At 49.1% G+C, this 139288-nt stretch overlaps 1 protein-coding gene across 2 annotated transcripts; it reads left to right on the top strand.

The window, feature by feature from the left end:
• Positions 1-39153: 39153 nt before the first annotated feature.
• Positions 39154-137582, top strand: cfap263 (cilia and flagella associated protein 263). Of its 2 annotated transcripts, XM_072518524.1 has the most exons (9): positions 39154-39317; positions 91597-91720; positions 92645-92809; positions 94312-94467; positions 102278-102358; positions 115225-115380; positions 116757-116864; positions 130135-130290; positions 137299-137582. In XM_072518524.1, the coding sequence occupies exons 1-9, from the start codon at positions 39208-39210 to the stop codon at positions 137371-137373; spliced, it is 1131 nt and encodes a 376-aa protein (XP_072374625.1). In that variant the 5' UTR covers positions 39154-39207; the 3' UTR covers positions 137374-137582. The 2 variants fall into 2 exon arrangements, with proteins under 2 accessions (XP_072374625.1, XP_072374626.1); XM_072518525.1 differs by lacking the exons at positions 130135-130290; positions 137299-137582 and adding an exon at positions 120290-120595.
• The last annotated feature ends 1706 nt before the right edge of the window (positions 137583-139288 follow it).

Below are 139288 nucleotides of genomic sequence, written 5' to 3'. Positions count from 1 at the left end.
TTCCAGTACTTAATATTACAGCTAAAAGGATTGTGGAGGAGTTATTTAAATTCTTTACTAGATATGGACTACCCACAGAAATTCAATCTGATCAAGGGTCAAATTTTACCTCACGGTTATTCAAAGAAATTATGGATAGCTCAGGAATAAAATAATTTAAATCAACTGCGTACCATCCAGAATCGCAGGGAGCATTAGAAAGGTGGCATCAGACATTAAAGACAATGTCGAGGGCGTATTGTCAAGATTATCCAGAGGATTGGGATAAAGGAATTCCATTGCACCTAATGAGTTACCAAATTTAGTCCTTTTGAACTAATTTTTGGTCATGAGGTAAGAGGACCACTTAAATTGATTAAGGAAAAATTGGTGGGTGAGAAATCGGAAATTACACTATTGGATTACGTGTCAAATTTTAGGGAACGATTAAATAGAGTAGATGAATTAGCTAGACAACATTTGAAAGTTGCACAAAATGTGATGAAACGGGTAGCGGACAAGAAATCCAAAGTTCGTAGTTTTGCCAGTGGGGATAAAGTTTTAGTATTGTTACCAGTGGTAGGTGAGCCTTTAAAAGCTAGGTTTTGTGGACCGTATCAGATTGAAAGGAAATTAAGTGAGGTTAATTATGTGGTACAAACACCAGATAGAAGGAAGACTCACCGAGTGTGTCATGTGAATATGCTTAAAAGGTACTTTGAAAGGGAAGGAGAGAAAAAGGTTTTAATGGTTCCAACTCAATGTGACGAACCAAATCCAGATGACTGTGAATTTAACACACCTCAAATTAAATTGAAAAATGAGGATGTTCTCAAAAATTGGGATGAAGTGTTAAGTTACCTCCCAGAGGAAAAAAAAACTGACCTGAAAGAGTCATTGATATCACACGGGCAAGTTTGTAGAGATAAATTGGGAAGTACTAAAATGGCTATACATGATGTAGATGTGGGAAATGCTGTTCCTATCAAACAACATCCATATAGACTTAATCCTTTAAAATTGGCACAGGTTAACAGAGAGATTGAGAGTATGCTGAAGAATGGCATAATTGAAGTGGGTTGCAGCCAATGGAGCTCACCATTAGTGATGGTACCTAGACCAGACGGTACCCAACATTTGTGTGTGGACTATCGAAAGGTGAATGCAGTTACAAGAATGGACTCTTATCCTATCCCACGTTTCGGCGTGAGAACAGCTGGTGAGTCAGTTTCAGCGGGAGCATTGCGGAAGGAGGTTGCTGGGAGGTAAGTCAACCTTTAAAAGCACTTGTCTTTGCAGGGGCAGGCCAGTCGATTTCGGCGTGAGAACAGCTGGTGAGTCAGTTTCAGCGGGAGCATTGCGGAAGGAGGTTGCTGGGAGGTAAGTCAACCTTTAAAAGCACTTGTCTTTGCAGGGGCAGGCCAGTCGATTTCGGCGTGAGAACAGCTGGTGAGTCAGTTTCAGCGGGAGCATTGCGGAAGGAGGTTGCTGGGAGGTAAGTCAACCTTTAAAGGCACTTGTCTTTGCAGGGCAGACCAGTCGATTTCGGCGGGAGTGGAGCTGGCTGGTTAGTCAATTTCAGCAGGAGCTGAGAATTTTTCTTTTTTTTTAAATTAGTTTTTTAGGCGGGAACAGGAAGTCGACCCGCGGACGTCTGGGAAGACCCTCACCAATAAATTCTGGTGGAGAGGAAACCCGAGACACTACACGTGTAGTGTCTCCCACCCACCCTCCTCCTCTAACCTAATAATAAAACCCATTGGTCTGAGGTAAGTACCATATTTTATTATATTATTATTATTTTTTATAAAAATTTAATTTAGTTGTTAGCCAGATCTTGGTAGAACGTTAGAGGAATGGCAGGGAAGGGAGTGCAATGTTCCTCCTGCAGGATGTTTGAGGTGAGGGATGCAGTTAGTGTCCCTGCTGATTTTACCTGCAGGAAGTGCTGCCATCTCCAGCTCCTCCAAGACCGAGTTAGGGAACTGGAGCTGGGGTTGGAAGAACTTCGGATCATTCGGGAGGCAGAAGGGGTCATAGATAGCAGCTTCAGGGAATTAGTTACACCAAAGATTGGAGATAGGTGGGTAACTGTAAGAGGGACTGGGAAAAAGCAGTCAGTGCAGGGATCCCCTGCGGTCGTTCCCCTGAGAAACAAGTATACCGCTTTGGATACTTGTGGGGGGGGGGACTTACCAGGGGTAAGCCATGGGGTACGGGCCTCTGGCACGGAGTCTGTCCCTGTTGCTCAAAAGGGAAGGGGGGAGAGGAGCAGAGCATTAGTAATTGGGGACTCTATAGTCAGGGGCACAGATAGGAGATTTTGTGGGAGCATGAGAGACTCACGTTTGGTATGTTGCCTCCCAGGTGCAAGGGTACGTGATGTCTCGGATCGTGTTTTCCGGGTCCTTTGGGGGGAGGGGGAGCAGCCCCAAGTCGTGGTCCACATTGGCACTAACGACATAGGTAGGAAAGGGGACAAGGATGTCAGGCAGGCTTTCAGGGAGCAAGGATGGAAGCTCAGAACTAGAACAAACAGAGTTGTTATCTCTGGGTTGTTGCCCGTGCCACGTGATAGTGAGATGAGGAATAGGGAGAGAGAGCATTTAAACACGTGGCTACAGGGATGGTGCAGGCGGGAGGGATTCAGATTTCTGGATAACTGGGGCTCTTTCTGGGGAAGGTGGGACCTCTACAGACAAGATGGTCTACATCTGAACCTGAGGGGCACAAATATCCTGGGGGGGAGATTTGTTAGTGCTCTTTGGGGGGGTTTAAACTAATGCAGCAGGGGCATGGGAACCTGGATTGTAGTTTTAGGGTAAGGGAGAATGAGAGTATAGAGGTCAGGAGCACAGATTTGACGTCGCAGGAGGGGGCCAGTGTTCAGGTAGGTGGTTTGAAGTGTGCCTACTTCAATGCCAGGAGTATACGAAACAAGGTAGGGGAACTGGCAGCATGGGTTGGTACCTGGGACTTCGATGTTGTGGCCATTTCGGAGACATGGATAGAGCAGGGACAGGAATGGATGTTGCAGGTTCCGGGGTTTAGGTGTTTTAGTAAGCTCAGAGAAGGAGGCAAAAGAGGGGGAGGTGTGGCGCTGCTAGTCAAGAGCAGTATTACGGTGGCGGAGGGGATGCTGGATGGGGACTCTTCTTCCGAGGTAGTATGGGCTGAAGTTAGAAACAGGAAAGGAGAGGTCACCCTGTTGGGAGTTTTTTATAGGCCTCCTAATAGTTCTAGGGATGTAGAGGAAAGGATGGCGAAGATGATTCTGGATAAGAGCGAAAGTAACAGGGTAGTTATTATGGGAGACTTTAACTTTCCAAATATTGACTGGAAAAGATATAGTTCGAGTACAATAGATGGGTCGTTTTTTGTACAGTGTGTGCAGGAGGGTTTCCTGAAACAATATGTTGACAGGCCAACAAGAGGCGAGGCCACGTTGGATTTGGTTTTGGGTAATGAACCAGGCCAGGTGTTGGATTTGGAGGTAGGAGAGCACTTTGGGGACAGTGACCACAATTCGGTGACGTTTACGTTAATGATGGAAAGGGATAAGTATACACCGCAGGGCAAGAGTTATAGCTGGGGGAAGGGCAATTATGATGCCATTAGACGTGACTTGGGGGGGGATAAGGTGGAGAAGTAGGCTGCAAGTGTTGGGCACACTGGATAAGTGGGGCTTGTTCAAGGATCAGCTACTGCGTGTTCTTGATAAGTCTGTACCGGTCAGACAGGGAGGAAGGCGTCGAGCGAGGGAACCGTGGTTTACCAAGGAAGTGGAATCTCTTGTTAAGAGGAAGAAGGAGGCCTATGTGAAGATGAAGTGTGAAGTTTCGGTTGGGGCGATGGATAGTTACAAGGTAGCGAGGAAGGATCTAAAGAGAGAGCTAAGACGAGCAAGGAGGGGACATGAGAAGTATTTGGCAGGAAGGATCAAGGAAAACCCAAAAGCTTTCTATAGGTATGTCAGGAATAAGCGAATGACTAGGGAAAGAGTAGGACCAGTCAAGGACAGGGATGGGAAATTGTGTGTGGAGTCTGAAGAGATAGGCGAGATACTAAATGAATATTTTTCGTCAGTATTCACTCAGGAAAAAGATAATGTTGTGGAGGAGAATGCTGAGCCCCAGGCTAATAGAATAGATGGCATTGAGGTACGTAGGGAAGAGGTGTTGGCAATTCTGGACAGGCTGAAAATAGATAAGTACCCGAGACCTGATGGGATTTATCCTAGGATTCTCTGGGAGGCCAGGGAAGAGATTGCTGGACCTTTGGCTTTGATTTTTATGTCATCATTGGCTACAGGAATAGTGCCAGAGGACTGGAGGACAGCAAATGTGGTCCCTTTGTTCAAAAAGGGGAGCAGAGACAACCCCGGCAACTATAGACCGGTGAGCCTCACGTCTGTAGTGGGTAAAGTCTTGGAGGGGATTATAAGAGACAAGATTTATAATCATCTAGATAGGAATAATATGATCAGGGATAGTCAGCATGGCTTTGTGAAGGGTAGGTCATGCCTCACAAACCTTATTGAGTTCTTTGAGAAGGTGACTGAACAGGTAGACGAGGGTAGAGCAGTTGGTGTGGTGTATATGGATTTCAGCAAAGCGTTCGATAAGGTTCCCCACGGTAGGCTATTGCAAAAAATACGGAGGCTGGGGATTGAGGGTGATTTAGAGATGTGGATCAGAAATTGGCTAGCTGAAAGAAGACAGAGGGTGGTGGTTGATGGGAAATGTTCAGAATGGAGTACAGTCACAAGTGGAGTACCACGAGGATCTGTTCTGGGGCCGTTGCTGTTTGTCATTTTTATCAATGACCTAGAGGAAGGCGCAGAAGGGTGGGTGAGTAAATTTGCAGACGATACTAAAGTCGGTGGTGTTGTCGATAGTGTGGAAGGATGTAGCAGGTTACAGAGGGATATAGATAAGCTGCATAGCTGGGCTGAGAGGTGGCAAATGGAGTTTAATGTCGAGAAGTGTGAGGTGATTCACTTTGGAAGGAATAACAGGAATGCGGAATATTTGGCTAATGGTAAAGTTCTTGAAAGTGTGGATGAGCAGAGGGATCTAGGTGTCCATGTACATAGATCCGTGAAAGTTGCCACCCAGGTTGATAGGGTTGTGAAGAAGGCCTATGGAGTGTTGGCCTTTATTGGTAGAGGGATTGAGTTCCGGAGTCGGGAGGTCATGTTGCAGCTGTACAGAACTCTGGTACGGCCGCATTTGGAGTATTGCGTACTGTTCTGGTCACCGCACTATAGGAAGGACGTGGAGGCTTTGGAGCGGATGCAGAGGAGATTTACCAGGATGTTGCCTGGTATGGAGGGAAAATCTTATGAGGAAAGGCTGATGGACTTGAGGTTGTTTTCGTTGGAGAGAAGAAGGTTAAGAGGAGACTTAATAGAGGCATACAAAATGATCAGGGGGTTGGATAGGGTGGACAGTGAGAGCCTTCTCCCGCGGATGGATATGGCTGGCACGAGGGGACATAACTTTAAACTGAGGGGTAATAGATATAGGACGGAGGTCAGAGGTAGGTTCTTTACGCAAAGAGTAGTGAGGCCGTGGAATGCCCTACCTGCTACAGTAGTGAACTCGCCAACATTGAGGGCATTTAAAAGTTTATTGGATAAACATATGGATGATAATGGCATAGTGTAGGTTAGATGGCTTTTGTTTCGGTGCAACATCGTGGGCCGAAGGGCCTGTACTGCGCTGTATTGTTCTATGTTCTATGTTCTATGTTTGGAGGATTGCATTGAGAAAGTGGGACAATCCGCTTTTATTTCCAAATTGGATTTACTGAAAGGTTACTGGCAAGTACCTTTATCTGAAAGGGCGAAGGAGATTTCAGCTTTTGTGACTCCAGATGGTATATACCAGTTCAAAGTATGCCATTTGGCATGAAAAACGCCCCTGCAACATTTCAACGGTTAACTAACACAGTCGTTTCAGGATTTCACAATTGTGCGGTATATATCGATGATCTGGTAGTTTTCAGCCAGACATGGAAAGAACATTTAAAACATCTGAGGGAGTTATTCAATCGACTTCAGGAGGCAGGTTTGGTGATAAACCTAGCCAAAAGTGAATTTGGAAAAGCCCAAGTCACTTTCCTTGGCCATACAATCGGACAGGGTCGACTGGTCCCACGGGATGTGAAAACGAAAGTTATTGGGGAGTTTCCGATACCCTCGACACGACGGGAAATAATGCGATTTCTTGGTATGAGTGGATTTTACCGGAAATGTGTCCCAGATTTTAGCAGTGTGGTCGCTCAACTGACGGACTTGTTCAAGAAGCGTAGCAAATTCCAGTGGACAGCGGAGTGTCAACAGGCATTTGATGGCCTGAAGGCTGTGTTAACCACTGCTCCTGTGTTAGTCATCCCAAATTATACCAAACCCTTCAAAGTGGCTGTTGATGCGAGCGATGTGGGCGTAGGTGCGGTGCTTCTACAAGACGACGAAGAAGGGCTAGAGCGGCCTGTTGGTTATTTTTCAAAGAAATTGAATTCTCACCAGAAAAAGTATTCGACGATTGAGAAGGAGACTTTGAGTTTGATGCTGGCTTTGCAACATTTTCACATTTATGTGACCAGCAATCCATCTGACACCATTATATATACTGATCATAATCCTTTGATGTTTTTGGAGCAATTCCAGAATAACAATGCAAGCTGTTTCGCTGGAGTTTATTGTTACAGCCATTTCATTTAAAAATAGTACATGCGGCAGGACGGGAAGATGTGATAGCCGATGTTTTGTCACGAACGTGATCAATTGAGAAGGTTTTCGGTTGGAGGAAGAGGAATTAAGAAAAATGTACTATATTATTATACCTGTTTGAGTGTGTTGTTTTCTTTAAATGAAAATGTATATTTACTGTGTGCATTTCTTAGTGGATGGTGCAAAAGTGAAAAATTAAACCATCTTGAAGTTGATGGTTATTTTTTTGTCTTGGGGGGAGATGTCATGAGAGAGTACCTTTAAGACATGAGTTCAGGTCAGCCATTTTGAAGTTTCAGTTGGAAAAAGCAGCTTGTGTGTGTCTGTGTGTTTCCAGAGAGCTGCAATTTGGAGGAAAAGAGCTTGGGGAGTATCTGTGTTTTCCAGTGAGTGGATTTGCTGTGATCTCTGCCATGAAAGACTATCTCTGGATCATTTGGGTGATTTAAACTCATAATAGTAAAGCCTTTAACCTGATGTGATTCTGTTTAAAGGTGTTAAGTCTCTTGGACGTTTGAAGGAACATTTTGAGGAATTATTTACTGTTGCAATATTTTCGGAGTTATCTTTGAAGTAAGGGGTGTTAAGAGATCCAATGTTTATTTAAGATGTTAAGTTGAGTTCATGGAATAAACATTGTTTTGTGTTTAAAAACCCACGTGTCCATAATTGTAATTCCATTCCTCGGGAACAAGCCGTGTGCTAGGAAAAGCAACAAATACATTAAAGGGGGAGGTTGGTTGAACTCCATGATACGTTTTGGGATTCTGAAAACGCCTCGCCCATAACAGTGTGAATAAATTTCACCATAGATGAGTGTGAGGCATTACACTTCAGTAATAAAAAATAAGGAGGTCACCTCTTAGCTCAAGATTAAGATTCAAAATGGTGCAAAGTTTGGAGAATAAAAGCACATAAATTGCTAAGAGTTGTGACAGAGGCCAATAAGACCATAACTAAAACAAACTAAGGACTGGGGTTTAATTCTAGTGAGATAGATTTGAAAAACAAATCTGTATCGAACCTCGGTTAGAACAAACTTGGAGTACTGTTGTAGTTCTGGTCACCATGTTATAAAAATGATGTAGAGACACTGGAGAGAATGCTGAAAATAAATTACGAGGATGATACCATAACTGTGAGATTAACTCTCAGGAAGGGGTGAGCAAGCTGGATTTCGGCCCTTGAAAAGAGAAGGTTGAGGGGTGACCTAATAGAAGTCTCTAAAATTATATAAATGTTTTCTTAGACAAGACACAACGGATGTGTTCCCATATGGGGAAGAGCAGAATTAGAGGCCATCAATATAAGATAGTCACCAAGGAAGCCAATTGAGGAGCAATTTATTTACTCAGGGAGTGGTGAGAATATGGAACTTGGTACCATAGGGAGTAGTTGAGCCAGTTGTATAGATGCATTTAAGAGGGAGCTAGATAAGTGTACGGGAGAGAAAATAATAAAGGGTTGTGTTGGTAGTTAGCTGAAGAAGGACAGGAAGTGGTTTGAGTATTAATGGACTAATTGGACCGAATTACCTGTTTCTGCGCTACATGTCCTCTACTATGATATTATTCCCCATGTGCAACAGCACAGGCAACCAATGGGTTGTCCTCTTGTCTTTCAAAATTATTCAATGGGAAACAGTAAGCTGAAAATATCAAGAGGCTAAAACATCCTTATTGGTATAGCTGACTGAATGGTCCCACGTGTCATTGGAATCTCCAAAATTTATCTATTTAATTGAGTGTGTATTTTATTCAGAACTCTTTAACGTTGACACCGTTGTGGTTTTGCAACAGATATTCCCAATGTTAAAGCAATGCTGTGTGTTACAAAATAGCTGCTATTCTGTGGTCAGAACATATTTGAGATTGTACAACCTAACTTCCGAGTTCTTAAAAATCAAAACGCTTTCTGAATACTTTCATCTGTTATTTCTTTCTTATTAACTAAAACTTCCTACATCCAATTGAAAAATGACAGATCTCACAATAACTTGATTAAAAAATGCATTTCCTTACTCTCATTAAAGTTTTTACTTAAGGCCACAGCCTCTCACCAAAGCCTGATTTTGGACTTGCTATTTTTGCCAAACTGTGCAACTGTGAGCTGTCTTTTGATTGTACATTCTAAATGTATCCAATGTACCCAGTTTCCAATGACACGTGGGACCATTCAGTCAGCTATACCAATAAGGATTTTTTAGCCTCTTGATATTTTTAGCTTACTGTTTCCCATTGAATAATTTTGAAAGACAAGAGGACAAATATGAAAACCTTCACTGAGATAAAGTTTACAGTGCTTTTGAAGGAATAGTTGTGTGAAAGAGATAGAGGATGAGAAGAAATGATGAGAGCGATCACAGATTATTTGTAACTTTTATTTTGCACTCAACCTTGACTCAGTGGTAACATGCCTTGCACCCCCCCGTCCCCACCACTATCTATTCCATGCATCCCCAGTCCCCCCCCCCCCCCCCCCCCCCAGAGCTCCTTTACACTGTGTCTCGGCGCCTCGGTTGTTCCCACCCGGGTAAATGGTCTTATTTTGCAAATGGAACTTGACACCGGAGCGGCAGTGTTGGTGGTAGGTTTTAAAACTTTTGAAGATATTCGAAGGGGGACGCGGGTGCTGGACCTATCTAAGACTAGGGCGCATCTCACAACCTATATTGAAGAACAACTATGCATTGCCAGACCGACGAAGGTCCCCATAGTGTATAGTCACCAGGAGACCCAATTGCCTTTAATGGTGGTTAATGGGGACGGGCCTAGTTTATTGGTCTGTGATTGGCTCCTGCATTTACATTTAGATTGGAGCCGAATTCTACAAGTCAGCTCGGGGGGTTTATGTGCTGTTTTGGGGAAGTTTCCCGAAGTATTCCACCCAGGCACTGCACCATCAGAGGGCCGGTAGCAAGGATTGCTACCTTTGGACCTTGATTTTTCCAGGCCCGCCCTGTTCCATACGCCTTAGTTGACAAAGTTAATTCGGACTTGGATCGTCTGGAAGCATTGGGCGTAATCCAGCTTGTTTGTTTTGCCGATTGGGCCATTCCGGTTGTTCCCGTCCTCAAGCCAGACAGCTCCGTCCGCATTTGATGGATTATAAATTAACTGTGAATACCACTTCCCGCCTGGACAAATATCCTCTTCCGCGAATAGAAGACCTTTACGCAAACTGGCTGGCGGCGTTGCATTCACAAAATTAAACATGAGCGACACGTATCTGCAGCTGTCGTTGGATGCGGCCTCGTGGCGTTATATACACACGTTTGCCTTTTGGGGTGTCTTCCGCATGCACCATTTTTCAGCGCACCATGGAAAGTGTGATATGTGGATTACCACAAGTGGCCATTTATCTGGATGATGTTTTGGTCTCTAGCATCTTGGAAGAGGAACACCTGAAAAATCTGGAGGCAGTGCTCCACAGGTTCTCAGACTTTGACATTCGACTGGTTCAAGAGAAATGCATTTTTTCATGCGCATGAAGTGGTCTACCTGGGGTACCGAGTGGATAGCACTGCCCTCCACCCCTGGCAGACAAGATTAAGGCCATCCAAATGACTCTTGCTCCCACCAATACCACGACTCTGACATCATTCTTAGCCTCGTTAATTATTATGGAAAATTCATTCCACATCTGGCTGTTATTCTGGCCCCTCTACATTCTCTTTTGAGGAAAGCTCCAAATGGTATCGGGGCCCTGACCAGGAAGCCGCCTTCCAGTGAATGAAGAAGCGCCTGATGACCTTGGGCTTGCTGTTGCATTATGACCCTCAAAATCCTCCGATCGTCACCTGTGACGCCTCCCCATACCGGATCAGAGGGTGTTGGTGCATCAAATGCCAGATGGCTCAAAGCGGCCTATTGGCTTTACTTCCAGGATCCTGTCCGCGACCGAGTGCTGCTTTGCCACATCGAGGCAAAAGGCTTGGCAGTGATCTACGCCATCTAGAAATTCCATCAATATGTGTACGGACAGCATTCCTTATTGATCACCGACCACAAACCTCTGCTGGGCCTTTTTGAAGACGGTAAGACCATTCCACCCATAACCTCGGCCCGAATCCAACACTGGGCATTGCTACGACTGGCTTAAGAATACACGTTCGCCACTGACCTTGGACCCAGATTTCCAACCTCGACACACTGAGTCACCTGCCGTTGCCCTTGGGCCGGTGCCTCCCCATCATTGTGCCAACGGATTGTTGACCGTATTAAATTTTATGGATATTCTTCCTGTCACAACCTCACATATCCGCGGATGGATGCAAAAGGATCCAGTTTTGGCAAAGCTGCAAAACATAGTTCTCATTGGAGGCAATGCAGATCAGTTATGTGGGGAGCTGAAGGCCTTCACCACCAAGTTGACCGAATTAAGTGTTGAAGATGGGGTCTTACGTTGGGGAGCCCGGGCGGTGGTCCCTGAGAAGAGATGGTCATTAGTTTTAACTGACCTCCATGGTGGCCACCCTGAGATCTCACAGATGAAGATGTGAGCTTGGAGCTACGTCTGGTAGCTTGGTATTGATGCAAACATCGAGACTGAGGCCCGCCGATGTGAGGTCTGTAAGGAACTGTACCCCTGCACTCGTGCGAATGGCCTGGCCATCCTTGGGCCTAAGTCCATGTCGAATTTGCCGGTCCCTTTCTAGGCTGAATGTTTCTTCTGTTAATCAACATGCACTCCAAGTGAATGGAGGGCTCCGAATGCCGTCAATCACCATGGCAATGATGATCGAGAAACCTTGCCTCTTCTTCACTGCCCACAGAATTCCTGAGGTCGTCCTGTCTGATAGTGGGCCCTCGTTCACGAACAAAATTTCTCAGCATTCTTGCACGGAAGAGGCGCACCCCACTTTGCTATGTATGGACGGACCCTCCTCCGTCTGTTGCCGCTGAAGGCCAACTGTTTCTTAAGAGACGCTAATGTCCACCCTCGCCTCGTGCCTCCCCATCTCGGCCCAGATGTGCATGCAACAGCATTGCCACAGACTTCATGGGGGAGGAATGTTATAACTTGGGGTTAAGCAGGTCATGGGACATGAATGAAACCTTAAGCATGTTATGGGACACTTATGAGACTGGGGGATTGATATTCCCAAAGGAGAATACACACTCCCCCTTTCTACAACTTGTACAAAACCAGAGGGCCATGAACTGTGAGCTGGCTCCTGTAGTAGAGTAACTTCTCTGTTCTTCTTTGTTCTGTTGCACTAAACCTTTTTCCATTAACGCAACCTGTTTGGCTTGGTGTGGACACCTTTCCAGACCTTATAATAAAACCGTTCTCCATTATCCCATATAATCGTCTCATTAAACAATATATTATGCATAAGTATGAACACAACAATGGAATTCAAGCCTTAAAACTGTCACTCAGATTTTCACAATACATAATGATGATACTTATTCCGTTACCATAAAGAATGGCTCTCGTATTGTACTGTATGCGATAGACGATCCTACAATGTATTGTCTGACTTACCCTTGTTGTCGCCAATGATGATCATCAAGTAAATATAAAAGTCTTGCATTTAATGTGCATCCATCACTCTTCAGGTATTCCACTTCAGTGTGTCAAATACATTGAATAAAAGAAAGAAACCAATAATTTAGTGCCAGTCATCCTGTACTTTTGCATCAACTGTGGCTTTACACGCAGCAGCCAGTCAACAAATAACCACTTATCTTCCACTAACTTTGCCCTCTAATTGACTTTATCATGTGACTATTTACATGTATGAAACCTACGCCCAACCCTGCACGTTAAGGGAATAGGCCCAAGTGTACCCTACTCCATCTGAGCAGCAGAATAATATACTGTATGCTATATAATATGATGTATCAGTCTTTATAACACCATGCATTCTCCAATTTACCATACCATCACAAGCGAGGTTCCTCTAGGAATGGAATAAAGCAGAAAATGCAGGGCTCCGATCCAGTTCAGCTCGTTTAGGGGCTGGTTTAGCACAGTGGGCCAAACAGCTGGCTTGTGAAATGAAATGAAAATGAACAAGGCCAGCAGCATGGGTTCAATTCCCGTACTGGCCTCCACGAACAGGTGCCGGAATGTGGTGGACTAGGGGCTTTTCACAGTAACTTCATTGAAGCCTACTTGTAACAATAAGCGATTATTATCATTCAATATCTTGAACTGATCTACAGATCAGAGAGGTCCAAATTTCAATCCCTCTTCTGTGCAGGGTTAGCCAATCTTGGCCAGGTGATGGAAGGGGGACAAAATTGCTGTCAGAACTATGGGTAAGGGAGAAGGAAAGCAACGATGTTTCATGCTCCTTAGCTCCTCAGCTACACTATTGGGACGGCACGTGTGTAGATGTGGAGTGAGTTTGGTTGTGATGCAACACAGATTAAATAGCCTGATACACTCTCTCTGGGCCCTTTCATGAAGATTGGCTTCTTGTTAAAGTATGAAAGAGTTCCCAGAGCCTATAAAAGCCATTCAACAATGAAACACTGTCTACAGGAGAAGCTGAAGGCAAGGTAAAAAATGCAGGAAAACTGAAGCAAAAGGAAGAGTGATATAATCACAGAGCTGCCGTACAGCAGGCTTTCCTTCGTAGCTGAATATAGGAATATGCCATTGTCATATGCTTACTGGAAGTTGCGTGGGCGTGTGTAGCAAATAGTGTGGCAGAAGCACAGTGGTTAGCACTGTTGCTTCACGGCGCCAGGGACCCAGGTTCGATTTCCGGTTTGGGTCGCTGTCTGTGCAGAGTCTGCACGTTCTTCCCATCTCTGCGTGGGTTTCCTCCGGGTGCTCCGATTTCCTCCCACAAGTCCCAAATGACGTGCTTGTTAGGTGAATTGGACATTCTGATTTCGCCCTCAGTGTACTGTAGCCACTTAAAATGGCCAACTCCCGATTCAAAATGGCGAACGGCAAAGGCTGATGGGAAAGTCAGCCAACATAAGAACTAGGAGCAGGAGTCGGCCATCTGGCCCCGCGAGCCTGCTCCACCATTCAATGAGATCATGGCTGATCTTTTGTGGACTCAGCTCCACTTTCCGGCCCGAACACCATAACCCTTAATCCCTTTATTCTTCAAAAAACTATCTATCTTTATCTTAAAAACATTTAATGAAGGAGCCTCTACTGCTTCACTGGGCAAGGAATTCCATAGATTCACAACCCTTTGGGTGAAGAAGTTCTTCCTAAACTCAGTCCTAAATCTACTTTCCCTTATTTGGAGGCTATGCCCCCTAGTTCTGCTTTCACCCGCCAGTGGAAACAACCTGCCCGCATCTATCCTATCTATTCCCTTCATAATCTTATATGTTTCTATAAGATCCCCCCTCATCCTTCTAAATTCCAACGAGTACAGTCCCAGTCTACTCAACCTCTCCTCGTAATCCAACCCCTTCAGCTCTGGGATTAACCTAGTGAATCTCCTCTGCACACCCTCCAGTGCCAGTACGTCCTTTCTCAAGTAAGGAGACCAAAACTGAACACAATACTCCAGGTGTGGCCTCACTAACACCTTATACAATTTCAGCAGAACCTCCCTAGTCTTAAACTCCATCCCTCTAGCAATGAAGGACAAAATTCCATTTGCCTTCTTAATCACCTGTTGCACCTGTAAACCAACTTTTTGCGACTCATGCACTAGCACACCCAGCTCTCTCTGCACAGCAGCATGTTTTAATATTTTATCATTTAAATAATAATCCCTTTTGCTGTTATTCCTACCAAAATGGATAACCTCACATTTGTCAACTTTGTGTTCCATCTGCCAGACCCTAGCCCATTCACTTAGCCTATCCAAATCCCTCTGCAGACTTCCAGTATCCTCTGCACTTTTTGCTTTACCACTTATCTTAGTGTATCTGCAAACTTGGACACATTGCCCTTGGACCCAACTCCAAATCATCTATGTAAATTGTGAACAGTTGTGGGCCCAACACTGATCCCTGAGGGACACCACTAGCTACTGATTGCCAACCAGAGAAACACCCATTAATCCCCACTCTTTGCTTTCTATTAATTAACCAATCCTCTATCCATGCTACTACTTTCCCCTTAATGCCATGAATCTTTATCTTATGCAACAACCTTTTGTGTGGCACCTTGTCAAAGGCTTTCTGGAAATCCAGATATACCACATCCATTGGCTCCCTGTTATCTACCGCACTGTTAATGTCCTCAAAAAATTCCACTAAATTAGTTAGGCACGACCTGCACTTTATAAACCATGCTGCGTCTGCCCAATGGGACAATTTCCATCCAGATGCCTCGCTATTTCTTGATGATAGATTCCAGCATCTTCCCTACTACCGAAGTTAAGCTCACTGGCCTATAATTACCCGCTTTCTGCCTACCTCCTTTTTTTAAACTGTGGTGTCATGTTTGCTAATTTCCAATCCGCCGGGACCACCCCAGAGTCTAGTGAATTTTGGTAAATTATCACTAGTGCATTTGCAATTTCCCTAGCCATCTCTTTTAGCACTCTGGGATGCATTCCATCAGGTCCAGGAGACTTGTCTACCTTTAGCCCCATTAGCTTGCCCATCACTACCTCCTTGGTGATAACAATCCTCTCAAGGTCCTCACCTGTCATAACCTCATTTCCATCAGTCACTGGCATGTTATTTGTGTCTTCCACTGTGAAGACCGACCCAAAAAACCTGTTCAGTTCCTCAGCCATTTCCTCATCTCCCATTATTAAATCTCCCTTCTCATCCTCTAAAGGACCAATATTTACCTTAGCCACTCTTTTTTGTTTTATGTATTTGTAGAAACTTTTACTATCTGTTTTTATATTCTGAGCAAGTTTACTCTCATAATCTATCTTACTCTTCTTTATAGCTTTTTTAGTAGCTTTCTGTTGCCCCCTAAAGATCTCCCAGTCCTCTAGTCTCCCACTGATCTTTGCTACTTTGTATGTTTTTTCCTTCAATTTGATACTCTCCCTTATTTCCTTAGATATCCACGGTCGATTTTCCCTCTTTTTACCGTCCTTCCTTTTTGTTGGTATAAACCTTTGCTGAGCACTGTGTCAAATCACTTGGAAGGTTCTCCACTGTTCCTCAACTGTTTCACTATAAAGTCTTTGCTCCCAGTCTACCTTAGCTAGTTCTTCTCTCATCCCATTGTAATCTCCTTTGTTTAAGCACAAAACACTAGTGCTTGATTTTACCTTCTCACCCTCCATCTGTATTTTAAATTCCACCAGGACACAAACGAGCAGCTGCAGGTTGACTGTGTATTTACCTCTGGAAAGGCCAGACAAGATCGATACCAGCAACCATCAGCATAACAAAACACCAGCCATCTGCATACTAATGAGCAATCCCCAGGAACAATGAGCAACATTTAGACACATAAAGCAAAACCAGACTCTTCGGCGCCAGCAGAAGCCTACACAAAAGGAGGTGAACAACCACCTCAAGACCGCCCATCGATCAGGGAACCGCTCCAGGCGTTGGAGAGAATCGAACCAAGTGATTGGGACAAAGTCCAATCACTTGGGACCAGGTACAGGGTCCGCCCCGAACGGCAGGAGGCCCCTGGGGACTATAAGAATTGAGCCCCAAGTTCAAGGCGCTCTCTTCAACCTCTTCCAGCTCTCTTCCACCGCTTCCAGCTCTCTTCACTCGCTCTTCACCCTTCAACAGCCGCTCGAAAACTGTAAGTCTTACTTCAACGCTTGCTACGAGATAGGCACTCCTAGCTATCAATCTGTACCAACTTCAAATCCCGCAGGCTCAGAACCCAAACGAAAGGCCATTCGTTTCCCTGACCTGGTGGGCCAGTTCCAAGTTAAGTATAGGCCTGTTAGTTGTAAGAAGTAGCTTAGACGTAGAATTTATGCATGAGTAGTGATTACTGTGTATAATAAATGTGCTTTGATTTAAATCTTACTAATCAGTGTATTGGATTATTGATCATTACTCGGACTTGAACCACGTGGCGGTATCATAAAGATACCTGGCGACTCAAGAGCAAAGGTGATAAAACAGAGCAATTAAACTAAGGCAAAGTTAGCAACATTATTTGGCGACATCCTGACGGGACCCGATCTCGAAGTGGAAAACCACTCCGGGAGAACCCAGAATTTGAATTAGAGATCCAATTGGAAACAGAAAACCACAAGTGTTCAAGCAGTTCTGATCAATACTCATAATTCGGAAGTGTGTGTATGCATGCGTAACAACAGGGCGATAAGGTAAAACTGATAGATTTTGTGTTGCGACAAAACTGTCGGAAGTTTGTATTTCAGAAAGTAGCGAAAGCCGTACCCGTATTTACAGCACCACCTTAATAACCCTGTCCCAAATTTGAAGAGCAGCATTCGGATTAATACCCCTGTCCCAAAATTTGAAGAGCAGCATTCGGATAGGAAAGATGGCAATGCAGGAATTTGCGGTCGCAGCGACCAGCAGCAGTAGAATGGGACAATGTCCCATTTGGGAGGAAGAGATCAGGAAATATCTCAAAGGGAAAGGATGGCCCCTTTGGAATGAATTCTGTGACAACGAGGAATCAGGCCCCGGGAGTATGGGACATACTTGGTGGGAGACCCTGAGCGAGATCCACAAAAAGAGCTTAGGGAAAGCTCGCAAGCCGATGGCAATCGTGTCCTGCTTGGCACAATTGCAAGGCACAGAGGAGGTCGTTAGGACGCTCCGGAAAGAAGTAGAGGACATACATCGAATGAGTAAGGTCGATGTAAGCGAGGTAGAAAGAGAGAATTTGGAATTGTGAAGGAGGTTGGCAGCAAAAGATGTAGAGGTGGAGGATGCCAAAAGGGCACACCAGTTTTGTCTGGCGCACTGAAGCAGCTTTCAGTCTCAATACGAAAAGGCCTATCAGGACACGCAACATGCAGTCCTGGTACGAGAAGAAACGGAAAAACAGGTAGAGGCATTACATAAACAGTGTAGTGACCTCAAGGCAGCATTAAGAGCACTCCATGCTGCCACCACAGAACAAAGACAAAGCACGCTAGATCACGCAAAGTGCCGGAAGCAGATTGCAGAGCTGCAATCGCTGCTTTCTGTTCAGAAAGGTTTTCAGGAAACCTTTGGAGAAAGATTAGATAAGGAAGACGGCCCTGATTGGGAAGAATTGAGCGAAACAGCGCAGAGATATGTTCAGGGAACATGTGCGCAGGGAAAGCCACAAAAGAGAAAAGTGCCCCAACCCCCCACAGAGCAGATAGTTCACGCTCCAATGAACCCAGTAACACCCACCGCACAGCCACATCGGACGATGAGGAATTTCTATACCCCCTTAACAGTGACCCAATTACGGGACGCGTGCGATAAGGTGACACCATTCCTCCCAACCTCAGACCCCCACCATTTCTTTGCCACAGTTAAGCATCAGGCGACCATGTACGGCCTGGGTGAGCGAGAGCATGTAAAGCTCACCGTTTTAAGTTCAGACCCTTCAGTAGCAGCAGCCCTTCCCGACCCACAGAATGTAGGAGGAGGCACCCTTGCAGAAATGCTTACCGTGATCCTGGATGCGATCAGGTATAACCGGGGTGACCCTGTAGATGGCCTCAACAAATGTAGGCAAAAGAAATCCGAGCACCCCACAGCGTTCGCTGGACGCCTGTGGATCCACTTTGCAGCAGTCTTTGGAGACTTAGACCGTACCCATTTGTCCCCAGACAACATGGCCAAATGGACCCGCACCCTTATCTCCCGAGTTATGATCCCTCAGAGGAGGCCCATAACGAGAAGTGGGTAGTGAAAAGATTGTCCCACGCTTGGGAGCAATCTGTTCAAAGTAAACCCGCAGTTAAGAATACCGAGGAAAAGCAGGCCGGCGCAGATATGCAGGCAGTAAAAACTCACCAGAACCCTGCATGGGTGAATGAGGGAAAGAACAGCCCCCCCACCCAAGTCACAGGAGTGTTACAACTGCGGACAGTTGGGACACTTCGCAAGAGAGTGCAATGCCCCTAAAAAGCCACAAAGAGCCCAGCAGACGGGCACTCTGAGTAAGAAAAAGACAGAGCCCATTCACAGCGTTAGCGCACGTTCAGATCAGCCAAACTTGACCGGAACGGACTGACGGTGTACGGGCTCCCCCAGTTGGGTCTGCGACACCCTTTGGGATAGGTCCGGACGACCGGTAGTTGCAGCAAAAATTCGGGGACAGCCCATCAAATTTCTCTGGGACACAGGAAGGTCCCGCACCACAATAATTTCCTCCACCCTGTTTCAAAAAGACACGTGGCCCACTACAGCCACTATCACCCTCAGCGGCTTTACAGGCCACTCACAGCAGGGACACATCACAGCCCCTGTACCCATTCAAATCGGTACCATCACCACCAAGCACCCCGTAGTTTCAGTTGACCTGCCCCCACACAGCAGAACACATTCTGGGAAGCGATTTCATGAATTCCCATAATCTTTCATTCGATCCAGTCAACCAGTGCGTCTGGAAGATGGCAAAATCCACAAGAGCCCCCACAACGCTCACATAGGAGAGTATGCGAACAAAATTAGCGCAGTAGGCAAATTTTGGTTCAACCCGGCCACGCTTAGTACGGACAAGCAGGTTAGGGCAGTTCTGCAAAAGAACAGGGCAGCATTCGCGACCCACAAGCATGACTGTGGACGGATGACTGGCTCCGTACAAATAACAGGACCTGACCCTAGACCCCCAAAACAGTATGGATTTCCCCAAGAGGCAGAGGGAGAAATCTCCAAGGTAATAGAAAGCTTATTAGAGCAGGGCGTACTTAGATCAGTAGCCTCCACTAATAATGCCTCGATTTGGCCAGTGAGAAAGCCCGATGGATCATGGCGACTGACCATCGATTACCGGGAACTCAACAAAGTCACCCCCGCAGCAGTCTCCACAGTAGCAACAAGTCCCGAGACCATGCTCAAGCAGGTACTCAATTCCCGATTCTTTACGGTTTTGGACGTCAGTAATGGATTCTGGTCCATTCCATTGGCAAAGGCGTGCCAGTACAAATTTGCCTTCACCTTTAAAGCACAGCAGTACACGTGGACATGCCTACCACAAGGATTCCACAACGCCCCCTCCATTTTCCACCGACAGCTGGCAAATGGTTTAGCCAAATTTTCTCGCCCTGACTGTCTGGTCCAGTACGTAGACGACCTACTACTGCAGACAGACGCCAAGGAAGAGCACATTGAGCTTCTGTCCGAACTCCTGGAAATATTACACTCAATCGGTTGTAAAGCCAACCCCAAAAATGCCCAGATTTTGGAAGAAAAGGTGACATATTTGGGAACAATTATCACACATGGTAAACGCGAGATCAAGCATAAAAGGATTGACTCGATTGCTAAATTGCCTCTTCCCCAGAACGTTTCAGCCCTCCGGTCGTTTTTAGGACCGGTTGGCTACTGCCGAAACCACATTGACGGCAAGGCAGCACCCCTCTCAGACTTCCTAAAGAAAGGAGCCCCCTGGGTATGGCTTCCGCAGCATACGGATGCTGTGGACTCTTTAAAACAGGCACTCATAGCAGCCCCCCCACTACAAGTTCCAGACCCGCTATCCCCTTACGCCATAGAGGTAGCGACCACAGACCGCACCCTTTCGGCCATGCTCCTCCAGGAACGGCACGACCAGTTAAGGCTCGCAGCTTACGCCTCCAGACTTTTAGATGCTGTGGAGCAGGGATTTTGAGCCTGTGAGAGGCACCTGCTCGCAGTATTTTGGGCTGTGCAGTATTTTTCATATATTACCGGACTGAACCCCATTACAATTCTCACCGAACACACCCTCACCCAACTTTTACTGGACGGACGACTCAAGGACGGTACAGTCAGCCAGATTAGAGCAGCTAGATGGACCCTTCTCTTGCAGGGACGGGACATCACTGTTAAAAGGACAAAGACGCATACCTATTTAGCCGACAACTTACAGTACCCCGGAACCCCCCATGAATGTGAGATTATCTCGCCACACCACAATATAGGCCCCTTTACTGCTAAGACACCCCCCCGAAAGATAGGTAGTTCACCCCAGAGTCCCCCGCACATGGACACGTGTGAGCCCATAAAGATCTGTGTGGATGCATCTTCCACAGTCTTGGATGGGAAGCGCATAACAGGTTGCGGTATATATGTCGAGGACGCGCAGGGACGCGCCCTTGAGGAAATATCGTTAAAACTTCCAGGCCACTTAGGCGCACAGGCAGCAGAGCTCGCGGCCATCGCGTATATAGTGGAACACCCAGATTCCTTCCCCAGTCCAGCAGACATATACTCGGACAGCCTCTATGTCTGCAACAGCCTCACGGAATTTCTGCCCCTGTGGAAAGCAAGAGGATCTGTTTCCGGAGATGGAAAACCCGTCCCCTCAGCCCCATTGCTCCGTCATATTTTACAGAGAGCCCAGAACAGGACTTTTGGGATAATCAAAGTCCGCAGTCACCATCGTTCCTCCCCCCCATGAAATGTGAAAGCCGACGCACTGGCTAAAGCAGGTTCCAGACATGGATACTTTTGGAAACCCCCCAAAAGCGCACCAGTGAGTGCAGTTCAGGTCTCACAGACAAAGATCGAGGATCTAGTAGAGGCCCAGAAGCAGGACAGCAATCTCAGGGAGATTATAAAAGGAAAATATCCAGCTCCCTATGAGAGGTTTAAAAATGCACTGACCACACATGATGGTGTGGTGTTAAAAGACACCCTTTATATGGTTCCTGAACAGGACAGGAATCAATTGATTTGTTTGTTCCATGACGGTCATGGACATCAGGGAATCGATCCCACTACAGCCCATCTCAAGCAGCTTTGTTGGTGGCCGAATTTAAAGGAAGATGTAAACCATTACATCGAGAATTGTCTTATCTGTGCCCAGAATAATCCGGACAGATATGCCAAAAAGGCTCAACTCAGCCACACCCGACCCGTTAATGGCCCCTGGACTAACCTCCAGATCGATTTTATAGGACCATTGCCCCCTTGCAGGAATGGTTATAAATATGTACTTGTGGTAATTGACACATTTACGAAATGGGTGGAAGCATTCCCAGCCCGCACAGACACTGCAAAAACCACAGCCAAGATTTTGACCCACCACATCTTTACAAGATGGGGACTCCCCCGCAGCATTGAAGCCGACCAAGGCTCCCATTTTACGGGACGTGTCATGCAGAACGTCCTCACAATATTTGGCATCACCCCAAAATTCCACATAGCATACCACCCACAGTCGAGTGGTATCGTGGAGCGCATGAATCGGACCCTAAAATCCACCCTCAGAAAGATGGTCCAGCACAACAACACCACTTGGGACTCAGTTCTCCCTTTTGCGCTGATGTTTATACGTAACACAATTTCTACTTCCACAGGCTACACCCCACACACCCTCATGACCGGACGCCCCATGAAAGGCACAGAATATTTGTTAGGTTTAGACTTGACCAGCCCCGAAGTGACGGCCCTCACACACGAGAAAGCAGTAGAACAATTAGTGGAAAATGTTAAAACGGCTCAGCTAGCAGCCACAGTAAAATTGAGCACCAGAAAGAAACAGAGCAAGGCTTGTTTCGACAAGACAGTGCATGCGACTGAGTACAGTATAGGACAGCAAGTTATGCTCTCTGTATATAACCCCAGCACATTCCTGTCACCAAAATACTCGGGTCCGTACTCCATTGTGGATAAAGTAAGCCCTTCCGTATATAAAATAAAGTACCCCAACGGTAAGACTGCGTGGTTCCATATAAACCGGCTGAAGGCATATGGAACACAAGTCGAACCACGCACACCACATCATGCTCGACGCAGCACGCCACGCCCCGTCCACAGCCAACGTAACCCTACCATCCCCCAACACGTCCAGCCCAGCCACGGACTCAACCTCGACTCCACCCCCGAAATATACACTCCGCCCCGGAACGCCCACAGACTGCAGCAGCAGAGACAGCGACTGTGACTCAGACGATAGCCACAGCTCGCCTCCCTACTATCCCCATGCAACAGGCCCCACACCCAGCGATTCCGACTACGATTCAAGTGATCCCTTCATGATCGCTTTCCTCAACAAACCCCACCACCGACCACCGAACTACACTGACGACCCCGATTTTGTCCCCACACAACTAGACACCAACTATTGGCACCGAGATAACTCGTTCCGACTCGTCCGCAATGACGAGAGCGACCCCACCTCACACATTGCAGCCCTTTCAGCCCTGATACACTCAAGAGTTTGGAACCCGGGAGAAGATGACGAGCTTGGGTCTGACTCCCAAACCAAGAACCCCTTTGCGACCCTGTTCCCAACCGAGAACTGTGGTGTCCAGATGATGTTTTAAAAGGAATCGCTTGGGAGAAGTGGTGTCCTTTCTGATGGAACCTGCAGAATGTTTTATGTTGTTTGTAAGTTTGTTAAATGTATGTTCGACAAAAAATTGTTTTTTTTCACGGCCCCACGCCTTTTTGGCCGAAACCTCTGAGGACTTGCCCTACAGAGACTCACTATTGCCAGACAATAGTTCAGCGAAACTAGCTTGTCTGCAGAGACTGGTTAAGGAACCAGACGCCCGTTCATAACTGCCATTCTGGTTCGAAGGTAGAACCACTACGGCAGCCCCACCATGATGACTACATTTTTTGCCCGTTCTTGTCGGTTGCTCAGGCAGTGGATAAACGGCTTGGGACCTGCCCTGCCTGGGAACCCCCCTCTGGTCAACTACGCTCGGGTAGGAGAGACACGGCATTGGTAGCCGTCCTACCCGGGGACTCCATCCAACTCTTACCCGTCGCGGCCCATACGCACCTCATTTTGGCACTTTTTGTTCAAAAAGTTTTGTTTTGTTTTAGTTAACCCTTAGGTTGCCAACCACATGCTATTTACATCCTGAAACATTTGGATGGTAAATCGTGCAGTCTGCGAGACGGCTCGCACTGGTTCATTATTTGGAAGTGTGTCTTGTCCTCAAATTCGATTTTTGAAAAAAAATGAGGGAGTCACACATAGTGACTAATTATAAAGGGTGTAATTGGCACTACAGGACAGACACACTATCGTACGAGATATTAAACAAAGATAGTTACAGACACTATGCTTGTTTCCACAGACTCCAGAAGCTCCAGGACCGGAGAAGAGAAGAAAGAAAAGGAAAGAGAAGAGCCATGAGGACTTCCTTCACATGGATCAGCATCATCTTTATGGACATTTGGTTGTGCGTGAACGCGAACCCCATGACTTCAAGACCCCAGCCATTAATGTTTCACTTCCCCGCAGTACCCAGAACCCAGTCACCAGCGACACCACATCATCTTGGTGTGCCAGGTTTATAACCTGGTACTCCCTGTCCTATGTAATAGAAACCTTACTGGTATTAGCGATACTCTGCTGCATAGTGCAGACTATGCGTCTACAGAAATGGAGAAGGAGAGCCTACCCCGCTCGAACCCCGGTATATAGGATCAGATCCCCTATTTTCGGATACGACCAGACCCCCGACCCCCGCAATCTAAAATAAAGTGCATTCACTTGCGTTTTATTGTAAATAAAGAAATGTAAAGAACTGTTCATGAGCAAATTGTACGATCCTGAGCTTGACTGCCAAGCCAGGAAGACTGATGTATCTACTGCTATGATTTTGTTTGTATGGATGAGTAAGTTAGGATAATGAAATGTTTAAGTGAGTGTAGTGTATTAAGAATAGTTAGAGGTTCCCAGTTTATTGTTTTGTAATGCATGCCCCTGTTTGACATAGCGCCATTAGAATTGTTAGTTAACAGTTTTTTGCATAGCTGTGGTCAGTGCAGAGGCCATGAAAGAAATGCCCTGCCCAGGTCAGGGAATGGAAAGCAACATAGTTATGTGATCCTTCATGCTTCGCGTTAGGATCACATGGAGGGAATGTAGCCACTTAAAATGGCCAACTCCCGATTCAAAATGGCGAATGGCAAAGGCTGATGGGAAAGTCAGCCAACAGGACAAAAACGAGAAGTTGCAGGTTAACTGTGTATTTACCTCTGGAAAGGCCAGACAAGATCGATACCAGCAACCATCAGCATAACAAAACACCAGCCATCTGCATACTAATGAGCAATCCCCGGGAACAATGAGCAACATTTAGACACATAAAGCAAAACCAGACTCTTCGGTGCCAGCAGAAGTCTACACAAAAGGAGGTGAACAACCACCTCAAGACCGCCCATCGATCAGGGAACCTCTCCAGCATTGGAGAGAATCGAACCAAGTGATTGGGACAAAGTCCAATCACTTGGGATCAGGTACAGGGTCCGCCCCGACTGGCAGGAGGCCCCTGGGGACTATAAGAATTGAGCCCCAAGTTCAAGGCGCTCTCTTCAACCTCTTCCAGCTCTCTGCCACCGCTTCCAGCTCTCTTCACTCGCTCTTCACTCTTCAACAGCCGCTCAAAAACTGTAAGTCTTACTTCAACGCTCGCTACGAGATAGGCACTCCTAGCTATCAATCTGTACCAACTTCGAATCCCGCAGGCTCAGAACCCGAACGAAAGGCCATTCGTTTCCCTGACCTGTTGGGCCAGTTCCAAGTCAAGTATAGGCCTGTTAGTTGTAAGAAGTAGCTTAGACGTAGAATTTATGCATGAGTAGTGATTACTGTGTATAATAAATGTGCTTTGATTTAAATCTTACTAATCAGTGTATTGGATTATTGATCATTACTCGGACTTGAACCACGTGGCGGTATCATAAAGATACCTGGCGACTCAAGAGCAAAGGTGATAAAACAGAGCAATTAAACTAAGGCAAAGTTAGCAACAGTACCCGAACAGGCGCCGGAGTGTGGCAACTAGGGGCTTTTCACAGTAACTTCATTGCAGTGTTACTGTAAGGCTACTTGTGACAATAATGATGAATATTATTATTTCAGAAAATTAAATGGGAAGCTGAGTACCCATCATAAATTCCAAGAGCAAAGCTCCCTCTCCAAGACTGACGTTCTACTATCCTAGGATTATTTTTGAAATTTCGGATACTTCCAAAACCTTCCTCCCAATGACAAACAGCTTCTTCTTACTTTTCTACTCATTAAATCATAAGAATTGTTAAAACACAAAAGAAAGCCATTCAGTCCATTGTGTCCATACTGGTTCTTTGCAAGAGCAGCTCACCTAGTCCAATTCCTCAGCCTTTGCTCCAAAATCATTTTTGTTTAATGATCCAATTCACTTACGAATGTTGTCATTGAATCTCCACTACAATCTCAGGCAGTGCCTTCCAGGTCCTAACCACTCTTTGTGTAAGAAAGGTTTTCCTCATGTCATTAATGCTTCTTTGCCCACCCACCTTAAATCTGTCCCCTCTAGTTCTCGATCCTTGATTAATATCCGTAGAGATACAGTAAGTAACACCGGGTGCTGGGGGAGAGGGTTTGCTGAGTGACAGTGTGAGGGAGCTGGATTAACAACAGTAGAGATACAGTCAGTAACACAGGGTGCTGGGGAAGAGGAGTTACTGAGAGACAGTGTGAGGGAGCTGGATTAAGATCAGTAGAGATACAGTCAGTAACACAGGGTGCTAGGAGAGAGGGGTTACTGGATGATAGTGTGAGGGAGCTGGATTAACATCAGTAGAGATACAGTCAGTAACACAGGGTGCTGGGGAAGAGGAGTTACTGAGAGACAGTGTGAGGGAGCTGGATTATGATCAGTAGAGATACAGTCAGTAACACAGGGTGCTGGGAGAGAGGGGTTACTGAGTGACAGTGTGAGGGAGCTGGAATATCAGTAGAGATACAGTCAGTAACACAGGGTGCTGGGGAAGAGGAGTTACTGAGAGACTGTGTGAGGGAGCTGGATTAAGATCAGTAGAGATACAGTCAGTAACACGGGGTGCTGGGAGAGAGGGGTTACTGAGTGACAGTGTGAGGGAGCTGGATTAACATCAGTAGAGATAGTCAGTAACACAGGGTGCTGGGGAAGAGGAGTTACTGAGAGACAGTGTGAGGGAGATGGGTTAACATCAGTAGAGATACAGTCAGTAACACAGGGTGCTGGGGAGAGGGTTTACTGAGTGACAATGTGAGGGAGCTGGATTAACATCTGTAGAGATACAGTCAGTAACACAGGGTGCTGGGGAGAGGCTGAGGGAGAGGGGTTACTGAGTGACAATGTGAGGGAGCTGGATTAACATCAGTGGAGATACAGCCAGTAACACAGGGTGCTGGGGAGAGGGGTTACTGAGTGACCGTGTGAGGGAGCTGGATTAACATCAGTACAGTCAGTAACACAGGGTGCTGGGGAGAGGGGTTACTGAGTGACAATGTGAGGGATCTGGATTAACATCAGTGGAGATACAGCCAGTAACACAGGGTGCTGGGGGGAGGCTGAGGGAGAGGGGTTACTGAGTGACAGTGTGAGGGAGCTGGATTAACATCAGTAGAGATACAGTCAGTAACACATGGCTCTGGGGGAGAGGTGTTACTGAGTGACAGTGTGAAGGAGCTGGTTTAACATCAGTAGAGATAGTCAGTAACACAGGATGCTGGGGGAGAGGGGTTACTGAGTGACAGTGTGAGGGATCTGGATTAACCTCAGTAGAGATAGTCAGTAACACAGGGTGCTGGGGGAGAGGAGAGGGGTTACTGAGTGGCAGTGTGAGGGAGCTGGATTAGTGTTGGGTGGGGTTACTGGGTTATGAGGTTGTGGGGATAGGGTGGAGGTGTTGACCTTGGGTAGGGTGCTCTTTCCAAGAGCCGGTGCAGACTCGATGGGCCGAATGACCTCCTTCTGCGCTGTAAATTCTATGATAATCCATGATAATCCTTACCTGTAAAACAAAGCACAAACTGTTCTGCCTTCAAATGAAGACCATTTGTGCAGCAATTTAATCTGTCACTCCCATTTCACTCAGCCACAAAAAACTCCCACGCCCTCTTTCATTACATTTTGTTTCCTTATTTCTCTACCATTTCTCTCCACACTTTTTATCACTTCTCCAGGAAAAGGCCCAGATTCAACCCAACAATCTTCACTGTGATGTTCCTTGTATAGTTCTCCAAGATAGCTAAAAGTCATAGTGTTGACAAAGAACATCAAGCTATGTATTTAAAACAAAGCTAGTTTATTTTTTTTGTGAGGGCCACGAAAAATCCAGCACGAGTTGAAGGATAGAAAGGAATAACATGTATTTGCAATAACATATATATACAACAGCAGCAGCAGCAACTCCTTTGCTGCTCACTCCTCTCTCTAGCTGGTTGCAAACTGGTCAGCTTTATTTATGCAGGGAATCTGCTAATGATTTCTCCGCCCCCCTCATTGGGGAAGCTCATACTCCCAAAGGATTATGGGATTGCCATTAGTACCCAGCCAGTGGTAAGTAGGCAGGTTATAACAATTTTACACTACTCTAAATGGTTCACACACTATAATAAGTAATAGCTAATAAAACAACAGTATTACATCTATGCTACAGTAATCTATGTCTTTCTAATACAACTAACATTCTATCTCAACCTCTCACTATCCTTCTCCTTAACCTTCTCCCAGAACGCTTAGAGACGCAGCCTTTTATAAGACTACTCAGTGATGCCATCTAGTGTTGAGATACATGAACATCATCTTGTTAACCCTTTACACTTCTTACATTAGACATTCTTACATGAAATGAAAAATGAAAATCGCTTATTGTCACAAGTAGGCTTCAAATGAAGTTACTGTGAAAAGCCCCTCGTTGCCACATTCCAGCGCCTGTTCGGGGAGGCTGGTATGGGAATTGAACCGTGCTACTGGCCTGCCTTGGTCTGCTTTAAAAGCCAGCTATGTAGCCCAGTGTGCTAACATCATTACATCCCACATTTTTTAGACATTCGTACAGTACAAACAGGAAAATATAAGTAACAATATTACATGATACATTGATATGTATACCAAAAGTTAACAAATGAGTCAAAATTTGTTAAAATGTTTTACAAATTAAGTCTTTCAGTCTTTCTGATTCTTGATGATCGCCTCAATCCAGTCAACTGAGTTGCAGATGTTTCCAATGTCGTCTGGGAGTCACCTTAGGGGCAGACAGCCGAATACACAGAAGGCATAATCAAAGAGCAACAAAGGTATAATTGACCAGTCCCTGAGAAGTAAGGCAATGCGGTTACCATCTAGCAGTCCCGGAAAGGGACAGGCCCATTTCTAGCCACCAAGCCTGATGGCCAAGTTTACAGCAAGCAAGCTTCTAAATCTTAGAGCCAAGGCAGTGCAGAAAACCTTGGGCTGGATTCTCCACCCCGCCACACCACATTTCTGCCCCGACCCGCTGGCGGGATTCTCCTTTACGCTGGCTGGTCAATGGGGTTTCCCATTGTGGGGTAGCCCCACGCCGTTGGGAAACCCCCGGGCGCTGGCAAAACGGAGAATCACGCCGCTGGAGAATCCCGCCCCTTATCTTTGCGGGATTAAGAAGATGATTCCCAGATTTGAGTATCACCCCTGTATTGTGTGGTAACTATAGCTGGTTCTTCAATGTGGATGGTGCTTGGAGAACAGGGGAAGTTTTAGAGTTCAGGTATTGTAGATATATTTTGTAACAAAGGCTACCTTCTATAGAAACAGTATGTTTAATAATTCATACATCTTAACTGCATGAGAGTAGAGTCATCTGGTCTGTGTGTATTTGTCTTTTCTTTACTTTAATAAATAGTCTTTAATAATTGTTACACAACGACTGGATTATTTACTTTTACTGGGGTTTCACCTGTCTCCTCACACCAAAACAAAATAAAACTATACACCCTCACAAACCGGTGTTCCAAGTTGGGATACCCTCACAAATAACATCAGCGTTCTTAATGACACCACCCACAGTCAACTTCCATGAGACTGCTCTTGCACGATTTCACGCCTTGCTATACAAGTGTATCCAGCACGCCTTCAGAAATAGCTTCTTCCTATCCTACCCCATTACATATATTTCTGGTTTACTGCAAGCTTTCACCCTTGGCCTGCCTTTCCCACATTTGAATGTTGCCCCTTGCCATGTGTGCTGATGGCATCCAGCTCTAAGTCTCATCATTTCTTCAACTCGACAACTATCACAATGTTACCAGGCTGCCTGTCTAACAGGAAGTCATAGATCGGGCACTTTTCCCGAATTGAACATTGTAAAAACAAAAGCTATCATTTTCAGCTTCACTACAAAAAAATCTGTAACTTTAACATTGATTCCACTTTTAACGACTCACAAAGACTGTCAAAAACAATTTATGATGTCATTGGCCTGTATAAAGCCCAGGACTGAGTGAGTTTCAAACCTCGGATGCTGGGTCACCACTATGAATGCCTGCTTACTTTAATCTCAGTAATATAGGAATGGTGGAAGAGGAGTAGACAATTCCTCAGGCTTGCTCAGTTAGATCACAGTTGATATGCATATTAATACAATGTTCCTGCCATTGCTCCAGATTGTCTACTTCTGCTTCACCTCACTCCCACTACAGACAAAACCATCACCTCACTCCCACTACAGCCAAAACCAAATAAAGAATTATGTTGCAACTATAGCAACTTCATGGTGTTCCAAAACACATCACAGCCAGTTAGTTACTTTTAAAATATCACTATTCTAATGTATGGAAACACAACAACTAAAGTAGCAGTGTCCAACAAACAGAAATGAGCTAAAAGATCATACAATGGGGTACAATTGGTCAACAGCAGCAGCACAAAATGGCCTCATAGTGAATCACGGCACCTGGCTTTTTTCCACTGAAGTTCACTGGACCACAGCTCGAACTTGTAGTATTCTTGTTGGATGGCCTGATTTACATTACAAGAACACTTGTAGCTAAAGTTATAAATGATTTATGAGCATTCTTCCATCGGGCAGGAGATACAAAAGTCTGGGAACACGCACAGACTCAAAAACAGCTTCTTCCCCGCTGTTACCAGATTCCTAAACAACCCTCTTATGGACTGACTTCATTAACACTACACCCCTGTATGCTTCACCCAATGCCGGTGTTTACGTAGTTACATTGTGTACCTTGTGTTGCCCTATTATGTATTTTCTTTTATTTCCTTTTCTTTTCATGTACTTAATGATCTGTTAAGCTGCTCGTAGAAAAATACTTTTCACTGTACCTCGGTACATGCGACAATAAAAACATCCAAATCCAAATCCAAATTAACTGTGGGTAAACTATATACAAAACAACAGATGAATAACAGTAAGATCAAGCACACACAACTCTCTCCGGCTTCCTCCAGCCAGTCTGAAGGGTCACCTGACTCTAACATACACTTATATACGAATGAGACTCCTCGGTGGTCAGTTGGTGAATTACAACACAACCATGATATCACTACATCCCCTTTCCTTTGAAGGAATAAATTAATACATTATCATCAGTATATTTACATGTGATATCATGAGCCTATGAGTATTATTTTCTTTTAATTTTTAAACTGGTTTCATATATATATTTGTTCAACCAGTTAAAAAAAATATATATATTTATATATGAAGATACACAAGAACAGCAAGCATACAATATGCAAATAGTCCAAATCTACAAATTGAGTCGGTCAAGGTTTCTTCTGACTCTGGTTGATCTTCTCAAAGTTTGACCTTGCTGCTCAAAACTTATAGATTCAATGTTCTCCATGACATTCTCATGCTCAGGAACTGCTGAACTACCTGACACTGCAGTTTGCGTTGATTATGATGTAGATTCATCATCCATTATGTTGTTTTGAAAGTCTTCACTGGTTTTCAAGAGTGCGCAACGATTTCTTCTTAAAACCAACCCACCCTCTGTCTGAACATTTATTGTAGAAACGAGGTGCTACTTCTTCAAGTACAATGGCTTTTCTCGACCAATTACCTGAATCTTCTATTCTCACAATGTCATCACTGTTCAGAGGAGGTAAAGTTCTAGACACTATCATATAGCTGCTTTTGTTTTGCTTTAATGTTTTGCATTTCCTGCAGTACCACTGCATTCTCCTCCTTCTTTTCCAAGTATGGAAGTGTGGTACTGTAGCCATCTGGGATGGCCACTTTCCGATTACAAAATGGACACTTTGCAAAGATTGCAGGGAAAATGGACAATACTGAGAAAGCAAGCAGGTGCATGGTTTGTCTGTTGATTGGAGCCGCAGCTCCCAGACAAGACCGAAACTGCAAATCCATTACCATACTAATGAGCCATCTCCGGGGACAAAAGAGTAACATTTAAGTAAACGATACCAAGGCAGACACCCCGGCGCCAGAGGAGACTAGAACAAAGCAGGCCAACGGCCATCTAGGACACGGCCAGCTATCATGGCACCCACCCCTCTATTGGAGGAAATCGATAGGAACGATTGAGAAACGGCCCAATTAATGGGGCCAAGTTCAAGGCCCGCCAAAAGTGCGCGAAGCCCCTTTTGGGTATAAGAAGGATCGCCCAAGAGAGAATCGCTCTCTTGGCTCCGGCTCTCACCAAGGAGAGAGCTGCCAAAGCTGCATCAGAACAAGTAAGTCCAAGGTCAACGCACGCTACCAGATAGACGCTCTTAGCTATTATTCCATACCAGTTCAACCCCAGCAGCCTCAGAACCGACCAACGGCCATTGTTCCTCTGACTGAGTGGGCGCCTGAAGCTAAGTATAGGCTTTAGCAATAGTGATAATTTAGTCTGTAGAGTTTTGTGCATGAGCATATTTGACTGTGTAAATAAATGAACATTGAGTTTGAACTTACTAACTGGTGTATCGAGTCTTTGATCAGTATTCGGTTTTGAACCTTGTGGCGGTATCGAGAGATACCTGGCGACTCGAGAGCAAAACGTAATTAGAATTAAGGGAGGCGACCATATTGGCCGCCATATTCAGAGCCAAATAAAGAGAAACACAATTAGCAACATTTACTGGCGACCTCTGACGGGACTTGACCTAGAAGTGGCCTAGTCACTCTGAGAGAACCCAAATTTGAATTGGAATCCAATTGGGAACAGAAAAACCACAAATGTGAGAATGATACTGATCAAACCTCTGAGATTTGGAAGTGTGTTAATGCATGCGTACTAACAGGGATATAAGGTAAACCTGAGAGATTTTGTTGCGTAAAACTGTCGGGTGTTTTGTAGGCCGGAAATTAGCGTAAGCCGTACCCGTGTTTACATCACCACTTCATCGCCCCCTGTTCCAAATTCAGTAGAGAACCCAGATCGAGAAAATGGCAATGAAGACAATGGAACGCCTTATGAACCCCCAGGAATTCGAGGTCGCAGCGACCAGTAGAGTAGGACAGAGTCCCGTATGGGAAGAGGAAATCAGAAAGTATCTCAAAGGGAAAGGATGGCCCCTTTGGAGCGAATTCTGCGTGAATGATGAAACAGGTCCGGGAGTACAGGACTGTGGTAGTATGCATTAAGGGTCATGTGGGACTGTGAAGCCGTGATGCCATTGGCTGATAGATCCCGGGTCCTGGTTGGCTGTTGATCTCTAGCTCCGCCCTGAAGGCAGAGTATAAGAACCAGGAGTTCTCCCCGCAGCTCCAGTCTGTTGCTGAACTGCGGGGAACAAGTCACGCTTAATAAAGCCTCATCGACTTCATCTCTATTCGTCTCTCGTAAGTCATTGTGCGCTACAATTTATTAAGCGTGCTTAAAGGACTATGGAGCTCAGGATCGTCCCGGAATGCCTGAGGATCAGCCCCCACGCAGTGAACTCAGCAGCAATTTTTAAACACTGGCAGACTTGTTTCGAAGGCTACCTCCGAACGACCCCCGGCCGGATCACAGAAGACCAGAAACTGCAGGTCCTGCATTCGAGGGTAAGCCCGGAAATTTACCCTCTCATAGAAGACGCAGAGGATTTCCAGACGGCGTTCGCAGCACTAAAGAGCATCTACGTTCGCCCAGTGAACCAGGTCTACGCACGCTACCAACTCGCAACGAGACGGCAAAGTCCCGGAGAATCGCTAGACAAATTCTACGCTGCGCTGCTAATTTTGGGACGGGCCTGCAGCTGCCCGCCGGTAAACACGGCTGAACACACGGACATGTTAATTCGCGATGCGTTTGTGGCAGGTATGAACTCTCCCCAAATCCGCCAAAGACTGTTAGAAAAAGAGTCGCTAGGACTCTCAGAGGCACGGGCCCTTGCAGCTTCCCTAGATGTGGCCGCGCAAAATGCCCGCGCGTACGGCCCCAACCGCGCGGCAGCCCCTTGGGCTCCGTGGACCCCCGTCGCGACAACCCCCCCCCCTCACAGGCTTGCGCGGTTCAGACGCCAGGTCATCCCGGGGGGGCCCGCTGCTATTTCTGCGGCCAGGCGAAACACCCCCCGGCAGCGCTGCCCGGCCCGCGCAGCGATTTGCAAGAGCTGCGGCAAAAAGGGCCATTTCGCGGCTGTGTGCCGGTCCCGGGGGGTCGCCGCTGACCCCGGAGAAGAAAGAGTCCAGCGCATCCCAAATGCTCCCCAACCCCCCCCAGCGCCCCATGTGCGACCCGCAGGCGCCGCCATTTTGGGTCCCGGTCACCACGAGGGGAGGATGGGCGCCGCCATCTTGTGACCCCCCCAGCCATGTGCGATGCATGGGGGCGGCCATTTTGTCCACCCCCGCCGCCATCTTGGGACCCCCCAGCCATGTGCGATGCATGGAGGCGGCCATTTTGTTCACCCCCGCCGCCATCTTGGACGACAACAATGGACCCCAGCACCGACGGTTCCACGGGGTTCGAAGAAGACGCTGAGACACTGCGACCACGTCTGGCTTCGGTGACGCTGGACCAAGCACGGCCCCGGACGCTCCAGACGATGACAACAACGGTGCTGATCAACGGACACGAGACACCATGCCTGATCGACTCCGGGAGCACAGAAAGCTTCATCCACCCCGACACGGTAAGACGCTGTTTTTTGACCATCCGTCCCAGTACGCAAAAGATTTCCCTAGCTGCAGGATCCCACTCCGTACAGATCAAAGGGTTCTGCATAGTGACCCTAACGGTGCAAGGGAGGGAGTTTAAAAACTACAGGCTCTACGTCCTTCCCCAACTCTGCGCGCCCACATTACTGGGATTAGACTTCCAGTGCAACCTGCAGAACCTAACATTCCAATTCGGCGGCCCAATACCCCCACTCACTATCTGCGGCCTCGCAACCCTCAAAGTTGAACCGCCATCCTTGTTTGCAAACCTCACCCCGGATTGCAAACCCGTCGCCACTAGGAGCAGACGGTACAGTGCCCAGGACCGGACATTTATCCGGTCCGAAGTCCAGCGGTTGCTGAAGGAAGGCATAATCCAGGCCAGCAATAGTCCCTGGAGAGCACAGGTGGTAGTAGTAAAGACCGGGGAGAAGCAAAGGATGGTCATAGACTATAGCCAGACCATCAACAGGTACACACAGCTAGATGCGTACCCTCTCCCCCGCATATCCGACATGGTAAATCGGATTGCCCAATATAAGGTCTTCTCCACCGTGGACCTCAAGTCCGCCTATCACCAGCTCCCCATCCGCCCAAGTGACCGCAAGTACACAGCCTTCGAGGCAGATGGGCGACTATACCACTTCCTAAGGGTCCCATTTGGCGTCACAAACGGGGTCTCGGTCTTCCAACGGGAGATGGACCGAATGGTTGATCAACACGGGTTACAGGCCACGTCCCCGTATCTCGACAACGTAACCATCTGCGGCCACGATCAGCAGGACCACGACGCCAACCTCCAAAAATTCCTCCAGACCGCAAACGCCTTGAACCTCACATACAACGAGGACAAGTGCGTGTTTAGCACAAACCGGCTGGCCATCCTGGGATACGTAGTGCGCAATGGGATAATAGGCCCCGACCCTGAACGCATGCGCCCCCTTATGGAATTTCCCCTTCCCCACTGCTCCAAAGCCCTGAAACGATGCCTGGGTTTTTTTTCATATTACGCCCAGTGGGTCCCCCAGTATGCAGACAAGGCCCGCCCACTAATACAGACTACTACCTTCCCCCTGTCGACAGAGGCTCGCCAGGCCTTCAGCCGCATCAAAGCGGATATCGCAAAGGCCACGATGCGCGCCATCGACGAGTCCCTCCCCTTACAGGTCAAGAGCGACGCCTCCGATGTAGCTCTAGCGGCCACCCTTAACCAAGCGGGTAGACCCGTGGCCTTCTTCTCCCGAACCCTCCACGCCTCAGAAATCCGCCACTCCTCAGTGGAAAAGGAAGCCCAAGCCATAGTGGAAGCTGTGCGACATTGGAGGCATTACCTGGCCGGCAGGAGATTCACTCTCCTCACTGACCAACGGTTGGTAGCTTTCATGTTCGATAATGCACAGTGGGGCAAAATTAAAAATGACAAGATCTTAAGGTGGAGGATCGAGCTCTCCACCTTCAACTACGAGATCTTGTACCGTCCCGGAAAACTGAACGAGCCGTCCGATGCCCTATCCCGCAGCACATGTGCCAACGCACAAATAGACCGTCTCCAAACCCTCCACGAGGACCTCTGCCACCCGGTTCTACCATTTTATAAAGTCCCGCAACCTCCCCTACTCCGTGGAGGAGGTCCGTACTGTCGCCAGGAACAGCCACATCTGCGCTGAGCGCAAACCGCATTTTTTCAGGCCCGATAGAGCGCACCTGATCAAGGCTTCCCGCCCCTTTGAACGCCTCAGTCTGGATTTCAAAGGGCCCCTCCCCTCCACCGACCGAAACACATACTTCCTGAACGTGGTGGATGAGTACTCCCGTTTCCCTTTCGCCATCCCCTGCCCCGACATGACAGCGGCCACAGTTATTAAAGCCCTTAGCACTATATTCACACTGTTCGGTTGCCCCGCCTATATCCATAGCGACAGGGGGTACTCCTTCATGAGTGAAGAGCTGCGCCAGTTCCTGCTCAGCAAGGGCATAGCCTCGAGCAGGACGACCAGCTACAACCCCCGGGGGAACGGGCAAGTAGAGAGGGAGAACGGCACGGTCTGGAAGACCGTCCTACTGGCCCTACGGTCCAGGGATCTCCCAGTTTCACGGTGGCAGGAGGTCCTCCCGGACGCTCTCCACTCCATCCGGTCGCTGCTGTGTACCACCACTAGCCAAACGCCCCATGAGCGCCTCCTTGTCTTCCCCAGGAAGTCCTCCTCCGGAACGTCGCTGCCGACCTGGCTGGCGGCCCCAGGACCCATCTTGCTCCGGAAACATGTGCGGGCGCACAAGTCGGACCCGTTGGTCGAGAGGGTTCATCTCCTCCACGCGAACCCGCAGTACGCCTACGTGGCGTACCCCGACGGCCGACAGGACACGGTCTCCCTGCGAGACCTGGCGCCCGCCGGCAACACGCACACCCCCCCGACACCGATCACCCCCTCCCTGCCACCGGCGCACCCCGCGACCGCCCCCTTCCCGGGAGGATCGGTCCTCCTCCCATGTCCGACCAGGAGTGAAGCAGAAGCAGACACCGTAAAGCTCCCGGAGACGACAACGCTGGAACAAGCACCTGCACCACCACCGGGGCTGAGGCGATCGACAAGGAAGATCAGACCGCCCGCTCGACTCGTGGCATCGGTGTAACACAAGAATGTTGTGGGACTATAACGAGAAGGTTCTGTTCCTCTTACGAATATTGTAAATAGTTCACAAACCCTGTACATAGCCCAGTGTAGGGCAAAGTGTAGGGCACTGTAATGACATGCAAAAAGTTTTTTTTCCTCCCAGGACCAGCCTTGTAAACCCCTACCACCATGCGAAGCACCACCCCGCCGGGTTCATTTTTAACAAGGGGTGAATGTGGTAGTATGCATTAGGGGTCATGTGGGACTGTGAAGCCGTGATGCCATTGGTTGACAGATCCCGGGTCCTGGTTGGCTGTTGATCTCTAGCTCCGCCCTGAAGGCGGAGTATAAGAACCAGGAGTTCTCCCCGCAGCTCCAGTCTGTTGCTGAACTGCGGGGAACAAGTCACGCTTAATAAAGCCTCATCGACTTCATCTCTATTCGTCTCTCGTAAGTCATTGTGCGCTACAAGGACATACTTGGTGGGAGAACCTGTGAGAGATCCACAAGAAGAGCTTAGGGAAAGCTCGCAAGCCTATGGCAATCGTGTCCTGCTTGGCACAATTGCGAGGCACAGAGGAGGTCGTTAGGACACTCCGTAGAGAGATTGAGGAGAGAGACAGAAATAGTGAGTGAGATGTAAGCGAGTTTGAGAAGAATAAAGATTTGAGAGAACAGTTAGCAGCGAGGGACAGAGAGGTGGATGATGCCAAGTGGGCACACCAGTCTTATCTCGCCCATTTCAGTAGTTTTCAGACCCAGTATGATAAGGCCTACCAGGCCATGCAACGTGCGGTCTTGGTAAGACAAGAAACCGAGCAACAGGTAGAGAAATTGCAGAAACAATACAATGATTTGAAAGCAGCCCTACGAGCGCTCCACACTTCCACGATGGAATAAATGCAGAGCTCAGTAGATCACGCAAAGTGCCGGAAGCAAATTGCAGAATTGCAATCTCTGCTTTCTGTCCAGAATGGGTTTCAAAGTACGTTTGGACCCCAATTAGACCAGGAGAATGGCCCCAATTGGCAGGAGTTAAATGAAACTGCCCACAGATACGTACATGGGACATGTACGCAAGAAAAACCCCAAAAGAAGAAAGCACCCCAACCCCCGACTGAACAGGCAGAACACACCCCCATGAACCCTGTAACCACACACCGCAGGGCCGCAGCAGAAGGAAACGCAGATTTCCTGTATACAACCCCGTGAACCGTGACCCAATTACGGGACGCATTTGGAAAAATTACACCGTTCCTTCCTACATCAGACTCCCACCAGTTTGTCGCTAGAGTTAAACAGCAGGCTACCATGTACGGCCTGGACGAAAAGGAGCAAGTGAAGCTCAGAGTTTTAAGCCTCGACCCTTCAGTCATGGTAGCCCTTCCCAACCCACAGAATGTAGGAGGAGGCACACTCCAAGAGATGAACACAGCCATCCTAGATGCGATCGGCTATGAGGAGACCCCGTAGAAGGCCTAAACAAGTGTAGGCAAAAGAAAACAGAACACCCCACAGCGTTTGCTGGACGCTTGTAGATAGATTTTACAGCGGTATTGCAGCCACTTCTTTCTGCATCTGTCCCCGTCACCTTGTGACCTCAACTTTGAACCTCGTAGGACAGGCGCCGCGGGTCGGGATGCTACACCCTATGCATAATAGTTAAAGCTACAGTGGTTGTAAAATTCTTGTAATTACACGTTTTGGTCTTGAAAAAAAAAGCAGAATTAATTTTTTGATCATTTCTCTCTATAATTTGTCGTACTGATGGTAAATGCCGTTTCACTAAACCGCTGAGAAGATGTTTGCTTCGTCCGCCCGCGGGGTCCCATCCCATGGAAGCTGCTCTCCATGACCAAGATGGCCACCCACTGGAACCAGAACCAGGCGTTTGCGCCTGCGTGTTGGCGCTTCGCTTCTCCCCGCCTCATCTGCGCCTGCGCTCTCCTCCGGCCTCATCTGCGCCTGCGCTCCCCTCTAATTTCTATGGAAACGGGTGTAAACATTCGCAGCGCCGGGAGGTGGAAGACGGCCGGTCAAGATGTTGGAGGTGTTAGACATAGACAGCAATTTGAGCGTAGATGTCCACCTGAACGAACGGATTAATGAACTGACCAATGTACAGCTCCAGAAATTACTGGATGATATAAGGTATCGAGCGCCTAGAACATCTAAATACAATCTAAATCTAAACAAAGCAGAATGATGCCGGCGGCGACCGTGGGTAGAGTTTGCAGCGTTTATCTAGTTTTAATTCCAGAATTCGCAGTGCCTTTCATGCTTTAGTAATTCCAAACTGATAACGTTGACGAATAATAAGGTTGTTGATGCTGAGAGAGTGTGGGGTCGGCGCTGTCGTGGCGCCACATGCCACTGGCATCATCCTTTCACCATTGCTATTCACTTTTGGGCAATGTTTTCTATTTTTTGAGACTGGAATAATGATTTGTATAACTGAACTATCCTCTTTATTTCAAGGACCTCAGTGTAATATCAGGCACCCAGTTCATGGCCCCTATTCATGTTCCGATATAAGTGAATGGCCATATGCTCCAGACGGAGCTGGGTACCACAGTGGTGTTGCCGTGGTGGCGCAGAGCACTTATCAAGCAAAGAGTGCATAATTTGTCTCTTGTCAACACAGCGGCTTGTTTGGCCACTTATACAGGGGAGTGGCTGAGGGCAGCAGGGCAGCACAGTGGTTAGCACGGTTGCTTCACAGCTCCAGGGTACCAGGTTCGGTTCCCGGCTTGAGTCACTGCCTGTGCAGAGTATGCACGTTCCCCCCGTGTCTGCTTGGGTTTCCTCCCACAGTCCAAAGATGTGCAGGTTAGGTGGATTGGCCACACTAAATTGCCCATTGTTCAAAAAGGTTAGGTGGGGTTATTGGGTTGTGGGGATAGGGTGGAGGTGTGGGCTTAGATGGGTTGGTCTTTCCGGTGCGGACTCGATGGGCCCAATAGCCTCCTTTTGCACTGTAAATTCTATGATATTGTGGGGTCCACCCTCACTCTGGAGATTTGGAGTGGCACTGCTGCCTTACAGGGCCAAGGACCCGGGTTTGATTCCGACCTCGGGTGACTGCGTGGATTTCCTCTGGGTGCTCCGGTTTCCTCCCACATTCCAAAGATGTGAAGGTTTGGTAGATTGGCCTGGGGAAATTACCCTTAGTGTCCAATGGTAGGGTAGGGATACAGGGCTAGAGTGGGGTTTGGGCTTAGGTATGCTGCTCTTTCGAAGGGTGGCACAGATTCGATGGGCTAAGCCGTATGAGTTTGGGTTATTTTGCTCTGCACCGGCGGACCAGGCAGGGGTGTCCTATGTCCCCTCTGTTATTTGCACTAGCGATTGAGCCTTTGGCCATTGGGCTGAGGAGTTTGGGGGTGTGGAAGGGAAGAGTGCAGGGGAGGGGAGGGGGTGGAACATAGGGTGTCTTTGTACGCGGATGATTTATTATTGTATGTGTCAGAGCCGAGCGTTCCGAACATTTGGGTCCTTTTCAGGGTATAAGTTAAATCTAGACAAAAGTGAATACTTTGTGTGTCGGGGGCAGGGGTGGGGTGTTGCCATTTTGTAGGGCGGTTATCCACTTCAGATATCTGGGGATGCAGGTGGCGCTGGACTAGAGGGGGGCTCTGTAGGTACAATATTACTACCTTGGGAGGGAGTGTGAACGCGGCTTGGCAAGGTGGGATGGTCTTCCTTTGTCGCTGGCAGGTCAAGTGCAGGCGATTGAAATGAATGTGTTACCGCGGATTTTGTTTATATTTCAGTGCCTGCCGATCTTTTTACCAAAAGTGTTTTTCAAAGAGGTGGAGAAGTTGAATAGCTCGTTTAATTTGGGGAGGGGAAGGTGGCTAGGATGAGGAAGGTACTTCTGCAGAGAGAATGGCAGGCAGGGGGATTGGGCCTCCCAAATGTATTGTATTATTACTGGAGAGCGAATGCTGAAAAGGTGGGGAGTTGGGTCCCAGTGGGTTAGAATGGGATCTGTACAGGGGGTCGGGGCTGAGAGCGTTGGCAACAGCACCACTCCCGATGGCCCCGGGTAAATATTCTGGGAGTCTGCTGAAGATTTGGAGACAGTTGAGTTGTGGGCGGAGTCAAGAGAGATGTTGATTAGGGGGAACCATAAGTTTGAGTGAAGGAAGTGGGGTGGGAGGTTTCAGAGATGGAAGGAGAGGGAAGTTAGGGTATTAAAGGGCTTGATTCTGGGAGGTCGTTTTGCGAGGCTGGAGGAGTTGGGGAGAAATATGGACTGGGGCAGGGGGAAGTATTTAAATATCTGCGGATCCTGGATTTTGCCAGGATGGAGGTTCAGAGCTTCCTGATAGCGCTGGCTTCCACATTGTTGGAAAAGGTATTGACGACAGGGGGAATGGATAAGGGGGCGGTATCAGCAATTTATGGGAAGATTCTGGGGGAGGACAAAGTATCATTGGAGGGGATTGAAGCTAAGTGGGGGAAGAGTTGGGGGAGGTTATGGAGGACGAGCGATGGTGTGAGATGCTCCGAAGTGTGAATTCCTCAACCTCGTGCGCGAGGCTGGGACTGATACAATTGAAGGTGGTATATAGGGCGCACCTCACAAGGGCGAGGATGAGCCACCATGGAACTTTATTGTTTCCTTGGATTAGAGAATTTTATGGGCGCTTCATTACGAATCTGGCTATCGTCCTTGCCCTCCTCCATTTGCTTCTGAAGAAACACCAGCCGTGGGATTGGGACAAGGCCCAGGATATGGCGCTTAACAAGGTGGAGTGGCGGTTATCTTCCTCAGGGGCGTTGACACTTTTTGACTCCTGAAAGTCTTGTATATCACGTATGATGCTCCTCTGTATGGTATTGGGGCAGTTTTGCCCCATCAAATGGATGATAGCTGCGACTGTCTGATCGCTTTTGTCTCCCGAACGCTGGCTATGGCTGTATGAAAGTATGCCCAAATCGAGAAAAAGGGTGGTTGTATTTGGCGTAAAGCGATTTGACCACTAGGTCTATGGCTGCCATTTTTTAATCATCACCAACCTCAAGCCATTGCTAGTGAGGTTGGTCCGTGAGGACAAAGCAGTCCCACCCATAGCATAGCATCTGCAAGAATTCAGCGCTGGGCTGTTATTGACTGCCTACAAATACTTTCTCAAGCACCGCCCAGGGACCCAAATTGTGCATGCTCATGCATAGAGCCATCTTTCCCTGCATGTCGAATCCGTGAACTCTTCTATGGTGGAGAAAATGATTGCTGACCTAAACTTCATGGACTCTTTGTCCATCACTGCCTTGTGTGCTCGTGACTGGACGCAGACCAACCCTGTGCTTTCCAAGGTGTGGTGACGGCCACCCAAAATTGTTGAAGGGCCACAAAATTACGTTGATCACCTCCCAGGTGACCATCAAGCAATTGTGCATTTCCCTTTCCACCCACGGAATCCTGGAGGTACGCGTGACCCATAACCAGGTGAGGAATTTGCCGCTTTTGTAAAGAGCAATGGGATTCGCCATGTCCGCACCGCCCAGTACCTTCATGCTTCAAATGATTCGGCAGAGAGGGCCATGCAGATGGTTAATCGAGGGCTCCAGAAACAGATACCCACAGAACATAGAACATACAGTGCAGAAGGAGGCCATTCGGCCCATCGAGTCTGCATCGACCCACTTAAACCCTCATTTCCACCCTATTCCCGTAACCCAATAACCCCTCCTAACCTTTTTTTTTGGCCACTAAGGGCAATTTATCATGGCCAATCCACTTAACCTGCACGTCTTTGGACTGTGGGAGGAAACCGGAGCACCCGGAGGAAACCCACGCAGACACTGGGAGAATGTGCAGTCTCTGCACAGACAGTGACCCAGTGTGGAATCGAACCTGGGATCCTGGCACTGTGAAGGCACAGTGCTAACCACCTGTGCTACCGTGGTGCCCACTGGACTCTATGGACGTGAGAATGGCACGATATTTCTTTTCGTACAGGTCCACGCCGCACGCAGTAACTGGGGTAGTCCTTGCTGGGATGTTAGTGGGTCATAGACATTGTACGCGACAGAGTTTGATTCTGCTGGACATCAGCACGAATCGTTACCAAGATTTGCAAGGGTGTTGCCTAGTTTAATGTCGACCTCTTCACTGCTTTGCACCGGACGACCCGGAGTTCATTCGCAACTTCAACGACTGTGCTCTCTGGGATTGACGTCCGTCAAACGGGACCAGCGTCTTACCAAGTTCGCGTCCAGGAGCAGCTAACAAAATTACACATAGATCACATTCGCTCATGGCGGTTGCTTCCTCGTGAAGTGCCTCAAAAAGAAGCCTGCCATGGAGCCGGAGGCCAGAGGCTCCATGGCTGAACCAGCCTGCTGTGACGCCTCCAGTCTGTCTCAACGCCAACGTGCCCGACAGTATCTCATCAGACTCCGAGATGGGGACGCAGAGAAAATAATGGAACTGTTGCTTGGTGGATTTTAGCAAGGCATTTAACAAGGTTCCACATAGCAGACTATTCAAAAAAGTAAAGCCCATGGGGTACAAGGTAATGTGGTGAATTGGATCCAAAGTTGCCTTAATAACATGAAACAAAGAATGATGGTCGATGGCTGCCCTTGTGAATGGAAAGCTGTTTCAAGTGGTGTTCCGCAGGGCTCATTGTTGGGACCCCTGCTGTTTATTTTATATATTTAAAAAAAAATTTAGAGGACCCAATTCATTTTTCCAATTAAGGGGCCAATCCACCTACTCTGCACATATTTGGGTTGAAGGGGGCAAAACCCACGCAAACACAGGGAGAATGTGCAAACTCCACATGGACAGTGACCCAGAGCCAGGATCGAACCTGGGGCCTCGGCGCTGTGAGGCAGCAGTGCTACCCACTGCGCCACGGTGCTGCCCTGTTTATTTTATATATTAACGATTTGGACTTGGCATGAATGGGAAATTTGCAGACAACACAAACATTGGCCATATAGTGGATGGCTGTAAACTCCAAAATTATATAGATGGATTGGTGATGCGGGCAGGAAAGTGGCAGATGGATTTCAACTCTGATAAGTGTGAGGTAATACATTTTAAGGAAGTCAAATAGTGAAAGGAATACACAATAAATGGGAATTTACTGTAAGAGATAGATGAAATGAGATCTTGGCATGCAAGTGCACAGATCCCTAAAGCAGTACAGGCAGATAAGGTTGTAAAGAAGGCATATGCAATGCTCTCCTTCATTGTCAGAAGTATAAAATACAAAAGTAGGAACATATTTTTAAAAATAAATTTAAATTACCTAATTTTCTTCCCCCCAATTAAGGGGCAATTTAGTGTGGCCAATCCACCTACCCTGCACATCTTTGAGTTGTGGTGGTGAAACCCACACAGAAGCGGGGAGAATGTGCAAACTCCACACAGACAGTGACCCGGGTCCGGGATCGAACACAGGTTCTTGGCGCCGTAAGGCAGCAGTGCTAACCACTGCACCACTGTGCCAGCCTACAGTAGGGATATTATGATGGAACTGTATAAGTCACTGGTGAGGCCACAACTGAATTATTGCGTGCAGTTCTGGTCACCACTTTATAGAAAAGATGTAATTGCCATGGAGAGAGTGCAAAGAAAATTTACTAGAATGTTGCAAGGGCTGGAGAATTGTAGCTACGAGGAGATGAGGTTGGGATTGTTTTTCTTGAAACCAAGAAGGCTGAGGGGTGACATGATTGAGGTGTACAAAATTGTGAGGGGTTAGAGATAGAGTAGACAGGAGGAGCGAGCGCAGAGATAGGGGTCGGCGTGGGGCGGCCGCCGGAGAGGAGACGGCACAGCCGTAGGTGGGGGGGCGGGGGTCGCGGTGTCAAAGTCAATATTTTCCCGCTTCTATAGAAGAAAGATACAACACACTTGTTAAGACAGAATAACAAGCTTTATTTTCGAAAACAACTGCTTGCAGTAATGGCTGAAACTTGAAGTCAGAGAGCAGTCAACAAAACTGCTCAGTCTTTCACAAGTTCCACGCTTTCACGGAGAATTAGCTCAATATTTATACATTATCTTTATCAAGATTATGTGACAACAGTATGGTCAGGAGTTTGATCGGAAATACAAACGGAAGCAAAGACCAGACCATGTTTGATGATCACTCACACCATTATTTACTCCTCGGAGGGAACATTGAAAGGTCAGAATAGACTTGTTTAAGAGCAAAGAACAAAGAAATGTACAGCACAGGAACAGGCCCTTCGGCCCTCCAAGCCCGTGCCGACCATGCTGCCGGACTAAACTACAATCTTCTACACTTCCTGGGTCCGTATCCCTCTATTCCCATCCTATTCATGTATTTGTCAAGATGCCCCTTAAATGTCACTATCGTCCCTGCTTCCACCACCTCCTCCGGTAGCGGGTTCCAGGCACCCACTACCCTCTGTGTAAAAAACTTGCCTTGTACATCTACTCTAAACCTTGCCCCTCTCACCTTAAACCTATGCCCCCTAGTAATTGACCCTTATACCCCGGGGAAAAGCCTCTGACTATCCACTCTGTCTATGCCCCTCATAATTTTGTAGACCTCTATCAGGTCGCCCCTCAACCTCTGTCGTTCCAGTGAGAACAAACCGAGTTTATTCAACCGCTCCTCATAGCTAATGCCCTCCATACCAGGGAACATTCTGGTAAATCTCTTCTGCACCCTCTCTAAAGCCTGTACATCCTTCTGGTAGTGTGGCGACCAGAATTGAACTCCAAGTGTAGCCTAACTAAAGTTCTATACAGCTGCAACATGACTTGCCAATTCTTATACTCAATGCCCCAGCCAATGAAGGCAAGCATGCCGTATGCCTTCTTGACTACCTTCTCAACCTGTGTTGCCCCTTTCAGTGACCTGTGGACCTGTACTCCTAGATCTCTCTGACTTTCAATACTCTTGAGGGTTCTACCATTCACTGTATATTCCCTACCTGCATTAGACCTTCCAAAATGCATTACCTCACATTTGTCCGGATTAAACTCCATCTGCCATCTCTCCGCCCAAGTCTCCAAACAATCTAAATCCTGCTGTATCCTCTGACAGTCCTCATCGCTATCCGCAATTCCACCAACCTTTGTGTCGTCTGCAAACTGACTAATCAGACCAGTTACATTTTCCTCCAAATCATTTATATATACTACAAACAGCAACGGTCCCAGCACTGATCCCTGTGGAACACCACTGGTCACAGACCTCCAATTAGAAAAGCATCCTTCCATTGCTACTCTCTGCCTTCTATGACCTAGCCACTTCTGTATCCACCTTGCCAGCTCACCCCTGATCCCATGTGACTTCACCTTTTGTGCTAGTCTACCATGAGGGACCTTGTCAAAGGCCTTACTGAAGTCCATATAGACAACATCCACTGCCCTACCTGCATCCATCATCTTTGTGACCTCCTCGAAAAACTCTATCAAGTTAGTGAGACACGACCTCCCCTTCACAAAACCATGCTGCTCTCACGAATTCGTCCATTTGCTTCCAAATGGGAGTAGATCCTGTCTCGAAGAATTCTCTCCAGTAATTTCCCTACCACTGAAGTAAGGCTCACCGGCCTGTAGTTCCCTGGATTATCCTTGCTACGCTTCTTAAACAGAGGAACAACATTGGCTATTCTCCAGTCCTCCGGGACATCACCTGAAGACAGTGAGGATCCAAAGATTTCTGTCAAGGACTCAGCAATTTCCTCTCCAGCCTCCTTCAGTATTCTGGGGTAGATCCCATCAGGCCCTGGGGGCTTATCTACCTTAATATTTAAGACGCCCAACACCTCGTCTTTTTGGATCTCAATGTGACCCAGGCTATCTACACACCCTTCTCCAGACTCAACATCTACCAATTCTTCCCCTTTGGTGAATACTGATGCAAAGTATTCATTTAGTACCTCACCCATTTCCTCTGGCTCCACACATAGATTCCCTTGCCTATCCTTCTGTGAGCCAACCCTTTCCCTGGCTACCCTCTTGCATTTTATGTACGTGTAAAAAGCCTTGGGATTTTCCTTAACCCTATTTGCCAATGACTTTTCGTGACCCCTTCTAGCCCTCCTGACTCCTTGCTTAAGTTCCTTCCTACTTTCCTTATTTTCCACACAGGCTTCGTCTGTTCCCAGCCTTTTAGCCCTAACAAATGCCTCCTTTTTCTTTTTGACGAGGCCTACAATATCTCTCGTTATCCAAGGTTCCCGAAAATTGCCGTATTTATCCTTCTTCCTCATAGGAACATGCCGGTCCTGAATTGCTTTCAACTGACACTTGAAAGCCTCCCACATGTCAGATGTTGATTTGCCCTCAAACATCCGCCCCCAATCTAGGTTCTTCAGTTCCCGCCTAATATTGTTATAATTAGCCTTCCCCCAATTTAGCACATTCATCCAAGGACCACTCTTATCCTTGTCCACCAGCACTTTAAAACTTACTGAATTGTGGTCACTGTTCCCGAAATGCTCCCGTACTGAAACTTCTACCACCTGGCCGGGCTCATTCCCCAATACCAGGTCCAGTACCGCCCCTTCCCTAGTTGGACTGTCTACATATTGTTTTAAGAAGCCCTCCTGGATGATCCTTACAAACTCTGCCCCGTCTAAGCCCCTGGCACTAAGTGAGTCCCAGTCAATATTGGGGAAGTTGAAGTCTCCCATCACCACAACCCTGTTGTTTTTACTCTTTTCCAAAATCTGTCTACCTATCTGCTCCTCTATGTCCCGCTAGCTGTAGGGAGGCCTGTAGTAAACCCCCAACATTGTGACTGCACCCTTCTTATTCCTGATCTCTACCCATGTAGCCTCGCTGCCCTCTGAGGTGTCCTCCCATAGTACAGCTATGATATTCTCCCTAACCAGTAGCACAACTCCGCCACCCCTTTTACATCCCCCTCTATCCCGCCTGAAACATCTAAATCCTGGAATGTTTAGCTGCCCTTCCCTCAACCAGGTCCCTGTAATGGCAACAACATCATAGTTCCAAGTACTAATCCAAGCTCTAAGTTCATCTGCCTTACCCATAATACTTCTTGCATTAAAACATATGCACTTCAGGCCACCAGACCCGCTGTGTTCAGCAACTTCTCCCTGTCTGCTCTGCCTCAGAGCCACACTGTCCCTATTCCCTAGTTCCCCCTCAATGCTCTCACCTTCTGACCTATTGCTCCCGTGCCCATCCCCCTGCCATACTAGGTTATACCCTCCCGTGTGACACAAGCAAACCTCGCGGCCAGGATATTTATGCCTCTCCAGTTTAGATGCAACCCGTCTTTATATAGGTCACACCTGCCCCGGAAGAGCTCCCAGTGGTCCAGATAACGGAAACCCTCCCTCCTACACCAGCTGTTTAGCCATGTGTTTAGCTGCTCTATCTTCCTATTTCTAGCCTCCCTGGCACGTGGCACAGGGAGTAATCCTGAGATTACAACCCTAGAGGTCCTGTCTTTTAACTTTCTGCCTAGCTCCCTGAACTCTTGCTGCAGGACCTCATGCCCCTATCTGCCTATGTCATTAGTACCAATATGTACAACGACCTCTGCCTGTTTGCCCTCCCCCTTCAAGATGCCCTCTACCCGTTCGGAGACATCCTGGACCCTGGCACCAGGGAGGCAACATACCATCCTGGGGTCTCTTTCACGTCCACAGAAGCGCCTATCTGTGCCCCTGACTATAGAGTCCCCTATTACTATTGCTCTTCTGCGCTTTGACCCTCCCTTCTGAACATCAGAGCCAGCCGTGGTGCCACTGCTCTGGCTGCTGCTGTTTTCCCTGATAGGCTATTCCCCCCAACTGTATCCAAAGGGGTATACCTGTTCGAGAAGGGGACAACCACAGGGGATTCCTGAACTTTCTTCCTGAACTTATCTTTGTTTTAAATTCCTACGGCCCTGGGTTATGACGAGTTAGTTTTATCAGGAGGTGCCGAGGTCCGGTGTTTTGGAATGGCTTGACCTTCGCTGATCTTTTCAGACTTCAAGTTATGCAGAGTTGGCCTACGACCATACTAGTCTGAAAATGGTTAGGGCAGCATTCGTTACCTGGGCCAGGTGAGCTGGAATGAGTAGTTTCAGTCTTTCTTGTATTGTATCAAACCTTTTGACCTGTCTTCCCATTGACCAGTTTTCCCATCGTGCCATTACTTAATTCGTACCATATCACAGCGATGGAGGGTGCTCCCCAGGGCCGAGGGTGCATGCCGGTGATCGGGGTCGGTGCCGGGGATGGGAGTGCCGGGGATGGGAGTGCCGGGGATGGGGGGGGGGGGTGCCGGGGATGGGGGGGGGTGCCGGGGATGGGGGGGGTGCCGGGGATGGGGGGTGCCGGGGATGGGGGGTGCCGGGGAGGGGGGGTGCCGGGGAGGGGAGTGCCGGGGAGGGAGGGTGCCAAAGAGGGGAGTGACGGGGATGGGAGTGCCGGGGATGGTGTTGCTATATTTACTTGCTATAAATATGGCAGTCAATATGGTTGCCCTTCAATTATCTAGATATTGATATTATATTGCTTTCAGAGTCGCCAGGTATCAAATGATACCACCACAAGGTTCAACCGTATATCGATCAAAGACCCAACAACCAGTTAGTTAGTTCAAGTTCAATCATACTTTATTTACATCCAAGATTAACTTATACATGCAATATAAACACTACGAGCTAAACTACACCTAACAACTATGAAACATGTACTTAACTTCAGGCACCCGGCTTAGGTCAGAGGAACAGTGGCCTTTGTTCGAATCTGGATCTGCTGGGTTTGGAGAAGTAACTGCGGTTCAGCGAGGCTCATCCATCTGGTAGCGAGCGTTGAACTTGGACTTGCTTCTGGCCGTGGTGCTGCAGTTGGAGATGGACGTTGCCGGAGCACCAGGTCCAAAAGAGATCGAACACATTGCAGTGTCTCTCTTTATCCTTGGGGGTTTCGCGCTCTTTTGGGCGGTCCTTAGGTTTGGACCCAATTAATTTTGCAGTTCTCGATCACTGCCTTCGATCTGATCCACTAAAGGGGCGGGTGCCTTGATGGCTGGGCGTGTCCTAAGCATCATTGACCTTGCTGTTTATGCTTCCTGAGTAAAGGGAGTGGCGCCCATGTGTCTGGAATTGTGTGTCTGGAATTGTATCGGTTACCTGAGTATCAATCCTTTGTCTTACGGAGATGGGTCATTAGAATGCTAATCGGTTGGGGGTTTTGATGCTGTCTGGATTCTCTGCTCACGAATATACATGCAGGCTCTGTGCCTGCCTGAATCTTACATTGTCCATATTTCCCTTTAGGCTTTGCGAACATCCATGTTTCTTGATGAGGCACCGTGTGTACCGGCGCCACTCGTCATACCAGGACCTCACGGAACGGGCATGCAGGAGGAGACTCAGGATGTGCCGGGAAACCGTCGCCCATATCTGCCACCTGATGGCATGCCTGGCACCGCGTGGGACTGGGGGGGGACACCCTCTCCCGGTGGCCATCAAGGTTACGGTGGCCCTGAACGTCTACGCCACGGGGTCGTTCCAGTCACCGAGTGGGGACCTGTCCGGCATCTCCCAGGCATTGGCGCACAGGTGCATCCGTGCAGTGACTGACGCCCTGTATGCCATTGCGGACCGCTACATCCAGTTCTCTGTGGACCGCGCCCACCAGGATGCCCGGGCAGCGGGATTTGCTGCTGTGGCCAGGATGCCCATGGTCCAGGGGACGATCGATGGGATGCACGTCGCCGTGCGGCCACCAGCGGATAACAGAGCTGTGTTCATGAACAGGAAGGGGATCTACTCCATGAACACTCAGGTGGTTTGTGACCACCGCATGAGGATCCTGCACGTCTGCGCCCGGTACCTGGGCAGTGTGCATAACCCGTTCATATTGGCCCAATCGTTCATCCCCGCCATGTTTGAGGGAACCCCCCCCCCCACAGCTGAGGGGCTGGTTACTGGGTGACAAGGGTTACCCATTGCGGTCGTGGCTGATGACGCCTATACGAGGCCACAGACCAACGCGGAGAACCGCTACAAAGATGCCCATGCAGCGACCAGGGGTGTGATCGAGAGGTGCTTTGGGCTGCTGAAGATGCGCTTAAGGTGCCTGGATTGCACTGGAGGGGCCCTCCAGTACCCGTCGGAGAGGGTCGGCCACATCGTTGTGGTCTGTTGCGTCCTGCACAACATAGCCCAGCAGAGAGGTGATGTGCTGAAGGCAGAGGAGGGGAAGGGGAGGAGCAACACAACGAAGGGTAGGCCTCCCCAGATGAGGAGGATGGGGGCAATGTACAGGACAGATGGGCTGGACATGGACGTGAGGCTGCCCACCATTACCAGCTGGGCTAGCGGGCACGGGATGGATTGACAGCCATACTGTTCACAGACTAGGGGGGTGCAGGAATCGCCGAGTATAGGCACGGACAGCACAGTACACCAGCCTACCACCCTCACCCCACCCACCACCCTCACCTCACTCACCACCCATTATCCTTGATGAATGTACCCTAACTGTTTGATTACCATGTTGCAAAATAATTGTTTTGCCATCTATGCCTATGATCTTCCCTGGGCCATTCCATTCATTAGAATTGTCTCTCTTATATTATACCATGCCTCCTTGCTGAAAAACGGCATCTGATGGTCGTACGTTATGTCTTAAAGCTCTGCGAATTCTTTCAGAGACTTCTGCTTCCAAAAAAGTGTTTCTACTGCTATGTAATGCATTTAAATGTTCAGCAAAACCAGAGCTAATTGTTGTCCTCCCCCAAGCTGGAGGCTAGTCATCCAAAATGGATGGAATTTTAGGATTTCTACCAAACACTAATTGATAAGGACTATAGCCCCCAACCATCTGCAATGAATTCTTTGCATGTACTGCCCATGCTAAAGCTGAATTTAGCCTGCAATTTGCTCGATGTGCCAAAAGTTTCCAAAGCATGTCATCGATGACAGCATGCTTTCTTTCACAGACACCATTAATAAATGGGCTTTCTGCAGCCGTATTCATAACTCTGATATTCATGTTATCACACATATCCCTAAACTCATCATTAGCAAATTCTTCCCCATTGTCCGGAAGGAATTTTGCCGGTGGACCCATTCCTGTCCCTATCCATTTTTCCACGATTTGATCCAGAATTACTCTCTTTTCTTTACTTCGTACAATCGTTGATTGACTAAATCTGGTTGCTAAATCTACAAAATGCAAAATAAATATATTATTTGCTTTATCCCAGATCTTAAGGTCCATGGCCACAATGTCGTTAAAATCCCTGGCCAAAAGTAGGGTTACTATCGGTCGTGCTGGTGTCCTTCTGTATTCCTACAAACTTCACAGCGGTCACTAACCTGTTCTATCAGTTTAGTATAGTCGCATCCCTTACCCCTGCATCCTTTAATAAAATTTTCAGCCTCTGAGGAGACGGATGTGCAAATTGCCTATGCAGTTTTAATACCACAAGCTTTTTATCAGCTAAAGTCCCATTTTCAACTGCCATTAACACATCCTCAACCACTCTACTTGAAATATTATTTGTCAGTAATGGAATAAAATAGTGTCCCAACTGTGTAAATTGTAAGTCCACCGTCTTTCCAAAAACTGTTGCCTTATCCTGTTCCATATCCAGTTTCATGTGTGCTTTCTTCATCGACGGTCTGCTCAGAAGCAAAGGTATCTCACTTGATACAACATCCGTGCTAATGAAATGATTCACTCTGGCAATATTGCAAGGGATCTTCCATATTCTGCCTTATTGCAGGCTGACCTACTTGGGTCATCAGAGCCATCGGAATCGAATGTTTCCCCAGAAACCTTTGTAAAGCTTTTGTCATCTGTTCGAATAAGGGATCCTTATCAGTAAACTGAACTCCTGTCAAAACCAGGAACCTATCCATGTTGCTCACTCTAGCACAGCCAAGTAATTTAAAGGCCAACACAGACTGTGGAAATTCCAGGTTGTGTTTCTACAGTCTTTTATATAGTCTGCCAAATTCCATTATATAGTCTTATCATAGATAGATGATCATAGAATTTACAGTGCAGAAGGAGGCCATTCGGCCCATCGAATCTGCACCGGCTCTTAGAAAGAGCACCCTACCCAAGGTCAACACCTCCACCCTATCCCCATAACCCAGTTACCCCACCCAACACTAAGGGCAATTTTGGACACTAAGGGCAATTTATCATGGCCAATCCACCTAACCTGCACATCTTTGGACCGTGGGAGGAAACCAGAGCACCCGGAAGAAACCCACGCACACACGGGGAGGATGTGCAGACGCCGCACAGACAGTGACCAAAGGCGGAATAGAACCTGGGACTCTGGAGCTGTGAAGCAATTGTGCTATCCACAATGCTACTGTGAGATATCCTCCATTTTCCGGAACTTATCAAAATCCGACCATGCTACATACGCAGTTAACAGGTTATCTTTCTTATAAATCTTATCCATATAACGTAATAAAGTCTCCAGACCGTCTTCTGAGTCTATCTCTTCCAATTCCAGCTCAAAAGCACTTTGTTTCGGATTTTATTGCCATATGGTAGAGAAAGAGCCAATGCCATACCTTGTTTTCTCTTTCCAAAAGCAGTTACTTTAGTCCACATAACTACTGCACTTCTCCATTGGTCGTACGACTCCCTTTCAGAAAATAAGGGAGGATAATTGTGGGCAGCATGGTAGCATTGTGGATAGCACAATTGCTTCACAGCTCCAGGGTCCCAGGTTCGATTCCGGCTTGGGTCACTGTCTGTGCGGAGTCTGCACATCCTCCCCGTGTGTGCGTGGGTTTCCTCCGGGTGCTCCGGTTTCCTCCCACAGGCCAAAGATGTGCAGGTTAGGTGGATTGGCCATGCTAAATTGCCCTTCGTGTCCAAAATTGCCCTTAGTGTTGGGTGGGGTTACTGGGTTATGGGGATAGGGTGGAGGTGTTGACCTTGGGTGTGGTGCTCTTTCCAAGAGCCGGTACAGACTCGATGGGCCGAATGGCCTCCTTCTGCACTGTAAATTCTATGATCTATGATCAATAGTCATATCCAGCCATCTTTATCCTCGGTTCAGCCATATATCCCTTTTTTTTTTTCTCACTCACTCCTTGGTTTGATCTGGAAAAGTTGTATCTTTCAACCCTTCACATTTACACAGCAACAATTCTCTGCTACCAATTGTTAGACGTTTTAGTTGCTGTGATATGAAGAGTCTAAAGTTCTGTTCCTTTATCACACACACATTTATTTCCTTCCAACAGCCTTTGCACAAATCTCTCACTATACATCACCTCCCAGAGGCCACCTGAAGCCCCTTTACATATCAGTGTCAATTAATGGATACTTAACATAAATGAGACAACTAATTGCAATTACTTAACCCATTACTTAACACACGGTCCCGTCATCTGCCCGGGGGGATGGCGAGGGCGACCCGGGGAGTGAGGGACATTCACCTGAGCTCGATGTCCTATCACCTCTCACACACACACTGGCGCTCACCTCACACCCCAACCCCGCACGCATCGGACAGAGCACAGAGGCAGCTTCTGTAGGTGTGGAAGTGATTTTAATGACAAACAGTTCATACAGGTGCCCTAGCCCCTATAACTAGTCTGCGCCCTGTACCCATGCCAACTTACTCAGTGTTTAATCTTTTGGCCTTACGAACCCTATGACTACGTCTAGATGGTTCCCCAGACGGTACAGCAGAACTGCAGGCGGACTCCTGTGATTCCTGCCCTGTGGCCTTTGGCGGCCGTTTCCTGGGGCGGCCCGGCCTGGGTGGGCCAGGCTGTGGCTCGGGCGACTGGGATGGCGAGCTGCCAGCCTGTCCTGCCCGTTGCCCACCAGATGCGCCTGGGACGGAAGGGGGGGGGGTCCGAGCTGTCGCATTGTTCCGGGACCGCCCCTTCAGGAGGACCCGGAACGGGCCCCAGCACTTCCTCGTCCCTCGGGATGCCCGATGGCCCCCGGGCCTCTCCATGGGTCGGGGGTGTTTTTATACTGGGACTGGAAGCTGCTTAAGTGCGGCAGAGAAGACTGGTGTGCCCACTTGGCATCATCCACCTCTCCGTCTTTTGCTGCCAACGTCCTCCTTCACTCTACGTTCTCTCTTTCTACCTCACTGACATCGACCTTGCTCATTCGATGTATGCCCTCTATATCTTTCCAGAGTGTCCTCACAACCTCCTCTGTGCCTCGCAATTGTGCCAAGCAGGACACGATTGCCATCGGCTTGCAAGCTTTTCCGAAGCTCTTCTTATGAATCTCGCTCAGGTTCTCCCACCAAGTATGTCCTATACTCCCGGGACCTGTTTCCTCATTGTTACAGATTTTGCTCCAAAGGGGCCATCCTTTCCCTTTGACATACTTCCTGATTTCTTCTTCCCATATGGGACACTGTCCTACTCTACTGCTGCTGGTCGCTGCAACCGCAAATTCTTCTGGGTTCATGAGGCGTTGCAATACCTGCGTTGCCATCTTTCTTATCTGAATGCTTCTTTTAAAATTTGGAACAAGGGGTATTAAGGCGGTGCTGTAATTACGGGTACGGCTTTCGCTAATTTCCGAAATACAAACTCCCGACAGTTTTGTCGCAACAAAAAGATCTATCAGTATTACCTTATAGCCCTGTTAGTTACGCATGCATTTAACACACTTCCGAATTATGAGGATTGATCAGAACTGCTTGAACACTTGTGGTTTTCTGTTTCCAATTGGATCTCTAATTCAAAAATTTTGGGTTCTCCCAGAGTGGTAAGCCACTTCTAGTTCGGGTCCTGCCAGATGTCACCAGTAATATGTTGCTAACCTTTGGTTGGTTCAATTGGCTCTGTTTTGGAACCTTTGCTCTCGAGTCGCCAGGTATCTTTATGATACAGCCACGAGGTTCAAGTTCAAGTAATGATCAATAACTCAATACACCAATTAGTAAGATTCAAATCAAAGCACATTTATTATACACAGTAATCGCAACTCATGCATAAGCATTGCGCAGGTCAAGGACACACAGCCTGAGTGAGAGAGATACAGACCGAGTGAGAATTTGGTAATTTGGTGCAGTGAGGTAACCAGGAAAGGTAAATGGTTCATCTAATTTTGCTGTTTTTCAGTTCAAAGTGCAGTGTAGATTAGTGTCTGATTGGCTGAAGCTGCCCCCACCCTAATTGCTGAGAGGCAGTTATCTGCCAGTCACCTGAGGCCTGTTAAGGGGCACAAAGGTACACATTGTTTTCTTCTCTTTGAAGTTTTAGTGTGAGTCATCCTAAAGTCTGTATCAAAGACAGACAGAAAGCGCACATGAGTAAGCATTGCGCAGGTCAAGGACACACAGCCTGAGTGAGAGAGATACAGACCGAGTGAGAATTTGGTAATTTGGTGTAGTGAGGTAATTCGGTGAAGAGTGGGAGAAGGTGCTTTTTCCCTACTGTTTTGTTCTCTCTCTTTCTTCGGGCCTAATTTCGGGAGCCGTTCGGAGGAGGAGGAGCAGTCTCTGTGAGTATAAAAACCTAACGGAAACTTCCTGTTTTCCAGTTTTTTTCCCCAAAAGTGACGTCAGAGGGAAGCTGTGATCTGAGTGGTTGATAGCAAATCTGCCCCAAATTTAAAAAAAAAACACAGCTAAACTCATAAACTTAAATTAAACTAATTAATTAATTAGTGATGGCTGGTCAGGTGATGTGCTTGAGCTGCTTGATGTGGGAGCTGGCAGATCCCATTGCGAGCTGCAGCGACCACATCTGCAGTAAGTGTTGGCTGCTCGAAGAGCTCCGGCTCAGAGTCGATGAGCTGGAGTCTGAGCTTCAAACACTGAGGCACATCCGGGAGGGGGAGACTTACCTGGACACTGTGTTTCAGGAGGCAGTCACACCTGTCAGAGTAAGTAGTTTAAATCCTGCCAGTGGCCAGGGACAGCAGGGTGTGACTGCAAGTCAGGCAGGTAAAGGGAACCAGCAGTCAGGAACTCAGGAGCCTCAGCCCTTGACTCTGTCCAACAGGTATGAGGCACTTGCTCCCTGTGTGGCTGGCGAACAGGGCTGCAGGAAGGATGAGTCAGCTGACCAAGGCACCATGGTTCAGCAGGCCATTCAAGGGGAGGGAGTAAATAGGCAAGTTGTAGTTGTAGGGGATTCTATTATCAGGGGGATAGATAGTATCCTTTGTGAGCAGGATAAAGAGTCCCGCATGGTATGTTGCCTGCCCGGTGCTAGGGTGCGGGACATCTCTGACCGGCTTGAAAGGATACTGGAGAGGGAGGGGGAGGATCCAGTTGTTGTGGTCCATGTCGGTACCAACAACATAGGCAAGTCTAGGAAAGAGGACCTGTTTAGAGATTATAAAGAGCTAGGATTCAAATTAAAAAACAGGTCCTCAAGGGTCATAATCTCCGGATTACTGCCCGAGCCACGTGCAAATTGGCATAGGGAGGCAAGAATAAGGGAAGTTAACACGTGGCTGAAAGAGTGGTGTGGGAAAGAGGGGTTCCTTTTCATGGGACACTGGCATCAGTTTTGGAACAGGGGGGACCTATACCGTTGGGATGGTCTCCACCTGAACCGAGCTGGGACCAGTGTTCTGGTGAAAAGAATAAATAGGGTGGTCAATAGGACTTTAAACTAAAGATTGGGGGGAAAGGGAAAATCAGGGAACCAAGAGGTGAAGTAATCAGTGGGAAGCGTAGCTGCTTAGGAATACAAAAAAGCACGAAAAGACAAAACTCAGGAGAGGTTACGATAGTCCCCATCCCACAAAATATGACACAGTGTATGGAAAGGCTCAGTAAACCAAGGTCCACCACACTAAGAAAACAAAAAGGGACGGTCAATAGAGAATTAAAGGTGCTATATTTAAATGCGCGCAGTGTACGGAACAAGGTAGATGAGCTTGTGGCCCAGATTGTGACTGGCAGGTATGATGTGGTAGGCATCACAGAGACATGGTTGCAGGGGGTTCAGGACTGGCATTTAAACATCCAGGGATTCACAACCTATCGAAAAGACAGGGAGGTGGGCAGAGGGGGCGGGGTTGCCTTGTTAATTAGGAATGAAATTAAATCAATAGCACTAAATGACATAGGGTCAGATGATGTGGAGTCTGTGTGGGTAGAGTTGAGGAACCACAAAGGCAAAAAAACCATAATGGGAGTTATGTACAGGCCTCCTAACAGACCGGGGGCACAAAATGCACCACGAAATAGAAAGTGCATGTCAGAAAGGCAAGGTCACAGTGATCATGGGGGACTTCAATATGCAGGTGGACTGGGTAAATAATGCTGCCAGTGGACCCAAGGAAAGGGAATTCATTGAATGTTTACAGGAGGGCTTTTTGGAACAGCTTGTGATGGAGCCCACGAGGGAACAGGCCATTCTGGACTTAGTGTTATGTAATGAGCCAGACTTGATTAAAGATCTTAAAGTAAGGGAGCACTTAGGAGGCAGTGATCATAATATGGTCGAATTCAACCTCCAATTTGAAAGAAAGAAGGTAGAATCAGATGTAAAGGTGTTACAGTTAAATAAAGGTAACCACAGGGGCATGAGGGAGGAACTGACGAAAATCGACTGGGAGCAGAGCCTAGTGGGAAAGACAGTAGAACAGCAATGGCAGGAGTTTCTGGGAGTAATTGAAGACACAGTACAGAGGTTCATCCCAAAGAGAAGAAAGGTTATCAGAGGGGGGATTAGGCAGCCATGGCTGACAAATGAAGTTAGGGAATGCATCAAAGCAAAAGAGAAAGCCTATAATGTGGCAAAGAGTAGTGGGAAGTCAGAAGATTGGGAAGGCTACAAAAACAAACAGAGGATAACAAAGAGAGAAATAAGGAAAGAGAGGATCAAATATGAAGGTAGGCTAGCCAGTAACATTAGGAATGATAGTAAAAGTTTCTTTAAATACATTAAAAACAAACGGGAGGCAAAAGTTGACATTGGGCCGCTCCAAAATGACGCTGGTAATTTTGTGATGGGAGACAAGGAAATAGCTGAGGAACTAAATAAGTACTTTGCGTCAATCTTCACAGTAGAAGACATGAGTAATATCCCAACAATTCCGGAGAGTCAGGGAGCCGAGTTGAATATGGTAGCCATCACAAAGGAGAAAGTGCTAGAGAAACAAAGAGGTCTAAAAATTGATAAATCTCCGGACCCAGGCGTTAGTTATGATCTTTCAAAAGTCACTGGAGTCAGGGAAAGTCCCAGAGGATTGGAAAATCGCTGTTGTAACCCCCCTGTTCAAGAAGGGAACAAGGAAAAAGATGGAAAATTATAGGCCAATTAGCCTAACCTCGGTTGTTGGTAAGATTCTAGAATCCATTGTTAAGGATGAGATTTCTAAATTCTTGGAAGTGCAGGGTCGGATTAGGACAAGTCAGCATGGATTTAGTAAGGGGAGGTCGTGCCTGACAAACCTGTTAGAGTTCTTTGAAGAGATAACAAATAGGTTAGACCAAGGAGAGCCAATGGATGTTATCTATCTTGACTTCCAAAAGGCCTTTGATAAGGTGCCTCACGGGAGACTGCTGAGTAAAATAAGGGCCCATGGTATTCGAGGCAAGGTACTAACATGGATTGACGATTGGCTGTCAGGCAGAAGGCAGAGAGTTGGGATAAAAGGTTCTTTTTCGGAATGGCAACCGGTGACGAGTTGTGTCCCGCAGGGTTCAGTGTTGGGGCCACAGCTGTTCTCTTTATATATTAACGATCTAGATGATGGGACTGGGGGCATTCTGACTAAGTTTGCCGATGATACAAAGATAGGTGGAGGGGCAGGTAGTATGGAGGAGGTGGGGAGGCTGCAGAAAGATTTAGACAGTTTAGGAGAGTGGTCCAAGAAATGGCTGATGAAATTCAATGTGGGCAAGTGCGAGGTCTTGCACTTTGGAAAAACGAATAGAGGCATGGACTATTTTCTAAACGGTGACAAAATTCATAATGCTGAAGTGCAAAGGGACTTGGGAGTCCGAGTCCAGGATTCTCTAAAGGTAAACTTGCAGGTTGAGTCCGTAATTAAGAAAGCAAATGCAATGTTGTCATTTATCTCAAGAGGCTTGGAATATAAAAGCAGGGATGTACTTCTGAAGCTTTATAAAGCATTAGTTAGGCCCCATTTAGAATAATGTGAGCAATTTTGGGCCCCACACCTCAGGAAGGACATACTGGCACTGGAGCGGGTCCAGCGGAGATTCACACGGATGATCCCAGGAATGGTAGGCCTAACGTACGATGAACGTCTGAAGATCCTGGGATTATATTCCAAGGGCAGCACGGTAGCATTGTGGATAGCGCAATTGCTTCACAGCTCCAGGGTCCCAGGTTCGATTCCGGCTTGGGTCACTGTCTGTGCGGAGTTTGCACATCCTCCCCGTGTGCGCGTGGGTTTCCTCCGGGTGCTCCGGTTTCCTCCCACAATCCAAAGATGTGCGGGTTAGGTGGATTGGCTATGATAAATTGCCCTTAGTGTCCAAGATTGCCCTTAGTGTTGGGTGGGGTTACTAGGTTATGGGGATAGGGTGGAGGTGTTGACCTTGCGTAGGGTGCTCTTTCCAAGAGCCGGTGCAGACTCGATGGGCCGAATGGCCTCCTTCTGCACTGTAAATTCTATGTAAATTCTATGATATTCATTGGAGTTTAGGAGGTTGAGGGGAGATCTAATAGAAACTTACAAGATAATGAATGGCTTAGATAGGGTGGATGTAGGGAAGTTGTTTCCATTAGCAGGGGAGACTAGGACCCGGGGGCACAGCCTTAGAATAAAAGGGAGTCACTTTAGAACAGAGATGAGGAGAAATGTCTTCAGCCAGGGAGTGGTGGGTCTGTGGAATTCATTGCCACAGAGGGCGGTGGAGGCCAGGACGTTGAGTGTCTTTAAGACAGAAGTTGATAAATTCTTGATTTCTCGAGGAATTAAGGGCTATGGAGAGAGAGCGGGTAAATGGAGTTGAAATCAGCCATGATTGAATGGTGGAGTGGACTCGATGGGCCGAATGGCCTTACTTCCACTCCTATGTCTTATGGTCTTATGGTCTTATAAATTCTACTTCAAAGCTACTTCTACAACTAACAGGCCTAAACTTAGCTTCGGACTGGCCCACCAAGTCAGGGGAACAAATGGCCTTTCGTTCGGGTTCTGAGTCTGCGGGATTCGAAGTTGGTATGGATTGGTAGCTAGGAGCCCCTATCTCGTAGCGAGCATTGATTTAAGACTTACTGGATATCGGCGGCAGCTGCACCGGTCACTGTCAAGGGTTGGTTCGCGTTGCTGAGTGACCCGGTCAAGAAGAACGATTTGAACTTGGGGGCTTAACTTTATAGTCCCCAGGGGCTTCCTGCCTTTCGAAGCGGACCCTGTACCTGGTTCCAAATGATTGGACTTCGTTCCAATCGCTTGGTTCGATTTCTCCAATACTGGAGCGGGTTCCCTGATCGATGGGCGGTTTTGAGGTGTCCGTTAACCTCTTTTGTGTTGGCCCCTGCTGGTGCCGGGGAGTCTGGCTTGGCTTTGTTTATCCCAAATGTTTCAATTGTACCTGGGGATCGCTCATTAGTATGTAGATGGCTGCTACATTATTATGCAGATGGCTGCTTGTATCGATACTGTCTGGGCTTTTGCAGAGTTTAATACACAGTAAACTTGCACCTGCTAGTCTTTGCCTCTGTTGGCTGAATTTCCCTGCAGCCTTTGCTGTCCTCCATTTTTTGTCGGGAGTTGGCCAACCCAGGTGGCTACACTCCCTCCTTGTGATCCTAACGCGAAGCGTGAAGGGTCACATAACTGCGTTGTTTTTCATTCCCTGACCCGGCGAGCACTCTTCTATGGCCTCTACACTGACCATAACTATGCAAAAAAATTTTTTACTGACAATTCTGAGGGGCGCTATGTCAAACAGGGACATGCATTACAAAACAAGAAAATCGGAACCTCTAACTACCCTTAATAAACTACACTCACTCAAACATTTAATCACACTGACTTCCTAAACCATACAAACAAAATCATAGCAGTATTATACACATTTTTCTGGCTTGGCAGTCAAGCTCAGGATTGTACAATTGATCATGAACATTTCTTTATTTACAACAAATCGCAAACAAATGCTCTTTATTATAGATCGCGGGGGTCTGGGGTCTGGTAATATCCGAAAATAGGGGATCTTATCCTATATACCGGGGTGCGAGCGCGGTAGGCTCTTCTTCTTCATTTTCTCAGACGAATAGTCTGCACGATGCAGCAGAGTATCGTCAATACTAAAAGTACCAGGTTATAAACCTGTCACACCAAGATGGTGTGGTGTCGCTTGTGACTGGGCTCTGGGTACTGTGGGGAAGTGAATCATTAACGGCTGGGGGAGTTTAGGTCAGGAGGTTCGCGTTCGAACCCAACCAAATGTCCATTAGGGTTATGAGCCACGCAGAGGATGTCCTCATGGTTCTTCTTCTTTCACTTCTCTTCTCTTCTCTTCTTTGGTCCTGGAGCTTCTGGAGTTCTGTGGGATCAAGCATTGTGTCTGTTACTACCTTGGTTTAATATCTCGTATGATAGGCTGTCTGTCCTTTAGTGCCAATTACTCCCTTTATAATTGGTCACTATGTGTGACTCCCTCTTTATTTTCTTCAAAAACCGAATTTCAGGACAAGACACACTTACAAATACTGAACCAGTGCGAGCCGTGTCGCAAGCTGTGCGATTTACCATCCAAATGTTTGAGGATGTAAATAACAGAGCGTTGGCAACCTAAGGGTTGCCTGAAAACAAAACAAACTTTTTGAACCAAACTTGCCGAAATGAGGTGCGTATGGGCCGCGACGGGTAAGATTTGGATGGAGTCCATGGGTAGGACGGCGACCAATGCCGTGTGTGCCCTACCCGAGCGTAGCTGACCAGAGGGGGGTTCCCAGGCAGGGCGGGTCCCAATGCCGTTTCTCCACTGCCTGAGCAACCGACAAGAACGGGCAAGAAGTGTGGTCAGCGTGGGGGGTTGCCGTATTGGTTCTTCCCTCGAACCAGCAGGGCAGTTATGAATGGGGGTCTGTGTTTCAGTCGACACACGAGTTCCGCTGAACTGGCGTCTGGGACATTAACAAGTCTCTGTGGACAAACTAGTTCCGCTGAACTAGCGTCTGCCAAACTAGTTTCTCTGACTGCCAATGGACGTCAGAAGGGTGGTGTCGTGGGGCCGTGGAAAAAAAAAGTCCGGTCTAACATACAACATTTAACAGAACAGGTACAAACAACATCAAACATGCTGCAGGTTCCATCAGAAAGGACACCGTTTTCTCCCACGCGGTTCCTTTTAAAACATCATCTGGACACCTCAGTTATCGGTTGTAAACAGGGTCGCAAATGGGGTTCTCGTTTTGGGAGTCAGACTCAAAGTCGTCATCTTCTCCCGGATGCCACACTCTCGAGTGTATCAGGGCTGATAGGGCTGCATGGTGTGATCTGGGATCGCTCTCGCCATTCCGGACGAGTCTGTACGAATTATCTCGGTGCCAAAAGGTGGTATCTAGTTCTGTGGGGACGGGATCGGGGTCGTCATTGTAGGTCGGTGGTCGGTAGTGGGGTTTGTTTAGGAAAGTGATCATGAAGGGATCACTCGAATCGTGGTCAGATTTGCTGGGTGTCGGTCCTGTTGCATGGGGATAGTAGGGAGGCGTGCTGTGACTATTGTCTGAGTCACAGTCACTGTCGCTGCTGTCTGTGGGCGTTCCGGGGCGGAGTGTATATTTCAGGGGTGGAGTCGGGGTTGAGTCCGTGGCTGGGCTGGACGTGTTGGGGGAGGGTAGGATTACTTTGGCTGTGGGCGGGGCGTGGTCTGCTGCGTCGAGCATGACGTGGTGTGCGTGGTTAGACTGTGTTCCATATGCCTTCAGCTGGTTGATATGGAACCACGCAGTCTTTCCATTGGGGTACTTTATTTTGTAGACGGAAGGGCTGACTTTGTCCGCAATGGAGTACGGACCCGAATACTTTGGTGACAGGAATGTGCTGGGGTTGTATACGGAGAGCATGACTTGCTGTCCTACACTGAACTCAGTCGCATGCACTGTCTTATCGAAACAGGCCTTGCTCTGTTTCCTTCTTGTGCCCAATTTCACTGCGGCTGCTAGCTGAGCCGTTTTAACATTCGCCACTAATTGTTCTACTGCTTTCTCGTGTGTGAGGGCCGTCACTTCGGGGCTGGTCAAATCTAATCCCAATAAAAATTCTGTGCCTTTTTGGGGGCGTCCGGTCATGAGAGTGTGTGGGGTATAACCTGTGGATGTGGAAACTATTTCGCAGAAACATCAGCGCAAAAGGGAGGACTGAATCCCAAGTGGTGTTGTTTTGCTGGACCATTTTTCTGATGATGGATTTTAGGGTCCGATTCATGCTCTCCATGATACCACTTTACTGGGGGTGGTATGCAATGTGGAACTTTTGGGTAATGCCAAATATCGTGAGGACGTTCTTCATGACACATCCTGTAAAATGGGAACTTTGGTCGGATTCAATGCTGCGGGGGAGTCCCCGGGCGTCATTCTCCGACCCCCCGCCGGGTCGGAGAATGGCCGTTGGCCGCTGTGAATCCCGCCCCCGCCCCCGCCGAAGTCTCCGAAGGGAGAAAAGTCGGCGGGGCGTTAATGGCGCCGCTGCCGCGGAGAATGTCACGGGTCTGCGCAAGGCAGCCGATTTTCGGCCTGCCGATATTCTCCTTTGCGGATGGGCCGAAGTCCTGTCGACGTGATGACCGTTCACGTCGACGTCAATCAAACCTCCTTTTCATCGGCGTGACCCGGTGCTCCAGGCTCACGCCGACCAGCGAGGAGGTGAGTGACGGCCTGGGGGGTTGGCTCTGGGCAGGAAATGGCGTGGCCGCAGACTGATTGCGTGAGGAGAGGTGTGTCTCGGCTTGTGTGTGTGTGTGTGTGCGGCGGGGGGGGGGGGGGGGGGGGGGGGGGGAGGGGGGGGGTGGTTAGAGTAGGCTGGGCTCCGGGGGAGTGCCGGGAGGGGGTCCGTGCCGGGGTGGAGGTTGGGGAAGGGGTCCGTGCCGGGGTGGAGGTTGGGGAAGGGGTCCGTGCCGGGGTGGAGGTTGGGGGGGGGGGTCCGTGCCGGGGTGGAGGTTGGGGGTTGGGGGGGGGTCCGTGCTGGGGTGGAGGTTGGGGAGGGGGTCTGTGCCGGGGTGGAGGTTGGGGAGGGGGTCTGTGCCGGGGTGGAGGTTGGGGGGGGGTCCGTGCCGGGGTGGAGGTTGGGGGGGGGTCCGTGCCGGGGAGGAGGTTGGGGGGGGGTCCGTGCCGGGGTGGAGGTTGGGGGGGGGGTCCGTGCCGGGGTGGAGGTTGGGGGGGGGGGTCCGTGCCGGGGTGGAGGTTGGGGGTTGGGGTCCGTGCCGGGGTGGAGGTTGGGGGTTGGGGAGGGGGTCCGTGCCGGGGTGGAGGTTGGGGAGGGGGTCCGTGCCGGGGTGGAGGTTGGGGAGGGGGCCCGTGCCGGGGTGGAGGTTGGGGGGGTGGGTCCGTGCCGGGGTGGAGGTTGGGGGGGGGTCCGTGCCGGGGTGGAGGTTGGGGGTTGGGGTCCGTGCCGGGGTGGAGGTTGGGGGTTGGGGAGGGGGTCCGTGCCGGGGTGGAGGTTGGGGAGGGGGTCCGTGCCGGGGTGGAGGTTGGGGAGGGGGTCCGTGCCGGGGTGGAGGTTGGGGGGGTCCGTGCCGGGGTGGAGGTTGGGGAGGGGGTCCGTGCCGGGGTGGAGGTTGGGGAGGGGGTCCGTGCCGGGGTGGAGGTTGGGGGTTGGGGGGGTCCGTGCCGGGGTGGAGGTTGGGGAGGGGGTCCGTGCCGGGGTGGAGGTTGGGGAGGGGGTCCGTGCCGGGGTGGAGGTTGGGGGTTGGGGGGGTCTGTGCTGGGGTGGAGGTTGGGGAGGGGGTCCGTGCCGGGGTGGAGGTTGGGGGGGGGTCCGTGCCGGGGTGGAGGTTGGGGGGGGGGTCCGTGCCGGGGTGGAGGTTGGGGAGGGGGTCCGTGCCGGGGTGGAGGTTGGGGGGGTCCGTGCCGGGGTGGAGGTTGGGGGTTGGGGGGGACCGTGCTGGGGTGGAGGTTGGGGAGGGGGTCCGTGCCGGGGTGGAGGTTGGGGAGGGGGTCCGTGCCGGGGTGGAGGTTGGGGGGGGGGGTCCGTGCCGGGGTGGAGGTTGGGGAGGGGGTCCGTGCCGGGGTGGGTGATGGGAGGGCAAATGAGTTGGTCCACCTGGCCAGGTGTCAGCCTCCAACAGTTGGACCCATGCGGTCCATGCCACCTGGCTGGGGGAGGAGGGGATATGGGCAATGATGACATGTCGTCGTTCCCCTCCCCCCCACCAGGCCGTCATGTTTTCAGACCATCTAGCGATGTTGGCCGCCGTGGTGGCAGCCGCTCATGTCTATGTTGCCCTGGATGAGGAGGAGCGTGCCAGAGAGGCGGCGCAGGCTGCCGCAGAGGGGCAGGCGGCAGCCGCCCAGGCTGGAGGGACACCTGACCGACAGGACAAGGAGGGGGAGGAGGACATCGCGGCCCCACGGCAACGGAGGCACCCGAGGGCGCCCCGTGTGTACCGGCCCCGGCAGTCATACCAGGACCTCACGGACCGGGAATGCAGGAGGAGACTCCGGATGAGCCGGGAAACCGTGGCACACATCTGCCACCTGCTGGCACACCTGTCACCGCGTGGCACTGGCGGGGGACACCCTCTCCCCGTGTCCGTCAAGGTTACGGTGGCCCTGAACTTTTATGCAACGGGGTCATTCCAGGCACCGAGTGGGGACCTGTCCGGCATATCGCAGACATCGGTGCATCGGTGCATCTGGGCAGTGACAGATGCCCTTTATGCCATGGCGCACCGCTACATCCGCTTCCCCGTGGACCGGGCCAGCCAAGATGCCCGGGCCGTGGGCTTCTCTGCCGTTGCCGGGTTCCCCATGGTCCAGGGCGCGATCGATGGGATGCCCGTCGCCGTGCGGCCACCTGCAGAGAACAGGGCCGTGTTCACTAATAGGAAAGGGACCTATTCAATGAACGTACAGGTGGTCTGCGACCACCGCATGATGATCCTGCACGTCTGCGCCCGTCACCCAGGCAGTGTACACGACTCATTCGTGTTGTCGCGGTCATCCATCCCCGGCATGTACGAGGGACGCCATCCCCGGCTGAGGGGCTGGTTGCTGGGCGACAGGGGCTACCCATTGCGATCGTGGCTGATGACGCCTATACGGAGGCCACGCAATGAGGTGGAGAACCGCTACAATGATGCCCATGTAGCGACAAGGGGAGTGATCGAGAGGTGCTTTGGCGTGCTGAAGATGCGTTTCAGGTGCCTGGACCTCTCTGGGGGCGCCCTCCAGTATCGGTCAGATAGGGTCGGCCGCATCATTGTGGTGTGCTGCGTCCTGCACAACATAGCCCAGCAGAGGGGCGATGTGCCGCAGGCAGAGGAGGGCGGAGTGGAGGAGCAGCAGGAAGAGGCCCAGTCCTCCCCAGATGAGGGGGATGGGGGCAATGGTCAGGGCAGACGGGGTAGACACAGGCGGGTGGCTGTCCACCATTACCGGCTGGCCCAGCGGGCACGGGACAGACTGATAGACGCCCGCTTCACTGACTAGATGGGCGTGGGAATCGGGTAGTATGGCCACAGACCGCACACCATGACAACAGCCGACCACCCACACCCCCCACCCATCCACCCACCCAGCACCCTCACCCCCCTCCCCAACCCCACCCCCCCACCCCCAATTGCCGATCCACCGGCGGCACAACGGTCCGGGCTCACCCAGTTGCGGGTGGACGCGTGTCTATCGCAGGCCATGGAGAATGATGACAACCCGCCTCCGATGAGCTCCTGGCTCTACATCGTTGGACTATGTCTGACCCATGGCCACAGTACCACCATCCACCTGGACCATCCCTGCATGCGGCTGTGACACTGCAGCGCACGGTCCCGTCCTCTGCCCGGGGGATGTTGATGGCGGCCCAGGGGGAAGGGGGCAGACTCACCTGGGGCTGAGGTAAGACCACCCCTCACACACACACTTGCGCTCAATGTACATGACACCCCCGCACACTTTGGACAGAGCACAAAGGCAGCTTCGGTAGGTGTAACATTGACTTTAATAACCAAAGGAGTTCATGCACGTGCCCTAGCCCCTAAAACTCATCTGTGCCCTGCACCCGTGCCAACTTACTCAGTGTCTAATTGTTTGGCCTTACGGGCCCTTTGACTACGTCTACGTGGTTCCCCAGACGGTACAGCAGAACTGGAGGTGGACTCCTGTGATTCCTGCCCTCTGACACTGGATCCCTTTGGCGGCCGTTTCCTGGGGCGTCCTGGCCTAGATGGGCCAGGCTGCGGCCCGGGCGACTGGGATGGCGAGCTGCCAGCCTGTCCTGCCCGTTGCCCACCCGATGCACCTGGGACGGAAGGGGGGGAGTCCGAGGTGTCGCGGTGTACCGGGACCTCCCCTACAGAGGGAGCCGGGACGGACCACACCACCTCCTCCTCCCTCGGGGTGCCCGATGGCCCCCAGGCCTCTACATGGGTGGGGGATGCGAACGGACTGGCCATCCGACGCGCCCCCGACATCTGGCGCTGCCAGTCCTGGAGGCCCGTGCTGGTATCGACAGGGGTCTGCAGGTTTGCAGCCATGGAGCCCAGGGGTTTGTCGAACCCTGTCTGCGACAGTGCGACGCCAGCTCGCACATGGCCACTGGCGCCGATGCCCTCAGCGATGGCCTGCTGAGACTGGGCCATGGCCTGCAGAGACTGGGCCATGGCCTGCAGAGACTGGGCTATGGCCTGCTGAGACTGGGCCATGGCCTGCTGAGACTGGGCCATGGCCTGCTGAGACTGGGCTATGGCGTTGAGCGCCTCTGCCATCTGGCGCTGGCACTGGCTCATGGCCTCCTGTGAGAGGGCAGCCATTTCCTGGGCCACAGACGCCGCCTGCACGGAAGGCCCCAGGCCTCGCAAACCGTTCCCCATGTCTGACACCGTCGCACCCATTGCCTCCACCGCGGACGCCACCCGTGCGGTGTCAGCCTGGGTGGCACGCATGACCGGGACCACTCCCAGCTCCTGGACGCGGGTGGACTCCTCCACCTGCGACCGCAGCCGCCGCAAGCCACCCGTCACCCTATTCGCTCGTCTCCGTGTCGGTGGTTGCATCGGATCTATGTGTGGGTGTGGTAACTGCAGGAACCCGGGATCCATCTGGGCGGCAGATGTTCGCTTGGCCTGGGCTGCCCTCCGACCGCCCGGTCCCTCTGCTGCTCCTACCTCCACCTGCTGTACCGGGACGGCTGTGTTGTGCGCACCAGTGAGTGTACCAGACGCCTCATCACTAAAGTGCCCAACCGTGGTGAGTGTTTCTGCGATGGTGGAGGGTGTTGGTGACAGCAGTGGCGTTGTGTCGTGCTCTTCGTCCCACTCTGAGTCCATGGCACTTTGGGGTGGGGGTTCGTCTCCACCCATCCACTCTGAGTCACTGTCCGGTATTTCGTCTTCCCGGGTAGGGGTGTCCTGGGTAGTGCTGTCCCGGGTAGTGCTGTCCCGGGTAGTGCTGTCCCGGGTAGTGCTGTCCCGGGTAGTGGTGTCCCGGGTAGTGGTGTCCCGGGTAGGGGTGTCCTGGGTAGTGGTGTCCCGGGTAGGGGTGTCCTGGATAGTGGTGTCCTGGGTAGTGGTGTCCTGGCTCGGATGTGACGGGGGCCTGTGGCTGCCCCACTCATCGCTGGGTGGTCGCTCCCGCACGTGACGGGGGTGTCGTCTCCCTGTTGCTCCAGGTCTCTCCGTCTCCCGTGGTGTGCGAGGGGCATCCTGCGGGCGTCGCATGCTGGAGGGTGCGGGTCTCTCCGTCTCCCGTGGTCTCCGAGGGGCATCCTGCGGGCGTCGCATGCTGGAGGGTTCGGGTCTCTCCGTCTCCCGTGGTCTCCGAGGGGCATCCTGCGGGCGTCGCATGCTGGAGGGTGCAGGTCTCTCCGTCTCCTGTGGTCTCCGAGGGGCATCCTGCGGGCGGTCTGCATCTGCGGGGATGGGTGCCTGGACGTTTGGTCCTGCGATACACAATGAAGCATGCATGGTTAGACATCAGGCAGTGATCAGGTGATACGGGGGAGGGGGATATAGGGGAGGGGGGATATGGGGACGGGCTGTTGGTGGCTCACTTGCTCGTGGGGCCCCGACCTCTGCATCAGCAACCTCCCGGTCCTCAGGTCCGCCAGCCAGTTCCAGGGCCCTTTCCTCGTGTACGGTCAGTGGCCTCTCATCAGCGGGCCCTCCTCCAGTCCTCACATGCTCCCTATTGTTGTGTGCGCGCTTCTCCTGGGGGGGGGGGGGTGGTGGCAGGGGTAAAAGGCAACAGTGTTAGGCAGGTATATGAATGCACGCCAACGGTTGCGCGTGCATTGCAGAGGTTAAGGTTAGGGCTGGATTCACTTGGGGATATGGGGGATATGGGGGAGGGGGGGATATGGGGGAGGGGGGATATGGGGGAGGGGGGATATGGGGGAGGGGGGAATATGGGGGATATGGGGAGGGGGGATATGGGGGAGGGGGGAATATGGGGGATATGGGGGAGGGGGGATATGGGGGAGGGGGGATATGGGGGAGGGGGGATATGGGGGATATGGGGGAGGGGGGATATGGGGGAGGGGGGAATATGGGGGATATGGGGGAGGGGGGATATGGGGGATATGGGGAGGAGGGATATGGGGGATATGGGGGAGGGGGGATATGGGGGAGGGGGGATATGGGGGAGGGGGGATATGGGGGAGGGGGGATATGGGGAATATGGGGAGGGGGGATATGGGGGAGGGGGGATATGGGGGATATGGGGGAGGGGGGATATGGGGGAGGGGGGATATGGAGGAGGGGGGAATATGGGGGAGGGGGGATATGGGGGAGGGGGGAATATGGGGGATATGGGGGAGGGGGGGATATGGGGGAGGGGGGATATGGGAGAAATGGGGAGGGGGGATATGGGGGAGGGGGGGATATGGGGGAGGGGGGAATATGGGGAATATGGGGGAGGGGGGATATGGGGGATATGGGGGAGGGGGGATATGGGGGAGGGGGGGATATGGGGGATATGGGGGAGGGGGGATATGGGGGAGGGGGGATATGGGGAGGGGGGATATGGGGGAGGGGAATATGGGGGAGGGGGGATATGGGAGATATGGGGGAGGAGGGGATATGGGGGAGGGGGGGATATGGGGAGGGGGGATTTGGGGGAGGGGGGATATGGGGGATATGGGGGAGGCTCACCCTGCCTGCTCTGACGAGGTCGTTCACCTTCTTGTGGCACTGGGTGCCTGTCCGTGGTGTTAGGGCCACAGCGGTGACGGCCTCTGCCACCTCCCTCCACAGACGCCGGCTGTGGCGTGGGGCAACTCTGCGGCCGTGCCCGGGATACAGGGCGTCCCTCCTCTGCTCCACCGCGTCCAGGAGCGCCTCCACATCGCGTGACTCGAACCTCGGGGCTGAGCGACGGCCAGCCATCAAGTCGGGTGTTGCGGTCGGCTGTTCCGGTCGGGTGGGGGGGAGCTGCGCGGCCTTATGAGCCATCACGCCGTGCAGCGCGTATGACGCTGCACGGCGTGAACCACTGCGCAAGCGCGGATCCCGTTACGTCGCTGCTAGCCCATTTCGGGCCGCAGACTATCGGCCCATTTTTATGACGTGACGCAAGTGGGATTTGCGCCGTTTTTTGCGCCGATCGGCGGACTTTCCGCCGATAATGGAGAACTTCGCCCCATATCTCGTAAAGATGTGGTGGGTTAAAATCTTGGCTGTGGTCTTTGCCGTGTTTGTTCTGGATGGGAATGCTTCCACCCATTTCGTAATCGTGTCTATTACCACGAGTACATATTTATAACCATTCCTGCAAGGGGGCAGTGGTCCTATAAAATCAATCTGGAGGTTATTCCAGGGGCCATGGACGGGATTCTCCACTCCCACGCCGAAGTGGCCGCGCCGTCGTGAACGGCGTCAAGGTTCATGACGGCGTGAAACGGCCCCGATCCCAACCGATTCAGGCCCTGACAATGGGCTAGGATCGGGGCCGCGTCATCTACACGCGCCAGGCCTTGTCGCCCGCGTAAAGGCGGCGCCGCATAGATGACGCGGCCGGCGCCGCATTACTGCCGTCATCCGCGCATGCACGGGTTGGCCGGCGCCAACCCGCGAATGCGTGGTTGCTGTCCTTTCTAAGTCAGCCCCGCAAGAAGATGGCGGACGGATCTTGCGGGGCCGTGGAAGGAAGGAGGTCCACCTTCAGAGGGGACGGCCCGACGATCGGTGGACACTGATCGCGGGCCACCCCACATTTCAGGTACCCCCCGGTGCAGGATCCCCCCGCGCCCCCCCCCGCAGGCCGCCCCCCCAGCATTCACGCACCATTCACGACGGCAGCGACCAGGTGTGGACGGCGCCGGGGGGGGGAACCCGCCGTTTTGGCCTGGCCGCTCGGCCCATCCGGGCCTGTGAATAGCGGGGGTGCCGGAGAATCGCCATTTTGGGTGTCTCTGGCGATTCTCCGGCCTACGGCCGGCGGAACTCGACCGGGCCGTTCCCGCCGCTTGGGAGAATCGCGGGAAGGCGTCGGACTGGCGACCCGGGAAATTTTGGCGGCCCAGGCGATTCTCCCAACTGGCGTGGGAGTGGAGAATCTCGCCCCATTAACGTGTCGGGTGTGACTGAGTTGAGCCTTTTTGGTGTATCTGTCCGGGTTGTTCTGGGCACAGATAAGGCAATTCTCAATGTAGTGATTTACATCGTCCTTTAAACTCGGCCACCAACAGAGCTGCCTGAGGTGGGCTGTAGTGGGATCGATTCCCTGATGTCCATGACTGTCATAGAATAAACAAATCAGTTGATTCCTGTCCTGTTCAGGAACTACATAAAGGATGTCTTTTAACACCACACCGTCATCTGTGGTCAGAGCATTTTTAAACCTATCATGGGGGCTGGATAGTTTCCTTTCAAAATCTCCCTGAGATTGCTGTCCTGCTTCTGAGCCTGCACTAAATCCTCGATATTAGACTGCGAGACCTGAACTGCATTCACTGATGAGCTTTCGGGGGGTGTCCAGAAATATACGTGCCTGGAACCTGCTTTTGCCAGTGCGTCGGCTTTTACATTTCCAGGGGGGGAGGAACGATGGTGACTTCGAACTTTGACTATCCCAAAAGTCTTGTTCTGTGCTCGCTCTAAAATGTGACGGAGCAATGGGGCTGAAGGGAGGGGTTTTCTGTCTGCGGAAACAAATCCTCTTGCTTTCCACAGGGGTAGGAATTCCGTAAGGCTGTTGCAGACATAGAGGCTGTCCGAATGTATGTCTGCTGGCCTGGGGAAGGAATCTGGATGTTCCACTATGTATGCGATGGCCGCAAGTTCTGCTGCCTGCGCGCCTAAGTGTCCTGGAAGTTTTATTGCTGTTTCTTCTAGGGCGCGTCCCTGTGCATCCTCGATGTAAATACCACATCCTGTAATGCTCTTCCCTTCTAATATTGTGGAAGATCCATCCACATATATCCTTATGGGTTCACACGTGTCTGTGTGCTTGGGGCTCTGGGTTGAACTACCTATCTTTCTGGGGGGTGTTTTAGCAATAAAAGGGCCTGTGTTGTGGTGTGGAGAGATAATTTCACATTCAAGGGGGTTCCAGGGTACTGTAAATTGTCAGCTAAAAAAGTGTGGGTCTTTGTCCTTTTAACAGCGATGTCCCGTCCCTGCAAAAGAAGGGTCCACCTGGCTGCTCTTATCTGACTAACTGTACCGTCCTTGAGTCGTCCGTCCAGTAAAAGTTGGGTGGGGCTGTGTTCCGTGAGAATTGTGATGGGGTTCAGTCCGGCGATGTACGAAAAATACTGTACTGCCCAGAATACTGCGAGCAGGTGCCTTTCACAGGCTGAAAATCCCTGCTCCACAGCACCTAAACTTTGGAGGCGTAAGTCACAGGCCTTAACTGTTCGTGCCGTTCCTGAAGGAGCACGGCCGAAAAGGTGCGGTCTGTGCTTGCTACCTCTATCGCATAGGGGAAAAGCGGGTCTGGAACTTGTAATGCGGGGGCTGCTATGAGTGCTTGTTTCAAAGAGTCCACAGCATCCGTATGCTGCGGAAGCCATTCCCAGAGGGCTCCTTTCTTTAGGAGGTCTGAGAGGGGTGCTGCCTTGCTGGCAAAACCGTCAATGTGGTTTCGGCAGTAGTCAACCAGTCCTAAAAACGACCGGAGGGTTGAAATGTTCTGGGGAAGAGGCAATTTAGCAATCGAGTCAATCCTTTTATGCTCAATCTCGCGTTTACCGTGCGTGATAATTGTACCCAAATATATCTGTGTTCCAAAATCTGGGCCTTTTTGGGGTTAACTTTACATCCAATTGCTTGTAGGAGTTCCAGGAGTTCGGACAGAAGCTCGATGTGCTTTCCTTGGTGTCTGTCTGCAGTAGTAGGTCATCTATGTACTGGACCAGACATTCGGGGCTAAACCATTTGCCAGCTGTCGGAGGAAAACGGAGGGGGAGTTGCAGAATCCTTGTGGAAGGCATGTCCATGTGTACTGTTGATTTTTAAAGGTGAAGGCAAATTTGTACTGGCACGCCTTTGCCAATGGAATGGACCAAAATCCATGACTGATATCCAAAACCGTAAAGTATCGGGAATTGAGTCCCTGCTTGAGCATGGTCTCGGGACTTGTGGCTACTGTGGGGGCTGCTGCGGGGTGATTTTGTTGAGTTCCCGGTAATCGATGGTCAGTCGCCATGATCCATCGGGCTTTCTCACTGGCCAAATCAGGGCATTATTAGTGGAGGCTACTGATCTAAGTACGCCCTGCTCTAATAAACTGTCAATTACCTTTGAGATTTCTCCCTCTGCCTCTTGGGGAAATCCATATTGTTTTTGGGGTCTAGGGTCAGGTCCTGTGATTTGTACTGAACCAGTCATCCGGCCACAGTCGTATTTGTGGGTCGTGAAGGCTGTCCTGTTCGTTTGTAACACTGCGCTAACCTGCTTGGCCGTGCTAAGTGTAGTCGGGTTAAACCAAAATTCGCCTACTGCGCTAATCTTGTTGGCGTATTCACCTATTGTGAACGTTGCAAGGGCTCTTGCTGATTTTGCCATTTTCAAGACACATTGGTTGACTGGATCAAAGGATACATTGTGGGAATTCATAAAGTCTATGCCTAAAATGTGTTCTGCTGTGTGGGGTAGATCGACTAAAACTATGGAATGCTTGGTGGTGGTGTTGCCGATTTGAATGGGTACAGGGGCTGTGATGTGTCCCTCTTGTGAGTGGCCTGTAAAGCCGCTGAGGGTGATAGTGGCTGTAGTGGGCCACGTGTCCTTTTGGAACATGGTGGAGGAATTTATTGTGGTGCGGGACCCTCCTGTATCCCCGAGAAACTCAATGGGTTGTCCCCGTATTTTTGCTGCAACTACCAGTCGGCCGGATCTATCCCAAAGGGTGTCGCAGACCCAACTGGGGGAGCCCGAACACCGTCAGTCCGTCCCGTTCAGGTCCGTCTGATCTGAACGGGTGCTCACACTATGTATGGGCTCTGTCTTATTCTTACTTAGAGTGCCCGTCTGCTGGGCTCTCTGTGGCTTTCGTGGGGCATTGCACTCTCTTGCAAAGTGTCCCAACTGTCCACAGTTGTAACACTCCTGTGACTTTGGTGGGGGGCTGTTCTTGCTTTCATTTACCCATGCGGGGTTCTGGTATGCCTTAACTGCTTGTATGTCTGCTTCTGCCTGCTTTCCTTCGGGATTTTTAACTGCGGGTTTGTTTTGTACAGACTGCTCCCAGGCGCGGGACAATCTTTTTACGACCCATTTCTCATTATGAGCCTCCTCTGAGGGATAATAATTGGCGCACACTTTCTGTCCTGTTTCTGTGGCATGGGAGATAAGGGTGCGGGTCCATTTGGCCATGTTGTCTGGGGACAAATGGGCGCGGTCTAAGTCTCCAAAAACAGCTGCAAAGTGGATCAACAGGCGTCCAGCAAACGCTGTGGGGTGCTTGGTTTTCTGCATATGGTTTTGCCTGCATTTATTGAGGCCATCTATGGGGTCACCCCGGTTATACCCGATCGCCTCCTCCTACATTCTGTGGGTGGGGAAGGGCTGCTACGGCCGAAGGGTCCAGGCTCAAAACTGTGAGCTTTACATGCTCTTGCTCATCCAGGCCAGACATGGTCGTCTGCTGCTTTACTCTGGCAAAGAAGTGGTGGGGGTCTGAGGTGGGGAGGAATGGTGTGATTTTCTCGCACGCGTCCCGTAATTGGGTCACTGTTTCGGGGGTTGGTGTACAGAAATTCCATGTTGTCCGATGTGGCTGTGCGGTGGGTGGTTATTGGGTTCATTGGAGCCTGAACTATCTGCTCTGTGGTGGGTTGGGGCGCTTTTGTCTTTTGGGGCTTTTCCTGCGCACATGTTCCCTGAACATATCTCTGCGCTGTCTCATTTAACTCTTCACAATCAGGGCCGTCTTCCTCATCTAATTTTGTTCCAAAGGTTTCCTGGAATCCTTTTTGAACTGAAAGCAGAAATTGCAGCTCTGCAATCTGCTTCCGGCACTTTGCGTGGTCTAGTGAGCTTTGTCTTTGCTCCGTGGTGGCAGCATCGAGTGCTCTTAACGCTGCCTTCAGGTCACTACACTGCCTCTGCAATGCCTCTACCTGCTTCTCGGTTTCTTCTCGTACCAGGACTGCACGTTGCGTGTCCTGATAGGCCTTTTCATACTGGGACTGGAAGCTGCTTAAGGGCGCCAGAGAAGACTGGTGTGCCCACTTGGCATCATCCACCTCTCCGTCTTTTGCTGCCAACGTCCTCCTTCACTCTACGTTCTCTCTTTCTACCTCACTGACATCGACCTTGCTCATTCGATGTATGCCCTCTATCTCTTTCCAGAGTGTCCTTTATTGTGGTGCGGGACCCTCCTGTATCCCAGAGAAACTCAATGGGTTGTCCCCGTATTTTTGCTGCAACTACCAGTCGGCTGGACCTATCCCAAAGGGTGTCGCAGACCCAACTGGGGGAGCCCGAACACCGTCAGTCCGTCCCGTTCAGGTCCGTCTGATCTGAACGGGTGCTCACACTATGTATGGGCTCTGTCTTATTCTTACTTAGAGTGCCCGTCTGCTGGGCTCTCTGTGGCTTTCGTGGGGCATTGCACTCTCTTGCAAAGTGTCCCAACTGTCCACAGTTGTAACACTCCTGTGACTTTGGTGGGGGGCTGTTCTTGCTTTCATTTACCCATGCGGGTTTCTGGTATGCCTTAACTGCTTGTGTGTCTGGGGGGGTCCTCACAACCTCCTCTTTGCCTCGCAATTGTGCCAAGCAGGACACGATTGCCATCGGCTTGCAAGCTTTTCCGAAGCTCTTCTTATGAATCTCGCTCAGGTTCTCCCACCAAGTATGTCCTATACTCCCGGGACCTGTTTCCTCATTGTTACAGATTTTGCTCCAAAGGGGCCATCCTTTCCCTTTGACGTACTTCCTGATTTCTTCTTCCCATATGGGACACTGTCCTACTCTACTGCTGCTGGTCGCTGCAACCACAAATTCTTCTGGGTTCATGAGGCGTTGCAATGCCTGCGTTGCCATCTTTCTTATCTGAATGCTTCTTTTAAAATTTGGAACAAGGGGTATTAAGGCGGTGCTGTAATTACGGGTACGGCTTTCGCTAATTTCCGAAATACAAACTCCCGACAGTTTTGTCGCAACAAAAAGATCTATCAGTATTACCTTATAGCCCTGTTAGTTACGCATACATGTAACACACTTCCGAATTATGAGGATTGATCAGAACTGCTTGAACACTTGTGGTTTTCTGTTTCCAATTGGATCTCTAATTCAAAATTTTTGGGTTCTCCCAGAGTGGTGAAGCCACTTCTAGTTCGGGTCCTGCCAGATGTCACCAGTAATATGTTGCTAACGTTTGGTTGGTTCAATTGGCTCTGTTTTATAACCTTTGCTCTCGAGTCGCCAGGTATCTTTATGATACCGTCAAGAGGTTCAAGTTCAAGTAATGATCAAGAACTCAATACACCAATTAGTAAGATTCAAATCAAAGCACATTTAGTATACACAGTAATCGCTACTCATGCATAAATTCTGCTTCTAAGCTACTTCTACAACTAACAGGCCTATAGTTAGTTTCGGACTGGCCCACCAGGTCAGGGGAACAAATGGCCTTTCGTTCTGAATCTGCGGGATTCGAAGTTGGTACGGATTAGTAGCTATGAGCGCCTATCTCGTAGCGAGCGTTGACTTAAGACTTACTGGATATCGGCTGCAGCTGCACCGGTCACTGTCAAGGGTTGGTTCGCATTGCTGAGTGACCCGGTCAAGAAGAACGATTTGAACTTGGGAGCTTAACTTTATAGTCCCCAGGGGCTTCCCGCCTTTTGAGGTGGACCCCGTACCTGGTTCCAAGTGATTGGTTCGATTGGTTCGATTTCTCCAATACTGGAGTGGTTCCCTGATCGATGGGCGGTCTTGAGGTGTCCGTTAACCTCGTTTGTGTTGGCTCCTGCAGGCACCGGGGAGTCTGGCTTGGCTTTGTTAATCCCAAATGTTTCGATTGTACCTGGGGATCGCTCATTAGTATGTAGATGGCTGCTACATTATTATGCAGATGGCTGCTTGTATCGATGCTGTCTGGGCTTTTGCAGAGTTTAATACACAGTAAACTTGCACCTGCTAGTTTCTGCCTCTGTTGGCTGAATTTCCCTGCAGCCTTTGTTGTCCTCCATTTTACGTCGGGAGTTGGCCAACCCAGGTGGCTACAGGGGTGCGAACGAATCCAGCACCTGACGCACCCTCGGCACCTGCCGCTGCTAGTCCTGGAGGCCTGCCCTGGTATCAACAAGGGTCTGCAAGTTTGCAGCCATGGGGCTCAGGGAGTTGGCCATCCCTGTCTGAGTCTGAGCGACGCAGGCCCGCACCAGGGCAATGGCGCCGATGCCCTCAGCGATGGCCTGCTGAGACTGGGCCATGGCCTGCTGAGGCTGGGCCATGGCCTGCTGAGACTGGGCCACGGTGTTGAGCGCCTCTGCGATCTGCTGCTGGCTCTGGCTCAGGCAGCCATGTCCTGGGCCACAGACGCCACCTGCACGGAAAGCCCCAGGCCTTGCATACTGCACCCCATGTCTGACACCGTCGCACCCATTGCCTCCACCGCGGATGCCACCCGTGCGGTTTGGGTGGCACGCATGACCGGCACCACTCCCTACTCCTGGACGCGGGTGGACGCCTCCACCTGCATCTGCAGCTGCTGCAAGCCGACCATCACCCCCTTCGATCTTCCCTGGGTCCGTGACTGCATCGGATCTATGGTTGGGTGTGGTAACTCCAGGAACACGGGACCCGTCTGGGCGGTAGATGGTTGCTGGGGCCGGGCTGCCTTCCGACCGTCCGGACCCTCGACTGCTCCGACCTCCACCTGCTATACCGTGTTGTGTTGTGCACACCAGTTAGTGTACCAGAAGCCTCATCGCTAAAGTGCCCAACCGAGGTGAGAATCTCTGCGATGGTGGAGGGTGAAGGAGATAACAGTGGCGTAATGTCCTGCTCCTCATCCGACCCGAAGTCCGGGGTCCCCTGGAGTGGTGTTTCCTGTCCGTTCGTGTCCTGTGTGTGGGTGCCTTGTGTGTGGGTGTCCTGTGTGTGGGTGTCCTGTGTGTCAGTGTCCTGTGTGTCAGTGTCCTGGGTGGGTGTGTCCTATATGTGGGTGTCCTGGGTAGTTGTGTCCTGTGTGTCAGTGTCCTGGATCGACTGGGACGGGAGCCTGTTGGTGTGGCTGCTCTCCCCGTGGCTGGGTGTGGCCCTCCGGCGTAGCCGCACTGGCACTAGATGGGGGCGGCGTACGCCTGACGGTCATGGTCTATCCCTGGCTCATGGGCGCCCTGGCACTGGGTGGGGGCGTCGTATGCCTGATGGTCCGGGTCTAGCCCTGGCTCGTGGGTACCCTGGCACTGGGTGGGGGCGTCGTATGCCTGACGGTCTGGGTCTCTCCCTGGCTCGTGGGCGCGCTGGCACTGGGTGGGGGCATCGTATGCCTGATGGTCCGTGTCTATCCCTGGCTCGTGGGCGCCTTGGCACTGGGTGAGGGCGTCATATGGCTGATGGCCTGGGTCTATTCCTGTCATGTGGGCGCCCTGGCACTGGGTGGGGGCATCGTATACCTGACGGCCCTTGTCTATCCCTGTCTCGTGGGCGCTCCGACACGTCCTGGGGGCGGTCAGCATCCGCAGGGATGGGTGGGTCGACGTTTGGTCCTGCAATACACAATACAGCATGCGTGGTTAGACATGCAGACGGGGATGGGGGAAGGGGGATGGGTAAAGGGGATGGGGGAGGTGGGGAATGGAGGATGGGGGAAGAGGGGGATGGGGAAGAGGGGGAGGGGGCAGGGAGGGGAAAGAGGGCAGGCAGTGGGGGGTCTCACTTGGTGCTGCGCCCCCGACCTCTGCATCCACAACCACCCGGTCCCCGGGTCCACCTGCAACGTCCAGGACCCTCTCTTCATGAACGGTGAGGGGGTGCAATTCGGGTGGACCTCCTCTGGTCCTCTCACGCTCCCGGTTGTTATGAGCGCGCTTCTCCTTTGTGGGGGAGGGTGACCGAGAAAAAGGGCAACAGTGTTAGGCGGATATATACTTGCGGACCAGCGGTTTTGTGTATGTTGGCATAGGTTCACACCCCATCCTGCCAATGCAGCCTGCATGGGTGGGTGCAACCATGTCAGTTTCACCTAGGGCTGTGCTGCAACGCCACGCGGCGTCAGTGACAACGCGCGCGTCTGTAACAGGTGACACCGTTGCGATTGACATCACGCCGCTGCTAGCCCCTTCTGGGTCGGAGGTTTCCTGACGTTCCGGGTGGCCCGATGCTGGAGTGGTTCGCGCCGTTCTTGGCGCTGGTGTCGGGCCATCCCGCCGATTGCAGGAGAATCCCACCCATGGAGTTTACTGGCCTATTGCTGTTTGTAATATTCTTCGGGGAGGTTATCCTGGAATGGAAAATGGAGCCAATCTGCTTGGTACTACCTCAACCTTATATCATTACCATGGGGTTACCTCTTGCCATCACTAGGCTTTTTTTGCCTCCATATTTATTGTGCCACCAACTGCATTTTCCAAGGATGAGCGCACATTTCTCTTTGCAATTCAGTTCAATTTAAAAATTGCGTTCCGAAGCAGACAGTCGCTAATTATACTCTGATTATCATCAATTACATTGACAATGAGAAAATGTAAACATTGTAATTGGTAATAGCTGTCAAACATGAAAGTTCCAGAAAGTGAAAGGTAATGTTCTTTCTTCATTTAATTTGTATTTTTAAAGAGTTGAATTTTGAAAGTTGTAATTATCATGCTTTTCTTGATAATAACTGGAATATTTACTTTTCCTTGTAGCTCTGTATGATATAGAAAAGACAAACACAGAGATACAGGCCGAAGAACCAAGCACAAAATACCAAATTCACAGTTTAGTGTTCACAAAGTCACAAACTACTTCAAGTCATGAGATACTCATTCTTCTACCCTCATCACAACCAGTGTTCAGCCATCTATGCCATCCATGCCATCCATTGTATTTGATCCCTTATTAGCAACAATGGATAAAAATCAAATATAGTAGATACATGGTAGCATAGTGGTTAGCACTGTTGCATCACAGTGCCAGGGTCCCAGTTTCAATTCCTGGCTTGGGTCACTATTTGTGCGGAGTCTGCACGTTATCCCCGTGTCTGCGTGGATTTCCTCCGGGTGCTCAGGTTTCCTCCCACAAGTCCCGAAAGACGTGCTGTTAGGTAATTTGGACACTGAATTCTCCCCCCGTGTACCCGAACAGGCACCGGAATGTGGCGACTAGGGGCTTTTCACAGTAACTTCATTGCAGTGTTAATGTAAGTCTACTTGTGACAATAAAGATTATCATTATTATAAAGGAATTTACATGTAAAATATAAAGACTACTTGTTTACAGTTTTGATGGAAAATGGCCAAAGTTGTCAAATCCAACACCAAAGCAACAGTATAAATCTCAGAATATATAAGAAATGGAATTTAACATACTTAATTAACTGTCAATTTGAGACCATGTCTGATTTTAAGCTCTACCTATTATCACAATCCATATAGAGACCAATAACTTTTAAGAGATATGAATTTCCCAGTGACAGAAAGAATTGCTTAACAAGATCTAATGTTTTAAGTCTTTTACAGGAACAAAAATTAAAGTAACATAAATTAGTTGCTGATTAAATAATGTTTAGGCGCAGTGGGTTCGCATAGCGGCCTCACGGCGCTGAGGTCCCAGGTTCGATCCCGGTTCTGGGTCACTGTACATGTGGAGTTTGCACATTCTCCCCGTGTTTGCGTGGGTTTCGCCCCCACAACCCAAAAATGTGCAAGTTAGGTGGATTGGCCATGCTAAATTGCCCCTTAATTGGAAAAAAAAGAATTGGGTACTCTAAATTTATTATTTTTTTTAAATAAAAAATAAAACTTGCCTGTGAGCAATCAGCAAAGCAAAGGCTAAAACATCTGTCCTCCGTCTGCAACTCCGGCAGGTCCTGACACCCCGAATATGGCCCTCAGGGGACTAGACTCCAAATCCACGTGTAAAATCATCGACATGATGCTGAAAAACAACCTCCAAAATTTCTACACCTTCAGGCCAGAATATCCATACATGATTAGCTGGGCCTCTCCCCCACACTGTTCACAAATAACCTCTACCCCCTCAAACAGCTGGCTCACCCTCGACTTCATCAGGTACGTCCTGTGTATCAACCCCAGTCTCACGCATGAGGTTGAGGCATTCACCCTTCACAGTACCTCACACCGCAATCTGTCCTCTAGCCCCATCCCCAGCTCCTCCTCCAGCTTGGCGTTAACTCTACCTACCAGATGTGCAAAGTTCAATTTACGAAGTCGGGCCCAATCCTGGGCCACCTGCACTCCCAAATACCTGAAATGGATTGTCACCACCTGAAATGGCAACCCCCACTCTGATTCCCGCCCCTAGAGAAGACACCACAAAATACTACAAGTTCAGCTTGGAGCCTGTAAATGTCCAAAATCTCCTAAGCAGTCCCATTATATCCCCCACAGAAGAGCTTGGGTCTGCAAAATGCAACAACAGATCATCAGCATACAGGGACAACCTATTCTCCATCCCTTTCCCCTCACTATCCCCCTCCATTTATCTGAGCACCTCAACGCTAGGGCCAAGGGCTCTATTGCCAGCGCAAACAGACGTGGGGACACGTGGCATCCCTGCCTCGTTCCCTGTGCAACGGAAAGTACCCTGAATTAATTTCATTTGTTCGCACACACGCCATCGGATCCTTATACAACAATTTCACCCATGCAACAAACCTCTCTAACACTTCAAACAGATAGCTTCACGCTACCTGATCAAACGCTTTCTCCGCATCTAGCGCCACCAGCACCTCCAACTCCCTCCCTTCTGCCAGAGAAAGCACCACATTCAACAGCCGCTGCACATTTGACGACAACTGCCTGCCTGTCTGATCCTCTCCAATCACCTGCCGAAGGCACTCCTCCAACCTGAATGCCAGCACCTTCGCTAACATCTTGGCATCCACATTCATCAGAGATATTTGCCTGTATGACCCACACTCTACCAGATCCTTGTCCTTTTTAAGCAGCAATTAAATGGATGACTGACGCATGCCCCCCTGACCTTTGCCTCCTCAAACATTTCCACTAACAGCGGCGCCAACGTATCCTTGACCATCTACATTCTCCCTATCATCAGATGCACTTCTTCCACCCCTACTGGCTCCTCCAATCCTGCTCTCTCCTCCCCTTCTACTTCAGGGCACTCCAATCGCCCCCCCAAAACTCCCTCATAACTGACTTATACAAATCCCTGTAGAACTCTTCAAAAATGTTGTTCACCTGCTCCGCTGCTACCACCAGCTCTCCTGTCCCATCCCTGACCCGAACAATCTCTCTCGTAGCCGCCTGTCGATGGAGCTGGCCTGCCAACAATCAGCTGGCCTTCTCCCCATACTCATGCACAACTCCCCTCGCCCACCTCAGCGTTCCCTTGGACAGAAGGTCAAACTTCGCCTATATGTAGCTCCTTCCTCCTCGCCAGAGGACCTGGCGTCAGATCCTCCGCGTACTTTCCATCTACCTCCAAAATCTCCTCTCTCAACTGCTGCCACTCCTCCCTTGCCTCCCTGTCCACCTGTGCCTTAAATAAGGTGACCTTGCCCCTCACTACTGCCTTCAATGGCGACACCTCCCCATTCCAATTGAACCCTAGGTAATCCTCAATCACATTGCTCCACACTGGGTGGAGGTGGACATGGTCTGAAACAGCGATTGCAGAATACTCTACCTTCCTCACCCTAGCTAACAGTGCCTTCGCCATCACACAAAAAAATCAATCCTCAAATACACATGTACCGGGGAAAAAAGCAAATATTCCCTATCCCGCAGGTGCAAACATTTCCATGGGTCCACTCCTCCCATCTCTTTCATAAACACGGCCAACACCCCCCCCTCCCCCCCCCCCCCCCCCCCCCCCACCACCACCTCCGCCCCCCCCCCCAAAAAAAAAGAAGTCAGCGAACGCGGCTTGGACTGTCCGCCTTTGGATCCAACACTGTAGTCAGGTCCCCTCCCAGTATTAACTGGTGTGTAACCAAATCCTCAATGGCATCCAACATCATTTTCTTAAATCCTACATCGTCCCAATTCGGTGCCTATACACTAACCAATGCTACCAATCTCCCTCCCAATGCACCCGTTACTATTACCTGCCCCCCTGGTCTGCCACCACCTTCTCCATCTGAAACATCGCCCTTTTACCCATCAGAATCACCACCCTCCAGGCCCTGCTGTCAAAGCCCAAGTGGAACACCTGACTCACCCAGCCCTTCCTAAGTCTCACCTGGTCCTTCACCCTCAAATGGGTCTCTTGCAACAGCACCACGTCGGCTTTCAAGCTCTTCAAATACGAGAAAACGTTTGCTCGCTTCACCTGTCCCCCAAGCCCTTGCATGTTCAAAGTCACCACGCTGACCGGAGATCTCTCACCCCCTCCCAGCCCCTCCTATCAGTCATAAGTGCTACTCCTGGCCCCGCCCAGCAGGCGGGACCCAGCCCGACCCCTAATCACCGTCAGCCTCTTCCCCTCTTCCCAGAAACCTCCCAATGACTTACTCTCAAGAACGCCTTCCCTAGCATCAACCCCCATCCCCCACCCTTCACACTTCCCAGGCCCATTGAAACCTGTCCGTACAGGCTCCAATGACCGTGGCCCCTCCCCCCACGTTGCTGCCATTCACTAGCCAATTTGCATTTGCTAGTGAGGTGGCCCCTGCCAGAACCCAATTCCCCACACAGAAAACCAAAGCAACACCAAATCCCCCCACACCCAAATCTTCCAAACTCCCCACCCAATAATTCCTCAGACCCAAAGAAAACATTAAATCCCTGCTGATCATTATCAACCCCCAAACCATCCGTTCTCAACTCCAACTTTGATCACAGGTAAGAACAAAAACCAAGGAAAAATTAAAAAAAAGGAGAGATCTGCCACCAAAGTCCAAACTAATTTCAGTCCCAGTCCTTCAGCTTTCACGAACGCCTTCACCTCCTCCGAGGTCTCAAAGTAGAAGTCCTTAGAGTTGTGTATCACCCTCAGCTTCACCAGGTAGACCACTTCAAACCTCACGCTACTCTTGTATAATGCCGTCTTCGCCTGGCCAAAGGCCAATATAATAAAAAAGAATATTATTATTACCTTCCGAATACCAACGCCTTCCCACCCCATCTCTCGATTCGTCTTTGGCTTCGGCCGGGGTGCCCGGTGGACCCTGTCCAACTTGTAGAGAGAGGGGTCCTCCTCCTCTCCCATCAACTTAGCAAACATCTCTGCAAAATACTCCGTCGGCCTCCGGCATTCCACCCCCTCCTCAGGCAGTCTCACAATCCCTAGATTCTGCCTTCGTGACCGGTTCTTCAGGTCCTCCACTTTAGCTCTCTGCCCTTTAATGCTCTCCACTACCCTCCGCACCTCCTCACCCACCGAGGTGAACTAGTCTCTGTGCTGCCACAATGCCCCCTCCACCCCTTCCACGCCTCTCCTTGCTCCCGTACCGCCATCAATGTCTTAGCCAAAGCCTCCTTTACCGGGACAAGAGTCGCACCTACCACTTCTTGAGCGAGGTCATCATCTCTTTGCGATGCACATCAGAATGCTTAAAGAACAGCCGTTCAAACTCCGCCGCCATCACTTTGGCCAGCTTATTTACCATAATGGGCACAGCTCCACTCAGCAAGCTTGCACCCGTCATCTTTCCTCCTGCTGGACTGAATCAAACTCATCGCAGGACCTTCGCTCACCCCCTTCTTCCCCTGATTCTTCTTCTGGAATCTCAACATCCTACAACGTCTTCACACTTTCCAACACCTAATCATCCAAAATTGCCCCCAAAAACTGGGTATAAAGGGCCAAAATCCAGAAGCTCTAGCAAGAGCCACCCAACGTGTGACCTCCACCTACATGCCGCCACTGGAAGTCTTGAACATTTTAAAATTTATATGCAAATACAAAAACATAGCACAAAAAAAGAACAGCACCCCAAACCCCCCACATCCCTCCCCCCAAAAGCTGACAGTGACCAGCTCTGTAAAATACAGAACAAACGGTTGCCAATTTATATAGAACCTCCCAATTAGACCCTCTCACCGTGTATTTAGCATTCTCCAAGTACAAAAATTCCAGGAGGTCCCCCAGCCATACCGAGTCACTGGGTGGAGAAGCTGACCTCCATTCCAGCAGAACCCACCTGCGAACAATCAGCGAGGCAAAGGCTAAAACATCTGCCCACCCCCTACTCCCGCCTGCAACTCCGACAGCTCTGACACCCTGAATATGGCCTCTAGGGGACCTGGCTCCAGCTCCCTGCCCAAGATCACCGACCTGGTGCTAAACAAAGAGCCCCAAAAGTTCCCTAGCTTAGGACATGCCCAGAACATGTGTACATGATTCGCTGGGCCCCTCCCACACCGCTCACACTTAACTTCTACCCCCTCAAACACCGACTCATCTTTGCCCTCGTTAAGTGTGCTCGATGCACACCACCTTCAGTTGTATGAGCCCATGCCTCATACGCTTCTTTTTTAAAAAATATTTTTATTCTCCATTTTCACATTTTCTTCAGAATTTACACCCCACCAACAAACAGTAAACAGCAACAAATACAATGTCAATCCCCTTATCAACAACAATGATTCCATCCTCCCATCACCCACCAAACAACGGCCCACCTGACAATATAAGCATCAAATACAATGAAACTTCCCAAGGAGGAAAAAAAGGAAAAAAGAAAAAGGAATCAGGAATTGCCTATGGTCACCATTGACATGTATATTCCACCCCTCCCCCCAACCACCCACCCCCCCCCCTAATATTCAACGCCATCCAATCCCTGAAAGAGTACCGTGAATGACACCCATAAATGGTAGACATCCCCCCACCCTCCCTCCCAGTCTCCTCCCCTCCACTTCCTCTTGTAAACTCCTCCCCCTACCTTGATTATGCCTCACACACTTCTATGTGGCATTCACCCTTCATAAGGCCTCACATCACATCCCCTCTTCCAATTCACCCCCTAACTCCTCCCCCATTTTGCTTTAATCCCCTCCAATGAGGACCCGTCCTTCGCCAGCAGCCTCCCATAAATATCTGAAGTTTTACCCTCCTCCAACCCGGCCAGCGACAGTACCCTCTACACCAATGACACTGGTGGCACATCCAGAAAACTCGAATAAACCTTCCTCACAAAATTCTGGACTTGCAAATACCTGAACGCCTCAGACTGCGCAAGCCCATACTTCTCCACAAACTCGCAAACCGCCCCTCCAGGAACAAATTCCGCATTGCTGCTACCCCCTTATCCTCCCATCCCCTAAACCTGCCGCCTATCCTAGCCGGTTCAAAAATATGGTTGTCCCTGATTGGTATCATCCTCAACCTACTCCCCCTTTAAAGTGCTGCTGTAATTGCCTCCATATTTGTAGCGTAGCTACCACTACTGGGCTCCCTGGAAACTTCCTTGGGGAAAGCGGCAGTGGGGCAGTCATTGGTACCCGCAATCCCATCCCTTCACACGACCTGGCCTCCATCTTTACCCAAACTGACTCTTGATCCCACCCACCAACCCAACACCTTCTCTGCATTCTCTGCGCAGGTTCAGCAGCCCCAACCCCGCTGAAGGCCGGTCCCTCTGTAGGGCCATTCTTCGGTTGCTCACCACCTTCCCTGCCCATATAAATGACAAAATCATGCTTTCCACCCCTACAAAGAACGCTTTTGGTAGAAACACCGGCAGGCATTGAAACAGGAACAAGTGCCGTGGCAAGATATTCATCTTCACTGATTGCACTCGCCCAGCTAATGACAGTGGGAGACTGTCCCATCTCTGTAGGTCTGCCTTCACCCTGCTCACTAGGCTTGTAAAATTTAGCTTCCAAAGCTGCGCCCAAATCCTTACCACCTGTACCCCCAATTGGCTGAAATGCGAATTTGTCAGCCTAACCGCCAACACCCCCAAATTAGTTCCCCTCCCCGGTGGGGTGACCGGAAAACATTTGTCCTGATTCGGTATATACTTTTGTCCTGATTCGGTATATACCGAGAAAAAAACTCTGAATTGCTTTAGTATCCCCATTGTGTCCCCCATCGTTGGGACCGGATCCGTGACATACAGCCAGATCCGTGACATACAGCAACAGGTCGTCGGCACACAGTGACACCCTGAGCTCCTCTCAACCCTCTCATAATCTCCCTCCATTTATACAACCTCTTCAAGGCGATGGCCAAAGGCTCAATCGTCAACGCGAATAGGAGAAAGGACATAGGACATCCCAGCCTCATTCCCCTATGCAGTCGGAAGTAGCCTGAGCTTACATTATTTGTCCGGACACTATCCTTTGGCTCTTGGTACAACAACTTAACCCACAACACAAATTTCGGCCCTATCCTGAATCGCTCCAGCACCGCGAACAGATACCTGCATGCCACCCTCTCAAAGGCCTTCTCTGCATCCAGTGCTCCCCTCTGCCTGAGACAACACCACATTCAACAGTTGCCGTACATTGGAAGACTATCACCTATCCTTCACAAATCCCGTCTGATCCTCTCCAATGACCTGCAGCAGACACCCCTCCAATCTGAGTGGCAACACCTTCACTAAAGTATTTGCGTCCACGTTCAAGAACGACATTGGTTGGTATCACCCACATTCCATCGGATTCCTATCCTTCTTCAAAAGGAGTGAAATGGAAGGCTGGCTCATCGTTTCTGGGAGCACTTCCTGAGCCACCACATCCTCAAATGCTTCCACCAGCAGTGGGACCAACATGTCCGCGAACTTTAAATAAAACTCCACCGGGAACCCATCTGGCCCTGGTGCCTTTCCATCTGCATATTCCCAATTGCCTTCCTGACTTCCTCTGCCTCCAGTGGCTCCTCCAAGCCCTCCTGGTCATTCTCCTCTACCCTTGGACACTCCAACTCCTCCAAAAAATTAACCATCTCTGAATCATCCTCAGAGGCTCTGAGCTGTACAAACACCTTATGCACCTTCTCCGGGGCGAAAACCAACTCACCCCCCTCTCCTGTATGGGAATGATTTCCTGGGGTGCCGCCTGCCACCTCAACTGGCACGCCTCCTTCTCCACTATTGACTGATTAACTCAATCAAAAATACTGGACTCCTATTTGTAAGTTACATCACAAAAGAGATGCGGGGAGTGGATGGGAAAATGGAGTTGCAACCAAAACTTAGCCATGATTGTACTGAATGGCGGAGCAATCACAATGGGCTGTGTGGTCTACTCCTTCGCCTTTTCTCCGTGGGTCGGCATAGTGGTGCAGTGGTTAGTACTGCTGCCTCACAGCACTAGGGACCCAGGTTCAATTCCGGCCTTGGGTCACTGTCTGTGGGGAGTTTGTACATTCTCCCTGTGTCTACCTGGTTTCCTCCCAACGGTCAAATATGTGCAGGTTAGGTGGATTGGCAGTGCTAAATTGCTTCTTAGTGTCCAGGGATGTGCAAGTTAAGATACGCGGTTATGGGGATAGGGTGGGGTGGACATGGGTAGAGTGCACATTCAAAGGTTTGGTGCAGACTCGATGGGCCAAATGGCCTTCTGCACTGTCGGGGTTCTACTTCTTGTGCAAGTTTTCAGTAGATAGGTGGCCTTGAAGGTGAAATCGCACACTTCTCCCAGCTTTCCAGTGGGCTTCCTTCTCCCTGCCACAGAAAGATGAATCTTCCAATGTCCTTTGAATGTAATTTTACTCAATCTTCTGAGTATCTATGAACCGCCTTCCAGCAGCAAGGCCCTAGCGACTCCTTGGTGCTTAAATCTCCACAATTTCCATTCTTCGAACCAGATCCTTGTGGCTAACAGCAAACTGTCTTTTCCTCTGCTTTGCAGAGCTATTTGCAGTCCATCTCTCCAGGTCTCTGAGTTGGTGAGTCTGTGTCCAGAAAGACGAGCTGTGCCTCTTTTGTGTCAAGGTGCGAAAACTGGCACTTGATTTTCTTTAGGTATTTGGCTGGGCCTCTCTCCCCATGACAACCAAATCACATGGGCAGAGATTAGTATATTTCACCAGGACATCCTGTTTTACCTTAAATTAAAGGAGACATTAAAAACAGAACTGTCTTATAAAGTTCCACATTCATAACACTAACATAGACACGCCTATGGTTACAAAGCACTAAATCCTCTGATTCACCGTGATCAATGCTATTGACAATAGGTAAGAAATCTTATGCCTTTGTGCATCTCCTGTCATCTTATTCCATTTTAAATGCTTATATTAATATTTAAATTTACAATAAAAACTGACAATGTAAACTATTATGCTGTGATTACATCTCCCAGCCAGCAGATCATCATTGGTTGACTAGCAGCATCTGGAATTGTTACCAACATTTTCTCTCATTCTCTTTAAAATTTACCATCAATTTGCTTGAACACTTGACCTCTCTTCCCATCCTGGGAATCACCCATCATCAAGTCCAATGGGTCACGAGCACACCCATGCTGAGTACACCAAGCTGACATTGCAAAATTAGATAGAGATCAGCTCACTGATGATTTTGAAGGTGTTAATTATCCACTACTTGATTAACTGACTGATTGAAGTAGCATAAGGATAGATGCTCCTGTTTGTTTTAATCAGTTGTTAACCAGTGATGCAGATTCTGATCAATCAACGTAAGATTTAATAAAATTGTTGATAATGCGACATTTTAAATCATGATATAGCAAGTCTGCTAATATTGTGATATTTAAGAGGTACTGTAATGTCATGGTGGACTCAAATTAACTATGCACTCCATTTGATATACTTTGAGCAGTTCAGAATTTCTTGTGTAAGCCATGCTTCCTCTTATAAACCTGATAATCTGTGCATTTCAGTGATTTATTTTTCTCTTTAACATAGTACTTCCAATGACGCCTTGCAGATAGAGTCCGATATGCTTGCTAAGTACTATGAACGGTTGGTGCCCAAAGAATTGGCCCTACAAGCCCAAGCTCAAGCACAAGAGCTTGCCCAGTTGGCACAGGTAGTACCCAAAGAGCAGTATTAATACTTTTGCATTGGTTTTTAATGTTTAAAATCTGAGAGAAAGGAACCTGAAATATCTGTAACAAAATTTCATACCTGTTTGATGAAAAGTAGCTCTGGCTTTACAAAGTGATTCACCTGTCATGGTAGTCTATCTTGTGTAGGATGTAGGCCCAATGTTAGTGGTATAATGAAGGAATGTGAGGAAAATCTGAGGTTGAGCGCAACTAAGATTAGTAATCTTTTGCAACTGTTTTTATAATGTTAAGAATATTCTTAATTTTGCCAGGGAAGAGGGTTTCAGCTTTTCATTTGTACGAGAAGAACAGATGGGGAGGGTAGCTATTTGATAGCATGATGGCTGTGAAGAACCTGGCTCACTGTCAGCACCTATGTGGAAAATGGTTTGCTTGCCTAACAGTTCTTTATAACCAACATGTACTTGGAAATTTGCACTCCCTGTATGCTGGCCACGCTGTAAGTCATGGCCTTTATAGGTAGCACATAAATCTGGTGGCAGTGATTTGGATGAATTTGAAAAGTGGAGTTTGAGCTGCCAACAGTCCGTGGCATATTTGTGCCACATGTTTCTAGGACCAGTAAGTGCTTCATGCCTGCAATTTCAGCCAAACTGAGTTCACAGTCCTGACAGTAGCAGTCAGAACTACAGGAAATAATGAGCAGATATTGAGCAAGAGCTTCCCCCAAAAGGAAAAAGGAAACATCAAGGATGAGCTACACCAAGAAACGCATATACTGTCTGAGCCCACTGGCTAAATTAACCTGGGAAATTTGACTTGCAGCCTTCTCAACCGAAGATATGTGGCAGAGGAAAATCTTGAAAAGTTTAGAAAAAAACAATGATTATGTTTTATTATAAAATGTAAAGTTCAGAACTTAAAGTATTTGGTAAATCTTGCAGGGCCGGTCAAGGCATCGATCCAGGTCTCGCATTGCGACAGTAGAGCGTCTTTTGACTTTAACAGCAGACCAGAAATGCAACATTGCTTATAGAGAACTAGAGGAAACAAAAGAGGTATTAGCAAAGATGAAGCATGAATCAGACCACTCAATTCGGATTTTACAGGTAAGTGACAACACAAAGCCATGCTGTTCAGTCTGCACATATCAGTGACTTGACTCTAAACAGATACTGTGAAGCAGCTAATACTGTATTTCAAATATTCATATCTCTCAAATGCATCTAAAACCAAATTAGAGGTCTGTCATTGCTAAAGTATTCTATCTAAACTGCTGGTTTGTGATTTGCACATTAAAAAATAGATGGAATCATGGAATGTAATTCCAAAATAGGAGAAAAATATTTTGAATCGCAAGTAAAGATTAAAGAGAATACTAGCGTGTTGGAGATAGAGGATGACATGGAGGAGTAAAAGACAGAATTTATTTAGTTAGAGTTAAGAAATAATAGAGGTATAATTACACTTCTGGGTATATTTTATAGACCACCGTCCAGTGAGAAAGATATAAAGAGAACATTTGCAAGGAAATTACATGGAGGTGCAAGAACTATAAAATAGTGATAATAGGGGTCTACTTCAATTGTCTTATATAGACAGGGTTAGGAATAGTGTAAAACTCAGCGAGGGGGAAGAGTTTTTGAAATGTGCTCAGGAAGTGTCATCTTGATCAGTACTGTATTTTCCTGGTCCAATTAGGAAGGAAGTATTGCTGGATCTGGTTCTGTGAAACGAAGTGGGTCAAGTGGATCAAGTATCAGAAGGGGCACATTTAGGGGACAGTGATCATAGAATCATAAGCTTTGGGTTAGCTGTAGAAAAGGACAAGGAGAAATCTAGAGTAAAAATATTTAATTGGTTGAGGAGCAGCTTTCGTGCGTTGAGAATGGATCTGGCCCAGATGTTTTTGGAAATATTTTTATTGTGATTCTAACGATTTATTACAAAGTTTACAAGAAGGAGAACACCCCCCCACACACACCAATCACATATAGTAACAGGAATAACCCCCTCCCCCTCACCAATAACAGCTAACCCCGCCCCCAACCCACAACTGTATGATTTAGTATTTTATTGGTTTCGCATTTTATATGACATGTCTTATAGTGTTTTAGTTATTTGCATGTGACAGCACCCTCCGAAAACTGGAGACGGAGATGTACATGCAGGGTACCCAGATAACCCCGTCTCTATCCCTGTCCCCCTTTAGATGTGCATTGGCTCGGCTTGTCCGCCGGTTTTATTTACATGTTTCCATCTGTGTGTGTGTGTTGGGGGGGGGGGTACATTCTCATGTGGAAAGCTAGGGCCACCAAAGTCAGATTTCCCTGGATGATGGAAGAGATAGTGAAGAAGCTGAAAAAGGGGGTTCATGTCAGATGTTGATAATACAAGCGAGAACCAGGTTGAATATAGTAAGTTCGGAGGGAAGATAAAAATTAAAATATGAGAAGTGGAGGAAGAATATGAGAAAATTGATTGCTGGGAATTTCCTCTGATCTGCATTTGCCCTGTTGTCATAACTGAGTCTCAAGAAAATTTCTGGCTACTGTCTTTGTGACTGCTCAAAGTGCAAAGTTCTTTAACTCGGTATGTTTTTTTTCTCTAGGCTACGCTTGAGGAAGCTGAGTTTGCACTGGCTGAAATTAAAAAAGCAGTCAATGAGTTTGAACGCGATATCGGGAGCTTTGCACAAAGCAAGAAGAGAAGCACAATTGTAACTGAGACTCTCTTTAAATATTTCGAGGACAAAATCCATGCAAAAGTGAGTCCGATATCAAAAATTAGCAAATCCAGCAATCAGCCCAGAACTAGCGAGCATGAGTAATAGGTAGATGTAGAACTGTCATAAATCACCAAATGAGACAGTGGGTTGCTTTTCTGAGTAGATGCTGGCCAGGTATATCAGGAAATTGAAGTCTGTGATTTTCTGTTCATCCGATCAGAGCAGCAGCCTTTACCCCATGATAAGTAAGGAGTGAAGAGGGTAGTAGCAACTTCAGAAGGATGCAGGCAGACTGGTGAAACGGGCAGACGCATGACAGATGACATTTAACGCAGAGAAGAATGAAGTAATACATTTTGCAGGGGGAGGGGGGGGAAATACATGCACTAAATGGCACAATTTTAAAGGGGATGTAGGAACAGACAGAATGTTCAAATACACAAATCTTTGAAGCTGGAAGATAAAGTTCATAAAGCTGTTTAAAAAAAGTAGATGAAATACTTTTATACAGAGTCAGATCATTCAAAAGCAAAAATGCAACTAGAATTTTTATGCTACTGTACCCCTGTAAAGAATGCAAAGAGATTTACTAGCATGGTACCAAGGATGAGGGGGTTTCAGCTATCTGAAGAGATTAGACAAGATAGGATTGTTCTCCTTGGAGCAGAGATGAGCAGGAAATATTTAATAGAGACTGAAAGAAGGGATACTTAATAGAGGTTAGAAGGTTTTATTATTCATTTATTATGTTGTTGGCAAGACCATCCCTAACTGCCCTTGAGAAATTGGCGAGCAGTCTTCTTGAACCACTGCAGTCCATGTGATGAACATCCTCCCACATTACTGTTAAGTAGAGAGTTCCTGGATTCAGACCCAGAATATATTTCAAAGTCAGGATGGTATATGACTTGTGCTTGCTGCTGCCGTGTTCATCTGTGTGGTAGAGGCCCTGGATTCTGGGAGGTGCTAGTGAATTGCTGCAGTACATCTTGAAGATGGTGCACACTGTTGCCACTGTGCACTGGTGGAGGAGTTAATGTTTAAGTTGGTGATTGGGATGCCTTTCAAGCAGGTTGCTTTGTTCTGGATGCTGTCAAGCTTCTTCAGTGTTGTTGAAGCAGCACTCATCCAAGCAAGTGGAGTATTCTATCACACTCCTGACTTGTCCCTGGTAGATGGTAGAAAGGTTGCTAATGAGTCACTCATTGCAGAACTTTGACCTTCTCTTGTAGACAATGTATTTATGTGGCTTGTCCAGTTAAGTTTATATTCAATGGCAAGCCCCAGGATGTTGATGGTGGGTAATTTAACAATGGTAATGCCACTGAATGTAAAGGGAAGCTGGTTACACTTTCTCCTGTTGGTACTTGTGTGGTGTGAATTTTACTTGCCACTGATCAGCTCTAGTCTGAATGCTGTCTAGGTCTTGCTGAGTGCAGGCACAGACTGTTTTATCATCTGAACACTTGTGAATGGATCTGGACACTGCAGTCATTAGCTAACATCCCTAGTTCTGACAAAGTGAAGGACGTTGATGAAGCAGTTGAAGGTGATTAGGGCTATGGTACTACCCAGAGGGACTCATATTGTGATATCCTGGAGCTGAAATAATTGGTCTCTAACACCCACAATCATTATCCCTTGTGCTAGATATGACTCCAACCAAGGGAAAATTTCCCCCCGGTTCCCATTGACTTCAGTGTTCACTTTGGGCTCCCTGATGCCCCATTTGGTCAAATGCTACTCTGATGTCTAAGGCAGTCACTCTCACCTCATCTCTGGAATTCAGCTCTTTTGTCTATGTTTAGGCCAAAGCTGTATTGAGGTCTGTAGCTGAAAGGCCCTGACAGAACCCAGTCTAAGCATTGGTCAGCAGGTTTTTGGTGATTAAATGCTGCATGACAGTATTGTTGATGATTCCTTCCATCACTTAGCTGATGATTGGGAGTAGAACTGGGGCGGTGATTGGCTTGATTGGATTTATTCTGCCTTTTTAGACATACATGGGCAGTTTTCCACTTTGACAGATGTTGTAGCTATAGTGGAACAGCTTGGATAGAGGCAGATCTAGTCCTGGAGCACAACCCTTCAGCACTACTGCTGGGATTATATTGGGCCCAAAGTCTTTGCTGTATCCTTTATGCTCAGCCATTTCTTAATGATATGTAGCATGAGTCAAATTTGCTCAACACTGGTATCTGTGATGGTGAGGACCTTGGAGACTGAGATGCACCAATCACTTGGTACTTCCAGCTGAAGATGTTGCAGATGCTTCAGTCTAGTCTTTTGCACTTGAGTACTGAGCTCTGCTTTTACTGAAGGTGTTGATGTTAATGGAGTCTCTCCTTCTAAGATGTGAGTATGACCAACTGAGCAACAGCTGGCTCTTAAAAGCACTGTTCCCAGGGCGGCATGGTGGCCTACGGCGCTGAGGATCCGGGTTCAATCCCGCCCCTGGATCACTGTCTGTGTGGAGTTTGCACATTCTCCCTGTGTCTGCGTTGGTTTCCTCCGGGTGCTCCGGTTTCCTCCCACAGTCCAAAGATGTGTAGGTTAGGTGGATTGGCCATGCTAAAATATCCCCCTAGCGTCCAAAGGTTAGGTGGGGTCATGCGGATAGGGTGGGGGATTGGGCCTAAGTAGAGTGCTCTTTTAGAGGGTTGGAGCAGACACGAAGGGCCTAATGGCGTCCTTCGGCGCAGTAGGGATTCTATGATTCAACACTGAGTTCTAGATTTCGACAAGAGGAAACATCCTCTCCACGTCCACCATACAAGGCCCCTCAGGAGCTTGTGTGTTTCAATCAAGTTGCCTCTTGTCTGAACTCCAACGGAATCAAGCCTAGCCTGCCTAACCTTTCCTCAGAAGACAATTTGGTCATTCCAGGTATTAGTCTGGTAAACGTGTAGTGTCTCCCACCCGCCCTCCTCCTCTAACCTAATAATAAAACCCATTGGTCTGAGGTAAGTACCATATTTTATTATATTATTATTATTTTTTATTAAAAATTTAATTTAGTTGTTAGCCAGATCTTGGTAGAAAGTTAGAGGAATGGCAGGGAAGGGAGTGCAATGTTCCTCCTGCAGGATGTTTGAGGTGAGGGATGCAGTTAGTGTCCCTGCTGATTTTACCTGCAGGAAGTGCTGCCATCTCCAGCTCCTCCAAGACCGAGTTAGGGAACTGGAGCTGGAGTTGGAAGAACTTTGGATCATTCGGGAGGCAGAAGGGGTCATAGATAGCAGCTTCAGGGAATTAGTTACACCAAAGATTGGAGATAGGTGGGTAACTGTAAGAGGGACTGGGAAAAAGCAGTCAGTGCAGGGATCCCCTGCGGTCGTTCCCCTGAGAAACAAGTATACCGCTTTGGATACTTGTGGGGGGGACGACTTACCAGGGGTAAGCCATGGGGTACAGGCCTCTGGCACGGAGTCTGTCCCTGTTGCTCAGAAGGGAAGGGGGGAGAGGAGCAGAGCATTAGTAATTGGGGACTCTATAGTCAGGGGCACAGATAGGAGATTTTGTGGGAGCGTGAGAGACTCACGTTTGGTATGTTGCCTCCCAGGTGCAAGGGTACGTGATGTCTCGGATCGTGTTTTCCGGGTCCTTAGGGGGGAGGGGGAGCAGCCCAAGTCGTGGTCCACATTGGCACTAACGACATGGGTAGGAAAGGGGACAAGGATGTCAGGCAGGCTTTCAGGGAGCTAGGATGGAAGCTCAGAACTAGAACAAACAGAGTTGTTATCTCTGGGTTGTTGCCCGTGCCACGTGATAGTGAGATGAGGAATAGGGAGAGAGAGCATTTAAACACGTGGCTACAGGGATGGTGCAGGCGGGAGGGATTCAGATTTCTGATAACTGGGGCTCTTTCTGGGGAAGGTGGGACCTCTACAGACAGGATGGTCTACATCTGAACCTGAGGGGCACAAATATCCTGGGGGGGAGATTTGTTAGTGCTCTTTGGGGGGGTTTAAAATAATGCAGCAGGGGCATGGGAACCTGGATTGTAGTTTTAGGGTAAGGGAGAATGAGAGCAGAGAGGTCAGGAGCACAGATTAGACGTCGCAGGAGGGGGCCAGTGTTCAGGTAGGTGGTTTGAAGTGTGTCTACTTCAATGGCAGGTGTATACGAAACAAGGTAGGGGAACTGGCAGCATGGGTTGGTACCTGGGACTTTGATGTTGTGGCCATTTCGGAGACATGGATAGAGCAGGGACAGGAATGGATGTTGCAGGTTCCGGGGTTTAGGTGTTTTAGTAAGCTCAGAGAAGGAGGCAAAAGAGGGGGAGGTGTGGCGCTGCTAGTCAAGAGCAGTATTACGGTGGCGGAGAGGATGATAGATGGGGACTCTTCTTCCGAGGTAGTATGGGCTGAAGTTAGAAACAGGAAAGGAGAGGTCACCCTGTTGGGAGTTTTTTATAGGCCTCCTAATAGTTCTAGGGATGTAGAGGAAAGGATGGCAAGATGATTCTGGATAAGAGCGAAAGTAACAGGGTAGTTATTATGGGAGACTTTAACTTTCCAAATATTGACTGGAAAAGATATAGTTCGAGTACAATAGATGGGTCGTTTTTTGTACAGTGTGTGCAGGAGGGTTTCCTGAAACAATATGTTGACAGGCCAACAAGAGGCGAGGCCACGTTGGATTTGGTTTTGGGTAATGAACCAGGCCAGGTGTTGGATTTGGAGGTAGGAGAGCACTTTGGGGACAGTGACCACAATTCGGTGACGTTTATGTTAATGATGGAAAGGGATAAGTATACACCGCAGGGCAAGAGTTATAGCTGGGGGAAGGGCAATTATGATGCCATTAGACGTGACTTGGGGGGGATAAGGTGGAGAAGTAGGCTGCAAGTGTTGGGCACACTGGACAAGTGGGGCTTGTTCAAGGATCAGCTACTGCGTGTTCTTGATAAGTATGTACCGGTCAGGCAGGGAGGAAGGCGTCGAGCGAGGGAACCGTGGTTTACCAAGGAAGTGGAATCTCTTGTTAAGAGGAAGAAGGAGGCCTATGTGAAGATGAGGTGTGAAGTTTCGGTTGGGGCGATGGGGAGTTACAAGGTAGCGAGGAAGGATCTAAAGAGAGAGCTAAGACGAGCAAGGAGGGGACATGAGAAGTATTTGGCAGGAAGGATCAAGGAAAACCCAAAAGCTTTCTATAGGTATGTCAGGAATAAGCGAATGACTAGGGAAAGAGTAGGACCAGTCAAGGACAGGGATGGGAAATTGTGTGTGGAGTCTGAAGAGATAGGCGAGATACTAAATGAATATTTTTCGTCAGTATTCACTCAGGAAAAAGATAATGTTGTGGAGGAGAATGCTGAGCCCCAGGCTAATAGAATAGATGGCATTGAGGTACGTAGGGAAGAGGTGTTGGCAATTCTGGACAGGCTGAAAATAGATAAGTCCCCGGGACCTGATGGGATTTATCCTAGGATTCTCTGGGAGGCCAGGGAAGAGATTGCTGGACCTTTGGCTTTGATTTTTATGTCATCATTGGCTACAGGAATAGTGCCAGAGGCCTGGAGGACAGCAAATGTGGTCCCTTTGTTCAAAAAGGGGAGCAGAGACAACCCCGGCAACTATAGACCGGTGAGCCTCACGTCTGTAGTGGGTAAAGTCTTGGAGGGGATTATAAGAGACAAGATTTATAATCATCTAGATAGGAATAATATGATCAGGGATAGTCAGCATGGCTTTGTGAAGGGTAGGTCATGCCTCACAAACCTTATTGAGTTCTTTGAGAAGGTGACTGAACAGGTAGATGAGGGTAGAGCAGTTGATGTGGTGTATATGGATTTCAGCAAAGCGTTTGATAAGGTTCCCCACGGTAGGCTATTGCAGAAAATACGGAGGCTGGGGATTGAGGGTGATTTAGAGATGTGGATCAGAAATTGGCTAGCTGAAAGAAGACAGAGGGTGGTGGTTGATGGGAAATGTTCAGAATGGAGTACAGTCACAAGTGGAGTACCACAAGGATCTGTTCTGGGGCCGTTGCTGTTTGTCATTTTTATCAATGACCTAGAGGAAGGCGCAGAAGGGTGGGTGAGTAAATTTGCAGACGATACTAAAGTCGGTGGTGTTGTCAATAGTGTGGAAGGATGTAGCAGGTTACAGAGGGATATAGATAAGCTGCAGAGCTGGGCTGAGAGGTGGCAAATGGAGTTTGATGTAGAGAAGTGTGAGGTGATTCACTTTGGAAGGAATAACAGGAATGCGGAATATTTGGCTAATGGTAAAGTTCTTGAAAGTGTGGATGATTAGAGGGATCTAGGTGTCCATGTACATAGATCCCTGAAAGTTGCCACCCAGGTTGATAGGGTTGTGAAGAAGGCCTATGGAGTGTTGGCCTTTATTGGTAGAGGGATTGAGTTCCGGAGTCGGGAGGTCATGTTGCAGCTGTACAGAACTCTGGTACGGCCGCATTTGGAGTATTGCATACAGTTCTGGTCACCGCATTATAGGAAGGACGTGGAGGCTTTGGAGCGGGTGCAGAGGAGATTTACCAGGATGTTGCCTGGTAAGGAGGGAAAATCTTATGAGGAAAGGCTGATGGACTTGAGGTTGTTTTCGTTGGAGAGAAGAAGGTTAAGAGGAGACTTAATAGAGGCATACAAAATGATCAGGGGGTTGGATAGGGTGGACAGTGAGAGCCTTCTCCCGCGGATGGAAATGGCTGGCACGAGGGGACATAACTTTAAACTGAGGGGTAATAGATATAGGACAGAGGTAGGTTCTTTACGCAAAGAGTAGTGAGGCCGTGGAATGCCCTACCTGCTACAGTAGTGAACTCGCCAACATTGAGGGCATTTAAAAGTTTATTGGATAAACATATGGATGATAATGGCATAGTGTAGGTTAGATGGCTTTTGTTTCAGTGCAACATCGTGGGCCGAAGGGCCTGTACTGCGCTGTATTGTTCTATGTTCTATGTTCTAAACCTTCTCTGAATTACCTTCAAACATATTTGCAATGTTCCGTAAATAAGGTGACTGATCCAGTACACAGTGCTCCAACTGTGGTCTCACTCGTGCCCTGTACGTCTGAAGCACAACCTCTCTACTTTTGTAATCAATTCCCCTCAGAAGAAGCAATATCATTCTATTAGCTTTCCTAGTTACTTGCTGTACCTGTAAATCTGCCTTTTGTGATTGATGCAGTAAGACACCCGGATCCCTCTGTACTTCAAGAGCTCTGCAACCTCTCATTATTTCGATAAGATCTTTATTCTTTTATTCTTCCTACCAGAATAGCCAATTTCACATTTTCCCATATTATGCTCCATTTGCCATATCTTTGCCCATTCACTTAACCTATCTATATAGTTTTGTAGCTCATTAGGTCCTCTTCACAACCTATTGGCCTACCTATTTTTGTTTCTCAGAAAATTTGGCAACCATCCCTTCAATCAATTCACCAAATCATTTATATAAATTGTAAACACTTGAGGTCCCAGCACTGCTCCCTGTGACACACCACTCGTTACATCTTGCCTGAAAAAGACCAATTATGCCTACTCTCTGCTTCCTGTAGTCCAGCCAATTTTCTCTCCATACCAGTATGTTACTCCTTGTAATATGAGCTTTAGTTTCCTTTGAAAGGAATAACCTTTGATGTGGCACTTTATCAAATGCCTTCTGGAAATCTAATTTCCCTTCATCCATAGCAGAGGTTACTTTCTCAAAAGACTCCCAGAAGTTGATTAAACATGATTTCCCTTTCACAAAATCAAGATATGAAGGTACTGAGTTGTCTTGTAGTTAATGTTCTCAGTAAATATTTTGGATAGTGACCAGTGTTAGCTGTGATGTTTCCTACACGCTGCCCTGTCTGATTGTTTCCTTTCTTCTCAGGAAATGCTGATTGATAAGCTGCAACTGAAGAATCATGCATGGAAGATGCTCAAGGCTAAACTGCACCAACAGCTCCGACTGGTTTGTAAAGGGAGGGTGGCAGGCAGGAACACAGTTATCACAATATAATTTCTGAGTTACCACTGTCAATCAATTTTCTCATTACCTTCTCTTTTGAATGCAGCAGTAAGGCTGCGAGTTACCTTTTTAATTTGTGATATAAATTCAATGAATTGCATCATTTGAAAGGAGCACTTTGAGATGTCCGGTAAAGTACTAGATAAATCACAGAATCACAGAAGAGGCCCTTCAGCCCATCGGGTCTGCACCGATGCATGAAAAAATGTCTGACCTGCCTACCTAATCCCATTTATCAGCACTTGGCCAATAGCCTTGAATGTTATGATGTGCCAAGTGCTCAACCAGGTACTTTTTATAGGATGTGAGGCAACCCGCCTCTACCACCCTCCTGTGCAGTGCATTCCAGATCGTCACCACCCCCTGGGTAAAAAACATTTTCCCTTATCTCCCCCCTAAACCTCCTGCCCCTCACATTGAAGTTATGTCCCCTCGTAACTGGCCCTTCAACTAAGGGGAACAGCTGCTCCCTATCCACCCTGTCCATGCCCCTCATAATCTTATCCACCTCGATTAGATTACCCCTCAGTCTTCTCTGCTCCAGTGAAAATAATTCAAGCCTATCCAACCTCTTTTCATAACTTAAATGTTCCATCCCAGGCACCATCCTGGTGAATTGCCTCTGCACCCCCTCCAGTGCAATCACATCCTTCCTATAATGTGGCGACCAGAGCTGCACATAGTACTCCAGCTGTGGCCTCAGCAAAGTTCTTTACAGCTCCAACATGGTCTCCCGGCTTTTGTAATCTATGCCTCGATTGATAAAGACAAGTGTCCCATATGCCTTTTCCATCATCCGATTAACCTGCCCTTCTGCCTTCAGAGGTTTATGGACAAACACGCCAAGGTCCCTTGTTCCTCAGAACTTCCCAGTGTCAGGCCACTCATTGAATACTTCCTTGTCACATTACTCTTTTCAAAGTGTATCACCTGACACTTTTCAGGGTTAAATTCTATCTGGCACTTTTCTGCCCATTAGAGCATCCTGGGCGAAATTCTCCGGAAACGGCGCGATGTCCGCCGACTGGTGCCCAAAACGGCGCTAATCAGACGGGCATCGCGCCGCCCCAAAGGTGCGGAATGCTCCGCATCTTTGGGGGCCGAGCCCCAACCTTGAGGGGCTAGGTCGGCGCCGGACACATTTCTGCCCCGCCAGCTGGCGGAAAAGGCCTTTGGTGCCCCTCTAGCTGGCGTGGAAATGACATCTCCGGGCAGCGCATGCGCAGGAGCGTGTGCGGCCGCTGACAGCTTCCCACGCATTCGCAGTGGAGGGAGTCTCTTCCGCCTCCGCCGTGGTGGAGACCATGGCGAAGGCGGAAGGGAAAGAGTGCCCCCACGGCACAGGCCCGCCCGCGGATCGGTGGGCCCCGATCGCGGGCCAGGCCACCGTGGGGGCACCCCCCGGGGTCAGATCGCCCCCCCCAGGACCCCGGAGCCCGCCCGCACCGCCTTGTCCCGCCGGTAAGGTAGGTGGTTTAATTTACACCGGCGGGACAGGCATTTTAGCGGCGGGACATTGGCCCATCCGGGCCGGAGAATCGAGCGGGGGGGCCCGCCAACCGGCGCGATTCCCGCCCCCGCCGAATCTCAGGTGCCGGTGACTTCGGCAACCGGCGGGGGCGGGATTCACGCCAGCCCCCGGCGATTCTCCGACCCGGCGGGGGGTCGGAGAATCTCGCCCCCTGTCTATATCTGTAGAAATGCAAGTTTCTCTTCAGTGAAGAAAGATTGGTGTATATCTCAAAGCACTTCACATCCAAGTTACATTTAAGTGAAATGACTCGTAGAATTGGCAAATATTGCAGCCATTTTGTGCACGTGTAGTATTATCCCACAAGCACCATTAGCCATTTGGACACAGGAAATAGAATGGAATAGTTGGTAGGAAATAGATGCAACAATAACTTTTATACTACAGATCACCTTGGAATAAAGCATCCCAAGGTGCTTCTTCACAGGATCATTAGCAAACAAAATTTGGCAGTGGGCCAAATAGAGATATTAGGACAAATGGGCGAATAAAGTAAAAGCAGATAACTGCAGATGCTGGAATCTGAAACAGAACATACTGGACAATCTCAGCAGTTCTGACAGCATCGGTAGCCTTGTGGATAGCACAATTGCTTCACAGCTCCAGGGTCCCAGGTTCGATTCCGGCTTGGGTCACTGTCTGTGCGGAGTCTGCACATCCTCCCCGTGTGTGCGTGGGTTTCCTCCGGGTGCTCCGGTTTCCTCCCACAGTCCAAAGATGTGCGGGTTAGGTGGATTGGCCATGATAAATTGCCCTTAGTGTCCAAAATTGCCCTTAGTGTTGGGTGGGGTTACTGGGTTATGGGGATGGGGCGGAGGTGTTGACCTTGGGTAGGGTGCTCTTTCCAAGAGCCGGTGCAGACTCGATGGGCCGAATGGCCTCCTTCTGCACTGTACATTCTATGATAATCTGTGGAGAGAGAAGGGAACTAACATTTTGAGTCTGGATGACTCTTCGTCAAAGCTACCAACAAGGATGGGGCTGTTTGTTGTGTGGCACACTGACTTCTGTCTTGCAGAGCCTGTGTGCCACTTCTCAGACAGTTGCTCCGAGCTTCTCCTGGATCATAACCCCACCACCGAGCATAAAGCCACTGTTTCCAGGATTGTCACTGACCTCATCTCCTCTGGGCATCTTCCCTCCACAGCTTCCAATCTCATAGTTGCCCAAACCTAGACAGCCTGCTTCTACCTCTTCCCCCAAATCCACAAACAGGATTGTCCCGGTAAACCCACCCAGGTCCTGTTCCTGCCCCACCCTACTCACTTCTTCCTATCTGGACTCTATACTTTTTCTTCTTGTTCAGTCCCTTCCCACCTCCATCCATGATTTCTTTGATGTGCTACAACATAACAACTTCCAGTTCCGGCCCTAAACACCTCTTTACTATGGAGTCCAATGCCTCTATACCTCCATTCCCCACCATGATGGTCTGAGGGTTATCCTCTTCTTCCTCAAACAGAGGCTTGAACAATCCCCATCCACCACCACTCTCCTCCGTCTGGCTGTCACTGAATAATTTCTCATTTATCATGTCTCACTTCCTCCAGACCAAACGTGTGGCTATGGGTACCCTCTAGGGTCCTAGTTTTGCCTGTCTCTTTATGGGGTATGTGGAACATTCCCTGCTCCAGTCCTACTCTGGCCGCATCCCACAACTCTTATCGGTACATCGACGACTGTTTCAGTGCCGCTTCATGTTCCCGTCTGGAGCTGGAAAATGTATTAAGTTCACTTCCAATTTCCACCCTTCTATCACCTTCACATGGTCCATTTCCGACACTTCCCTTCCTTGACCTCGCTATCTCCATTTTGGGGGATAGACTGTCCACTAGCATACATTACAAGCAGCTTTGACAAAGAGTCACCCAGACTCGAAACGTTAGCTCCTTTCTCTCTCCACAGATGCTGTCAGACCTCCTGAGATTGTCCATTATTTTCTGTTTATGTGTGGGCCTAATAAAGCTTGGTCAAAAAGGTAGGTTTCAAGAAGCATTTTAAAGGAAACAGAGGTGGAGAGGCAGGGAGAGAATTCCAGGGCTTAGGGCTCATAGACAGCTGATGTTTCAGCTGCCAATGATAATTTTGGGTGCACAAGAGGCCAGAGGTCTGAGAGTTGTAGGGATGAGGAAGTGGCAAAAATAATGACGGATGAGGCAATGGAGGAAAATAAACACAAATATGTGAATTTAAGGTTCTAGGTATTGCCAGACTGGGACCCAATATGGGATGTCACAGTATTAGAGTATTGAAGTCTGAAGCCAACAAAAGCATTGATGAAGATTTCAGCAGTAGATGGGCTGAGGCAGATCCTCCGCTTCACCGCAAGCACACTCACGCCCGTGGATTTCCCAATGGCATGGGGGTGCCCACAATGGAAACCCAATTGGCCAGCTGCTGGGACGAAGGATCCCGCTGCCAGTGCGCCGCACCCATTTGAGACGGAGAATCCCGCCCAAGGCCTGCGGGCTTCTCAATATTTACGCAGTGAGTTCAAAGATTAGTTCCTTTATTTTTAATTTTGCTGGTTGAGGGAAGAATATTGACTAATATTATGGTTCTTTAATGTATACTTGACCTACCAGACCAGTCAGAGGGGTTTGATTTAATGCTGAGAGTTTTGCATCTCCGGCTGAAGTCAGTGCCAGGATACCTGCATCCTTTCAAAAAAAAGTCAGTGAGTTGTGGGTACCATACAAGAGTTCTGCTGCAGCTCACAATTTCTGGAGAAATAGATGGGCCCAATATGAAATGAAAATTGAAATGAAAATCGCTTATTGTCACAAGTAGGCTTCAAATGAAGTTACTGTGAAAAGCCCCTAGTCGCCACATTCCGGCGCCTGTTCGGGGAGGCTGTAGATATAAACTGTAATATAAACTGAGATAGTCAGTAGGTTGCCTGGGGGAGGGAGGAGAGTGCATCCTGGAGTCAGGCAATGGTGGATGGCAGCAGTCTGTTTATGGAGCCAGAGGAATTACTATTCTTTCTGATCCACAAAAGCTGTCCCCCCAAATCTTATTGGCATTTGGTGAATTGGCCACAAACAATCCCTTTAAGGGCTGCTGATTTGACCACTCGCCACCCAGTGCAAAATGGGGGCGTGTACTTGGCAAATATTCCACCCAGTTGCACCTAAAGGTTATAACTGCAACCCGAGAGCCAGGGGAGAGGGTTGTGCAAAAGAGCTAGATGACCAGAGAATGAGAGATACAAGGAAGAAGTAGCAAGAAATAGTGAGATCTTGAGAAAGACGTGGTACAGAGGGGTAGAACAGGAAGAAAGTGATAGATGGAATAGATAGAGATGCCCAAGAGCCTTGTTGACATAGTTCAGAACATCAGGAAAATTATGTTGTGCCAATGAGTCGGAATGCAAGTTTTGAACTATCCGTTTCCTATTTCCAAGTGGAGAACATGCACATGTTCATAAAGTGATATTTACTCCATACACTCGGCGTAAATATAGTAAGCAAAGAATGGATTAATAACTAATAATCTTAAAACAAAGAAAAATATAGGAGATGGTCAAGAGTCCGCTTCATTCAGTTGACGGCATTCTTGCCCCATGTTCCAATGCTGTCCCAGATCTTGATGACGCAATCAAAGTTTATAATTTCTGTTGCACTGACGCAGTGTTGCATTATCAGATGTGCCATTCTCTGAATGAAACCATGAACGGTATCCCTTTCAGATGGTAGCAGTATTTGAAAAAGAATAAAGGGCGCGATTCAGCGACCGCATTGCAGGTGGCGCGGATCTGGGCGTGTTGGGTGAATAGCGGGAGAGGGCAAAATCGTGGTTCGCGGGAACCATTTTGTGATTCACCAGACCCACTCTCAGTGGTGAGTTCTGGATCTCGCTTATAAATGGCGAGAATATCATTAACCCTAATTTTCATTCATTTAAATCTCATTAATGAGATTGAAGTCAAATGCAACAGCCTCCCGGGAGTTACCCAACTCCCAGCATAAAGTCACGCTGGCATTGTTTAGTACTCCTTTTCAAAAATGTGAAGCTGGTGTAATGGTTACTGAGAGGAAGTGTGGAGGAAATATGCTCTTTTCATTTATTGGCATGCAGTTCTAAGGCACCAGAGATGCTGCCCCAGTGCTTGTGGGGTGTGGGGGGGGGCCTTCAAGGGGGTTGGGCTTGGTCGGGGGCTGGAGGGGTCCAGGCCGGGGGTCGCCCCTGGGCGGGGAGATGGGTGGCTCTGTGTCTGTGAAGCCTTCAAGTCATCTATAAATATTGTGGAGACCTATATCGGGACACCACAACTGCAGCTTGTCTGTTCTACCAAACTCTCACAGGACAGAGCAATGCTGCAGCTTCTCTCCTGAAAGTCAATTTCACCCCCTTTGACTGTGAGCAGCTGAAGGCTATTTCAAATAAGGGATTAGCCTTGTTAGTTGTGAGAGTACTTCACGCACCTGGGGCGGGATTCCCCACTCCCGCGCCGAAGTGGCCGCGCCGTCGTGAACGCCGTTGAGGTTCACGACGGCGCGAAACGGCCCCTTTCCCGACCGATTCAGGCCCTGACAATGGGCTAGGATCGGGGCCGCGTCATCTACACGCGCCAGGCCTTGTCGCCCGCGTAAAGGCGGCGGCGCATAGATGACGCGGCCGGCGCCGCATAACTGGCGTCATCCGCGCATGCGCGGGTTGGCCGGCGACAACCCGCGCATGCGTGGTTGCCGTCCTCTCTAAGTCCGCCCCGCAAGATGGCGGACGGATCTTGCGGGGCCGCAGAAGGAAGGAGGTCCTCCTTCAGAGAGGACGGGCCAACAATCGGTGGGCACCGATCGCGGGCCACCCCACATTTGAGGTACCCCCCGGTGCAGGATCCCCCCTCCCCCCCCCGCAGGCCGCCCCCTCAGCGTTCACGCACTGCTCACGACGGCAGCGACCAGATGTGGACGGCGCCAGGGGGAACCCGCCGTTTTGGCCTGGCCGCTCGGCCCATCCGGGCCTGAGAATAGCGGGGGTGCCGGAGAATCGCCATTTTGTGTGTCTCCGGCGATTCTCCGGCCTGCGGCCCGTGGAACTCAATGCGGCCGTTCCCGCCGCTTGGGAGAATCGCGGGAGGGCGTCGGACCGGCGTCCCGGGAAATTTTGGCGGCCCAGGCGATTCTCCCAACCAGCGCGGGAGTGGAGAATCTCGCCCTTGAACTCTCAAGTGCCTCCTTGAAGCACAGGTGCCATTACGATGATTAACACACTGCATGTCCAGCAACCTTTGATGCCTGAACTGTGTGTCTGAACTCTCGGAGAGTCAGCATCACAGCATCATAGAGGCGGCTGCCAACAATCAAACCTAAAAAGGGCTTCACTACTTGAGGACCCTCTTGCAGTCAAATGGTAAGTGTCTGGATGAGTGGAGGACAGCTGAGTATGGCCTCCCTCATGTTCCAAGCAGAGGTCTATGGTCTAGGGGCTCCTGATGTGGCCGGGGGCAAGTATGCAGAGCAAGGGTTGCCAGCACAGTGTCTCGCAGGGTGACACTCTGAGAGAAGGTGGGACAGACATGGTAAGGGCGGGGTGGCTTGGGGGATTTGAGGGTTCCCGGATGGAAGCCTAACTGATTGTTTATCTCTTTCTTTCTCCAATTCCTTCCAGATAAAATAAAAATGTTTGCTTGTGTGGATCCCACAAAGGCTGCCCTTGCTGTGCGATGGCAGTTGAGGTGGGTAGAGGCTGTAGAACAGTGTTTTTCAAACTTTCTTTCCGGGGACCCATGTTTACCAACTGGCCAACTTTCGGGACCCATGCCGGCCAACCTTCGGGACCCATGCCGGCCGACATTCGCGACCCACGCCCCCCGACCTTCGCGACCCACGCCGGCCGACCTTCGCGACCCACCATTTTCTCTTACGTGTTTGCTGCTGACAAAATGGAGGAATCGCAATCGCTCCCAAAGCACGTGATGGCGACATTTGGGGGCCGTGACCTGCTCTCTGCCTCCCTCAGGCAGGAAGATTACAGAGAATTTTTTAAAAACCTTCTGCGTCTCCGATTGCGCAAATTCACAGACTTCAGCCGCAGCAGCCGGCTTTTATATTCAATTTTAACTTATTTTTTGTAAATTGTAACAATGTTGTTGCAAGCCACGTTTAATCAGAGACCAAAGCCCATGCCATCGTCAGACTCTTCAGATTCTTCCTGTTTCTTCTCTTCCTTTTTCTCTTCAGCAGCAACAGGGACAGTGGTGGAAACAACTGCTGCAGCAGCTGGGGCACTGCTACCAGCATCAATGTTGCAGATCAGATTATTGACGTCAATATTAGCCAATGCCTTGGCAAACAGACTAGGCCAGAAAGGCTCAATGGTCACACTAGCTGTTATAATCAGGGCATTTAGTTTGTCTTCGGTGACAGTGACCTCGTCGTCATGCAGGATGATTGTGTTGTAGATACAGGCGAGTTCCGAGGTGGAGGCCATGGCGCTGGCTCTCTGCAGGTGCATCCGATGGTGCTAGTCGCCGGGAGGAAACTCGGCCGTAGCTTCATTCAGAAGAACTGAACACTTCCGAACCGGGCCGAGCGAGCAGCAGCCGGATTTTAACTATGCCAGCTGCGAGAGGCCTTTTTTTACCGTATTAAAAAAATGAGGCTGCACTGCGCATGCGTGCCCGCTCATCTGTGCCATACCGATGAGCGGGCACGCATGCACAGTGCGGCCGCATTTTGTTTATATGGTAAAAAGGCCGCTCGCAGGCGGCATAGTTAAAAGCCGACTGTTGCGTGCAAATTTGCGCAATCGGGAGCGTCGCGACGGACGGCTCTCGCGACCCTCCCGACACGCCCACGGCCCACCCACGGGTTGCACCCCCGACTTTGAAGATCACTGCTGTAGAAGGCAGCAATGACAACACAGAATGAAGGGGGCACCACGTGTAAGGGGGTTGTAGCACACCCTAAAGACCCGGCCGCCCATCAGGCTGAGGAAGGGACCACAGGGAAGGCCAGTGACGGCCATAGGTGTGAAGACGTTGTTGGTCCTTCCATAAGCTGATGGACAGCATATGCCGCAGAAGACTGCGTCTCAGCAGGGATACAATGTGGCACCTGTGCCACGTTTTTGTGGACACGTGCTGTTTAGCACAGGGCTAAATCGCTGGCTTTGAAAGTAGACCAAAGCAAGCCAGCAGCACGGTTCGGTTCCCGTAACAGCCTCCCCGAACAGGCACCGGAATGTGGCGACTAGGGGCTTTTCACAGTAACTTCATTTGAAGCCTACTTGTGACAATAAGCGATTTTCATTTCATTTCATTTCATTCACATGGCACCCTGTGGAGGAGGAGAACACCCCCTCCTGTTGGCTGTGAAGGGCACTGCAGCACTAACCTTCTATGCGACTGGGTCATTCCAGGGCTTGAGCAGGGACCTGTGTGGTATCTCGCAGTCACCCAGCCACAGGGGCATCCAGCAGGTGACTGATGCTCTATATGCCCAGGCATCAGACTACATCAACTTTGACCTGGACCAGGCCCACCAAGATGCCTGGGCTGGAAGATTTGCCGCCATTGCTGGAATGGCCCATATCCAGGGTGTGATCGACGACACGCATGTCGCCCTGCGAGCACCGGGGCATCAGTGAGTGCCCTAGATTAACAGGCAGAGGTTCCATTGCCTGGATGTTCAGATCGTGTGCAATCACCTCCTCAGAATTAAGCATGTGTGTGCCCACTGTCCTGGGAAAATGCATGACAGCTACACCCTGGGGCACTTGGAGTCCCCGGCATCTTCGAGGACCACCCCAAGATGACGGGTTGGCTCATGGGGAACCAAAGATACCCGCTGAGGTCATGGCTGATGATGCCACTGCTGAGGTCTGAGACCGAGTCAAAGACCTGATACAATGAAACCCGCACTGCCACCAGGGCTGTCATTGAGTGGTGCATCGAGCTGCTCAAAACGCGGTTTCGATGCTCAGACCGCTCTGGCAGTGGCCTGCACTACATCTCTTCCCCCCCCCCCCGAGGATCACCCAATTGGTGATATTCTGCTACGCACAGGAGCGGGGTGACATGCCTGGAGGAACACGTGACCTCATCTGAGGAGGAGCAGCCGGACAGGAAGGACTTGAGGGCGACCACGTGGTGAAGCCGGAGGATGGAGGACACGCTGAGGGGATGGTCTGTCATGTCAGGAGGACCAAGGAGGCCCTCATTGTCTCTAGATTTCCTAGGACGTGGCTGAGTGTGTCAACTCAACACCCCCCCACCCCCCCCCAAAAATCATCTCTCTGCTGACAGCGCACTCGCACCCATCACCATGACAGAGTTTGCATCGGGGGCGTTTGATTTTGGACTGGTGGGTGGGGGGGGAGAGAGAGAGAGGTAGACTGGTGGGGGTGGGAGAGAGAGACTGGTGGAGAGGCAGGGGGAGAGACGGGGGGTGGGGGCGCAGGTGCGGGCAGGCCTGCTATGAAGATTAACATGACAGAAGCTTCACATTTATCAGGTGTGACAAGAGTGAACATTTTATTGTGACAAATCTCCAATCCCCCTAGCTACAGATGGTGGCCTCACCAGTGCCCACTTTTCTCTCTTCTTGATCTTCCGTGGTCTACTACTGCATCTCGGTGTGTCCCCAGGATGCACATCAGGGACGAGATTCTCCGACCCCCCGCCGGGTCGGAGAATCGCCGAGGGCTGGCATGAATCCCGCCCCCGCTGGTTGCCGAATTCTCCGGCACCGGATATTCGGCGGAGGCGGGAATCGGGCCGCGCCGGTTGGCGGCCCCCCCCCCCGTGCGATTCTCCGGCCCGGATGGGCCGAAGTCCCGCTGCTAAAATGCCTGTCCCGCCGGCGTAGATTAAACCACCTACCTTACCGGCGGGACAAGGCGGCGCGGGCGGGCTCAGGGGTCCTGGGGGGGAGCGCGGGGCGATCTGGCCCAGGGGGGTGCCTCCACGGTGGCCTGGCCCGCGATCGGGGCCCACCGATCCGCGGGCGGGCCTGTGCCGTAGGGGCACTCTTTTCCTTCCGCCTTCGCCATGGTCTCCACCATGGCGGAGGCGGAAGAGACTCCCTCCACTGCGCGGAAATGCCATCAGCGGCCGCTGACGCTCCCGCGCATGCGCCGCCCGGAGATGTCATTTCCGCGCCAGCTGGCGGGGCACCAAAGGCCTTTTACGCCAGCTGGCGGGGCGGAAATTCGTCCGGCGCGGGCCTAGCCCCTTAAGGTTGGGGTTCGGCCCCCAAAGATGCGGAGCATTCCGCACCTTTGGGGCGGCGCGATGCCCGACTGAGTTGCGCCGTTTTGGGCACCAGTCGGCGGACATCACGCCGTTTCCGGAGAATTTCGCCGCAGAGGTTCATAGTTCCTAGAATTTACAGTGCAGAAGGAGGCCATTCAGCCCATCGAGTCTGCACCGGCCATTGGAAAGAGCACCCCACTTAAGCCCACACCTCCTCCCTATCCCCATAACCCAGTAACCCCACCTAAGCTTTTAGGACTCTAAGGGCAATTTATCTTGGCCAATCCACCTAACCTGCACATCTTTGGACTGTGGGAGGAAACCGGAGCACCCGGAGGAAACCCACGCAGACACTGGGAGAACGTGCAGGCTCCGCACAGACAGCGACCAAGCCGGGAATCAAACCTGGGACCCTGGAGCTGTGAAGAAACTGTGCTAACCACTGTGCTACTGTACTGCCCTGAAGATGGAGCCAGCCTGCTGCTCTCCGCGCCCTGTGGCCTTCAATGTCCTTGGCGGACGCCCTCTTAAGGGCCTAGAGCCCGGGAGGGGCACTGGCCGACTTACCCGTGCCAACCGGTTCTGCTTGCTGCCCTTGAGGTGCACTGGTGTTAGTAGCGGGGGAGGGGGGGATTCAGAAGAACTGGAGACCACCATAGTCTCCTTGGTGAAATGCCCGGTGTTAGGCTCCAGTGCTTCCTCCTCCCTGAGGGTGCCCTTAGGGCCCTGGGTGACTCCATGAGATGGAGGGGCAACGAGAGTGACCTCCAGAAGTCTCTGCGTCATCTGGCACTACCGGTCTTGGAGGCTCCCCATTGTCTGCACCATGGTGTCGCCGCCCTCAGCGCTGGTCCTCGGTAACTACGCCATGCTCTGGAGTGCCTTGGCAATGTCCACCTATGTCGAGGACCACATCAACTGGGACATGATGTTGAGGCCCTCAGCCATGGTTATCACAGACTGAGCCATTCCTTGAACAACATCATTCAGCCGTGGAAGCCATGCTCCAGGGTTTCTACTCGGTCACCACCTTAGCAGTGTTGACCTGGGTGCCATGTATTGCTGGCACCATCCTCTGCCCCTGAAGGCTTTGGAACTCCACCAATTGGCCTTGCAGTGGCTGGAATGTCGCTGACACCCCCTCCTGAATCTCACAGTTCTGGCCTATCATCTGCATCCGCTCTGGGAGAATCTTGTCCAGAGGCTCGGCATCTGTCTGGGACCTAGCTGTGTCATGGGATCCAGCCGATCTCCGACTGCTGTCTTCCTTGGATGTTCCTGCCTCCACCTGATGTGCCTCAGCAACTGTGTGGTGCTCACCAGATTGCGCCCTCGAAGCCTGTACACTGATGTTGCCCATCGAGGTGTGTGCCTCTGCGCTGGTGGAAGGTGCAGGTGATAGCTGTGACACAGCCGGTGTTCTCCTCTGAGCTCTCCTCTAAGGCGTTCCCTTGGGTGGCGGGAGAGAGCAGCAGAGAGAGAGAAAAGCAATAGAAAGAAAAAAATTGTTTAAAATCTCCCACAATAATTAAAAGTTGAAGGAATGAGATTCCACACTTACAAATTTATAATTATAATTTCAAAGAGATTGCCATGTCATTAAAAGATTACTGAGATAGAAATGGATAAGCCATTTTGTGGTGAGTTTCCTCCAATATCGACACCATTATGCCATTTAATACACCATTATGCCATTTAATACATTTAGGGGGAGCCAAAATGCTATTTTCATGCAGCTTACAGAAAATGCTGTATCTAACACAGCAACTTCCAGATTTTCACATTCAACTGCTTGCTGGAAGTTGTTCTCCAATTTCTGCATTAATCCCAGTCAGTATCATTAGCCTCACAGCTATTTTCACAACAAAGTCTGACCAAATATAATTTCTTTCTTTTAATCTCTGATTCTCCTCCTCCAGCTAGCACTAATAATCGGTCTTAAAATAGAGTTGTCAAAGCTTGGGGTGAAGATTGGCTGTTCTTTCTGTCAGTAGTTGTGTTATAATGTGGTTTGGTGAAAGGGGCGAAAATAACCAGCAAAAACTGAGAATATTTTTGAGTATTTCTTTCTGTACCTAGAAAGAGGAGGCGGGGGAGGTATTGCGGGAGGTCGACTTTCATCAGCTGAAGATCGAAAACAGCCAATACTTGAAGCAAATTGAACAGTACAATCAGGACCTCCTGCAGCTCAAAGTAATGACTGGGAAAACTCAGTTGGTTCTCAACTCCTACAAAGTAAGTTTTTTTTAACAAACAATTTTATTGAGGTATTTTAGGCATATACAAAAAGTGACATTGTACAGTACAAAAAAAAGTCAAGTCACAAATTAAACATAGTGCAAACCACGGCTCTGATCACGCAAGGACCTGCCTCAATATCCCCCTACTCTACTCTACTCTACCCATCCCCCCTCTCCCCCCCCCACCCCCTGCTGACGCTTACTCCTCTGCGAAGAAGTCAATAAATGGCTGCCACCTTCGGGCGAACCCTAATAGCGAACCTCTCAAGGCAAACTTGAATTTCTCTAGGCCAACAAAGCTCGCCATGTCCAATAGCCATACCTCAGCTCTCGGGGGCTTTGAGTCCCTCAATGCCAACAGTATTCGTCGCCGGGCTACCAGGGAAGCAAAGGCCAGAACGTCGGCCTCTCTCTCTTCCTGGACTCCCGGGTCCTCCGAAACCCCAAAGATTGCCACCTCAGGGCTAATTGCCACCCCAGTTTTCAATACCCGGGACATGACATCTACAAATCCCTGCCAGTACCCCCTGAGTTTAGGGCACGACCAGAACATGCGTACATGGTTAGCTGGCCCTTCGGCGCATCTAACACACTTGTCCTCCAGCCCGAAGAATTTGCTCATCCTGCAAAGTAAGTTTTGACTGACACTCTATTCAGAATATCTTGCTCACATACAGTCAGGCACCGTTTCAAGCAGATAAGTTGATGTCTTGTCACTGGATTGAAGGGAGGACAGGATAATGCAGTGGGTTCATTTTTCACCTTTGATATTTTAACTTGGTGGTTAAAATTTCTCCTCTTCCTACTTCAAAGTCCAATGTGAAAACATATATTGGGCTTAATTTTGGTCCAGTTCCTACAGCAACAGGCCCACAGTGTGAGATTACCCACAGCTGATGGAAAAGTATCAGTTTCACTCATGACCTCTAACATTATTTGATTCAATAGAGGACAATCTTCTGAGATTTTGGGCCTTATTGTTGGGCCATATGTGGAGAGAAATCTCCTTTGCATTTAATTTGTGCTGCACTGACTTTTTAACAATTGAGAATTCAAATTACGGAAATGTTTAGGGAAAAAATGGGAATGGGTGGTTGAGGGAGGTGAATACTGATACAGCTAATGGAATTTATACTAGATGGATTGGTAGCTCGACGAGGAAATGAAAGACCATGGGAGGGAAGTGATATTCAAGACTAGGAGGAGTGAGTCAAGAGATGGTATGGCTGGAAGTGGGAATTGCAGATATAAAAGGTATTGTGGTTTAAATGCACCAGTAAAGCCTGGAAGGCACAAGGCCCAATTAAAACAAACTGTATTGTTAAGATGTCCACCATGCTTTCAAATCCTCTGGTCATGTCCCTTTTCCAGAGGCAGTTACACAGAATGTCATCAGAGACAAAGCAACTTATCAGCGAAATAAAATCCAGACAGGAACTGCTTAAGAAGATTGAGCTCGAGACTACAGAAGTGGAAGAAGTAGGTGATAAATGATGTCTTTTGCTAGAAAATACTGATCTATAGTTTTTAATTTTTAAAAATACAACAAAATAATAAAAAAGATGTTCATAGAGTTCTCCAATTAATTATTTTAATATAGAATTAAAGGTTAACTTGCTAACTGATGTGGACAGCAACACGTCTGTTTAAATGCAGCAATTAAAAATGTAATCAATGGCCAAAATTCTCCCATCGTTGCAATTCACTTTTTGCGCCAGCAGTGCACATCTGCCATCGGGTTTCCCAGCGGCGTGTTGTGGTTTCAATGGGAAATCCCATTGACAAGTGGCGGGAAGATAGAATCCTGCTGCCAGCGAACGGCTGGGGGATTGGAGAAACCAGCCCAATGATTTTACTTGCCTCAGCCTATCCAATTTCTGCAAATTTGATGACAATCTCTTCCTCCTTTTTCCTTAAGGCACTGAGGAATTAAATTGGATAGCCCATGAAAACAGATGCAGGAGTCATAATGTGCAATTAACCCACACCCTTTAGTGTAATACTGGAAAATTTATACTTCAGTTCGTTTTCATGATTTATGCATACAGCAAGTGCTAACCACACTCTTCATTGGTTGCATGCAAAATCGTAACTTGCTACCACCAGTTTGGCACTGTTTAAAAGTGAGCAGGTGCTGCCAGTTGTGCAGTATAGAATCTGACACAACATGGGAGGGCACAGGTTCCAAATCTTCAATTGCTTCCTTGGAGGCTTTGCTGGAGGAGGTAGAATGTAGGAAAGATACCAGGTGATGCCTGGAGGGGACCAGGAGGTTTTACCAGTCACACAGTCAAAAAACAGTGAGAGCTGAAAGCCATGGAGGTGAATACCAGAAGTCAAGCCCCGAGGACCTGGGGCGCAATTCTCCGGTATCGGCGCGATGTCCGCCAACTGGCGCCCAAAATGGCGCAAATCAGACGGGCATCGCGCCGCCCCAAAGGTGCGGAATGCTCCGCATCTTGGGGGGCCGAGCCCCAACCTTAAGGGGCTAGGCCCGCGCCGGACTAATTTCCGCCCCGCCAGCTGGCGGAAAAGGCCTTTGGTGCCCCGTCAGCTGGCGCGGAAGTGACATCTCCGGGCGGCGCATGCGCGGGGGCGTTAGCGGCCGCTGACGGCATTCCCGCGCATGCGCAGTGGAGGGAGTCTCTTCCGCCTCCGCCATGGTGGAGACCGTGGCGAAGGCGGAAGGAAAAGAGTGCCCTCACGGCACAGGCCCGCCCGCGGATCGGTGGGCCCCGATCGCGGGCCAGGCCACCGTGGGGGTACCCCCCCCAGGATCCCGGAGCCCGCCTGCGCCTCCTCGTCCCGCCGGTAAGGTAGGTGGTTTAATCTACGCCGGCGGGACAGGCATTTTAGCAGCGGGACTTCGGCCCATCCGGGCCGGAGAATCGCTGGGGGGGGCCCCGCCAACCGGCGCGGCGTGATTCCCGCCCCCGCCGAATATCCGGTGCCGGAGAATTCGGCAACCGGCGGGGGCGGGATTCACGCCAGCCCCCGGCGATTCTCCGACCCGGCGGGGGGTCGGAGAATCTCGCCCCTGGATACAATGCTGCAATGTTGAACTCCAAAATGGCAGCACTGGCACCAAAGAACAATACATCACAGGAACAGGCCCTTCGGCCCTCCAAGCCTGTGCCAATACCACCAGACAGGTGTTTCCTACTTTTGGCAACCCCATTCACTGCACTAATACTACTACCCTCAACAAAAGGCTTATGCCACAGATGCCATGTTGAAGTGCTATGGACATGCATAGCACCCACAATACAGGTGCTAATGTGTCAAATTCCCCTGATTTTTTTGATGAGGTTTGATTCCTTAATTGTCTGTTGCCCTTTTAGAATGTTGCCAAAGAGGTCATTCTTCATGTGTTCACCCTACTTAGCAAGCTTTTGGATCACTTCACCGATTACCGCCCCATCCGTCTACTCTCGATCATCAGCAAAGTTAAGTGCTATTAAATGGCAATTTCCAGCAACAACCTGCTCACTGATGCTCAGTCTGGGTTCTGCCGGGGCCATTCGACTCCTGACCTTATTGCAGCCTTGGTCCAAACATGGAGAAAAGAGCTAAGCTCTATAGGTGATATGAAAGTGACTGACAACAAGGCAGCATTGTACTGAGTATGGTATCAAGGAGTGTTGCTCTTATTAGCCTTAGTTTTATTAGCTCTGATTATGTCACCTTTGCTCACGAGTCGCCAGGTATCTTTCTGATACCGCCACGTGGTTCAAGCTCGAGTTATGATTAATAAGTCAACACACCGCTTAGTAAGATTGAAATCAACGGTCATTTACTATGTACAGCAATCAATACTTACACACTAATCCTACTATCTATATCAAAACCTACCACTACTGGCCAATACTTAACTTTAGGAGATGGCCCACCAGGTCAGGGAAACGAATAGTCTATCGAATTGGATCTGGCCTGCGGAATTCAAAAGGCTGATACGGGTCGATGGCTAGGGATCTCTATCGGGTAGCGATCGCTGGAGTCAGACTTACGGTTCTTTGTCGAAGGTTCTTGCGAGCAGGTGAAGAAGGGAGAGAGAGAGAGATCTGAACTTGGCCCCTTACTTTATAGGGTCCAGGGGTTTCCCGCCTCTCGGGGCGGCCCTTGACCCTGAGTCCCAAGTGATTGGACTTGTTCCCAATCACTGAATTCGATATGCTCCAATAATGGGGCGATTCCTCGATCGGGGGGTGGTCGTTCATCTGTCTTTGTTTCGGCCACTGCAGGCGCCGACAGGTCTGGCTCAGCATTCAATTGCTAATATGTTGCAATTGTTCCCGGGGATAGCCAATTAAACTGCAGATGTCTGGGTTGATGTGCTGCTAATAGTCTTGAGTATCGATCTGGGCCGACTTCCCCAGAGCCGAATACGCTATTCTGTCTGCAGCTGTCTGTTTGTGTCCTGTGGGCTGCTTTTCCCATCAGCCTTTTCGGTTAGCCATTTTAAATCAGGTTTTGGCCAAATTAATAGGGAATCAGCCATTTTAGGTGGCTACAGGCCCTCCTTGTGATCCTAACGCGAATGATCACATAAATGTTGTCCTTTCCGTTCCCTAACCGGGGAGGGGGGGGGGGGGACGACACCGCCTACATGGCCACTTCTCTGACCCTAGCTATGCACAAAAATGTTACCTAAACAATTCTTGAGGGCGCTATGTCAGGCAGGGGCATGCATCTAAAAAATAAAACTTGGAATTTTACCTAAATACACTCATCAAGCATTGCATCATCCTATCTCTCTAAAACATACAACAATCATAACATTCTATATATTCTTTCCTGGCTTGGCAGTCAAGCTCAGGATCATACATTTTTTGTTACTGGCAGTTTTGTACATCTTTTATTTACAGAAAAACGCAACTGCTTGTTCTTTATTTTTTGTTTTATAGGTCGCGGGAGTCTGGGGTCTGGTCATAACCGAATATAGGGGATTGGATCCGATATGCCGGGGTTCGAGCGCAGTACGCTCTCCGTCTCCATTTGCGGAGGCGCATAGTCTGCACTGCACAGCAGAGTATTGCCAACGCTAATAGTGCTTCAATAACGTACGACAGGGAGTACCAAGTTATGAACTTGGCACGCCAGGATAATGCAGCGTGGCTGGTGACTGGGCCCTCGGTACTGCGGGGCACATTAACGGCAGGGGGGTTTGAAGTAATGGGTCCGCGTTCCCGCGCAACCAAATGTTCAGTATAAAAATCTTATCACGATGAAAGAAGTCCTCATGGCTGTCCTCTTTCTTTTTCTTTCTTTGTGTTCTCTGTTTTCTCCGGTCCTGGAGCTTCTGGAGTTCTGTAAAACAAGCATAGTCTCTGTAACTACCTTGGTTAAATATCCGGTATGTTCGTGTGTCTGTCCTTCTTGGGGCCAATTAAACCCTTATAATTGGTCACAATATGTGACTCCCCCCCCACCCCCATTTATTTTTTTTTCAAAACAAATGTTAGGACACGGCACACTTCCCAATGGTGAACCAGTGCTAAGTTTATCATCCAAATGTTCCTGGATGTAAATAGCATTTGGCAGCAACCCAAAGGTTGCCTAAATAAAAAAAAACTGTTTTTGAAAGGAAAAGGTCGAATGAGGTGCATATGGGCCGCGACGGGTAAGATTTGGATGGAGTCCCTGGGTAGGACGGCTACCAATACCGTATCTCCCCTACCCGAGCGTTTTTGACCAACGGGGGGGTCCCCAGGCAGGGCGGGTCTCACGCCGTTTCTCCACTGCCTGAGCAACCGACAAGAACGGGCAAAAATGTAGTCATCATGGTGGGGTTGCTGCTGTGATTCTCCCGTCAAATCATATCGGGCATCTGGCACTTGGACCAATACCAGCTGAAAAGCTAGTTCCTCTGAACGAGCGTGTGGTCTGCTGACCAGGTATCTGTGGTCAAGTTGGTACCATTGTGGTATCTGTGGACAAGTTGGTACCATTGTGGTATCTGTGGACAAGTTGGTACCGCTGAAGAAGCGTTTGGCCGTGGTGGGTCTCTGAGGCAAGTCCTCAGAGGTTCGGCAGAATGGGCGTGTGAGAAAAATTCTCCTGTCGGACGAACAACACTTAAACAAACATACAAACAACGTAAAACATCCTGCAGGTTCCATCAGGAAGGACAACACTTTTCGCCAAGTGTCTCCCTTGAATCATCATGTGGACACCTCAGTTCTCTGTTGCGAACAGGGTCGCAAAGGGGTTGGCGGATTGGGGGTCTGAGTCGGGGTCGTCCCCTTCTCCAGGGTGCCAGATTCTGGAGTGAATTAATGTTGAGAGGGCTGCGTGGTATGAGTTGGGGTTGCTCTCGTCGTTGCGGACGAGTCTGTAGGAGTTGTCGCGGTGCCAATGGCGTTCGTCAGGTTGTGTGGGGATAAAGTCGGGGTCGTCCGTGTGGTTCGGTGGTCGGTGGTGTGGTTTGTTCAAGAAAGTGATGAGGAAGGGGTCACTGGAGTCGAACTCGGAGTTGTTGGGTGTGGGACCAGGATAGTAGGGAGGCATGCTGTGGCTGTCGTCAGAGTCACAGTCGCTGTCTCTGCTGCTGCAGTCTGTGGGCGTTCCGGGGCGGAGTGTAAATTTTGTGGGTGGAGTCGGGGGCGAGTCCGTGTCTGGGCTGGACGTGGGGGGGGTTGGTGTGGTCACGTTGGCTGTGGGCGGGGTTTGGTCTGCTGCGTCAAGCATGACGTGGTGGGCGTGGTTTGACTGTGCTCCATAAGCCTTTAGCTGGTTAATATGAAACCAGGCAGTCTTACCATTTGGGTATTTGATTTTATATACCGATGGGCTTACTTTATCTGTAATGGAGTACGGACCCGAGTATTTCGGAGACAGAAATGTGCTGGGGTTATACACAGACATCATCACTTGTTGTCCTATATTACTGCCTTATCAAAACAGGCCTTGCTCTGTTTTCTTTTAGTACCCAGTTTAACAGCGGCTGCTAACTGAGCCGTTTTTACATTTGCAAGTAATTGTTCAATGGCTTTCTCATGGGTGAGGGCCGTAACTTCAGGGCTGGTCAGGTCTAAATCCAACAAGTACTCTGTCCCTTTCATGGGGCGTCCGGTCATGAGGGTGTGTGGGGTTAAACCTGTGGAGGTGGAAACAGTGTTACGCAAAAACATCAGCGCAAAGGGGAGGACAGAATCCCAAGTGGTGACGTTCTGCTGGACCATTTGTCTAAGGGTGGTTTTTAGGGTCCGATTCATGCGCTCCACTATACCACTCGACTGTGGGTGGTACGCAATGTGAAATTTTTGGGTTATGCCAAATATCGTGAGGACGTTCTGCATGACCCGTCCCATAAAGTGAGAACCTTGGTCCGACTCAATACTGCGGGGGAGTCCCCATCTTGTGAAGATGTGGTGGGTTCGGAATTTGGCGGTGGTTTTCGCGGTGTTGGTGCGGGCTGGAAATGCTTCCACCCACTTTGTAAAAGTGTCTATGACCACCAGAACATATTTATAGCCATTCCTGCAAGGGGGCAATGGACCTATAAAATCGATCTGGAGGTTAGTCCAGGGGCCGTTAACGGGTCGGGTGTGGCTGAGGTGTGCCTTTTTGGCATACCTATCTGGGTTATTCTGAGCGCAGATGAGGCAATTCTCAATGTAATGGGATACATCCTCTTTGAGATTTGGCCACCAACAAAGCTGTTTGAGGTGGGCTGCGGTGGGTTCGATTCCCTGGTGTCCATGACCATCATGTAATAAACAGATTATTTGGTTCCTATCCTGCTCAGGAACTACATAAAGGGTGTCCTTTAGCACCACACCGTCATGCATTTCTGTACCTCTCGTATGAGGCTGGAAACTTCCCTTTCACAATTTCAGTGAGAGCGCTATCCTGCTTCTGGGCCTCTACTAGATCTTCGATCCTAGTCTGCGCGACCTGAACTGCACTCACTGACGCACTCACTGGGGCGTTCTCGGGGGGCTTCCAAAAGTACCCATGCCTGGATCCTGCCTTAGCCAGCGCGTCGGCTTTTACATTTCCAGGGAGGGAGGAAAGATGGTGGCTGCGGACTTTTATAATGCCAAAGGTCCGGTTCTTGGCTTTTTTCAAAATATGGCGGAGTAATGGGGCTGAGGGTAGGGGTTTCCCATCCGCGGAAACAAATCCTCTTGTTTCCCAGAGGGGCAGAAATTCAGTGAGGCTGTTGCACACGTATAGGCTGTCTGAATAAATGTCTGCTGGGCTGGGGATGGAATCTGGGTGCTCTACGATGTAAGCGATGGCCGCAAGCTCTGCTGCCTGCGCGCCTAAGTGTCCGGGTAATTTTAATGCGATTTCCCCGAGGGCGCGTCCCTGCGCGTCCTCCACATAAATCTCACAACCTGTTATGCGTTGCCCATCCAGGACTGTGGAAGATCCATCCACATAGATCCTAATGGGATCACACGTGTCCGGGTGAGGGGGGCTTTGAGATGGAGTGGGTAGTTTCCTGGGGGGTGTTTTCGTGATAAAGGGGCCTGTATTATGGTGGGGCGAGATGATTTCACACTCATGGGGGGTTCCGGGGTACGTGTGTGTTTTGGTCCGTTTGACTGTGATGTCCCTTACAAGATAATGAATGGCTTAGATAGGGTGGATGTAGGGAAGTTGTTTCCATTAGCAGGGGAGACTAGGACCCGGGGGCACAGCCTTAGAATAAAAGGGAGTCACTTTAGAACAGAGATGAGGAGAAATTTCTTCAGCCAGAGAGTGGTGGGGCTGTGGAATTCATTGCCACAGAGGGCGGTGGAGGCCGGGACGTTGAGTGTCTTTCAGACAGAAGTTGATAAATTCTTGATTTCTCGAGGAATTAAGGGCTATGGAGAGAGAGCGGGTAAATGGAGTTGAAATCAGCCATGATTGAATGGTGGAGTGGACTCGATGGGCCAAATCGCCTTACTTCCGCTCCTATGTCTCATGGTCTTATGGTCCCGTCCTTGTAAGAGAAGGGTCCATCTAGCAGCGCGGATTTGGCTGACGGTACCGTCTTTAAGTCGTCCGTCTAGTAAAAGTTGGGTGGGGGTGTGCTCGGTCAAAATGGTGATGGGGTTCAGTCCGGTAATGTATGAGAAGTACTGGACTGCCCAGAAAACTGCGAGCAGGTGCCTCTCACAGGCTGAGAATCCCTGCTCCACAGCATCTAAAATTCGGGAGGCATCAGCCACGGGTCTTAGCTGGTCGTGCCATTCCTGCAGGAGCACGGCTGAAAGGGTGCGGTCGGTGGTCGCTACCTCTATTGCGTAAGAGGAAAGCGGGTCGGGAACTTGTAGTGCGGGGGCGGCTATGAGCGCCTGTTTTAATGATTCCACAGCATCCGTATGCTGCGGACGCCATTCCCAGGGGGCTCTTTTCATTAGGAGGTCTGAGAGGGGGGCTACCTTGCTGGCGAAACCGTCAATGTGGTTTCGGCAGTTGCCAACCATTCCTAAAAACGACCGGAGGGCTGAAACGTGTTGGGGCAGGGGCAATTTAGCGATCAAGGCAATTCTTTTGTGCTCGATCTCGCGTTTGCCGTGTGTGATAATAGTACCCAAATATACCACTTTCTCTTCCAATATCTGGGCCTTTTTGGGGTTTACTTTACAGCCAATGGAATGTAGTAATTCCAGGAGTTCGGACAGAAGCTCAATGCGCTCTTTCTTCGTGTCTGCAGTAGTAGATCGTCTACATACTGTACCAGACATTCGGGGCGAGAATATTTCGCTAGTCCATTTGCCAGCTGTCGGTGGGAAATGGAGGGGGAGTTGTGGAATCCTTGTGGCAGGCATGTCCACGTGTATTGCTGCGCTTGGAAAGTGAAGGCAAATTTATACTGGCACGCATTTGTCAATGGAATGGACCAGAACCCATTACTGACGTCCAAAACCGTGAAATATCGGGCATGGAGTCCCTGTTTGAGCATGGTCTCAGGACTTGTTGCAACGGTGGGGGCTGCTACGGGGGTGACTTTATTGAGTTCCCGATAATCTATGGTCAAGCGCCATGATCCGTCGGGCTTCCTTACTGGCCAAATCGGGGCATTATTAGTTGAGGCTACCGATCTTAGGACGCCCTGCTCTAATAAACTTTCTATAACCTTTAGGATTTCTCCCTCTGCTTCTAGGGGGAATCCGTACTGCTTTTGGGGTCTAGGGTCCGGTCCTGTTATTTGTACGGAGCCAGTCATCCATCCACAGTCGTGCTTGTGGGTTGCGAATGCTGCCCTGTTCTTTTGCAGGACTGCCCTAACCTGTCGGTTCGTGCTGAGTGTGGTGGGGTTGAACCAAAACTCGCCCACTGCGCTAATTTTGTTCATATAGTCCCCTGTGGTCAGCGTTGCTGGGGCTCTAGCGGATTTCGCCATCTTCCAGACACACTGGTTGACTGGATCGAAAGAGAGGTGGTGAGAATTCATGAAGTCGATCCCCAAAATGTGCTCTGCTGTTGGGGGCAGGCCGACGAACACTACGGGGTGCTTTGTATTAATGGTTCCGATTTGGATGGGTACAGGGGTTGTGATGTGTCGCTGCTGTGAGTGGCCTGTGAAGCCGCTGAGGGTGATAGTGGCTGTAGTGGGCCACGTGTCCTTACCAAGGGTGGAGAAATTTAAGGTGGTGCGGGACCCTCCTGTGTCCCAGAGAAGCTCGATCGGCTGTCCCCTAACCTTTGCTGCGACTACGGGTCGTCCTGACCTATCCCAAAGGGTATCGCAGACCCAACTGGGGGAGCCTGTCTGTACACCGTCAGTCCGTTCCGGTCAAGTCTGTCTGATCCGACTGGGCGCTAACGCTATGTATGGGTTCTGTTTTTTCCTTATTGATAGTGCCTGTCTGTTGGGCTCTCTGTGGCTTTTTAGGGCCATTGCATTCTTTGGAAAAATGTCCCAACTGTCCGCAATTGTAGCATTCTTGCGGTTTTGCTGGGGGGCTGCTCTTTCCCTCGTTTACCCAGGCAGGGTTGTGAAGAGTGGTTCTTACTGCCTGCATGTCTGCGGCGGCTTGTTTTTCCTCGGGGGTTCTAGCGGCGGGTTTATTGTGAGCCGACTGTTCCCAAACGCGGGACAATCTTTTGACCACCCACTTCTCATTATGAGCCTCCTCCGAGGGGTCATAATTACTACAGGCATTCTGTCCTGCTTCCGTGGCATGGGAGATAAGGGTGCGGGTCCATTTGGCTATATTGTCTGCGGACAAATGGGCACGGTCTACGTTTCCGAAAACGGCTTCAAAGTGAATCCACAAGCGTCCTGCAAACGCTGGGGGGTGTTCAGACTTTTTCTGTCTGCACTTATTTAGGCCATCTACGGGGTCGCCCCGGTTATACCCGATCGCATCCAGGATCGCGGTATGCAATTCTGCAAGGGTGCCTCCTCCTACATTCTGTGGATCGGGAAGGGCTGCTGCGACCGATGGGTCTAAGCTGAGGACCGTGAGCTTTACCTGCTCTTTCTCATCCAGGCCGTACAAGGTCTTCTGGTGTTTGACGGTGGATAAGAAATGGTGTGGGTCTGAAGCGGGGAGGAACGGTGTGATTTTAGCACACGCGTCCCGTAATTGGGTCACTGTGAGGGGGGAGGAATATAAGACTTCCGCCTCATCTGCTGTGGTGGTGCTGTGGGTTGTTACAGGGTTCATGGGAGCCTGTACTACCTGCTGTGTGGGGGGTGGGGGTGCTTTTCTCCTTTGGGGCTTTCCCTGCGCGCATGTTCCCTGAACATATCTCTGCGCTGTCTCCTGCAATTCTTCCCAATCAGGGACGTCTTCCTGTTCTAAACTTTCCCCAAAGGTGTCTTGGAATCCCTTTTGGACAGAAGGCATTGATTGCAGGTCTGCAATTTGCTTTCGGCACTTCGCATGGTCTAAGGTACTCAGCCTTTGTTCCGTGGTTGCAGCGTGGAGTGCTCTCAAGGCTGCCTTGAGATCACTACATTGCTTCTGTAGCGTCTCCACCTGCTTCTCTGTCTCTTTCTTAACCAGGACTGCACGCTGCGTGTCCTGATAAGCCTTCTCATACTGGGATTGAAAACTGCTTAAATGCGCCAGACAAGACTGGTGACCCCGTTTGGCGTCAGCCACCTCTTTGTCCTTGGCTTCTAACTGCCTTTTCAGTTCCAGGTTCTCTTTTTCCATCTCGCATACATCCATTTTACTCATACGATGTATGCCTTCTATTTCTTTTCGGAGCGTCCTGCGACCTCCTCTGTGCCTCGCAGTTGTGCCATCCAGGACACGATTGCCATCGGCTTGCGCGCTTTTGCTAAGCTTTTCTAATGAATTTCACTCATGTTCTCCCACCAAGTATGCCCTATACTTCCGGGACCTGAGTCGTCATTATTACAGAAACCGCTCCACACGGGCCATCCTTTGCCCTGCAGAAATTTCCGAATTTCCACTTCCCAAATGGGACACTGTCCCACTTTAATGCTGCTGATCGGTGCGACCGCAAATTCTTCGGGGTTCATGAGGCGTTGCATTGCCTGCATTGCCTGCATGGCCATCTCTCTTATCTGCTCGCTACGTTCAAATTTGGAACAGGGGGCTAAGGTGGTATCGTAGATGCGGGTACGGCTTGCGCTAATTTCCGAAAATACAGACTTCCGACAGTTTTGACGCAAAATCAGTTTTACCTTATAACCCTGTTAGTTACGCATGCATACACACACTTTCGAATTGTGAATTATTAACCAGAACCGCTTGAACACTTGTGTTTTTTTTTTGTTTCCAATTGGATTCTATTCAATTTTTGGGGTTCTCCCAGAGTGGTTTTCCACTTCTATGTCGGGTCCCGGCAGAGTCGCCAATTATGTTGCTCTTATTAGCCTTAGTTTTATTAGCTCTGATTATGTCACCTTTGCTCATGAGTCGCCAGGTATCTTTCTGATACCGCCACGTGGTTCATGCTCGAGTTATGATTAATAAGTCAACACACCGCTTAGTAAGATTGAAATCAACGGTCATTTATTATGTACAGCAATCAATACTTACACAATAATCCTACTATCTATATCAAAACCTACCACTACTGGCCAATACCAGGTCAGGGAAACGAATAGTCTATCGAATTGGATCTGGCCTGCGGGATTCAAAAGGCTGATACGGGTCGATGGCTAGGGATCTCTATCGGGTAGCGATCGCTGGAGTCAGACTTACGGTTCTTTGTCGAAGGTTCTTGCGAAGGTTGCGAGCAGGTGAAGAAGGGAGAGAGAGAGAGATCTGAACTTGGCCCCTTGCTTTATAGGGTCCAGGGGTTTCCCGCCTCTCGGGGCGGCCCTTGACCCTGAGTCTCAAGTGATTGGACTTGTTCCCAATCACTGGGTTCGATATGCTCCAATAATGGGGCGATTCCTCGATCGGGGGGTGGTCGTTCACCTGTCTTTGTTTCGGCCACTGCAGGCGCCGACAGGTCTGGCCCGGCATTCAATTGCTAATATGTTGCAATTGTTCCCGGGGGTAGCCGATTAAACTGCAGATGTCTGGGTTGATGTGCTGCTAATAGTCTTGAGTATCGATCTGGGCCGACCTCCCCAGAGCCGAATACGCTATTCTGTCTGCAGCTGTCCGTTTGTGTCCTGTTGGCTGCTTTTCCCATCAGCCTTTTCGGTTAGCCATTTTAAATCGGGTTTTGGCCAAATTAATAGGGAATCAACCATTTTAGGTGGCTACAGGAGTCCATACCTAGCATAAAGGAAGATGGTTGTGGTGTTGGAGGTCAATCATCTCAATTCCAAGGTACACAGCACGAGTCCCTCAGAGCAGTGTCCTAGGCCCAACCATCTTCAGCTGATTCATCAATGACTTCTTCCATCATAAGGTCAGAAGTGGGGATGGTCACTGATGATTGTACAATGATCAACATGGAAACAGTCCATATCAATATGCAGCCATACCTGGACAACATTTAGACTTGGGCTGATATGTGGCCAAGTTCATGCCACACAAGTCCCAGGCAATGACTATATCAACAAGAGGGAATCTAATTATCTACTCCTGACAGAGGCAATCTAACCGTTTCCCCTTGACATTCAATAGCACTATCATCACTGAGTCACCCGCTATCAGCATTCTGGTGTTATGATTGACCAGAGGTTGAACTGGACAGCCATGGAAATACTGTGGCTACAAGAACAGTTCAGAAGCTCAGAATTCTACAGCGAGTAACTCACTTCCTGACTCCTCAAAACCTTTCCGCCATCCACAAGGCACAAGTCAGGAATGTGATGGAATACTTTCTAGTTGCCTGGATGAGTTCTGCTCAAACAACACTCAAGAAGCTCAATGCCATCCAGGATAAAGCAGTTAATTTGACTGGCACTCCAACCAACACCTTAAACATTCACTCCTTCGACCACTAATGTACAATAGCAGCAGTGTGCACCATCTACATTGATGCACCACAGCAACTCACCAAGGCTCCGTCAACAGCAACCTCCAAACCCTTAACCTCTATCACCTCAAGGGACAAGGACAGCAGATACATGGGAACACTGCCATCTACAAGTTCCCCATCCAAGCTGTACTGCATCCTTGGAACTATATCGTCATTATATTTAGTATTCCTTCACTGTCAACATCCTGGAACTAGTTTTATAACCACACAGTAAGTGTACCCACACTACATGGACAGCAGCAGTTCACGAAGGTGGCTCACCCTACCTTCTCTAGGACAATTAGGGATGGATAATAAATGCTGGCCTAGCCAGCAACACCCACATCCCATGAATCAATACATTTAAAAACATATTACCTTGTGTTTCTCCCCTTTGCAACTGCAGGACAAAGCCAAAGAAGAGGAGCTAAACCGAAAGTTCCGTGATGACATTTCCAATTACAGAGTGCCGGATGTCCTTGAATATGTGCGTGAGACATGGAACCGCTTTGACTTGGAGAAGAAAGTGAAAACCTGGGAACGTAAGGTGGACATTGCTGAGGTGAGTGTCACTCTGGGTTTGTGAAGTGATGGTGAATGTGACTGCATTTGGGCTGCAGAACTAAGTGACATGTGTCTGGATAATAGATGCATGGACTTGTACCTACCTTCCTAGAGCAAGGCAATTGTAATGAGTTTAATTATCTCTGGATTGCAAAGGTGTGCCTTAAATGGTAGAATTTGTTGTGACAGAATGGCTGAGGGAGTCTGTTGAATAAGAGTGAAGTGACACCCATGGAGAAAAGCCAGCATTTTTCTCTGGTACACCTATAGCCTATTGAAACACTGGCATGAAATATGTTAGCTTGTCAAGCTTCATCCATTGGATATTCTAAGGGGGAATCAATGTGAAAATATCAATGTTTCTGTCAAATTAAAATTTAAAACTTGCACTTGCATCTTATCACAGCTCTCATAAATAACACAAAGCACTTCCTGCAATGAATAACTTAAGGTGTAGACACTGTAGGTACGTAGATATATAGGCAAATATAGAAGCCAATTTGCACACAGCAAACTCTCACAAAGAACAACCTCTCATAAAGAATAATTAAGGGAGTGATTCAATTAAAAGGGAACAAAGTCCCATAGTGAGCCTGTTTAGCTGCGTGTTTCCCGGCGCACGCAGCGGTGAGAAACACATGGCTATACAATGCCACTCACGTTAAATAATGGGCCTCAGAGGGGATCGAGTGGCTGAGGGTGCACATAGCCCCGTTTTCTACATCAAGGAGCTCCACTCGCTGGAACACCTCAGTTCTGCCATTTTTAAATGGCATCCTGATCTCCGAGCCCCAATGCGACACCGACCCCTCCCCCACAAAGCCCCAACACACTACTTGACGGTCTGGTCGGTGTCTCACTCTAATATGCAAATTTGCTAAAAATGATCACACCCAAAATGGGCGGGATTTACATTGCAGATTCTCGTGAGAACGCATTAGATCTTGCAAGCCATTGTGAACTAGGTATATCCTGGGGTCTCCCGGCTTATATCTGCCATGCTGTGCTTCGGCGAGCTGCTTTTTGGGCGCAGCATGGCCATTGGATCGCGCCCTAGATGTTAGTCAGTTTATCGGGATTGTAGTTAAATGAAAAATACTGGCTTGGAAACTTTAATATTCATCTCAACAGACACCTTATCTGACAGTGCAGCACTCCCTTAATGCTACATTAAATGCCAGCCTAGATTATCCATTCAGATCCTGGATTGAATTTGAATTCACAACCTTCAATTACTGTTTGTTAGTATTTACAATAAAGAAAGAGGTCAGCATGTCAAACATCCTCAGAAAAGAACCGGGAGTGCAGGAGGCGAAAGAGGCCGGCATTCTGGCCTTTGCGTCCCTAGTAGCCCGGCGAAGGATCTTGCTAATGTGGAATGAGGCGAAGCCCCCCAGCCTGGAGGCCTGGATAAATGATATGGCTGGGTTCATAAAGTTGGAGAGGATTAAGTTCGCCTTGAGAGGGTCTGCGCAGGGGTTCTACAGGCGGTGGCAACCGTTCCTAGACTATCTCGCGGAGCGTTAGAGGAAGGTCGGTCAGCAGCAACCTTAGGGGGGGGTGGAGGGGACGTCCTGGGAGGGGGAGGGAAAGGGGGGACTGCCTGGGAGGGTGGATGAGCAAGAGATAACATGAAGGGTTGGGGAAACTGGCACGTACGGGTGAGGGCCAGTGTACAAAGCTGTGTAAATATATCATTTTGCCATGTATATATCTTGCTCTGCGCGATTTCTTGTTTTTTTTTTGTTACGAGGGGTTATTGTTTGTAAGGGAGAAAAATTGTGTTAAAAAACTTTAATAAATATATATTTTTTTAAATAAAAAAAAACATCCTCAGAAAAGTAATACTGAATCAGGATCAGGACCTCACCCAAATTAATGTAAGCAATATAACAGTAATGAAGAAAATAATGGCATGTAAAAGTGACAGGTCCCCAGGACCAGATGGTTTCCATCACAGAGTGTTAAAGGAAGGAAGTGAGACTATTGCCAATGTCTGAACTCTAATCTACCCAAGTTCTTTCTATTCAGGAACCATTCATTTAGATTGTAAAATTGTGAATGCCATTCTGCTTTTTAGTAAAGTTGAGAGAGGAAACTCAGGGAATTATAGATCAATTAGTTCATATAGACACACCTATGTCGGAAAATCAGAGAATTGCAGATCAATTGGTCCATATAGACACCACCTATGTTGGAAAATCACAAAAGTCTATAGTTAAGAAATAGGTGACTAAACACCTTGAAAATTTCAGCACATTAGAGAGCCAGTATGGATTTGTAACAGGTAGGTCATGTTGAACATTTTTTTTGAAGAATTGATTCAAATAATGAACAGAGAAATGTCACTGGATGTTATTTATGTGTGCTCCCAGAAGACAATTAATAAAGTCCCTCACAAAAGAATCTTAACTAAAGTTGAAGCTTATGGAATTAAAGGAAAATTATTGACTGGTCAGGAAATTGGCTAATTGCCACCAAATATCCTGCAAATACCTGTGTTGGGGTCTCGAATATTCATGGTATTCATTAACGATTCAGGAGATGGGGTAGAAAGCCACATATTGAAGATTTGCAGCAATGTAATAATAATCTTTATTGGTGTCACAAGTAGGCTTACATTAACATTGCAATGAAGTTACTGTTAAAATTACCCTAGTTGCCACACTCCGGCGCCTGTTCGGGTACACTGAGGGAGAATTCAGAATGTGCAATTCATCTAACAAGCACGTCTTTCGGGGATTTGTGGGAGGAAACCGGAGCAGCCGGAGGAAACCCATGCAGACACAGAGAGAACCTGAGGACTATGTAGGCAGTGTAGATGGAAAAGCAACATTACAAAAAGATATTGATAGAATAAGTGAGTGGATATAACTAAGACGATTGGATTTCAATGTAGACAAATATGAGGTCATCACTTTGAAGCTACAAAGGATAGAACAAGGTATTTGTAAATGTTGACACTGTAGAAGCAGTGGAGATCCAAAGAGACATGGAGTTCCATGAACACAGATCATTAAATGTCATGAACAGGTATAGAAAATAATCAGAAATGCTAATAGTTTTTTGGTCTTTATATCCAGTGTTGCCTTTTTTACCTGCTATGAATATGGCAATCAATAAGCTTGCCCTTCTTTCTTTGGATATCAATATTATATTGCTCAGAGTCGCCAGGTATCAGATGATACCACCACAAGGTTCAACCGGCTATCGATCAAAGAGCCAAACACCAGTTAGTTAGTTCAAGATCAAGGATACTTTATTTACACACACAATTAATCATGCAACATAGACACTACTAGTTAATCTACACCTATCAAATATGACAACCTGTACTTAACTTCAGGCACCTGGCTTAGGTCAGAGGAATAGTGGCCTTTGTTCGGATCTGGATCTATCGGGTCTGTAGAAGTAACTCCTGCTCAGCTGGTCTCATCCATCTGGTAGCGGGCGTTGAAATTGAACTTGCTTCTGGTGGTGCTGCAATTGGAAGTAGACGTTGCCGGAGCACCAGGTCCAAGAGAGGCCGAACACATGGTGGTCTCTCTCTTTATCCTTGGGGGTTTACGCGCTCTTTTGGGTGGTCCTTGAGTTTGGACCCCACTAATTGGGTAATTCTTGATCACTGTGTTCGATTTGAACCAATAAAGGGGTGGGTACCTTGATGGCTGGGCGTGTCCTAAGCGGTCATTGACCCTGTTGTTTACACTTCCTGAGTACAGGGAGTGGCGCCGAAATGTCTGGGATTGTATCAGTTGCTCAAGTATCAGTCCTTTGTCTGACGGAGGTGGGCCATCAAAATGCTAATCGGTTGGGGGTTTTGATACCGTCTGATACCGTCGCTCACAAATATACCTTCAGGCTCTGAGCCTGCCTGAACCTTACATTGGCCATTTTTCCCGTTATGCTCTGCGACCGTCCATGTTCCTTATTGTAAGTGGCCATCCCAGATGGCTACACCAGAGGACCAGGATATATTGGGATAGAAGTTGTGCTTCAGCTACACAAAACCCTGTTAGACTGTGAGCAGTTCTGGTACCATACCTTAGTAAGGATATTTTAGCTTTGGACTGAGTGCAGTGTTGATTTACTAAAATGATAGCTGAAGTTCAAGGGCTAAGAAGAGATGAAACAAACTATGTTTGTATTCCCTGGAATTGGATTGGATTGGATTGGATTTCTTTATTGTCACGTGTACCGAGGTACAGTGAAAAGTATTTTTCTGTGAGCAGCTCAACAGATCATTAAGTACATGGGAAGAAAAGGGAAGAAAATAAAATACATAATAGGGCAACACAACATATACAATGTAACTACATAAGCATTGGCATCGGATGAAGCATACAGGGTGTAGTGTTAATGAGGTCAGTCCATAAGAGGGTCATTTAGGAGTCTGGTGACAGTGGGGAAGAAGCTGTCTTTGAGTCTGTTCGTGCGTGTTCTCAGACTTCTGTATCTCCTGCCCGATGGAAGAAGTTGGAAGAGTGAGTAAGCCGGGTGGGAGGGTTTAAGAAGGCTGGGGTGATTTCATTGAAGTATTCAAGCTATTCAGTGGAACAAAAAGGGTATTTTTCCCCCCTAAAATTTAGAGTACCCAATTCTATTTTTCCAATTAAGCAGCAATTTAGCGTGGCCAATCCACCTACCCTGCACATCTTTGGATTGTAGGGGTGAGAACCACGCAGACACGGGGAGAATGTGCAAGCTCCACATGGACAGTGACCCGGAGCCATGACTGAACCCGGGTCCTCGGCGCTGTGAGGCAGCAGTGCTGATCATTGCGTCATCGTGCTGGCCCGCTGCTGAATAATTCCAGCACTTGCTGTTTTTATTTCAGATTTCTAGCATCCACAGTATTTTGTTTTTATTTTAGGGTCACTGTTGGATCATCCTTCTATGAAATTGTTGCTGCAAGTGCCCACTATATAATCGGTCACTGTACTTCAAAGTATTTCACTGTGCTTGAGGCAGTTTGAAATGCTGAGGAGCAAATCTTTTCTGACGTGCACTGCTGCTGTGTGCTTTGATCTCTTAAGAAGGTCAATTTGGATCAATTAGTAAGGAACTCTCGTGAAATACACAGAGAGATTCCTCAAGCGGAAGACAGAAGTGATAGAAAGGAGGAGAGACTATCAGAAAGAGGGAAAGAATGCAAAAGAGTTGAGAACAGAAAAATATGGAGCCAGATTTAATGCAGTCTGCCATGACAGGAAGCATGGTAAATAGGCCCACTTAATCGCAGTGGAGGCCATGCATCAGTTTCCTGGTGTCGGAAAAACCTCCTGCAATTAATTGGAGGTGGAAACAGGATTATGGGAGAAACACGCTTGCTTATGGTAGGTTGTCAAATAGGCTCAAATTGACAGCACCTAATCTGGTTGGGCCTCTCCCTCAAAAGCGATTTTCCGACTGATGGACTTGAATCCATGCTGGTTCTGTTAAATTCTGTCCATGATACAAGTTTGCATTTTTGCTGCTGTTGTGCTAAAAATGAGCTTTAATTATAAGGCTGCCTGATTTCTATTGACCTCAATGCAAAAAGATATAGAAAATGAGTGTGGGCTGATAGGAAAACAAAGGAGTTTTAAGGCATTTGCATTGGTAAACATTAGAAATAAGGTATAGTTCTAAGTGGGATTAGTTTAATGTTTTGCTGGAAGGTAGTGTAATTCCTATAGTTAGATTCATAGTGGCTGGACAAACGTGGTTGTATGTTTGTGGGTTGGTTTTAACTTCAACTGTGTTTCCATTGTGCTTAGAGTAGGTTATGGCGTAAAGAGTAAACAGAGGCTAGCAGAAGTAGCAGTGGTTGCTGAGCAACTGGGAACCTTTTAAGGGAGAAAGATGTTTGAATTTAGTTTTTAGCTGAATTTGTTTTCAGTTGAAGGACACCAGGGAGTGAACATCTCAAATCTGCGAGAGGAAGCTGAACAGGGCAAGGAAGTGGCAAAGAGGCAGACTTGCCAAAGACCCAGATATAGTCGAAATAACTAGGGATTTGGGACAGAAAGAATGTCTTAAGATTGAAGTTAAGAGAGCAGATACCAAGGTATTGTTCAGTAGAATTCCGGAGAAAAGTAAAAGAAGTGTTCTGAGTTAAAGAGTCAGTTACAGTAACCAGAGTTAAAGTCGGAAACCAGACTTTAGAGGTAAATCAAAAGCTTGATGCCATTTCCATAGACTCTGGGAATCGAGAGCTAAAGCAATTGTAAACAGTTCATAAAACAGTCAAGACAAAGAAATCCTCAAGGGTAAGTTGAAAATCCTGAATGCTGGATTCTTTGTTAAACGTGGAGCGGAAGCTTTGTTCAAGAGTCATTTGGAAAATCTGGACTGGGTTTTTGAATGCAAACCACTGACGGAAAGCATTGTTGTGAAAGAAGATTTTAAACCGTACTTTTTAGGAGTGAAGTTTGGAAACTCTCATGTGATAATCATCTTGGAGGATTCTGCAGAGACATCCACAAACATTCACTTGGGGTTCAGAGTGGAGAGTGTATTTGATCACAGCCAGTCTTGTGTGTTTAAAGGGACATTGTATTGCTGAAACTGCTGTTGCTTAAGATATACTTTGTAAACCATGTTAATCTTAAAACCTGGCTATATTTGTTAAACTAAAGGGGAGTAAAGAAATATTGTATCATCCAGTTTTTTTCATGTTTAATATATATTTTTTGTTGTTACAAAAAATTAGCAGTCCCGTGACTCTGTTTCTCCACGTTTTCTTTAAAAAAAAGTTACAAACTTTTAAGCCTGAGTTCCATTCTGGGTTTTTCCTGTCCAGTTATAGTATCAACTGGAATCGTAACAAGGATAGTTTGATTCTATTTTCCGTCCAGTGGTCTGAAAGTGAAGACTTGCCCCACAGAGTCACCCAGAAGGTGTTCTTGGAAGTAAAAAAAAAGAGACTCCAAGAATATGCAAGAGAGACAAGAGAGACAAAAAGAGATAATATTTTGAACATCAAGTGGTAATCAACTAACACTTATTTAAACTGTTTTTTCAGCTTGCGCATAAAACTTACAGTAAAACCTGGGAGAACATAAAAATGTACAACGATCAAGATCAGGACATGAAATAAACCAGCAGAGAGTGACCAGGACATGGAGAGATTCTTGATACTAGAATTTAGCACAAACTGGACAAGGGAGCAACATTCACAGGAATCCAAAGGAAAAGGTTTCTTAGAATGAAGAATTAATTTAACCAGCTGCAAAAGACAGTCAAGTTTATGCTGATAATCTGATTGTATTATTATTCCAAATAAATAAAGCCAGCTATTGATTCATTGCTCTGTTGCCTACTTATAACCTCCTAATTCTGTTGTTACTGTCAAACTAACAGTTAAAATTGTTACATTGTTACATTGAGGGCATGTCACAGTGCTGTATTTCGGGATTCCCTTTAAGAAACCCATCCCGCTACACTGTTCAAAAAAAGTATACATATTTTTATTGGAATTTTTGCACTTAATATCAAAACTTTGCAGAACAATATAAAAACAATAATAACCAAAACAATAACAACACCAACACAAGTATTACAAGTTGCCACCAGTAATTTCATTTCCTTACACTATTTCCATCAGTGTGTACCATACATGTTATTTCAGTGTTCTTCTTGAGATTTGTAACATTTAGTATTAAGAATTATACACAACTTTACATTTGTATTTATAATTACTGCCAGAACTTTTTCATTGTTCCATTGCTTATAATTACATTTGTTTTGCTGGGGGTGGGAAGTCCTGTTCTCCGCTTGAGTTCTCGAGAAGGGTTAGGACGGTCCGCCTTCCCGGTTTGATATGTGTGGGAGGGATAGTATCCCTTCCTGCGAATGGCCTTCCTCCCTGTTTCTCCTCTGCTACATGTGAGCTCCCTTTCATCCCTGTGGTGCTCCTTGCCTCCCCCTTCCTACCCCCCGCCTACCCACCCCCCCCACCCAAGTTAGTTGCTGGCTGCAAACAGGTCTGCAAAGAGGTTTGTGAACTTCTTCCACGTGTCATGGAATCTCTCCTTGGAACCCCTTATCTAAAATTTTATCTTTTCTAGTTTCAGAAACTCTTATCAGGTCTGAGGGACACTCCGAGGTCCCGGATGGCGCTGCCGACTTCAAACTTAGCAGAAGTCTCCGCCTGCTGATCAGTGAAGCCACGGCCTCCATGTCCAGAGCTCTGGATGCTCTGGCACCCCGAAGACCACCATAGTAGGGCACGGCTCCATCTTGAACCCCACAACCCTGGACTTGGCATCAAAAAAGGCCGTCCAGAACTCTGAGTCTGGGGCAGGACCAGAACATGGGGGTGTGGTTGGCTTGGCCGCCCTTACACCGCTCGCTCTTATCCGGGAAGAACCCACTCATGCATGTCTTAGTAAAATGCACCCTATACACCACTTTGAGCTGCATCAGGCGTAGCCTGCCGCAAGAGGAAGTCGAGTTGATTCTGTGCAGTGGCTCGATCCAGAGTCCTCCCCCTATCTCCATGCCCAGCTCCTCCTCCCATTTCCGTTTGGTCTTGTCCAGTGGGGTCCTGACCTTTTCTTCGAGTCGTCCATAGATGTTGCCATATTTGTCATCCCCTAACCAGTCCAGCCCAAACATTGTGTGACCCGGTCTCTGGGGGAACATTTTTGTCTCCTTGCGGAGAAAGTCACTCAGCTGCAGGTACCGGAGCTTGTTCCCTTTCGGGAGTTGGAGCCTCTCTGAGAGTTCATAGGGTTTTTGGAGCAGTATTAAGCCATTTGGCCCATGTGGTAAACCACTGTGTTCCTATATTAAGGGTTGTACGGTAGACTACAGGTTCACCTGGGCCCCTGCATGCTAGCTCCGCCCAGGAGCCGGGTTATAAATATGCGTGGCCTTCAGCTCGCAGCCATATCGTCAGCTGCTGTAGGAGGCCACACTTCAGATACTAACAAAGCCTCAGTTTGAATTCAACTTCGTCTCCAGCCAAATTGATCGTGCCTCAGCCCATTGAGTCTGCTCCGCCATTCGAT

The sequence above is a fragment of the Scyliorhinus torazame genome, chromosome 10 (assembly GCF_047496885.1).
Source record: "Scyliorhinus torazame isolate Kashiwa2021f chromosome 10, sScyTor2.1, whole genome shotgun sequence".
NCBI lineage: Eukaryota > Metazoa > Chordata > Chondrichthyes > Carcharhiniformes > Scyliorhinidae > Scyliorhinus > Scyliorhinus torazame.
This window is presented reverse-complemented; position numbering and strand designations above follow the sequence as displayed.

Excerpts from the sequence above, each read along its gene's own strand:
- cfap263 (XM_072518524.1), top strand. The coding sequence starts at position 39,208 with ATGTTGGAGGTGTTAGACATAGACAGCAATTTGAGCGTAGATGTCCAC. Across the intron at positions 115,381-116,756 it reads TGGTTCTCAACTCCTACAAA|AGGCAGTTACACAGAATGTC; the intron begins GTAAGTTTTTTT and ends TCCCTTTTCCAG. Across the intron at positions 116,865-130,134 it reads AGACTACAGAAGTGGAAGAA|GACAAAGCCAAAGAAGAGGA; the intron begins GTAGGTGATAAA and ends TTGCAACTGCAG.